Source organism: Schistocerca cancellata, chromosome 5 (genome assembly GCF_023864275.1).
Source record: "Schistocerca cancellata isolate TAMUIC-IGC-003103 chromosome 5, iqSchCanc2.1, whole genome shotgun sequence".
NCBI lineage: Eukaryota > Metazoa > Arthropoda > Insecta > Orthoptera > Acrididae > Schistocerca > Schistocerca cancellata.
In genome coordinates, this window is record NC_064630.1 from 609,459,855 (window position 1) to 609,604,033 (window position 144,179).

Here is a 144,179-nt window from a genome sequence, read left to right on the forward strand (position 1 = left end):
AATTGAAGTCTGTTGAATGTGGAGGCCTTACCGCATTTCCATTCTGTGGTCGCACATATGGCTCTATTAACTGAATACCAGAAACACAAGCCCATACTAATTTGAGAAACGGTGTTGATGCCTTGTTTTTTTTAATTTCATGGAGTTTTTCCTTAGATCATACGTGGCGACTATGAAGCAACCACCTCTAGTGAACCCGCTTCTTTTCTCTTCGTCAGAAAATTAAATCTTGGACTCAGTCAATCTGCACCCCACTTTTGCAAGCGCCATTGACATAATTGTAATTGCCTTAGAGTCTGGGCCCGCCGATGATGCTAAGGATACAGCAGTTTTCCATGAAGCACCGTCCAGACAAAATGTTGACCCATGCCTCCCGCTGCTGCTAATGGTTGAACTCTGTTTCCAGGATTTTCGTCCAATCTAGGACTCGCTCATTCATCTTAGGCGTGTGTTAACCTTTTGGAGTGCTTGACAACCTCTTCCCGTAAGACACTGGAATAGAAGTGGAACAGCTTATCAGATGGTACTTGCAACGCTGATATTTTGAGAGTAGCGTAGAGAGTAAAGAGTTGTGTTCCAATGATAGCTTTTCAAGAATCTTTCTCTGGTTTCGTGCTTTATATTTTTATAAGTTGGTAGCTATTTCTTTTTATAAAAAGTCTTTTGCTTTTGAAATCCCTGCTATTATATCAAACACTTATGATTAATGTTGATGAATAATTATTGTTGTATATGGTATTAAAGGTGCTCAGCGAAAATACTTTTCTTGAGAGTTAGCAGAAACTAGCAAATCAAAAACACAAATATTCAAGTTTTGAGATTTCAGTTTCCCTGTCGTACGCCCTGTGACGTAATTTTTAGGTTTTGTAACACGAAAAAACACATATGTCGCATGTAACAGGTAGTTGTTATCTACGTACACTTCTGGTCACATATCAAACGTTAAACATGCGCAAATAACAATGTAATCTTCAAAGGTGAAATAAAATTGATAAGTAACTGATTTAAATGTTTCTTAAACAAGCTTCTGTCAGTGAATAACCGGATCAAATTGTAGGAAAGCAATACCCAGAAACTTCCTGACAGATTAAAACCGCTCAACGGACCGTTTTAAAACTGTGTCTTTGTTACATATCCTTCCCTGAAGTAAGAACGGGGCGCTAATTTTTCTTGCAGGCCGACAATAATAAAAAACGCTCAACAGTTTGATCTGTGACAGATAGTGAATGTCCTGTATTGTTGAAAGACATGTAGCCTTGTTTGTTTGGTCATTGGCGTTTATCAAATTTCATTAGTGAATTAGAAGCAAGAAGTGTGTTGTGTGTCTCTGTGGCTGCTATTAAAAAAAACCGACAGCAACGAAGATTATTCATAAAGCTACAGTTTTCATGTGACAAACTTCCGCCAACGTAGCTGAGTGGACAGCGCACCGGCTTGTCATGCCGGCGGCCCGGGTTCGGTTCCCGGCTGGTCTGGATATTTTCTCCGCTCAAGAACTGGGTGTTTGTGTCGTCTTCATCATCATCATTTCATCCTCATCGACGCACAAGTCGGAGGAGTGGCGTCGCCTCCAAAGACTTGCACCAGGCGATCGGGTCTACCCGCCGAGAGGTCCTCGCCACACGACATTTCATTTTTTCATGTGACAAACAGATAAATACACACTTCGTATGCACTAGGCTTTCGGTGACTACGCCATCTCAACTGCCGGTTGCAAGAATGATAAGAGCATTTAAGGCGTCCTCCAAACAGGTGCTAAGGGCAGTTTCGCCCTGCAGTGGGTCAACCGTGTCCCAGAGGTAACAATAGTAAATGCTACCTGCTGAGCATGATACCTGCAGTTTAGGCGCAGGAGACCGTGTCTCCTGGAATCACGAAAATTGCTACGTACTGTTGGCCGTGAGAACGCCAGGAGCCATGCGTCATGTGACAGACTATGTATACCGCAGATGTGTGTTCGACAGCGACAGAGACTACATCGACTGACCGCAGCTATTTAAAAGGTCTTTGACAAATACCAGATATCTTACCGCTCCAACATTAACCGCTGTTGTAATCAGTGACCTGTCCGAAATTAGCTTTGGTGTCACTGTTTTTAGCAGGATGTGTTGCATATGGCTTGCAACTGCATCCTTCCGTCCCGAGGAACTCACCACCCAGCCAGTGATAGGAGAACATGGAATCAGAGCAATGGTACGATCTAGATTAATTAATTAATTTATTAAAACTTCCTGGCAGATTAAAACTATGCGCCGGACCGAGACTCAAAGGCAAAGGTCCCAAGTTCGAGTCTCGGTACGGCACACAGTTTTCATCTGCCAGGAAGTTTCATATCAGCGCGAACTCCGCTGCAGAGCAAAAATCTCATTCTGAGAAAAATCCCCCAGGTCGTGGCCAAGCCGTGTGTCTGCAATATCCTTTCTTCCAGGAGTGCTAGTTCTGCAAGGTTCGCAGATGGGCTTCTGTGAAGTTTGGAAGGTAGGAGACGAGGTACCGGCAGAACTGAAGGTATGAGGCCGGGTGGTGACCTGAGCTTGGGTAGCTCAGTCAGTAGAGCACTTGCCCGCGAAAAGCATACGTCCCGACTTCGAGTCTCTGTCTGACACACAGTTTCAATCTGCCACAATGTTTCGAATCAGCGCACACTCCGCTGCAGAGGGAAAATCTGGAATTAATTTATTCATTTTTTCATTGACAGCATTTTACCATACGTGAGATTGAAATTACATGTCACGAAATCCCCCGTGCAAACTGTATTTCGGTGTCAGATCGCTTGCTTCAGTAACTTCGAACAACACAATCTCCAAGCCATATACACTCCTGGAAATTGAAATAAGAACACCGTGAATTCATTGTCCCAGGAAGGGGAAACTTTATTGACACATTCCTGGGGTCAGATACATCACATGATCACACTGACAGAACCACAGGCACATAGACACAGGCTACAGAGCATGCACAATGTCGGCACTAGTACAGTGTATATCCACCTTTCGCAGCAATCCAGGCTGCTATTTTCCCACGGAGACGATCGTAGAGATGCTGGATGTAGTCCTGTGGAACGGCTTGCCATGCCATTTCCACCTGGCGCCTCAGTTGGACCAGCGTTCGTGCTGGACGTGCAGACCGCGTGAGACGACGCTTCATCCAGTCCCAAACATGCTCAATGGGGGACAGATCCGGAGATCTTGCTGGCCAGGGTAGTTGACTTACACCTTCTAGAGCACGTTGGGTGGCACGGGATACATGCGGACGTGCATTGTCCTGTTGGAACAGCAAGTTCCCTTGCCGGTCTAGGAATGGTAGAACGATGGGTTCGATGACGGTTTGGATGTACCGTGCACTATTCAGTGTCCCCTCGACGATCACCAGTGGTGTACGGCCAGTGTAGGAGATCGCTCCCCATACCATGATGCCGGGTGTTGGTCCTGTGTGCCTCGGTCGTATGCAGTCCTGATTGTGGCGCTCACCTGCACGGCGCCAAACACGCATACGACCATCATTGGCACCAAGGCAGAAGCGACTCTCATCGCTGAAGACGACACGTCTCCATTCGTCCCTCCATTCACGCTTGTCGCGACACCACTGGAGGCGGGCTGCACGATGTTGGGGCGTGAGCGGAAGACGGCCTAACGGTGTGCGGGACCGTAGCCCAGCTTCATGGAGACGGTTGCGAATGGTCCTCGCCGATACCCCAGGAGCAACAGTGTCCCTAATTTGCTGGGAAGTGGCGGTGCGGTCCCCTACGGCACTGCGTAAGATCCTACGGTCTTGGCGTGCATCCGTGCGTCGCTGCGGTCCGGTCCCAGGTCGACGGGCACGTGCACCTTCCGCCGACCACTGGCGACAACATCGATGTACTGTGGAGACCTCACGCCCCACGTGTTGAGCAATTCGGCGGTACGTCCACCCGGCCTCCCATATGCCCACTATACGCCCTCGCTCAAAGTCCGTCAACTGCACATCCGGTTCACGTCCACGCTGTCGCGGCATGCTACCAGTGTTAAAGACTGCGTTGGAGCTCCGTATGCCACGGCAAACTGGCTGACACTGACGGCGGCGGTGCACAAATGCTGCGCAGCTAGCGCCATTCGACGGCCAACACCGCGGTTCCTGGTGTGTCCGCTGTGCCGTGCGTGTGATTATTGCTTGTACAGCCCTCTCGCAGTGTCCGGAGCAAGTATGGTGGGTCTGACACACCGGTGTCAATGTGTTCTTTTTTCCATTTCCAGGAGTGTAGCAACGCCTTTGTCTTCTTGTAGATCCACTCGATATTTGCATGTAAAAGGGTTCTCTCAGGTATGAAATAGCACTTTATACTTAAAGTAGTTAGCTTGCTGGGCTAATTTCACATTTAATTAAGACTTAGCTAGAACATTAATGAATCAGTTGCTAAGCGACACAAAACTTATGAAAGGTTTTAGGGGTATAAGTACAGGTATTGTGATCATTGGCACCATATTATGCACTCACTTCAGTGTGTTAATTGTTTCTTTCCTCTGCATCTAGCAGTCTTCCCAGAAACACGTCACATAATTTACTACCTGATGTCTTCTGTAAGGTTGTAACTGTACCCCGCAGTGAACTACGCCTGTCAGTGTAGATTATCCATTTTGCGTCCAAGAGTCCACACTTCAATACCTGACTTGCTGCCCAGGGGAAAATAAACACTAATGGCTTCCTTGTACCATGCTTACTTGGAAGTACAAACCACTCTAGCAGCATAATACTCGTAATATCTACAGTAATTACTCCGCAAATTAAGTAAATACTAATGTAATGTTTGTTGTTCAATACTCTATCGCCACTCATAAAAAATATCTGCCCTTGCACCTAATATAACCCATAGATAAAAATCAATGTGTGAGATAAGAGTGTTCTCTTTCATCATTTATTTTGTGGTAATAATATTCTTGAAAATTGCAAATTAGAGAATTATACAAGAAATAAATTAGATAAACACACTAAACTAAACGTGTAATTTTTCAGGTGATGAAGTAAACAAACAAGACGTTTTAAATCACAAATACACAAATTCGGTCTTACAGTCTCACTTCAAAAAAATAAGGTTTTCGTTTTCCAAGGTAACTATCCGATACGGTCGAAGACAGCAATTAACAACAAAATAATTGAACAGGTCTCAAATTTTAAATAATTGAGGTGTGACACAACTGCTGATTATTATAACGATCTAGATGAAAAGTTGCACAACTTTCAAGCAAAATATTTAACCAATAAACAGAAAACTTTTCTAAAAAACCCAAAAAGATACAAAAATCCAATTTAGACCTATCGTAGGATAAACAGATATACGACAACAAAATGCAAGCAATAGAGATATTATTGAGGACCCGTTGAGGGCTGCACAATAATAAATTTAATTAAAAATTAAAAAGTTTCTACTGAGTTGTGTTTACATGCTATGAGGAAATAGCGGAACACAGAACTAGATGGAAACAAAATGTGAATAGAATGAGAAACCAGAAAGGAAAGAATTCACCGATCGACGAAGGAAGCGATGTATATATAATAAAGACAGAACAGACGTATTACTAAATCGTGTATCTAACACAGCTACGACAACTCTAATTTCTTCGCGGCATTCCATTTTATACTCATCTTCTCTGACATTTACTCTAGTATGAAGACATGTTTCTGTTATGTGGAGTTTTAGCGCACTGCCACTCCACGAGTTCTGTTTGCACGTATCACTGTGGTTTATGAGACATCATGCCCTGATTGATGCTCTACCGTCTTTCTCTAGCAGCTAAGAAAGTTCTTAAGCGCGAAGGGTGATAACTGGTAATTACTGCGATGTTAACTTCACGTCCACGTCCATTTCGCAGTTGCGAAGTTGTTAGCTGTCAAACAAATGCGCACACAGAAAGCGAACTGCCAACCAGAAATGACTCAGAAATTTATTAATCGGTATTCATTACATGCGACGACAGTTGATCTGACAAAATCGTTCATTTTGCAGGCAAATAGCGAGTAGTCTGTTGAAATATGGCATTTTCCACATCAAACGAAGTAATTAATTACGTCACAGACGTGATGAATTGTAGTCTGCAGTCTGAATATTGGCTGACATTTGTAATGCAGAACGGTTTAGTGACATAGCAAGTCGTAATTTCAAGAGGGAATTCGCATCGCAGGTATGTGATAGCATTTATGACACAGACGATAACTACTATCATCCTGAAAAATCAGTCTAGAAAGAGTAAAGCTCTTGAATGCCTTAAGTCTATATTCATGCAAATAAATTTAAAAATTTCGTCAGTGAGCAGGCCAGACCTCAAAATATTATCAAGAGGAAACGTTTTTGATAATCAGGCGGAAATCAGTTTTGCCGATATTACTATACGACAGGAAAACTAGTGTGCTTTAAGTATGCTCGTAACTGTCACAGTGCTAATTCCAGGAATATTTCAGATTAGTGGCAAATCTAAACTCTAGAAACTCTAAAACATCTATATAAATAAAAATGTAAGTATTCGTTTCTTGAAAATATTAAATCACCGAAAGCACTTCCTCCATTTCTTTGAAATTTTGACACAACGTCGCATTCGAATATGCGCGTGTTAGCATATACCTACGGCGGCGCCTTCTGTTGAACGTGATAGCAACACGCCATTTGGGAACGCATTAATATTGCTTGCAGACTTCAGGCAAACGTTACGCGTAATTCCTTAGGCGACACTAACGGACAAAATCAATGCCTGAAATACATCATTTTGTGGCGACACGTAAAGTCGTTGAAATTAACGAAATTTGTATGTCCAGCTGCATAACTATGGACAAGCTGAGATATTCTCACATCAATTGTTAGAAATTGGGAATGGAAAGATGCAGGTTGCTCTGACCTCAGCACGAATATCATTGTACCATTACTTCCGCAGCTTAGAGACGTTAAAAGAAGAATTAATTGAGAAAGTATTTCCCAATATTCAAACCTGTTATAAAATTTAGGCTGGTTGAGAGAACTAGGTGTTCTTGTTGCCAAGAACAAAGACATCTACGGACTTACCAACATTTTTCTAACATTCAAAGCGAGATTTTTACATACAAGTCCGTCGACACTGTTTGGGAAGCAGAGGAAGCAGTTAATTATTCAACAGCATTTTTTTTAATTCACTCGATTTTCTAGGGATGCCACCGCACGTGCTAACAACTGAAAATCGGCGTGCCAAGTATCGCGTTGCAAAATAACAACCAGCCAAAGCTTTGTAGTGACACGCGGCTAGCAGTAAAAAAGAAAAGTAATGAGCAACGTCGCAGAGGCAACGGTCTCCAATCTTGACAGGACCATTCAAAGGTGAAGATGTTCTCGTTCCTTGTATTCCTACGACCCCAACGGCTATACCATTTCAATTCAAGAAACTGCAGTTCCCAGTCAGAATGGCGTTTCCAGTCGCCACCAGCAAAGCTCAAAGCCAGTCTTTAGAACTCGGTTTAGATCTAGAGACGTAAACCGGGAAACCTCGCTATCTGCACAGACAATGGAACAACAACAAAAAATTTGTATTCTCACAAGCATTGTGAAATTAAACGTGTTAGAGACGTGCGTTTTCTCTTTTCTTTCTTTTCCATTCAACCAAAATGAGCCACAGCAACGCGTGAACAGGTACAACTAGTTAAATATAAATAAATATTGTACATCGGTAAATGTATAAGAGTTTATATATAAAGCGGAGGACCATTGAGAGCAAAGAGTGAAATTATAAATCAAATCAAATAGGTCAGCAAATAAGTGTCATTGTTGTAATAACGATTTATGTTTTGTTACCAAATTATGGATACGTTCATAACTCATATGAAGCGCGTAATATCTAGATTCAAAACTTAAGCTGTGAACTGGTGTAGTAAGAATATTTTAGGGTAGTCTACATCACAATATGAGTCTTCAGCTGTGTATGTCGTAAGCCACTTTATCTAATGGAGCGCTACCTGAGCTCAACACGCGCTTCGCCAACAACAGCGTGTGGTGTGTGTTCCACGTACGTCACTTATTAAAGGGAACCTGCAATTAACCACTCTACAGAGTAATTTAACAAGCCTGGTACCTTGAACGTCACAATGGGTGCCAAAATTCAAGAGCACATCCTTAGCGTGACATAGGAGACGTTACGAATCGAAAGCAGTTACACGGTTTGAAAAATGCTGCTCCACGTCTTAATAGCTCCTAGAAGTGGCCTGAAGGCATCCTCACCCACATGTCACAGGAACGCAGGGGCAGACGTAAAACAGGATGTCTCAGAATAATATGCGCCATATCTGAATTTTAAATTGTGTTGCGACATGAGAGATAGTTGCAAGGAACTCTTATTGCGTAAAGCTCTTGACAGACGTGTAAATTTCATAATGTAATTTCTAACAGAAAAAAGACCAACTATCTTTATATCAGTAAGTTATATCTCTTGCATTATCCCTCTTGAAATTCTATAGTAATATGAAGGATTTGAATCTAATGTTCGTCGAGGGAAACGGTTAGGTGGTTAAACACTGAACGTGTATTTGGTATGAGCTGGCCTCAAATTCCTGTTTGGCCACTCTGATTTAGATTTATCGTGGTTTCCCTTAATCATTTTAAGACTCCCTCGGCAGGACCAAGGCGATTGTTGTCCAAGCCGCAAATCCGTCTCCAATAATTTTTGTGTCGATAGTACGTTTAATTCTGAGTTTCCTGAGCACATTCCTTCCCGTAAATAGTCTTTTTTTTATCTTCAGCTCGGCTAGAATATTTTCTGCTCTTTCACTCCCAGGTACCTATCTAGATGAATGCTAGCGTTAATTCAGCTGCAGTCAGTAATTTATTTATTGGGTATTACTGAATAATAACAACATAATGTTTGACGGGCTGCCTCTCGAAACGTTTGTAGTTCTGCTCCTTATGGTGTTGCAGTAAACTGGGGAAGAGCAGATGGATTGATTGTGTACTCTACATTGTTATTCATATCTCTGTATATAAAAGCAATGTCCTGACTGACTAACTGACTCAACATCGCCCAGCCCAAATCGCTAAGGATAGAAACATGGAATATGGAAAAGGTGTGGATCTTATACTGCTTTTTTTTTTCATCTGACTAGTTTGAGGCGGTCGGCCACGAATTCCTCTCCTCTTCGTCTCAGAGTAGCACTTGCAACCTACGTCCTCAATTATTTGCTGGATGTATTCCAATCTCTGTCTTCCTCTACAGTTTTTGCCCTCCACAGCTCTCTCTAATACCATGGAAGCCATTCCCTCGTGTCTTAACAGATGTCCCATCATCCTGAACCTTCTCCTTATCAGTGTTTTCCACATATTCCTATCCTCTCCGATTCTGTACAGATCCTCCTCATTCCTTACCTTATCAGCCCACCTAATATTCAGCATTCGTCTGTAGCACCACATCTCAGATGCTTCGATTCTCTTCTGTTCGGGGTTTTCCCACAGTCTATGTTTCCGTACCATACAATGCTGTACTCCAGACGTACATTCTCAGAAAGTTCTTCCTCAAATTAAGGCCTATGTTTGATACTAGTAGGCTTCTCTTGGCCAGGAATGCCCTTTTTGTCATTGTTAGTTTGCTTTTGATGTCCCCCTTGCTCCGTCTGTCATTGGTTATTTTACTGCCTAGATAGCAGAATTCCTTAACTTTATCTACTTCGTGACCATCAATCCTGATGTTAAGTTCCTCGCTATTCTCATTTCTACTACTTCTCATTACCTTCGTCTTTATTCGATTTACTCTCAGTACATACTCTGTACTCACTAGACTGTTCATTCCGTTCAGCAGAGCATGTAATTCTTCTTCACTTTCACTCAGGATCGCAATGTCATCAGCGAATCGTATCATTGATATCCTTTCACCTTCAATTTTAATTCCACTCCTGAACCTTTCTTTTATTTCCATTATTGCTTCCTCGATGTACAGATTGAACAGTAGAGGCGAAAGGCTACATCCTTGTCTCACACCCTTTTTAATACGAGCACTTCGTTCTTGGTCGTCCACTCTTATTATTCCCTCTTGGCCGTTGTACATATTGTATATGACCCGTCTCTCTCTATATCTTAACCCTACTTTTTTCGGAATTTCGAACATCTTGCACCATTTTACATTATCGAACGCTTTTTCCAGGTCGACAAATCCTATGAACGTGTCTTGTTTTTTCTTTGGTCTTGCTTCCATTATTAACCGCAATGTCAGAATTGCCTCTCTCGTGCCTTTATCTTTCCTATAGCCATACTGATGGTCACCTAGCGCACCCTCAGTTTTCTTTTCCATTCTTCTGTATATTATTCTTGTAAGCAACTTAAATGCATGAGCTGTTTAGGTGATTGTGCGATAAATCTCGCACTTGTCAGCTCTTGCTGTCTTTGGAATTGTGTGGATGATGCTTTTCCGAAAGTGAGATGATATGTCGCCAGGTTCATACATTCTGCACACCAACGTGAATAGTTGTTCTGTTGCCGCTTCCCCCAATGATTTCAGAAATTCTGATGGAATGTTATCAACCCCTTCTGCCTTAATTGATCTGAAGTCCTCCAAACCTCTTTTAAATTCTGATTCTAATACTGAATCCCCTATCTCTTCCAAACCGACTCCCGTTTCTTTTTCTATCACATCCGTCAAACCTTCCCCTCGTAGAGGCTTTCAATGTATTCTTTCCACCTACCCGCTCTCTCCTTTGTATTTAACAGTGGAATTCCCGTTGCATTCTTAATGTTATCACTCTTGTCTTTAATGTCACCGAAGGTTGTTTTGACTCTGCTGAGTCTATCCTCCCGACAATCATTTCTTTTTCGATGTCTTCACATTATTCCTGCATCCATTTCGTCTTAGCTTCCCGGCACTTCCTATTTATTTCATTCCTGAGCGACTTGTATTTATGTATTCTTGAGTTTACCGGAACATTTTTGTACTTCCTCCTTTCATCGATCAATTGAAGTATTTCTTCTGTTACCCATGGTTTCTTCGCAATTACCTTCTTTGTACCTATGTTTTCCTTCCCAACTTCTGTGATGGTCTTTCTTATACTATAGGCATCGTTTAAGGGGGGATTTTTCGAAATTACATTCCTGAGGGGAAATAGGGGATGAAAAGCTTTTTGAAAGTACGTCGCTATTAGGTGAATTTTGAAACTAGAACTACGGAAACTGGTATTTGGTTTCTCAGTCAGAAAAATAAAACGTAAGTGACTCAGAATTTCGAGAAATTCAACCATTAAGAGGATAAAATAATGGGTGAGAGTTTTATTTAAAATAAATAATTACTAAAGAACAACTAAAGGATTTTAAGGCTACATCTGTGACAACTGATATTTGATTTCTCGGTTACAAACAAAAAAATACGTGTTTCAGTGTTTCTGGAAATAGAACCCGTAAGCGAGTGCAATAGAGAACGAAAATTTTTAAGAAAATATTTCATTACATTAAAAAAGTTTAAAGCTTAATTTATGAAAACTGGTATTTCACTTCTCGCTTAGATATAAAGAAATATTTGTTAGGGTAAGAAAGTTGTTATAGAAACTTGTCCGCAGGAACGCAAAAGGCAATATTACCAAAAAATTTGGACTCCAGCTATCATAATCTCTTTGTGGTGAGAAGTACATGCGGAAAAGACCAAGCTTATGCGGCCTTAACTAGCATCAGAAGCTTAAAAGGTATTGCAATTTGTGAACAAAATAAAAATTCGATTAAATAAAAACAAAAAAAAGTCTGCAGGCCATCCAGTCTACGTGAGCTAAGCAGCGGGCGCCAAGCAAGTAAACAATAAAAGGAAGTTTTCAATAAAATTTAATGTTGTTGTTGTTGTTGTTATGGTCTTCAGTCCTGAGACTGGTTTGATGCAGCTCTCCATGCTACTCTATCTTGTGCAAGCTTCTTCATCTCCCAGTACCTACTGCAACCTACATCCTTCTGAATCTGCTTAGTGTGGTGGTGGTTAGTGTTTAACGTCCCGTCGACAACGAGGTCATTAGAGACGGAGCGCAAGCACGGGTTAGGGAAGGATTGGGAAGGAAATCGGCCGTGCCCTTTCAAAGGATCCATCCCGGCATTTGCCTGAAACGATTTAGGGAAATCACGGAAAACCTAAATCAGGATGGCCGGAGACGGGATTGAACCGTCGTCCTCCCGAATGCGAGTCCAGTGTGCTAACCACTGCGCCATCTCGATCGGTGAATCTGCTTAGTGTATTCATCTCTTGGTCTCCCCCTACGATTTTTACCCTCCACGCTGCCCTCCAATACTAAATTGGTGATCCCTTGATGCCTCAGAACATGTCCTACCAACCGATCCCTTCTTCTGGTCAAGTTGTGCCACAAACTTCTCTTCTCCCCAATCCTATTCAATACATCCTCATTAGTTATGTGATCTACCCATCTAATCTTCAGCATTCTTCTGTAGCACCACATTTCGAAAGCTTCTATTCTCTTCTTATCCAAACTATTTACCGTCCATGTTTCACTTCCATACATGGCTACACTCCATACAAATACTTTCAGAAATGACTTCCTGACACTTAAATCTATACTCGATGTTAACAAATTTCTCTTCTTCAGAAACGCTTTCCTTGCCATTGCCAGTCTACATTTTATATCCTCTCTACTTCGACCATCATCAGTTATTTTGCTCCCCAAATAGCAAAACTCCTTTACTACTTTAAGTGTCTCATTTCCTAATCTAATACCCTCAACATCACCCGAGTTAATTCGACTACATTCCATTATCCTCGTTTTGTTTTTGTTGATGTTTATCTTATATCCTCCCTTCAAGACACCATCCATTCCGTTCAACTGCTCTTCCAAGTCCTTTGCTGTCTCTGACAGAATTACGACGTCATCGGCGAACCTCAACGTTTTTATTTCTTCTTCATGGATTTTAATACCTACTCCGAATTTTTCTTTTGTTTCCTTTACTGCTTGCTCAATATACAGATTGAATAACATCGGGGAGAGGCTACAACCCTGTCTTACTCCGTTCTTAACCACTGCTTCCCTTTCATGTCCCTTTCAAATTTAATAAAAAGGGCAAAATATACAGAAAATTTCCATAAAGATCCCGCTTCGCTATCTGTAGTAGAAAATGGAATCTTTTCTAGTACTACAAGACTTAAAAATTACGTCACTGACGTGTGGCAGGAACACTGAAATGTACACAAAATTAAATACTGTTCCAGAATTTGAACATTTGAGTTTTGTTTTGCTAATTTCTCTGGAAACTCAAGGAAAAAATGTCTGTTGCAATTAAGCACCTGCCATACAACATACAATTGTTATTCATCAACATTAATCAGTATAATGTCATAATTATTAGACAGTAAACTTACTACAAAAAGCAACTTATAACAAACAAAAAATACAAACCTCAAAACAAGAAAAAAATCATGAAAAGTTATGATTGGCACACAGCTCTGTATCGTTATGAAATATGGAAAATAGGTAAGTCAGAAATGAAATCTTTCGAAATGTGGTGTTACAAAAGTGTATTGAAGACCACATGGATTGATCGAGTACGGGAAGAAGACGCAATGATAAAAAAACTTTCTCTTAAACAACATATTAAAACGAAGAGACAGATTGCTTGGGGACATACACAGTCTGATCAAATGTACTCGAAGACACTTACGTAATGCGGAACATTTTTACTTTTTCCCCTGCGGAATATAAAAGGGATCCAAAAATAAGGAAGGAATTTTGCCACCCCCACTTTGGCCATAAATAAAAAAAACACCACTTCAGGCGTTGGCCACTATCTAATCCTACTCCCAGGACGACTAACCTAGAGCTATGAGGGGGCGACAAAGGATGAAGGAAAGGAAACCAAAGGGGAGCCACGAAAATTTAACATAATTAGTTTTTTGTTATATATATATATATGAGCGCGTTGAGTAGCGGATCCTGCGTCGGCGAGCATGTCCAAACGTGTCTTCTCGTTCAGTGGAAGTAGATTCCGCTATCGGTTCTGTTCGGTTCGGGTAGCTTCAGATCAGTTTTCAACTTATTGCTTGGACGTTTCATCTACGCCGATATCATACTCCGCAAGCTACCCTGTTCCACTCGCGAATAGTGCATGGGAAGAATGATTCTCGGTAAGCCTCCGTATTGGCCCTAATTTCTCTAACTTTCTCCTCGTAGTCAATACGCGAGATGTACGTAGGGGAAGCAATATGTTGTCCGACTCCTCCTGAAAAGTAGTCTTGAAATTTCAGTAGTAAATCCCTCCGTGATGAACAACGCGTCTCTTGTAACGTCTGCCAGTGGAGTTTGTTTAGCATCTCCGCAATGCTCTCTCGCCAACTAAACTATCCGGTGACGAAATGCGCCACTTTTCGTTGGATCTTACCTAATATGGATCCCAGATAGATGAACAATACTCAAGAATCGGATGAACAAGCGCCTTATGAGCCACTTATTTCGTGGATGAGTTACATTTCCAACGAAACTGAGTCTACATCTACATTTACATCTACATTTATACTCCGCAAGCCACCCAACGGTGTGTGGCGGAGGGCACATTACGTGCCACTGTCTTTACCTCCCTTTCCTGTTCCAGTCGCGTATGGTTCGCGGGAAGAACGACTGTCTGAAAGCCTCCGTGCGCGCTCTAATCTCTCTAATTTTACATTCGTGATCTCCTCGGGAGGTATAAGTAGGGGGAAGCAATGTATTCGATACCTCATCCAGAAACGCACCCTCTCGAAACCTGGCGAGCAAGCTACACCGCGATGCAGAGCGCCTCTCTTGCAGAGTCTGCCACTTGAGTTTGTTAAACATCTCCGTAACGCTATCACGGTTACCAAATGACCCAGTGACGAAACGCGCCGCTCTTCTTTGGATCTTCTCTATCTCCTCCGTCAACCCGATCTGGTACGGATCCCACACTGATGCGCAATACTCAAGTATAGTTCGAACGAGTGTTTTGTAAGCCACCTCCTTTGTTGATGGACTACATTTTCTAAGGACTCTCCCAATGAATCTCAACCTGGTACCCGCCTTACCAACAATTAATTTTATATGATCATTCCACTTCAAATCGTTCCGCACGCATACTCCCAGATATTTTACAGAAGTAACTGCTACCAGTGTTTGTTTTGCTATCATATAATCATACAACAAAGGATCCTTCTTTCTGTGTCTGGTGTCCCCTTTTCACACTATCTGTTTTATGTGGTCATTCCACTTAAGATCACTCTGGATAGTTACGCCTAGATATTTTACGGCAGACGCCGTCTCCAGCTGTCTGACTCCGGCTGCGAGGCGGATCATTAAAGGTGCTCCCTAAGAAATTAGAGAAGTATTGTTGATAGTGTGGGTTGCGTGTTAGGACGCAGTGTCGTTCGTTGAGATAATTCCAATATCCTAGCACTGACTTATCGCCAGAATCACAAAGATAACGGATCTTGTGGCCACAGATCAGGAATTGACTACAAGACGCCAGAATAAAAGGAGGCAGGGAGCCTTGTGTTGTTCAGAAGAGAGGCAGTAACAGCAGAAATGGTCGCTAGGGAGAGCTCAGTGACTTCGAAAGTTGAAAACTCATTGATTGTCACCTTAGTAACAAATCCATCAGGGACATTTCAATACTTCTCAAGTTACCCAAATCGGCTGTTGGCGACGAGACTGGAAGTGGAAACGCGAAGGAACAACCACGGCCAAACCAAGACCAGGTGGTCCTTATGTACTGACGGACACGGACCATCGAGTACTGTGAAGGGTGACAGTAAGAAATAACACGTAATCAGCGGAAAGAATTGTTCGAGAGTTCCAAAGTGCTATCACACTGACTGAGCGTAGCGAGTTAACGAAGAATGGGATACTCTGGTTGAGCACCTCACTATCAGTCTTCTGACTGGTTTGATATGGCCCGCCACGAATTCCTCTCCACCACAAACTTTTCATGTCAAAGTAGCAATAGCAACGTACGGCCTCTATCATTTACTGGATATATTCCAATCTCTGTCTTCCTCTACAGTTTTTACCCTCTACAGCTCCCTCTAGTACCATAGAAGTCATTCCCTAATATCATTAAAAGATGTCCTATCATCCTGCCCCTTCTTCTTGTCGGCGTTTTCCATTTAGTCCTTTCCTCGTCGATTCTGCGAAGGTGAACCTCCTTATTCTTATTCTTTGATCATTAGACCGTATCGGTAAGCGGGGAAGCCTGCAAAATCTCTACAGTTTGGTTCGTATATCTCGCGTTTGGAACATGGGAATGAAATAGGACAGGAAGAGGCCAATATTGGTACGAAGTATCGTCCGGGGAACACCGTGCAGCGGTCTGCGGAGTATACACTGTGTGGTCACCTATTAGTGGGCATAAGTCTGCGATGTGTCCACTCTTCGCCCTTATGACCGCTTGAACTCTGCTACGGACATTTTCAGTGAGATGTCTGAATGTATGTCAGATGATTCTTCCTCTGGAGCCGAAACATGAGAAGGCAGTGATGTTGGACAATGAGGTCTGGAGCGAAGTCGACGTTCTAACTTATCCCAAAGGCGTTCTGTTTGGTTCAGGTCGGAACTCGGGGCAAGCCAGTCCATTTCAGGAATGTTACTGTCACAAACCACTGCCTCACAGATGCTGCTCTATGACTGGATCCATTATCGTGCTGATGCAAAGGATCATCGTCTCCCAATTGTTCCTCTCCTGCACTTAGTAGACAACGCTGTAAAATGTGTTCATATCCTTCCACATTTAACGTTTTACGAGGGCGTGTTGAAAAATAATATCTCCGAATTTTTTATGTAAAAACTCTTAAAGCTGCTTAAAAAACTTTATTAACAATCAGCTCTTTATTCTTCATATCTACGTACCTGTTTCTCATCACAGCCTCGCTGACTTCGCTATCAAAGTGAAGTCCTCGCAGGTATTCTTTAAGTTTTGGAAACATATGAAAATCGGATGGAGCCAAGTCGAGATGGTATGCAGGATGATCGATGACAGTGAACCCAAGATATCGGATTGTTGGAGATGTCGCAGCGTTCTCATGCCGAAGGAGAAGGCCCTCCATGTGTGGAACCCAAGATATCGGATTGTTGGAGATGTCGCAGCGTTCTCATGCCGAAGGAGAAGGCCCTCCATGTGTGGACCAAGCTAGAAACTCGTGTACAGCACGCTGTTTCTCACGTACGGACACGATTATGCAACTCACCGCCGTGTTACATGCTACAATTCGGAGCCCTCTAATGACAGAGAGCTGCAGCTTGGATCAGCGAAGCGGGAAAGACGACCGAGTAATAAGTATGAAATGCAGTACCTAAACCGATATTGAGAACTGAATCAAAAATTCGGATGCATTACTTTTCAGCAGGCCCTCGCATTAAGTGCAATAAGGTGAGCACACCGTAACCACGAAAAACACCGCTGTTCCCCGTAATATCACGTTCTCAGTACTCCACTGCTGGCACTACACATGAGGGCAAGTAACATTCTCCAGACATTTTCCAGACCCAAACCCTTCCATCGGATCACCACAGGGCATAGCGTGATTCATCACTCCAAATCACTCGTTTCCAGTCATCCAATGTCCAGTGGCGTCGCTCTTTATTCCACCTCCAGCATCGCTTAGCGTTGACTACAGACATGTGTCGAGATACTCTCGCACCGTACCCCATTCTTTTTTAACTCCTTACGATACGTGATTGTGCCACCTGGGCTGCTGATAGCACTTTGGAACTCGCGAGTGATTCCTTCTGGTAATTTCACATACTTCTTACAACCAGCTTCCGCAGTACTCGACGGTCCGCAACCGTTCAAATGGTTCAAATGGCTCTAAGCACTATGGGACTTAACATCTGAGGTCATCAGTCCCTTAGACTTAACTAGACTAACTAACTTAAGGACATCAAACACATCCATGCCCGAATCAGGATTCGTACCTGCGACCGTAGCAGCGGCGTGGTTCCGGACTGAAGCGCCTAGAACCGCTCGACCACAGCGGCCGTATCTGTATCCGTCAGTACATAAGGTTTGCCTGATCGTGGTTTAGTTAAGGTTGTTCGTCCGCGTTTCCACTTCACAATCACATCACCAACAGTCGACTGGGACAGATTGAGAAGGGTTGAAAGCTGACATCCAATGACAAGTCCACGTTTGAAGTCACTAAGTTCTTGCGACTGACCCATTGTGGTGTTACTGCATCTCTGCTGACATCACTAGGCACCTCCTTGTATACAGGCGGGTCTGCCTCTCGTGCACTTTAGCGGCCAGCTCTAGATTACAAAGCAGCACCCGGATGCTTTTGACCAGATAGTCTACGAAGCTGTACAGGGTCTCCACGAAGTCTGGGTACATAGGGAATTCTAATAAATTGTAATAAATATTCTATATTCAATAACTATTAATAAACAAATAATAATAAAATAAATTCTAAAAATTCTAATAAATTTCGTTTTTTCCAGATTGCATTATGGTTCTATCTAAAGAAGAACGAGTGGAGTTGGCACTCTTAAGTGGACGAGAAGGGCGGTCGTGTGGCAAAACTGCGAAAGAATTTAACCTTAGACTCCCTCCTACCCACCCACCCCCCACCCCCCATCGTCACCCTATCTGTTTTACTGCCGTCGAGAAATTAACCACCAAGTTTAAAAAAACGGACAGTATGTTGGACAAACTCCGTCCCGGACGACCAAAGACTTCAGACGGAATGAAAGAGGCTGTCTTGGTCAAAGTTTATGCTAGCCCAAAGAAATCACTTCGTCGGACATCCAAGGAGTTGGGTGTTTGTTCTCAGGTCAATCGCCCACAAAATCGTGGCAGAGGAGAGGTTTCATCTGTACAAGTTATAGATATTGGATCACTTAAATGAAGATGACCGCGACAGGCACTTGCAGATTTGTGAATGGTTCGAAGATAAACTGGATGAAAATATCAGTTTTACTAAAGACTGTGTTTTGTTCAGTGATGAAGCCATGTTTTATGTCAATGGTGAAGTGAAAAGACAAAATCTTCGATACAGGTCTCAAGGCAATCCACAGTGGATGAGTCTATCCAAACAGCAGAACTGCACTGCCAAAAGGTGATAGTGTGGTGCGGTTTGCGGAAAGGTCATGTGCTAGGACATTGCCTCTTTGATGCACTTGTAACGGGTGAGACTTATCTGTACACGCTGATAGACAAATTGATGCCTCACACTGAGCATTTGGGTGAGGGACTTCAAGAGTACTTTCTGCAGGGTGGGGTCCTGCCCACTTTGCTGCAGCTGTTGGTTGAGTGACAATTTTCCTTACTGGAATGGGAGAAGAAATCATGTGGAATTAGCCGCGGACGCTACGCTCGAGTTTCACCATGACATATTAATTTATCACATTTGCTTCAGGGCTGCATCATGTTAAAAATTATTAGAAATGAAATGAAGTCCCATGCTTCTTGACAGAGCGTAGGGGAAAGATGCTAGAGACCTGCACCGCACTACTAGGCAAGGTCCGAATGGACGTGGTATGCCTTATTTTGGCATGTATTAGTTTATTTTATGCTTCTGAAGAAGGCTAGATTACTCTGGCTGAAACCTGGGTAAAGACCAGTAACATTTCGCAACTGAGGCGGATTTTTGACATATTCATTTCATTTCCATTCATCACTACGTCCTTGTGGTGATATTTACTTTGACTCTTTTCACATACTTCAAGGTTTCACTCATTGCAGGAGCTACTAAACGCAATGCGAGGGTGAATGAGACCAATTTCGTGTGTATGCGAGCAAATGTAATAATTCTACTGTTGTTAGCTCCCTTTAGCCACAGATATGGCGGTGACTCTGGGATGAAACATTTTAATGAGGTCGAAAGGATTGGTGAGATGGTGTCGACCGTGAAAAACTTTCTATTTGTACCTGTAGAACACGTGTGAAGTGACGGGAACTGTTTGTGAATCCATTTTAACGGAAATCGTACCTAATTCTTGCCTTTGAGCTGCTCAATGCTTTGGATGTATACCGCTGCTGTCGGCTATTTTTTTAATTTTTGCAACAGCACGTGGGCATTCTTCAAATCAGTGTCTAACCTTAATTGTGTTCTCGCTATTGTACAGAAGGTTTATCTGTCTATAAGTGCCTGAATGGCGCGATAGTGCAGTCACTTTGTCACTGAATTTGAACCGGTCGTAGCTCTTTTATCCCAGAAAATGTTCCTGCTAAGTGCAGTCAAATATCGCCGGGAAAATTGTTGCACGAACAGGGAAACGAGGTTTCTCCAAAGTTACTTCTCCTGCTGAATTTCGTGATAGACAGAAGAATCAAAATACAACTTTTATCCCATTCGTTACTGTTATTTGCGCGCAAACCATTTCAAATACAGACTCATTTCCTGCTTCAGTTGATTTTACATTCTTATTTACTGCTACAAATACACCACCGCTCATAATGTGAAGCCCGTCTTCTCTGTAAACAGGTCTGCCCCAGAAGACCTCGCTGCCTCCTGTTTCACGTTTCAGCCAAGCCTCATTGTCGATAATTACGTAGCCCCCACAGCTTTTCAGTACTATTTCAACATCTGACACTTTTTTTCAAACGCTTCTACGATTTACCACTAAAATCCTGATATTATCATCTATTTTGGAACATTTCTTGAGGTGTGACGTGAATAATCGAGCCAGCTAGAGATAATATCTACCCAAAGTGGCCATTTGACGTCCCAGCCGAAATGTCGTCTAGAATATTTCTTGGATTTTAGCTATTTGTACGCAAGGAGAATCCACCGACATTAACGCGGAATGACTCAGAGATTACAGGTGGCTCAGTCGATTGTCAACCACTTTGTAGAAACTGTACTAAAGTGTTCTTATTACGTGGCGGGAATTTACCTCTACCAGCCCCTCTGATCTGCTTCGCTTAAGATTGTGTACTAATGAATATTATTTTTGTAAAGGTGCAAGACCGCCGTTGGTAGCTGATGATATTGGCTTCCTTGAACATCATAAAAATCAAAAATATTCACTGTTTGCAACTGTAGTGACCCAAATGGCATACGACTGTCTTTGCCGCAGGTCTCTTTCTACGACCTAAATAATCTGAAGCTATATTTAAACCCAATACGTTTGATGTCTTCCTTCAAATTTAAGTTTTGGTTACAAAATATGTTTTTATCGTAATGGATAGCATAACCCGTGCTGCAGATTATCACAGCTTAAACCGAGTCTTTAAATCATTATTCTAACAGCAACCATTCGGGCTTTCAGCTCAGGAAAGCCACGGAATAAGTATATCTGGGAAGACCGACAGGGATTTCAATACTATGTCGGTCCATTGCTTTTTTTTGTCGGTCCACTGTTTCAATTGCTGCTCCGTCTTGTTCAGTAACTACACTTAGAGGCTAAAACCCTGTTAGATGAAAAAGTGTTAGCGACAGTGAGACAAGCGAATACATTTTTATATTGTTTTAGGATTCCAAAAAATTTACTAAATTCGCAAGTTCCCGTAATTACGTATGAATGTTAGGCGACGTCCTGATAGCGTTACAGAGAAAGTTGGATGATCGGTTGTACTATGTCGATATCTTGAAATACCATATCGAATTTTCGACATATCAAACGAGTGACTCTTATTGTTAAATTTGAAACAGGGAACTGTTTTCAGTTGCCAGTAAATGTGTGGCTGTAGGGTGCAGCAGTGCCGAAGGCTAAATAAAAAATTTAAAAAATAAGTGTATTGTATGAGTTGCACCATTGTTGATTTACATATAAGTTTTCTCAATAAAGATGTTTATTTTTTGTGAAAAAGCTTTTAACACTTTTAGCGTTTTCAGATGAAAGGGAATGTATAGAGCTGCAGTTAAACTTAATACAGATATAAGGATTATCAACATTAATGTGGTTTTTTAAATCTTATTTCTGTGCTGTCCCAAAGGAATGATATTCGAAAGTGATGCCAGTTTAAATGTGAAAACAAAAATATCTCAATTCAAGAGTAGATTAACTCATAAAACATTTGACTATATGACAGAAACCGTGTAACCTTTGCTTTTAAAACTATGAAAAATCTTTCCTTCCCCTGCGTTTCCACAGAGAGACATTTTCTTTATTTTAGAAGTGAGGGTTATACCATTTTTGCGTCTATTTCGTGATTTACAACTAACAAATTAAATATGTTTACTTCTAAGAATTTTTCTGTAATCGAGCATATGAGCTTTGATAAAGGCGGAAGATACTGTTCTGTTGACGACAGAACATCGGATCATAAAGTGAAAGGAGCGTCTTCAGATTTTATATTCATATGACAACACTTTAATAGGAAATACATTACAAAAAAAGATACCAAAACCCTCGCTGAAATGGTGTCTCTAAATACCAGTGAAGATTACATCATTGGCATACGAGGCAACGTCCCAACATATCACCTCTTCCAGCTGTTGTATCATTTTTTGTTATTTCATCCCCCTCACCCCAGACACACGCGGGGGGAGGTACTATCAGCGATTACATTTCGTCGCTCTTCAGCTAAAAGAGTTTAAATATGATAAAAAAATTTAATGTTGTTACAGATTCAATATTTTTACAACTAACAAACAGATGATGAGTTGTGTTGGTTAAAACACGAAAGGCAGATTTGGTTCTGTTTAAAATATCTCCACTGAGGACAACAAAGGGACGAGTTTATGTAGATTGCCAGGAGTAATGGTATCACGGGATTTATAGATATTTGGGAGGTGTATAGCATGGGTTTTACGTGAGTGGATGTTCGGTTGAGAGATTTGGGAGGACGATTAGGGATAAGATTCCGAACCAAATCTTGGGATGTGGAGGTGGGGTTGAGGACAAGATCCCAAACAAGGAGAGGAGGGGGAGACCTGTTGATCTGGCAGGACGAGTATATATTTGGGCGGATTCCATGGTCAGGTAAGGGGAGGCGATTAAAGTTTGGTTGGGAAAGAATGTGGAGTGAGTGTAAATGTAGTGTTATGGGACTAAGTTACCACAGGCACGACAGAGTATTAGAATCAAAGAGCGGGGAGGGGGGAGATCAGAGGGTGAATGATGGATGATATTCATAGCTGTGAACTGGAACAGAATGGTGAGGATTTTATACGGTGATAAAGATTACGTGCATGGGCGGGCAAGCTGAGCCGAAAGCGTACTGTGCAGAGTGCAAAGCGTTGTAGGATCCGTAAAGCTTTGCAGAATTTTGGAGGAGCATTCACATTTACATAGCAGAGGATGGATTGGATCAGGGATTTACAGGTTTGGAGGATTGTGTAAGTATACATTTCCCGTGTCCGAACGGTTAGTGGTTTTAGGCTGTTGTGACGTTTCTGTTGAATGGTTAATAGGTGGTGTTTCCATGTTAGTTGGCGATCAAGCGCTGGTCCAAGGTATTTTAGTACGTAGTTATATCGTATCGATTTATATTGCCATTAGTCAGGTACTGCTGATATTGTTCCCTTAAAAGTTTTATTGCAGATTCCCTGGTCCAACCTTAAACAACTGAGCCAGCTCCACACTCTTGTGACGACGCCGTCAGGAGTCGGCAGTGTAGTGACTGGCAGTGCCTCTCTCGCTTATGAGGACAGGCGCTGCAGTGACACCGGAGAGCGACCACACTCTTTCCTAAGGCACCGAGTCGCGTTTCATACGCAATTGACTTGCTCCTCTCGCTAATTCAGCTAGTTGTACAAAGGTCGGCTGGCCAGTCGTTACTGATCTGCGCAATTATTTGATGCAAAGTACGACAGATATACGGCGACCTTGTATCGTGTTTGGAAGCACCGAGTGAATCGTTCAGTGTCGAAGACTGTACTCTCGCTTTCAACACAAATGCGCTTCATTTCCTAGACCATCCATTCTGATTCTCATGTAGTGACTTCAGGTGAAAGCTACTCGTAGAATGGTTCCCATGAAAACATTACGACAGATTCTCTGCGTATCCTTTTACAGCTTTTATTGTTGTGTATATTCTGCATCCGAAACACAAAGAAGCAATTAAAAACTCCAAAAAATAAAGTTACGCAGTTAATTTTTGGTATGTGTGCAGATACATATCTGTAGTCCTAGTACATAATGGAATCCCCGTGCCATAGTACCGTTTCAGGCCAAAACAAAATGGCGCAACCTCTAGATAAAATGGAGTATTGTGCAATAATTCATTTTCGGCACAGTGGTAATCTTACAGTTGTTTCAGCCCACTCCGGATGACATCTTTAGTCGTCTACATTGGCCTAGCCGACTGGGGTGGCCAAGCGGTTAAAGGTGCTACAGTCTGGAACCGCTCGGCCGCTACGGTCGCAGGTTCGAATCCTGCCTCGGGCATGGATGTGTGTGATGTCCTTAGGTTAGTTAGGTTTACGTAGTTCTAAGTTCTATGGGACTGATGACCTTAGAAGTTAAGTCCCATAGTGCTCAGAGCCATTTGAACCGTTTTTTTACATTGGCCTAACACAGGTGCAACTATTTCGTTAAGTACTACACTTGGTCCAGCCATTCTACAGCTTTTTCATCTCATCGGAAAAATATGTTCTGTAAAACGCTCTAAAATACTCATTGACTCCAACTCTCACTTCCTCTTTGATGATAATTTCTTCCCAACAAGCCAAAGTTTCATGTTAGTAACACGAAAAAGTCACTTCGGGATAGATATGGTAAACAGGATAAATGAGGAACAAATTCAAAGCCCAGTTCATGCACTTTCGTCATCGTTCGCGATTATGTCTGCAGTGGTGCATTAGCCTGGTGAATGAGCACTTTTTAGAGTGCCAACTTTTGTCTTTCTTTTCTCATCCAACGCAAGTTTCAAGCGATCCAACAACGAAGCATAATAGGGTACAGTTCTGGTTCTACCTTTTTTCAGATAATCTATGAGAACTATTCCATGGGAATCCGAAAACACAGAGGCCATCACGTTACCAGCTGACAAAATGGTCTGTCTTCTTCGGTGCACTTTCACCAGTGTTTTGCCCATTGTTTTGACTGCCCTTTTGACAGTGCTTTGTAGTGATGCATCTAGGTTTCATCAATAGTCACATATCGGTTCAAAACGCTTTGTGGGCTGTGACTAACTGTCGCCAGAAATTGTGTTGAAATGTTGAGTTGGATGCGCTTTTGATCGACTGTGAGCAATCGCGGCACCCACTTCGCACATGGTTTCCTCATAACCAATTCTCCACGCAGGATACTATGCACTCGTTCAGTTGAGATGCGTACAGTCTCAGCTGTCTCACGAATTTTTATTCGTCGTCGTGCATTAGCATATCATGGGTTTTGCCCAAGCTGACCTCAACTGGATGGCTGGAGCGTGCTTCGGCTTCAGTGCTTGTCAAACCACGTTTCAGTTCGTTAGTCCAAAGGTAAACCGTCTTCAGTGACGGTGCAGAGTCTGAGTGAACTTCTTGCAGCTCTATTTTGATTTGTATGGCAGTCCAACCCTTCAAATTAAAAAGCTTAATTACAGCATGAAATTCGGTTTTCTCCATTTACTATCGCATTTGACACACTCACTGAATCGTACGCTGTACATCGTTGAAATTCTTTATACGGTCATTGGAATAATAAAGCTTATCAACAATGTTGGCGCAACAAAAATGTTCGATATTTCCATGGAAATTTACGAGAGTTATCAAACCACCCTTGTACTTCCTGCTACCGAAAACGAATTATCGCACGATACGCCACTTTATCAGTGGGCTGCACCAATTTGTCCTGGTTACTCTATTGGCAGCCAGGCTACTGTGGCGCAACTATTTCAATGTGTACCAGGACTGCAGACATGTTTTTTTTCCCCTTCTTCTTCGGTCTTCTGGCTGGTCTGATGCGGACCGCCACGAATTCTTCTCTTGCACCAAGCACTTCATTTCAGAGTAGCACTTGCACCCTATATCCTCAATTATTTGTTGGATGTACTCCAATCCCTGTCCTTCCCTACGGTTTCAAAGCTATACAGCTCCCTCTAGTACCGTGTATGTCATTCCCAGATGTCTTAACACATGTCATGTCATCCTGTCCCTTCTTCTCTTCGGTGTTTTCCACAGGTTCTTTTCTTCGTCAATTCTGCGGAGAATATCCTCATCCCCAATCTCATGCGCCCAACTGATCTTCAACATCTCGAACACTTCGATTTCCTACTTTTCCCATAGTCCATGATTCACTACCGATCCTTTGCTCAAAACGTACATTCTCAGAAATTTCTCCTTCCTGTTTAATACTAGTAGACATGTTTTGGCCGGGAATGCTCTCTTTACCTCGGCTAGTCCTCCTTCCTTCGTATGTCCTACGTTATTTTGTTCCCAGAATAGCCGACTTCCTTCACTTCGTCTACTTTTCGTCACCAGTTTCGATGGTAAGCCTGTTGCAAGTCTTATTTCTGCTATTCCTCGTCACTTAAATCGTTCTTATGTTTACTTTCAACCCACAATCTGTACTCTCTAGAATTTTCATTCCTTTCAGCAGGTTTCTTCTTCACTTCCCCTGAGGATGCCAATGTCATCAACCAATATTATCATTGATATCCTTTCACCCTGAAGATTAAATCAACTCTTGAATCTTTACTTCCGTCTTTTCCGATGTATAGACTGAACAGCAGGGGAGAAAGATTAGATCCCTGTGTAACACCGTTTTTAATCCAAGTATTCGTTCTTGGTCTTCCATTCCTATTGTTCCCTTTTGGCTCTTTTACATTTTGGACATTACTCGTATTTCCCCATAGCTTATGTTTTCCCTTTCGTTTATTGTACTTTTTGTATTGAATACGGGGTGAACATTAACGAAACCGACAAACTGCATGGCGGGTTCCTGACTCGAAGTGGAGGAAAAAAGGTCCTATGAACTTGCGTCCGGAAATGCATCGTTTCCACGGTAGATGACGCTGACGAATGATAGTCCCTTTGACCACGTGCCGTGAGTTCCTTGTGTGTTGCAGGTTGTGTGATTGACGAAGCGTGCTGTAAGGAGTAGAATGGCCCGGTATTCATGTCGGGAACAAGCCGAGATGGTATTTGTGTTCGGCCAAGCAGATAGAAACGGTCAAGAGGCAGGACGGCTATACCAATTCAAGTACCCTCACAGACACCAACCACATCAAACAACATTTCAAGCCCTTTTTGTCGTTTGTGAGACCGTGGGTCCTTTCAGACAGATGAACATGCGTACACCAGATTTTGAGGACCAGGCTACAGCCAAACCGTAGTACAAGATCCAGGCAAGTGACCCGCCAACATGGTGTAAGCCGAAGTACGATTATGTGTATCCTGCATGACAACCGCGACTATCCCTATCACCCTATCACAGGCCACTTTGAATATCTGTTGTGACGTGGATGCAGCGCAGCTCTGTACTGTGCTCAGCGACGATTTGTTATCATTGCACGCGCACCGCCCATTTCCAGATACACATTCATAGGACCCATTTTTCCTTCACCTCCGGTCAGAAATCCGTCCCGGCAGTTAGTCGGTTTTATTAATGTTCACCCTGTATCCGTCTTTCCCTATAGCTTAATGCTATTTTCCGAAGAATTTCGAAAATCTTGCACCACTTCACGCCAACATTTTTTCTAGGCCGTCAAATCCTACACAGACAAAAATTTAATCACGTAACATTATTTCTTGTAGGTGATAGTCAAAGGCCATCCTTCGTAGTAATCAAAGTTTAATGTTACTGGGACAAAAAGTCTATGTTTCCTGTAGGTTATGATCTTTTTATGGCCACTGTTCTTTCGCCATCTTACATGATCGCGAGTATTACACCATTCCTTGCAGACACGTTGGACAGTTCATGTTGATAAAGCTACAAAGCGGGCAGCTTCGTTGGCGTTATGGTTACGGGCGCTTCTAATCACGATGGCTCCTTCCGGCAGTTGTCTCACGTTTCCAAGTCTACCCATCTAACTGCACTGACTCCATAAATCAAACGATGTTCTGTGACGTAGCATGTAAATCATAGACTCTGACGGGTTACTCTTGTAGGCGACGTACGCAAATCTTGATGGAACCGAAGCTGGTCACTGTTCTACAAACATATGCAATCTAGACAGACAATAAAATATGTCGTACGACCACTGACTGCCGATTTTCTTCAGAAAGGGCAATATGTCGTTTTTCCCAACACTTTAATCTCCTCCTGTATAATCCCAAACTCAGTTGTATTCTCATCACATAAAACTTCCGGGCTAATAGGCCGTGGTCGATGTGTAAACTTTCTCCTAACGTTTCCTCTCCGACTGCTGGAGACATCTTCAGAGGTAGAGAGGCGAACTGCGACCAGAACTCGAGGGAGCGCCGAATATATGGGCAGTGTAGAGGGCACCACAGTTGATCACGTGATGTCGGGTACGAGATTGTCTCTGGTAGTCGAAGGAACGTTGCAACGTTATCTTTCAAGAGGAAGGTGTTAAATTAGATAAAACCTACTACCAGAGATAAACTCGTAGCCGACGTCACGTGATTAACTGTGGTGCCCTCTGCACTGCCTACGTATTCTGCGCTCCCTCGAGTTCTGGTTGCAGTTCGCCACTTTACCTCTGAAGATGTCTCCTGCAGCCGGAGAGGAAACGTTAGGAGAAAGTTCTATACATCGACCACAGCCTTTTAGCCCGGAAGTTTTAAGTGACGTCTCTACCAGCCGTGAAAGCTTACATTATATGATATGTTGTATTCCATTTTTTATTATTTTCCAGCTACAATTGTGGAATGTTAATAATGTTTTTTTCTATCTTTAAGTTGTCTGGATTCTATGAAATTAATGAAGTTAGTGTGCAGATTCTATTATGATATTTCTATGTATATGTTTTTTTTTCATTTTTTTGTACCAAGTCGCGCTGCTGCTACGGTCGCAGGTTTGAATCCTGCCTCGGGCATGGATGTGTGTGATGTCCTTAGGTTAGTTAGGTTTAAGCAGTTCCAAGTCTATGGGACTGATGACCTCAGATGTTAAGTCCCATAGTGCTTAGAGCCATTTTGCACCAAGTGAAGAAGAGGACACTGTTAGCTGTGACATTCACAGCTTGGCACTAGCTACACTTCTCTGTATCCAACACACCTTAAGAAACATAAAGGAAATGTCTTTTTTGCAGAGGGCGGCATGCAGCAACAGCAGCTCCACCTTTCACCATGCATGCGACTCTACATCTACGGACTTCATGGCTTTTTGACTGAAATAATCTTCACGGCAGCTTGGGAATACGTCACACGACTTAACTGGAAACTTCCAGGTAACTTGCTATATGTGGGAAAGACATTTATCTCATGGTTTCACCATAACTACGTCTACATTATGTATTATAGAAATCAATTCCATGTGGATGGAAGAGGGTTCTTGCCACTGTATCGCCTGTTACTGTGTCTTCTCGTTCCACTCGTGCATGGAACCTTGGGATAACGACTTATTAAACGCCTCTGTGCGCACTGTACTCAGTCTAATCTCGTTTTCGAGGTTTACGCGGAAGCGATATTTGGGGGTGTAGTATATGCCTAGGTTCTTTACCCAGTGTTGCACCTCGAAACTCTGTACGTAGGCTTTTCGTGGGATAGCTCAAGGCTACCTCCAAGCGTCTGGCAGTTCACGTTTTCCTGCTTTCCATGATGCTCTCCCTTGATTCAAACCTGTGACCACTCGTGCTGTCCTTCTGTTTATACGTTCAATATCCTATGATAGTCCTATCTGGGTTGAGGTCTCACACAAAAAATGGCTCTGAGCACTATGGGACTTAACATCTGAGGTCATCAGTCCCCTAGAACTTAGAACTACTTAAACCTAACTAACCTAAGGACATCACATACATCCATGCCCGAGGCAGGATTCGAACCTGCGACCGCAGCGGTCGCACGGTTCCGGACTGAAGCGCCTAGAACCGCTCGGCCACTCCGGCCGGCAGGTCTCACACACTGAGCAGTATTCTAAGATGGGACGCACGAGTTATTTGTGAACAGTCTCCTTTATAAACTGACTGCGTATTCCCAATATACCATTAATGAACCCCAGCCTGCCACCGCCTTTATCTGCAATTGTGCTTAGGTGCTCATCCCATTTCATATTCCCAGAGCTTGTTACACCCAGTTATTTGCATGAGTTGACTGACCCCAGTTGGCATTCATCGATATCTTAGTCATAGAACATTGTTTCTCTGTGTTTTGTGAAGTGCATATTTGACATTTCTGTACTTATAAATGAAGTTGTCAATCTTCGCAACACTATCTGTAATCTCATAGTTCCCCCCCCCCCCCCCTCCAATATTTTTTTACTAGACATGCTCTACACAAGTCACTTCCTGTGTATCCACAGCCAGAAGAGGTGCCACCTACAAGATTAGTGTCCATCTCTGCTAAACTTTACTCATAACAATTAATGTACTGAAATTAAAACTGTGGTGCAGTTGTCCACTACAGTGGACAGTTGTTAATGTCGCTTCTTTAGCGTTTTTAATCAGTCCTGAGGCTGCAAATGCACGCAGTCCGCTCCAGTGGCTATTCAATACTGATCCTGTTCCTTGCGTGTATTTGCAGCCTCGGGACTGATTAAAAACGGCAAAGAAGCAAGGGCACCCACGCCCAGGAGGAGAACCCCTCTCCCCGTAGCTCTCATAGAAAGGAAAAAATGTACACTCATGCTCATAAATTAAGGATAATTGCAGAATGTGGTGCCACACAACGAGGCACTACACAAAACTGGTGCTAATAGCATAGGCACATAGGGACCACACACGACACAGATCTGTAAGTCCACGGTATTGGAGATAAGTTGAGAAAACCGTCCCTAAATACATGAGCTACAAAACGCCACTCTTTCCTGCGCATGTTCCCCGACATCAATATGGGATATGATCACCATGCAAACGTACACAGGCCACACAACGGGTTGGCATACTCTGGATAAGGTGGTCGAGCAGCTGCTGGGGTATAGCCCCCCATTCTTGCATCAGTGCCTGTCGGAGCTCCTGAAGTGTCGTAGGGGTTTGAAGACGTGCAGCGATACGTCGACCGAGAGCATCCCAGACGTGCTCGATGGGGTTTAGATCTGGAGAACAGGCAGGCCACTCCATTCGTCTGATATCTTCTGTTTCAAGTAACTCCTCCACGATGGCAGCTCGGTGGGGCCGTGAGTTATCATCCATCAGGAGGAAAGTGGGACCCACTGCACTCCTGAAAAGGTGGACATATTGGTGCAAAATGACGTCCCGATACACCTGACCTGTTTCAGTTCCTCTGTCAAAGACATGCAGGGTGTACGTGTACCAATCATAATCCCACACCACACCATCAAACCACGGCCTTCATACAGGTCCCTTTCAAGGACATTAAGGGGTTGGTATCTGGTTCCTGGTTCAGGCCAGACGGAAACCCGGCGATAATCACTATTAAGACTACTCATGGACTCGTGCATAAACATAACCTGGGACCACTGTTGCAATGACCATGTACTGTGTTCTTGACAACAGGCTTTACGGGATCTCATGTGACCAGGGGTCAGTGGAATGCACCTTGCAGGTCTCCAGGCGAATAAACCATATCTGTTCTGTCGTCTGTAGACTGCGTGTCTAATCCCACACCACACCATCAAACCACGACCTTCATACAGGTCCCTTTCAAGGACATTATGGGGTTGGTATCTGGTTCCTGGTTCAGGCCAGACGAAAACCCGGCGATAATCACTGTTAAGACTACTCATGGACTCGTGCATAAACATAACCTGGGACCACTGTTGCAATGACCATGTACTGTGTTCTTGACAACAGGCTTTACGGGATCTCATGTGACCAGGGGTCAGCGGAATGCACCTTGCAGGTCTCCGGGCGAATAAACCATGTCTGTTCTGTCGTCTGTGGACTGTGTGTATGGAGACAACTGTTCCAGCGGCTGCGGTAAGGTCCCGAGCAAGGCTACCTACCGTACTCCGTGGCCGTCTGCGGGCACTGATGGTGAGATATCAGTCTTCTTATGGTGTTGTACACTGTGGACGTCCCGTACTGTAGCGCCTGGACACGTTTCCTGTCTGCTGGAATCGTTGCCATAATCTTGAGATCACACTTTGTGGCACACGGAGGGCCTGTGCTACGACCTGCTGTGTTTGACCAGCGTCCAGTCGCCCTAGTATTCTACCCCTCATAACGTCATCAATATGTGTTCTTTGAGCCATTTTTAACACACAGTCACCATTAGCACGTCTGAAAACGTCTGCACACTTACTCGCTGTACCGTATCCTGACATGCAACAACACACCTCTGCGTGTGTGGACTGCTGCCAGCGCTACCGTGCGACGACCGCAGGTCAAATGCACCGCATGGTCATACCCCGAGGTGATTTAAACCCGCAATCCGCCCACCAGAGCGTTGTTTCACCATGTATCAGCATTACCCTTAATTTATGAGCATGAGTGTAGTATGATTAGATGATACCAGGTGTTTTTCTTTTAAGAAACTGGTTTAAAAGTAGGTACTACGCAGGCTTTTCACAGGGTCAGAGAGAAAACTTCCTTATGGCTACGTACAAGTCGCCATTTGTCTTCCAAAATATTAAAAATACTCCAAACCCTCAGGGCTAGCCTCCCCCCCCCCTCCCCCCACCTACAGAGTATCTTATGGCTCCATTGCATACAAGCTACATTAACAGCTGTCCAATACAGTGGACAACTGCCCCATAGGTTTAAAGAAAGACACGATACTTTGTAGTCTTGCGCAGGAGCTTTGCGCAATTGAGAAAAAGAGGATAATGAGAAGATACTAATAATTTCCTGTTGGTCAGTGGCCGGATTCGGTAACTTGCGCGTCCCTAATCCACCCCAATTATCTAACCGCGAAAAGGGCATTTACAGTTTAACGTGGAATCCGAACCAAGTGTCGTTCGTGGCAGCTTCTCAAGTCGTTGACAGGTGAGGTCTGGATTAAAGGCTGGCAGCAAATTTCCGTAGATTTCATCTTGCGACCTGTTAGCTTTTAGGTATGCGCATTGCCACTAAACCACCAGGCCCGACAATGTGAGGTTAAAGGTTAACAGTCTCTATAACCAGCTCATAAAGACACTGGTACAGTGCTCTCCGAATAGAATAGAAAAGAATTGCTCACCATTGCGAATGAACAAGTGATTTAGTTACTCTAAGAGGCAGAGTGTGACACCCATAATGTCCCAGTCGTATATCCACTCCCTGAAGTTTACACCACAATACCATGATGGCTGTATGGGGCCCAGTTACAGTGTGTCATTTCAAGACTTCGGTGACTGTTCCTAGACATGGGAAATGTTCGACGTAGTCAAGTACAAGGTCGATCAATCTTCAGATACACGAGTTGGCTGTAGCTGTCTACAGAACCTACAGTTGCCAGCAGACTCTGTATTAAAAACAGAGAACAGATGCTCTGTATGCCAGTTGCCTGACTGTGTGCACCACTCACAGCTTTACCTATCGCAGAATCAGCATGGATTACAAACATATGTAAGAATTTTCTTAGACAGACATGCCATCTTAGGAGGGCTATCTTGTAAACTATTTATTTTTATTTATTTATATATAGAGTGATTTAGCTGACCCTCTTATGGGTTTCATTCCAATCGCAATGCCTTCAAAAGCTATTCGTGAGATTTTCACATTCTCTCGCTTGCTATGTGCAAACTATTAGTCCTCCTGAAGAAGATGAACAGGACCTTTATGCAAAAAAACCAAGGTTTTCGAATTATTTAAGGAAAACGCGATTGAAGGACACTTTTGTACTTTTTCTTGAATAATTCGAGAACTGCGGCCTCTGGCAAAAACGTATCCCAGTGCAAAATTTAACTACATTAAATTTCCTACAAAATGGTCCTGTTCATTTTTTTCTGTAGGACTAATATTTTGCACATAGAGAGCGAGAGAATATGAAAATCTCGCGCATGGTATTTGAAGGCGTTGCGGGTTGCGTCAAACCCATAGGTAGGGGCAGCTGAAGTACACTGTATATTTTTTTACAGGGTGTTTCAAAAATAGTCATCCGGATTCAAAAGACTTCTTCTTAGCGTGAAACCCATCTCGTCCAGCATCCGCTGTACTCAATATTTGGCAGTTTTATGGGTGAAACTGACTGCGGTCAGATACCCTTGCTGTCGCCACAGTAGTCAATTACTTAATGGAGGGAGTCGTGTGCGCCACCTGTCTATGTGTTAACTTTGTCCTCTTTGTGTATCATATTTTCTGAAGCGGAAATTGGGGAACCAGTCTGGCATTTGTCTAAACGAGCGGGAGAAACCGCTTAAAACCACACTCAGTTTCGTCAGAGCACAAGACACGGTCGTTTATCCGTCATGAGGATTCCACCCAGGTCTGACTTACCTTCCTGTATCGCAAGCTAGTGCACTGCACGTAATGCAATCCAAACCTATCAACCTATACAACAAGACTACATATTCTATATGAAGACCCTCTGAATTACCCATCGTCGATCCGATTCGTATTGAAAGCATGTATAAGGTACAACTAGGATTTCAACGTATGTAAACAGGAAGATGCAACTCTGAACTGTTTCAGAGATAATGGAGTTTGAATGTTTTAGGTGAACTTATATATTTTTTATGGTTGCTAGTGCTCGAGAAGCCCACAGCGGGTGAGTAAGTCCGTAGTTTCATAAGAGCGAGGACTTCGGATCGCGCTGCTGGTACTTTTTTTTCAGTCCCACGTAAATATAACAAAAGATTTTTATAATGTGAAAATTGTCAATACTTAGTGATTCATTTACTGTTTTCACAATCTTTATCCCGAGAAAAAGAGGAAAAATATCTTCGTGCGGAGACTCGCAATGAAAAAAGTAGTCACGCCAACGAGACTTATTTATTTATAGTATTGTACCTAAATTTGTGAGAGGTATAATTTATAACTTACGCAGCACTGCACGAATCGGATGATACTGATCGTAGAAACAAGGAAAACTATAATTTTTGCGACATGAAGCACATGTAATGAACGCTGAATTTTTGCATGTGCATCGTTTCTTTCAGTGAGTCTATTGCAAAACAAACTTGGTTTACATTGATACACGGTTCTCGATCATCATATAATTTCAAGGCGTACCACCCGTACGAAGCATACAACCGAATATTAGTGTATACAACTGATGATGTGCGACTGGTTGAATTTTTTTAGTCTCCTCTAGAAGCTATCTCTTTATTCTGTACAATGACGTACGCACAATTTTGTAGTCATTTTATGAGGTTATTCACCTGCCTGCAAAAATAAATGTCTCAAGGCTGCATCGGCAGTGTGCATTTGTCAGGGATTACTTTGATACTGCACGTTGGCAGACCCTAGCCGTCCTGAAAAGTTTCGTCATTCAAACCTGGATTCGTTTGCCCTCCCAATGAATCAAGGAGCAAAAGAATTTTTTTTTTTCTCTGACGTATGGCTTCAGTTTGTCCATTAGAAAGTTCTTTTACAAAGCTGTTGTGAGACTACCGCAGTTTGAAGATGTTAAGGTAACAATTTCGTATTTGCGCGCGTAATCAATAAATGATTTTTTCCCTCTTGCAATCCTTTTTTTCGTGATAAAGGGTATGAAAATAATAAATTAATCATGGATTATTGACAGTTTTTACAATCATAATAAATCTCTTCTTAGGAATACGTGGGAATGCAAAGAACAGTACCCGCAGCGAGATTGGAGCCGCAGACCTTGCACTTGTGAGAACTAAGCGCTTATTCACTCACCTGCTTACTTCTTGAATACTGAGCACCATACAAAGTGTATAAGAACGCCTAAAATTTTCAGACTCACTTATATCGGAAACGGTTGAGAGTTGCGCCTGTTTACATATGTTGTATTCATAGTCGTGCCTTACACTCCCTTTAAATATGAACGAAATCGATGAGGGTAAATTGTACTAATTCCCCTTGGTACCGTCAGTTCCAAGTTTGTTGCCGGCAGGGACCATCCTGGTGCAGCTAGCTCACTCGCTCGTTCTTTACCCAATGTGCGTCGAATGCAGGTGGGACAACACGGCAACAAAAGGCATTCTGCGTTCTCGTTTGACAGGTGCGATTCAGATACAACTGTATGCCGTGATTTTCGTCGAGACTACGGTACTGCAGCGTCGTACGTATCTCACATCCCATCGCTGGACTCCACAGTCTCCTTATCTCACAGAACAAGTTTTTGGCCAAATGTTTGAGCAAAGTAAAAACAAGACTCCCCAGAAACGCATTTTTTCCGGATTTTCAGAGACAAACGAAGAGTGAGAAACGGACAAACAGGGTATCAAACTGACCAGCGTGAGGTCTAGCTTTACAAAAAAAAAAATAACTAACTACACTACTGGCCATTAAAATTGCTACACCAAGAAGAAATGCAGATGATAAACGAGTATTCATTGCACAAATATATTATACTAAAACTGACATGTGATCACATTTTCACGCAATTTGGGTGCATAGTAGAGATGGGCAAAACTGTTCTTTTCAGAGATTGGATCAGAACTGTTCACTCCCTGAAATGAATTAGCTCTTTTTCATGACTCACAACTCATTTACAATAGAAAATAAATGGAAGGCACATTGCCCTTTAAACTTGGTTTATTCCAGTACTATACCTGTATTTTGATCTTATTTGATCCTATTTTGAAGTAACACAGATAACGAGTAAGAATTTTGTATTGTTTATTGAAATTTCCACGATATGACAAAGTTTTTGATTATTGATTTATTTTGCACTATCGTGGTTTTTTGGGTGATCGGAAAATGTTGTAACTTGAGATTTACATTAACAATATATTTGGCTATAATGTATTAAAATTTCATTAACCTCATACAAATACATCGCAAGCCATATATTTTTAAAGTGAACGTTTCCTTCCGAAGACGCCTAAAATCGCAAAATCCGTACCAGAATAAGAAAAAAATATATAAATTTGACTGTAAAACGAAAGTGCTGCATATAACCTTACGCAGAATAAAACAAGGAAAATATTGGTGTATCACATTTTGCGATACGTTTATCGGTTCGCTCGTAATTAAAGCGTAAATTCGAGTGTCCATAATAAAAATCCTATAGTAAGAGGAGTCATCAGGAACCTAATCTAATCAGTTTAAACAAATAAAAATAAAATAAAAACAATTGATGTATACATAACATAATAATGTAATATACATAGCGGTATTACTACGAAGAACAATATCCAGTGGGGACGAACTCCGATGCAGAGGTGCTGAGTCGAGCAGGTCAAGCCGCGAGCTGTATTACTGCATGAGCTGAAACCGCAGAGACCAGAGTGACACCTGAGTCGCTTTGCTCAACGCTCTGGCTAGAGTCGAGACGGTGGGGTGAGCGTTGAGCGGGCGAGTTCCGAGGGTGGGGGGAGCGGTGAACTCACCCGCTCCGAGACAAATCGTCCGTTCCCTTGCGAGCAGGTTTTTGCAAGTAGTTCCTATGTTATCCGCTAGGTGGCTCTCTGTCCTGTTGCTCGCATGAACTGCCCAGAGGGCAGGACGTGTGACTGAAACGATCGCCGACAGAGTGCGATGCGAAGTTAAGCTGCGCCAATTCCCTGCACGTGGCAGACGACGCACAGAGACGGCACGGCATATGTGAAACACAAAATCCAATGGGGCACTGCACAATGCAGGCAGCCAAGGTAGAAGCAGGGCAGAGGCCGGCGCTGGCTGTGTTGTGTGGCGTGCACTGTGATCTGACCAGCAGAGGCGCTGCTGATATGCTCCGTCTCTCTCTCTCTCTCTCTCTCTCTCTTTCTCTCTCTCTCTCTCTCTGCCGTGGGAAACGTTTGGAGCTACCGTTCTTTTTTTCTGAATCACTGATTGTTCACTCCTTTGAAAGATTCAACTCTATGAATTAGTTCAAGAGCGGATCCCCCATCTTTAGTGCAGAGATCATGAGAAATCAGTACCCAGAACGACCACCTCTGGCCGTAATAACGCCCTCGATACACCTGGGCATTGAGTCAAACAGAGCTTGGATGGCGTGTACAGGTACAGCTGCCCATGCAGCTTCAACATGATACCACAGTTCATCAAGAGTAGTCACTGGTGTATTGTGACGAGCCAGTTGCTCTGCCACCATTGACCAGACGTTTTCAATTGGTGAGAGAGTTGGAGAATGTGCTGGCCAGGCAGCAGTCTAACATTATGTGTATCCAGAAAGGCCCGTACAGGACCTGCAACATGCGGACGAGCATTTTCCTGCTGAAATGTAGGGTTTCGCAAAATGGTTCAAATGGCTCTGAGCACTATGGGACTTAACTACTGAGGTCATCAGTCCCCTAGAACTTAGAACTACTTAAACCTAACTAACCTAAGGACAGCACACACACCCATCCCCGAGGCAGGATTCGAACCTGCGACCGTAGCGGTCACGCGGTTCCAAACTGACGCGCTTAGAACCGCACGGCCACACCGGCCGGCTAGGGTTTCGCAGGGATCGAATGAAAGGTAGAGCCACGGATCGTAACACATCTGAAATGTAACGTCCACTGTTGAATGTGCCGTCAATGCGAACAAGAGGTGACCGAGACGTATTATCAATGGCACTCCATACCATCACGCCGGGTGATACGACAGTATGGCGATGAAGAATACACGCTTCCAATGTGCGTTCACCGCGATGACGCCAAACACGGATGCGACCATCAAGATGCTGTAAACAGAACCTGGATTCATCCGAAAAAATGATGTTTTGCCATTCGTGCACCCAGGTTCGTCGATGAGTACACCATCGCGGCGCTCCCGTCTGTGATACAGTGTCAAGGGTAACCGGAGCTATGGTCTCCGAACTGGTAGTCCATGCTGCTGCAAACGCCGTCGAACTGTTTGTGCAGATGGTTGTTGTCTTGAAAACGTCCCCATCTGTTGACTCAGGGATCGAGATGTGGCTGCACGATCCGTTACAGCCATGCGAATAAGATGCCTGTCATCTCGACTGCTAGTGATACGAGGCCGTTGGGATGCATCACAGCTATCCGTATTACCCTCCTGAAGCCACCGATTCCACATTGTGCTAACAGTCATTGGATCTCGACCAATGCGAGCAGCAGTGTCGCGATACGATAAACCGCAATCGCGATAGGCTACAATCCGACCTTTATCAAAGTCGGAAACGTGATGGTACGCATTTCTCTTCCTTACACGAGGCATCACAACAACGTTTGACCAGGCAACGCCGGTCAACTGCTGTTTGTGTATGAGAAATCGGTTGGAAACTTTCCTCATGTCAGCACGTTGTAGGTGTCGCCACCGGCGCCAATCTTGTGTGAATGCTCTGAAAAGCTAATCGTTTGCATATCACAGCATCTTCTTCCTGTCGGTAAAATTTTGCGTCTGTAGCGCGTCATCTTCGTGGTGTAGCAATTTTAATGGCGAGTATTGTAATTGCTTGGAAGTATTCGGGGTAATTGCGAAAAACTTAACCAGTGATTTGAGGGAAAACTGAAATATTTCACGAACACCTTGCTACATGTGTAAATGAAGTGTCAAAAAGTTCATCTCTTTAAGACATAGCTCTTCTGCGCATAAAATTTATATTTGTGTAGAACTTACGGGATTCTTCCTTTCAGGTTGAAAAAATAAAACAAAAATTAAATTCCAGCATCAACTGAAACTTCTCTGCTTTCCCTTGACCTGTATATCCATAATAGTAATACAATACCCGTGTAGATTAAAATATATTTCACGCTTTCTGAACGAAATTATAAGATGATATATAATTTCGAAGAAAAACGATCAAATGTTTGTGAAATGATTTGTCCAGAAGTAGGAAATCAAACAGGTTAGAGAAAAATTTAACGCACCTTTGAATGATGCTCGAAATCATGTACAGCAAAGGAAGCGTGTCAAATGTTTCTCTTCTGTTTCCTACTTTTACTCAAATCATTTCGTAAAATATTTGATTTTTTCTTCAAAATTATTTTCGGTTTTGTGGAGGTTCCTGAAAGACACTATCTACTCGTCTAACAACTTTGGGTGAACGGCAATGTGGTACAGCAACAGCAGGAATTGCAGTACCCCCAGACATGCTCGCAAGAGTGTGGGACGAGCCTCACTATCGGTGGATGTGTGTGGTGCATTCAGTCGAGGGTACACTGAACATGCATGAAAAGTAAACCGAAACTTTTATCCCAAACGTAATTATAAGAAGTACCCCAAGGTTGTATGTGTTCAAGTGTAAAAGAAAGACACTTGATAAATCGTATGGTTCGTTTGCAAACGAATTACCCAAGTTTCTACCTTCATTCATGCACAACATATAGTCGTGCGAAATCGGATGACTGTTTTAGAAACGCCCTGTATTTTGCCGCCTCAGCTAAATGAGATGATACTCTTAACCCGTTTCGACTTCCTAGCATGTCGTTGTCAGATGATCTGTACAAATACTAGGAACCTGTGGCCTTGGTGGTCGAGTACAGACCTGTTCACCGATCCGCTCGTGCGTGCTGGCTCGCGCTAACGTCGCAGCCGTGAGAAACTGGCCGGCTAACAGCGCGTAACGGTATAGGAAAGGGAGGGGAAGGGAGGGAACGTAGGTCCGCACGAGTAATGTCGTCAAAGAGTCTATTCTACGACTGCTTATTTAGTGCTACGGAGAGGTATCGCTTCAGGATGCCTAATTAATGCATTTTCGTAAATTCATTTTGTAAGATTGTTACACTGAGACGAGGTATGACAATGTAATGACTTTTACATTTCTTTTAACAGATGAAGCGAAGAACACGGGCAGCTAAGTATGAAAAACGATATTTGTTGTGGATTGGCAAGACAGCCAATCCACTATGAGGAAGCCGAAAGGCACGCGTTTAAGCTCACGCAGGCTGGCGTGAGGTCTGGAACAGTTAAAGGAATTGAGACTAGTAAAAAAAAGTACGTAGCTGCTGGAATACTTAACTTTAATCCATAATTGGTGAACATCGCTCTTGACGGTACGTGTTTTACTGCATCAATAGTAATTGGTAATGGCGCCTTGCTAGGTCGTAGCAAATGACGTAGCTGAAGGCTATCCTAACTATCGTCTCGGCAAATGAGAGCGTAATTTGTCAGTGAACCATCGCTAGCAAAGTCGGCTGTACAACTGGGGCGAGTGCTAGGAAGTCTCTCTAGACCTGCCGTGTGGCGGCGCTCGGTCTGCAATCACTGATAGTGGCGACACGCGGGTCCGACGTATACTAACGGACCGCGGCCGATTTAAAGGCTACCACCTAGCAAGTGTGGTGTCTGGCGGTGACACCACAATATTTCTTTACCACTGATGAAACCTTACGACGAAATGTCGCTTTCAGATGAAATTTACATTGACATGAACTTGTGACTATTTTATTCAGGCATTAAACATATCAATGAATACTACATTCTGGTAAAAACTAGTTGATAGTTGACACTTCATGCTTTGGAGCTGGTTTCCTCCTTAGCTGAGCGCTCGACGTCACTGCCGAATCGTACGCTGTTGCCAAATTGCCACAACAGTTTGGTCAGCTCACTTCCAGTTCCTTATCCGTCGTTCTTACTTATGTGTTTGGGTTTCGAATCATGGGTCTGGCACTTTTCGTATTTAATCGTACATGATAACCACACCACAAACAACTCACGCATACTATGATGCTACTGAAACATACACGTTTCATACACAACACTATCGAAACACTACTGGAAACGTCCGTCCAAGACGCGATTCAGCGTCACAGACGCGCTTATCATAATCACAGAGAGGCTTACATAGGATAAGTTTGGCACGACATTGCGCGAAACAGAGTTTGTGAAGGCTTCACTTCATCACTGCAACTGGGTAATCACAATAGAAAATGTAACTAGTTGATTCATTTTTATACACTACTGACCACTAAAATTGCTACACCAAGAAGAAATGCAGATGATAAACGGGTATTCATTGGACAAATATATTATACTATAACTGACATGTGATTGCATTTTCACGCAATTTGGGAGCATAGATCCTGAGAAATTACTATCCAGAACAACTACCTCTGGCCGTAATAACGGCATTGAATCAAACATAGCTTGGATGGCGTGTACAGGTAAAGCTGCCCATGCAGCTTCAACACGATACACACTTCATCAAGAGTGGTGACTGGCGTACTGTGACGAGCCAGTTGCTCGGCCACCATTGAGCAGACGTTTTCAATTGGTGAGAGATCTGGAGAACGTGCTCGCCAGGGCAGCAGTCGAACATTTTCTGTATCCAGAAAGGCCCGTACGGGACCTGCAACATGCGAACGTGCATTATCCTGCAGGGATCGAATGAAGGGTAGAGCCACGGGTCGTTACACATCTGAAGTGTAACGTCCACTGTTCAAAGTGCCGTCAATGCGAACAAGACGAGACGTGTAACCAATGGCATCCCTTACCATCACGCTGGGTGATATGCCAGTATGTCGATAACGAATACACGCTTGCAATGTGTGTTCGCCACGATGTCGCCAAACACGGATGCGACCATCATGATGCTGTAAACAGAACCTGGATTCATCCGAAAAAATGACATTTTGCCATTCGTGCACCCAGGTTCGTCGTTGAGTACACCATCGCAGGCGCTCCTGTCTGTGATGCAGCGTCAAGGGTAACCGCAGCCATGGTCTCCGAGCTGATAGTCCATGCTGCTGCAGACGTCGTCGAACTGTTCGTGCAGATAGTTGTTGTCTTGCAAACGTCCCCATCTGTTGATTCAGGGATCGAGACGTGGCTGCACGATCCGTTACAGCTATGCGGATAAGATGCCTGTCATCTCGACTGGTAGTGAAACGAGGCCGTTGGGATCCGGCCGGCGTTCCGTATTACCCTCATGAACCCACCGATTCCATATTTTGCTAACAGTCAATTGATCTCGACCAACGCGAGCAGCAATGTCGCGATACGATAAACCTAAATCGCGATAGGCTACAATCCGACCTTTATCAAAGTCGGAAACATGATGGTACGCATTTCTTCTCCTTACACGAGGCATCACAACAACGTTTCACCAGGCAACGCCGGTCAACTGCCGTTTGTGTATGAGAAATCGGTTGGAAACTTTCCTCATGTCAGTACGTTGTAGGTGTCGCCACCAGCGCCAACCTTGTGTGAATGCTCTGAAAAGCTAATCATTTGCATATCACAGCATCTTCTTCCTGTCGGTTAAATTTCGCGTCTGTAGCACGTCATCTTCGTGGTGTAGCAGTTTTAATGGCCAGTAGTGTTCTATTGTGCAATGGATAGCGTACTGAAACATGTTGTATTGAAGGTCATAGGTTCGAATCCCGTCAGAGGTCGCGAATTTTTTTTTTCTCAAAATCTAATCAAAAGAATTTGATTATCATTTTCATTCCATTAACTGTTTTAATATATTTTTTATTTCTAATTCTTTGTATGTCATTTTCATCATCGTATTAGCCTTTTTATTTGCTCTTATTTTTATGTCTGTCATTCTGTTTTCGTCTGGAATCTGCCTGTGTCGTCTATAGTCTCCAACCAAGTACCAGCGAGGACAGCTCATCGTTTGGTAACGCGTAGTTTGAGGCAACCAATGATGGCAAGCAGTTACAGTTTGCTTTTAGCGCTGAAACTGAACTTTTTCTGTCATGAGTTTGGTCGTAGAGGTTAGCTATAATCGTGAACAAAGCGATCCTGATTAAAGCGCTGCTGCAGATTGCTGACCCCCGCGTTCTTGGATTCATTACACAACACGAGGTTGTGGTTAGCTTACGACATGAGTTTAAATTAAGGGATACAAAACGCGTCTGCTGTCTCCTTTTTGTCATTGGTCACTTACAATCATTTGTCGGCAGAACATCTCGCATTTCCGACGTATTTTGCGGCGGTCACTTCCAGCATTGCTCCATGTCACACTTTTACAGTATTTGTGCAGTGACTTGCCGCGTTTCTGTGTTACGTATAACCTAGCGATAGCCGGCGACCTATGAGGCAACACCGTAGCGACAAGTGACAGGCGTCAACTATCAAGTACTTTTAAATAGACAATACTTATTTTGCATCAACGTGTTTACCATGTTCTAAGCATTGCTAATGCGAAGGTAAACTTTTAAGATCAAGTCTGTCAGTGAGCTTCTGTATGTAGATTTCGTTCTCTTCATTGCAGAAGAAAGTTACATAATCGTAGCTACAAACTTACAATGTCGTGCAAATTTATGTGGAGGAAAATTTTAATTCAAGTCCATGACGCTGGGCGTCTAACTGTAACTAGGCATCCTGCTTGTAAATTAATGTCGGTGTGTGTGACCTTCGGCCGTAATGCAGCTTCTAGTTGATTTAAAATAACATACTCTCCACTTCAGGCCTGCGCCGTAAGTACATACCCTTGTGTATAAGGCTACAGCGAACCTTACACGTGGTCATTTCCCTTCAGACAGTGCACAGTTTGCGCTTCCTCTGCCCTACATACACTGATGAGCCAAAATTATGACCACTGCTTACGGCGACGTTGGATGCCGCCTGGTGGCATTGCGGACGCGTGACATTACTGACCATTAAAATTGCTACACCACGAAGATTATGTGCTACAGACGCGAAATTTAACCGACAGGAAGAAGAAGCTGTGATATGCAAATGATTAGCTTTTCAGAGCATTCACACGAGGTTGGCGCCGGTGACGACACCTACAACGTGCTGACATGAGGAAAGTTTCCAACCGATTTCTCATACACACACAGTAGTTAACCGGCGTTGCCTAGTGAAACGTTGTTGTGATGCCTCGTGTAAGGAGGAGAAATGCGTACCATCACGTTTCCGACTTCGATAAAGGTCGGATTGTAGCCTATCGCGATTGCAGTTTATCATATCGCGACATTGTTGCTCGCGTTAGTCGAGATCCAATGACTGTTAGCAGAATATGGAATCGGTGGGTTCAGGAGGGTAATACGGTACGCCGTACTGGATCCCAACGGCCTCGTATCACTAGCAGTCGAGATGACAGGCATCTTATCCGCATGGCTGTAACGGATCGTGCAGCCACGTCTCGATCCCTGAGTCAACAGATGCGGACGTTCGCAAGACAACAACCATCTGCACGAACAGTTCGACGACGTTTGCAGCAGCATGGACTATCAGCTCGGAGACCATGGCTGCGGTTACCCTTGACACTGCATCACAGACAGGAGCGCCTGCGATGGTGTACTCAACAAGGAAACTGGGTGCACGAATGGCAAAACGTCATTTTTTCGGACGAATCCAGGTTCCGTTTACAGCATCATGATAGTGTTTGGCGACATCGCTGTGAACGCACATTGGAAGCGTGTATTCGTCATCGCCGTACTGGCGTACCACCCGGCGTGATGGTATGGGGTACCATTGGTTACATGTCATGGTCATCTCTTATTCCCACTGACGGCACTTTCAACAGTGGACGTTAGATTTCAGATGTGTTATAACCCGTGGCTCTACCATTCATTCGATCCCTCCGAAACCTTACATTTCAGCAGGATAATGCACGACCGCATGTTCCAGGTCCTGTACGGGCCTTTCTGGATAAAGAAAATGTTCGATTGTTGCCCTGGCCAGCACATTCTCCAGATCTCTCACCAACTGAAAACGTCTGGTCAATGGTGGGAGAGCAACTGACTCATCACAATACGCGAGTCACTACTCTTGATGAACTGTGGTGCCGTGTTGGAGCTGCATCGGCAGCTGTACTTGTACACGCCATCGAAGCTTTGTTTGACTCAATGCCCAGGCGTATCAAGGCCGTTATTACGGCCAGAGGTAGTCGTTCTGGGTACTGATTTCTGAGGATCTATGCACCCAAATTGCGTGAAAATGTAATCACAAGTCAGTTCTAGTATAATATATTTGTCCAATGAATACCCGTTTATCATCTGCATTTCTTCTTGGTGTAGCAATTTTAATGGCCAGTAGTGTATATAAGCGGAGCAGATATGGGCGAGGGATCACCCTAGCGAAGATATGGGCTGCAAATGGGGAAATCCATTGAGATAAGCGACTTTGACAAAGAGCAAGTTATTATTACGCAGAGCCTGTGAACGAGTATCTCGAAAACGGAGAAGCTGGTGGACTGTTCGCGTGCTACTCTCACGATCATCTACGGAAAGAGAAGGACAATGAAACTACCACTACGCGCTAAATGGTTGGATGTCCACGACTCTTCACAAAAAGAAGTGTTCTGACGCTTGTCTGCTCTGTGAAGTAGGATAGATGTTGACCTGTGTCATCTCTGCCGAAAGAGCACAATGCTTGCTGGTGCACGCACAAGCGTTTCGGAGGCCACCATTCATCGTACATTGTTGAACATGGAGCTCAGCAGCAGACAAACTTCACATGTTGACCTAACGACATCGTCGATTATGATTGTAGTGGAGACGAGGCCATCGGGGTTCGACCGTCGATCGATGGAAACGTGTCGGCTCTTCGGGCGAATCACAGTTTTGCTACGCTAGGTCTGTGGTCGTCTCCACAAGCGCCGTCATTCGAGATGAACGGTGGCTCGAAACGTGCAGTACACCGCGGACGCATGCTGGTGCGAGCAGGATTATGCTATGGAAGATATTCTCCTGCGCTTGCATGGGACCTGTAGTAGTAATCGAAGGCGCGCCGACAGCTGCGAACCACCTGCGTACCTACATGATTGAAGTCTTCCTAGGGTGACCAGATGCAATTCTTTAAAAAGGAGGACAAACAGCTTCAAAAAGGAGGACACAGGAAGAAAAAAAGAGGACACATCAAACGGGTCAACTGCAGATGAGGATACCACCCGTCAGCTTTGAACAAGTCACGTGACTGCCGGGAATTACCGGTAAAACTAGTAGTTAATTGTTACTGGTGGTCAAGTGGTGATTCCCAGAGCAATATTTTTTATTTTAAATTAAAAACATTGATTGTGGTGACAGTGTGGCATCAATTGTTTTTATATTTACGCGTAGTTTTAAGATTTAACAAAGACGGCTGCCTAAACGCCACTCCTGATTGGCTACTTTCATGTGACTTCTCCAAAGCTGACGGGTGGTATCCTCATCTGCAGTATTCCCCATCAAACATACGTTCAATTTTAATAAATGAGTTTAGTATTTATAGACATAACATACATACATTCCTTAACAATTATTGATACTTCTACAAATAAACTGAATGACTATGATACAATGAAATAAAACCATCACAGTTAATCTGTCGCCGGCCGGAGCTGCCGAGCGGTTAAAGGCGCTACAGTCTCGAACAGCACGACCGCTACGGTCGCAGGTTCGAATCCTGCCTCGGGCATGGATGTGTGTGATGTCCTTAGGTTAGTTAGTTTTAAGTAGTTCTAAGTTCTAGGGGACTTATGAACGTAGCAGTTGAGTCCCATAGTGCTCAGAGCCATTTGAACCATTTTTGAAGTTAATCTGTCGAGTTATTTCTTACCTTTATTGGCCACTGAGACGTACGTTCCAGCTCCACATATCTTACATTCCGCTTCAAATTCATTTCTACCTTTCTTGAAAGCCGGATATCTGCAGGAAAGGACATCAGAAAATGTACACTTTCGTTTAGGCATAGCCAAATATTTTACGTAACGGTTAAAAATTACACTCACAAATCACACGTGCAGTACAGAAATTCAAGCCAATACAAAGCGAAAATACGAAGCGAATATTTTAAGTAATCGATATTTGCATTCGCTTATAGGTCGATCAACGATAACATCGACGATCCTGCTGCCACCTAGTAACACCGACTTCTTGCCTGTTTATCACGAAGGCTGTGCCAATAGCTAAAGTATTTAAGAAAAGAGCAATAGAACGGGACGAAATGTTAATTTAATGGTATTACGCACAACTTTGCGAAAAAGCAGGACACTGTAAAAATCCGCCCGGACGCCGGACAAAGAGCTAAAAGGGAGGACGTGTCCGGATTAATCTGGACGTCTGGTCACCCTAAGTCTTCCACGACGGCGAACTCATCTTTCGGCAGTACGATTGTCCGTGTGTCGGAGCCAAAACCGTGTTACAGTGGTTCGAGGGGCGTTACAGTGAGCTCATATTGATGTCTCGGCGATCCAATTCGCGTGAATAAGGAACCCATCTGGATCGCCGTCGGGTGCGATCACCACTTATGCAAATCAGAGGCCCGTTATTTACGCGAATTGCATGACCTGGGCGTATACATCTGATGCTACTTACCTCCGCAAACCTACCAACAAACTGTCGGATCCCTCATGCAGAGAATCAGTGATGTACACTCCTGGAAATTGAAATAAGAACACCGTGAATTCATTGTCCCAGGAAGGGGAAACTTTATTGACACATTCCTGGGGTCAGATACATCACATGATCACACTGACAGAACCACAGGCACATAGACACAGGCAACAGAGCATGCACAATGTCGGCACTAGTACAGTGTATATCCACCTTTCGCAGCAATGCAGGCTGCTATTCTCCCATGGAGACGATCGTAGAGATGCTGGATGTAGTCCTGTGGAACGGCTTGCCATGCCATTTCCACCTGGTGCCTCAGTTGGACCAGCGTTCGTGCTGGACGTGCAGACCGCGTGAGACGACGCTTCATCCAGTCCCAAACATGCTCAATGGGGGACAGATCCGGAGATCTTGCTGGCCAGGGTAGTTGACTTACACCTTCTAGAGCACGGGATACATGCGGACGTGCATTGTCCTGTTGTAACAGCAAGTTCCCTTGCCGGTCTAGGAATGGTAGAACGATGGGTTCGATGACGGTGCCAAACACGCATACGACCATCATTGGCACCAAGGCAGAAGCGACTCTCATCGCTGAAGACGACACGTCTCCATTCGTCCCTCCATTCACGCCTGTCGCGACACCACTGCAGGCGGGCACACGATGTTGGGGCGTGAGCGGAAGACGGCCTAACGGTGTGCGGGACCGTAGCCCAGCTTCATGGAGACGGTTGCGAATGGTCCTCGCCGATACCCCAGGAGCAACAGTGTCCCTAATTTGCTGGGAAGTGGCGGTGCGGTCCCCTACGGCACTGCGTAGGATCCTACGGTCTTGGCGTGCATCCGTGCGTCGCTGCGGTCCGGTCCCAGGTCGACGGGCACGTGCACCTTCCGCCGACCACTGGTGACAACATCGATGTACTGTGGAGACCTCACGCCCCACGTGTTGAGCAATTCGGCGGTACGTCCACCCGGCCTCCCGCATGCCCACTATACGCCCTCGCTCAAAGTCCGTCAACTGCACATACGGTTCACGTCCACGCTGACGCGGCATGCTACCAGTGTTAAAAACTGCGATGGAGCTCCGTATGCCACGGCAAACTGGCTGACACTGACGGCGGCGGTGCACAAATGCTGCATAGCTAGCGCCATTCGACGGCCAACACCGCGGTTCCTGGTGTGTCCGCTGTGCCGTGCGTGTGATCATTGCTTGTACAGCCCTCTCGCAGTGTCCGGAGCAAGTATGGTGGGTCTGACACACCGGTGTCAGAGGAGTGTATTTCGTTCCAAAGACGGACAAACAAAGTATTAGGCTGGTGGTCATAATGTTTTGGCTTATCAGTACAATTATGTCGTTTTACCGCGAGCGCTCACTACCCAGGCAGCAAGCCAGTGCGAGTGGTCGTGCTCGTCTGTGCGCTTCCTGGACAGCCCTGGTCCACAGAGTAGAGCGCTCCAGCGCTGTTGGTCCTGGATCAGTCCCGAACAGGGACGAAGATTTTTCCTCGTTCCAGTCTCTCCAAGACGGCCCCGAGGGGACTGCATACAAAACACTCGTGAGACCCATCCTAGCATATTGTTGAAGTGTGTCGAAGCCATATCAAAGGACAGCACGAATGGTCACAGGTTTCTTTGACCCACGGGAGAGTGTTACGATTAAAATGAAGGAACTAAACTGGATGCCTGAAGATAAAACCAAATTATCCCGTGAAAACCTACTTATAAAGTTTTTAGAACCAACTCTAAGTGATGACCCTTGGAATATACTAAAGCCCCCTACATACAACTACCGCACGATTCGCCAAGACAAGATTAGACTAATTACAGCAGCGTGGTAGCATTTAAAAGACCATTCTTACCGCGATCCATATATGAACGGAATGGAAGAAAGCCCCAATAACTGGTGTAAGAGGACGTGCCATTTGCCATACATTTCACAGTGGTTTGCAGAGTATGGACGTAGCATACATGTATGTGTAGATGTCAAGTCACAGCGCGAGCCGGAGGCATTTTGGTAAGCAAACGTATTTGGATAAAGGAGCACGTAGTCAAGGAGTAGAAAGTTTTTGCAAAAAGTATTGGAGATTTGATTGCACGATAATTGTCTTAGTCTCACAGATTGCATAAAAGGAACTAGTATTATGGAGTTGAATTGGAGTCTGAAAAATAGAGTAAATACGGTTCAAAAAATTCCTGTCAGGTTGGTGTGTTTGTGGAAGTCAAGAATAAAGCAAGGTTTTGTGTCTTAGAATGAGATTAAGTTCTAGCTCAGTTAGAGATTAATGGATGAAGAAAACAGCCTTTATCTGTTTACCAATCTAGTCTGTAATTCACTCGCAGTGTTTCACGTAATCAGAAACTTGTTCTAGGATTATCAGACAGGTATTAAATGTTAGAAGAGATTCATAGGGCGGGATTTTGATGTGACAGGGCATGATGCGAAACCAGTTATCTGAAATGCAAACGAATGTTAGTGTCTTGCGGGCAGAATATGTCGGTGGCCTTGCTCGTTGCCATCGTATAAGTTGCTATTGAGCTGTCAGCTAGTGCTGACAGGAACCTTTGAGTTATACTTAATCCAAGAGTCTCGATGAAGACTAAGTCGTACGATTGTTCCTTCAGCCATAGGTATGGCTTTTCCTAACTTTTTCCTTCCAGCTTGTAATGACAAAAATCGTCTTTAAGAGATGTGAAATTCGCTATTTTGAGATGGATTGCGTGTAAAGGCTGTGGTGACGGTGTCATACGGCACAGACTGCCTGTAATGGCACAAATAGGGTTAAGTGATGAGAAATACGATACTTTGAGATGGGTTGTGATATCAGCTGTAGTGACTGTGTTTTAAGGCACAGACTGCAGTTCAACGAACTCTGTACTATGCGCAAGCTTGAGAATTAACGTATTTGCAGCAGCGAAAGAAAGTGACTGTGAGAATAACCATGGTGAAGACGATACTTCTCTTTACTGATTTAGCATCCTTGACACTGGATTAATAATGCTTTTTAGTATGGCCTCAGATACTGGAACAGAAATACTTGCTGTCGAAGAGGATCTAATTGTACTGTTGCAGGGTAGCCATTACGGAATTAGTTAGATAACTAAGTTTATTTAAACCCTGAGGCGTAAAATCTTGTGAATAGATATACGAAAGTGGAAGTTTTACTAAAACGAACTGCCGTATAAATAAATAATTACTAAAAGGTGAGCAATTTTATCGTTTTAACAACTTCCTGCTTCAAGTTTACACATACGCACGATTAGACATTCCTCTGCTATTCTATGAGTGTCCGGTTCCGTCGCAATAGGCCTTCTTTGTATTGCAACTGTAACTTACTAATATTTTACCCCCGAAAATTAAGAGGACTACATTCATACATCCCAGAGTGTGCTACGAGTGTAGGTGGCCACGCATGTCTAACGTGCAAAATAGACTTAAATAAGCTTTTCAGGAGAGCGGCGTGCAACAGCAGCGGTGCGGATGCTACAGCTGTGTATCGGTATCATTTGATCATTACGGCGACCGTACGAACCTACACGCTACAAGCAAACTTATTAAACATAGGCATAGCTGGACAGTCCTGAAAGCTCTTTTATAAAGGCTCTCTTAATAAGGCGCTCTTAATTAAGGGGAAAAACTTCTTTCTCAAGCACATTAACGTTTAACTTAACAGTCAAGTAACATTCATTTCAACTTTAATATTTCAAGTTTAATATTCATTGAAGTGAATCGCAATTTAAATTTTTCTCTCTTTATTTTTCTGTGGTCATAAAAAAAACCTGTCTTTTGCTTTTCCTTCGTTTTCCCTGATGTAGTGCGTTCTCGTCACTGGCGTTGTTCTGCCAGCATAGGAAGTCTGCGTAGCGTGTGCTGACGCTGCAGTGCACCTTGTTTCCTGTGAGCTCTGACTTCTTAAAACATATTTCTTGACGTGTTCTTGTAAGAAAAGGTCTTGCGTGAATCACAAAATTTTCCTGGCGTATTGACAACTCGATGCTGTTTCGAGTGTGCAGCCGGTCGTCGCTGTCTGCTACGCACGATACTTCAGACATCTTCAGGTGAGAGGTTCGTGCGCGGTAGAAAACGACGACCGGCTCGACTTCCGGAACATTGTCGAATAGTAACAGACTTTCCATACACAACATCCGTTCGGTGACCTCTCGGGAACTGAAGCAACAGCTTTAGCAGCCATCCGGAGTCACCTGATGTACTGCATTGTCACATAAAGTGACTGCATACTAGATGAGTTCGCGCATGCGCGAATGTAGATCGTCAACTCAGTGTGCAGTAACAACATTTTGCTACCCCTTTCAGCCAGGAGGGGTATCTGTTTATTCGGTTACGTTTCATTTTTTTATGTGCTGTCTAGGCTGCAAGGTGGGATTTCTTACAATACGAAACTTACACTGATGATCCAAAATATTAAGACTACTGCCAACAGCGTTATTGAATGGCGCCTGGTGGCTTGCAGCCACCTGACACGGTGCGAGGGCACGAGAGCGTCCTGAAAAGTAATGTCTCCGAATTTCTTGTTTGAAAACTCTTAAACCTTTCAAATACAACAATACACAGCACGACTTTATTCTTCATGTGTACATATTTGTAGCCCACTGCCGCTAGAGGGCATCAACTGTAGCATGTAAAATGACGGTATGAAAGGTCGGTGCGTGAGAAACAGCGTGATGAGTTTCAAGGAGGAGGATATTAGTGTTTAACGGTCCGTCGACAAGGAGACCATTAGAGACGGATGAGTTTCGAAGAGTGCGTCCAAACATGAAGCACCTTCTCCTTGGTTCAAATGGCTCTGAGCACTATGGGACTCAACTGCTGTGGTCATAAGTCCCCTAGAACTTAGAACTACTTAAACCTAACTAACCTAGGGACATCACACACATCCATGCCCGAGGCAGGATTCGAACCTGCGACCGTAGCGGTCGTGCGGTTCCAGACTGTAGCGCCTTTAACCGCTTGGCCACTCTGGCCGGCGCACCTTCTCCTTGAACATGACAATGCCAGACCACACACGTGCGCTGCGACATCTCCAACGATCCGACGCCTTGGGTTCACTGCCATTGATTATCCTCCGTACAGTGCACATTTGGCACCGTTCGATTTTCGTCTGTTTTCAAAACTTAAAGAACGCCTTCGAGATCTTCACTTTGATAGTGACGAAGCGATATAAGCAGAGGTGAGCTTATGGATCCATCAACAAAGTCATTCTACTCTGATGGTATCCACAAACTGATCCCTATAGGGAGAAAAGTGTTCGTCGCTAGAGTGACTATATTGACAATTACACTGAACCGCCAAACAAACTGGTATGGGCATGCGTACTCAAATACAGAGATATGTAAACAGGCATAATACAGCGTTGCAGTCGGCAACGCCTACATAAAATAACAAGTGTCTGGCGAAGTTGTTAAATGGTTCAAACGGTTCTAAGCAGTATGGGACCAAACGTCTGAAGTCATCAGTCCCCTAGACTTAGAGCTACTTAAACCTATCTAACCTTAGGACATCACACACATCCATGCCCGAGGCAGGATTCGAACCTGCGACCGGAGCAGCAGCGTGGTTCCGCCTAGAACGCTCGGCCACAGCGGCCGGCAATTGTTAAATCGGTTACTGCTGTTAAAATAGTAGGTTATCAAGATGTAAATAGTTTGAACGTGGTGTTATAGTCGGCGATCGAGCGATGGGACACAGCATCTCCGAGGTAGCCATGAAGCGGGGATTTTCCCGTACGACAATTTCACGAGGAATCAGGAATCCAGTAAAACATCTAATCTCCGACATCGCTGTGGCCGGAAAAAGATCCTGCTAGAACGGGAGCAACGACGACTGAAGAGAATCGTTCATCGTGACAGAAGTGCAGCCCTCGGCGCAAACTGCTGCAGATTTCATTGCTGGGCCGTCAACAAGTGTCAGCGTGCGGGCCATTCAAAGAAAGATAATCGATATGGGCTTTCGGAAACGAAGGCCCACTAGTGTGCCCTCGATGACTTCACCAACACAAAGATTTACGCCTCGCCTGGGCCTGTCAACACCGATATTGAACTGTTGATGAGTGGAAACATGTTGCCTGGTCGAACAAGTCTCGTTTAAAATTGTATCGAGCGGATGGACGTGTACGGGTGTGGAGACAACCTCATGAATCCATGGGTCCTGCACGTCAGCAGGGGACTGTTCAAGCTGGTGGAGGCTCTGTAATGGTGTGGGACGTGTGCAGTTGGAGTGACATGGGATCCCTGATACGTCTAGATACGACTCTGACAGGAGACACGTGCGTAAGCATGCTGTCTGATCACCTACATCCATTCATGTGCATTGTGCATTCTACGGACTTGGCCAATTCCAGCAGGGCAATGCGACACCCCACACGTCCCGAATTGCTACATAGTGGCTCCAGAAACACTCTTCTGAGTTTAAATACTTCCGCTAGCCACCAAACTCCCCAGTCATGAACATTATTGAACGTATCTGGGATGCCTTGCAGCGTGTGATGAGGAGAGATCTCCACCCATTCGTACTCTTACGAACTTATGGACTGCCCTGCAGGATTCATGGTCTCATTTCCCTCCAGCACTACTTCAGACATTAGTTGAGTCCGTGCCACGTTGTGTTGCAGCACTTCTGCATGCTTGCGGGGGCCTTACACGATATTAGGCACGTGTACCAGTTTCATTGGCTCTTCAGTGTAGATACGTAGACATGAAGAATAAAGATGTAGGGTGTCAATGACGATTGTTTCATTCAATAAGATTTGAGAGTTTTCACATAAAAAATTTGGAGGCGTTACTTTTCAGCACGCCAACGGATAAGCGGAGCAGTGACGATTGGACAATCATCCACCAACATAAGTGACTTTGACTGTTGTGGCTCGCCACCTGTGAACAAGTATCTCGGAAAGGGCGAAGATGGTCAGCGTTTTGCGTTCTCATGTCGTGAACATCTGTGGGAAGTGGTTGGAAGACGTTGAAACCACGAGAAGGTGTCGTGGTGTAGTCCGTCCACACCTCATCACAGAAGTGGAAGCCGGAGGCTTGCCCGCTCTGTAAAGCAGCTCACGAGAGAGTGAAATTTTGGTGCGGGTGCAAGTGTTTCACAGCACACCATTCAACGCACGTTGTTGAGCATGGGGCTCCGCAGCAGACGACCCCTACGTGTTCTCAAGCTGACCCAACGAATCGTCAATTACGATTGCAGCAGGTACGGCATTCTCGAGTGATGGGAGCGTAGCCGGCCGCGGTGGCCGAGCTGTCCTAGGCGCTTCAGTCCGGAACCACGCGGCTGCTACGATCGCAGGTTCCAATCCTGCCTCGGGCATGGATGTGTGTGATGTCCTTAGGGTAGTTAGGTTTAAGTAGTTCTAAGTCTAGGGGACTGATGACCTCAGATGTTGAGTCCCATAGTGCTTAGAGCCATTTGGACCATTTGATGGGAGCGTGAATCAGTGGAAAACTGTCGCATGGTAGGGTGAATCACTTTGCTAGACCAATCGATGGTCATCGTGCCACGAATGCTGGTCGTGGGGGCAACATTTTGCAATGGGAGACATTCACCTGGCTTCCATGTGATGTGTGGCCCCTAATCGAAAGCATCACACAGCTGAAGACTCCGTGAACATTACTGGGGCCCGTCTACAACCCTCAGTGCTTGACATTTTCCCCGACGGTACAGTAAGGTAATTGGCCATGTCGCAAGTCCAGAATCGTGCTACAGGGTTCGATAAGCATCGCTCTGAACTCACGTTGATGCCTTGGCCACCAAATTTGTCTGATCCGATCGTCATGGAACACTCCTGGGAAGCCATCAAGTGCCATCTCAATGCCCACGAAACACAGGCCGTAATTTGAGGGAGTTATGTGACTTATGAATGGACATCTGTTGATACATATCTTCGGACGCCAACCAAGGTCTTGTCAAATCCTTGCTATGCAGGATCGCTTGCTGTATTGCGTTCCAAAGGTAACCAACACTCTGATGAGTGTATGTCTATAATATTTTGGCTCGCAAGAATATTTATTTGGAGAAAATTTTGGGGATGGGTCGAATTTGCTTTTCAGTCAAGGGAAACCTCAACAATGCAATCGAAACGAAAATTCCATTGCACTGCTGTCGCGTCTGAAACTCCTGTTCTGGCATTCGTTGTGGCTCTCGTGCTACATGGTATGCCGCGCGGACTGGCCGTGCGGTTTGAGGCGCCATGTCATGGACTGCGCGGCCCCTCCCGCCGGAGGTTCGAGTCCTCCCACGGGCCTGTGTGTGTGTGTGTTGTTCTTATCATAAGTTAGTTTAAGTAGTGTGTAAGTCTAGGGACCTATGACCTCAGCAGTTTGATCCCTTAGGAATTCACACACACTTGAACATTTGAACTATTTGGTATGATGGTCGCAACCAAACCGCCGTGCTACAGTGAACAAAACACCAGATCCTAACGGCATTCCAGTTGGACTTGACACAATTTACGCCGCGGTGTTAGCGCCCTTCCTAGCTCATACTTTTCGAATATCTCTTGCGCTGTTAACAATACCGTGTAACTACAAAAGAACCCAGGTAACTGGTTCAAATGGCTCTGAGCAATATGGGACTTAACTTCTGTGGTCATCAGTCCCCTAGAACTTAGAACTACTTAAACCTAACTAACCTAAGGACATCACACACATCCATGCCCGAGGCAGGATTCGAACCTGCGACCGTAGCAGTCCCGCGGTTCCGGACTGCGCGCCTAGAACCACTAGACCATGCCTCTAAAAAAGGTAATAGGTCGGATGCACACATTTACAGACCAGTACCACTGACGTCCTATTGCTTGTTCCTTGAGTATATTCCAAACTCAAACTTACTGACGTTCTCAGAGGAAAGCAAGCTTGTCTCAAATAATTATCGCGGATTCAGAAAGAACCATTCGCGTCAATCATGGCTCGCATTATTCATATTAGTCGACCACAATATTATTGCACCTGAGAGTGAAGGCGCTTCGGTCAGCTTATCCTGAGTAATCGGGTTGCAGGAAGGAGGGTCGATACAGCTCACGTTATGAAATGGAAACTGAACTGACTTCGTTGATTAGAGTTAATAAGTCGATGGTCCATCACACAAGTGTCAAACGCCAATTTCTTCATCTGCTTTATGTGCTTCACTGGAATCCGTTCCATTTTCATCTGACGTGTCAGTTTCTAGACAGTGGTCAGAAACAGTATTGAAAAGCCTGGGCTAGCAGGCCAGCGCGATTAGGTTGTGGAAAGGGCCCAGAATAAGGTTGCTGTCAGTTGCACTCATTTGTCCGCACATATAATATTACAACAAGAATGCAAAACACTCAAAGTTTTAATCGACCTCCTTTGATTAACTTTAGATCGGCTGAAGGCCACACTCAAAATCTAAGACGCAAGGCCTAAGCAAAAAATTGGAATACGAGGTTCTTCTGGAGGTTTCACCCAAAATATTTTCTAAATCTTTAATCAAACAGGCTGAAGGCCTTAGCAATTTAAATTAAATGGAACTTGGCTGGAGGCCACATATTAAGCAATAAGAAAAGTTTCAATCCAAAGGTAGAAGGCCGTGTCTTAAAACATAGAATTCAAAATTAGGCTGAAGGCCCATAGCAAAGCATCACAATCTGATGCCTAAAGGGCAAGACAAGAACATTAATTTAAGAGATATTAAAACTAGGCTGAAGGCCACACACCAACAAATAATTTAACGGCTTAAGCCCTAAAAGATTTGATGTAAAACTCGGCTGAAAGCCCCATATAAGGAATAACAATCTTATGCCTAAAGGGCAAGACAGGAACATTAATTCAGAATATATAAAAACTCGGCTGAAGGCCACACATCAGCGAAATAACTAAAACTGAAACAGGGAAGTTACTATGTAACAGACACGGAACGGGGCTCAGAAGTTTTCAAGGGTCGGCCTGGAATTGTAACACTTACGCCAGTTTAGGCGAGACAAGCAGCCTGACCAACAATCTCTTAATCGCAAGGCAACCCAACCGACAGACAGCCGACGAACCAACCAACTACCTGATTTCGGTCACCAGACCAACGCCACTTCAACCAAAACGCCAGCGAGGCGAAGAGATCAGTAACACTCGTCTTCAAATATTGGTGTGTTAATAAGTCAAGGCACAATAACCACTGACATACATGAACATCGCAACGGCTGTGAAATTACACGCCGTGGCGGACAGCATGAACACGGTAAGGAAACACTCACTCGCTGCTCTGTCGCAACCGACCAACTGGCTACTTCAGTACGTAGGCACCGTTACAGCATTTAAAGCATGCTCAGTGGAATTGACACAGGGTGCACAGAGTTCCACGAAACACTGCCATAAGAAACTCGAACACTCGTAAAACGAATCACTGATGAACAACTAGAACAAATCACAGGCGGACACACACACACGAAACCAAAAGATGGACGGTGACAAAACACATGTCGTCTGACCGGACGACCGACCAACAACCAATCAAGGTAGTTTCCACTCAAACAAAGTGTGTCAACAACGGTCGGGCGAGTCTTGACTATCCGGGCACACTGGCTCGGATCCAAACATGCAGAGGTAACTCTTGCCTATTGGCCACGACGTCTCCGCACAAGAAGGAATCGAGCCACGTCCAGCAAGATGACCCAATGGCGAGGCCCATAAACGGTCAAAAGACCAAACACACGTCCCCCAAAGAGGCGACCAACTGAACAACCGATCCCGCTGCCATCTCCGTCCGTCGGACAGTTCATCCTGCGTTGCGAGCGGTCAGCGAGTACTGGCTGTCCGCGCCTCCCTAGCGGTCCGTCCCCGACTGCTGCTACGTCCCGACTGCACTTCCGCAGCGTTCCAACTCAACGACTGCCAGATGCGGTCTATCTCTACGACACACCACGACCCGAAATAATAGCAGTCCAGCAGAGATAATACGGCAGGGCAAATATCGATACGCGCTGCTGCTGCTGCCACTCACGGGCAGGCACGACAGTAATTCAGTGACACCAGTAATTGAAATTTAAAATGACGAGGTGGCCATACGGTAAAACAAGATGCTACATAATTGATGGCACGAACATGAGCTATGCACGGCTCAAGTGTGAAAAGCTTGTAAGGGTGTCGCAGGGTAAACTGTGCTGAGAAACATATGTTGCGCCGTTTCTGAGTTTATTAGCCAATCAGACCGTTGCGAGCACAAATTAAAGCGGCCTACCACAAACGGAGTCGCCAAATGTGTTGTTCGTTTGTTTCGTAAAACCGAACAAGAAAGTGACTAAAAAACTGGACATGAGACTCTACTAAAGATCGAACCGAAGCGAAAGGCTGAGCAGTCTCGTGCGATATCATCCACACTGTGAGCACAACTGACGCTACCACAACTGTGTAGGCGGGTCGCTTGAATTTGTGCGCGCAACGACATGAATGACTAACTTCAATGCCAGTTAACTCGGAAACGGCGCAACGTATCGAATTTTTTCTTAATAATTATTCCTCAGCACAACCTACCCTGTAGCACCCTTACAAGCTTTTCACACTGTTTCTCACAACCATGCATATGACTGTCGTCATCATGTGCTGCATATACTGATGAGCGAAAACGTGATGACCGCTGACCACAGCGAGGTTGAATGTCTCCTGGTATTGTTGTGGGCACGTGAGGCATTAAGGAATGAATGTATACGGAAGATAGACAACTGGGCAGTCATTATAGCGAAATACGGGCTGCAAATGCGGAATTCCACTGATATAAACAGCTTTGACAAAGGGAACAATGTTGTGGCGCTGCGGCTGGAAACGATAATCTCTGAAACAGCGAAGCTGGTCGCCTGTTGGCATACTACTGTCATGAGCACATATGGAAAGTGGTTGAAGCCTGGTGAAATAACGATTAGGCTGTATGGTTCTGGACGTCTGAGTCTCATCATAAAACGTAGAGGACGGAGAATCCCCCACCGTGTCATCCAAGATAGGCAGCAATCTGTGGCAGATCTGACTACACAGTACAATGCTGGTGCACGCAGAAGTGCTCTGGAGTACACCATTCAAAGGCCATTGTTGGACATGGAGCTGCACGTCACACAACCCGTACTTGCTCCTGCGTTGACGTAACGAGATCGTTAGTTACGATTGCAGTGGGCACAGCGTCATTGAGTTTTCACCGTGGATCAATAGAAATGTGTGGCCTATCGAATGAATCGCATTTCTTATTACACCACATCGATGGTTGGGTCCTTAAACGCCGTCGTCCAGGCGAATAAGCATCATGGGGTGCGGCGCGGTTTAAGTCGCCTTGTCACGGTCCGCGCGGCTCCCCTGTCGGAAGTTCGAGTCCTCCCTCGGGCATGGGTGTTGTCCTTAGCGTAACTTAGTTTACGTTAGATTAAGTAGTGCGTAAGCTTAAGGACCGATGATCTCAGCAGTTTGGTCCCATAAGGCCATACCACACATTTCCAATTTCCAGGCGAATAGCTGCTTGAAAAGTGCAAGGCGCTACAGATCCAGGCCGGTGAGAGCAGAATTACGGCACAGGGTACACTGAGTTCGGCTTCTATGGGTTCTGCCGGCCGGAGTGGCCGTGCGGTTCTGGGCGCTACAGTCTGGAACCGAGCGACCGCTACGGTCGCAGGTTCGAATCCTGCCTCGGGCATGGATGTGTGTGAAGTCCTCAGGTTAGTTATGTTTAATTAGTTCTAAGTTCTAGGCGACTGATGACCTCAGAAGTTAAGTCGCATAGTGCTCAGAACCATTTGAACCATTTCTATGGGTTCTATGATCGCACTCGAAGACACCATAACAGGAGTGAACTGTATGGACATTGTTGTAGACCTCCCTTTATGGCTGAAGTCTTCTCTGATGACGATGACATCTTCGAGTTGCATAACTTTCCGCAACACAAGGCCAGAATCGTACTGCAGTGGTTTGCGGAGGATGGTGGTGAACTGACATTGATGTCTTAGCCAGTAAATATTGGGCGCCAGCTGCGTGCCCACAAACCACCGTCCCGTAATTTGTGGAAATTTAGTGATCTGTGAGTAGACATTGCAATTCTGTCAGAGACAGCAAAGGACCTGGAAGAGCAGTTGAACGGAATGGACAGTGTCTTGAAAGGAGGATATAAGATGAACAACAACAAAGCAAAACGAGGATAATGTAGAGAGGATATAAAATGTAGACTTTCAATGGCAAGGAAAGCGTTTCTGAAGAAGAGAAATTTGTTAATATCGAGTATAGATTTAATTGTCAGGAAGTCGTTTCTGAAAGTATTTGTATGGAGTGTAGCCATATATGGAAGTGAAACATGGACGATAAATAGTTTAGACAAGAAGAGAATAGAAGCTTTCGAAATGTGGTGCTACAGAAGAATGCTGAAGATTAGATGGGTACATCACATAACTAATGAGGAGGTATTGAATAGAATTGGAGAGAAGAGGAGTTTGTGGCACAATTTGACAAGAAGAAGGGATCGGTTGGTAGGAAATGTTCTGAGGCATCAAGGGATCACCAATTTAGTACTGGAGGGCAGCGTGGAGGGTAAAAATCGTAGAGGGAGACCAAGAGATGAATACACTAAGCAGATTCAGAAGGACGTAGGCTGCAGTAGGTACTGGGAGATGAACAAGCTTGTACAGGATAGAGCAGCATGGAAAGTTGCATCAAACCAGTCTTGAGACCACAATAACAACAACAACGAAAAGACATCTGCTGCCACATACTTCTGGAAACCTATCATGGACTTGTAGAGTCCTTGCCAAGCAAAATCGCTGCTGTACTGTGTTTCAAAAGTGGACCAACACCTTATTAAACAGGTGGTCATAATATTTTGGATCATCGGTGCATTCATCTTCACTCTCCGGACCAACATTGATTATTATATTCCCTATTGCTTCTTCCGTTACAGCAACTCTGCATCAGTATTCATTTTCAATGCCTTTTACATGTTCGCGAGCTTTTAACCAATCATGTCGAGCGATCTTGAAGACTCTTTGGTTATTTGTTTTAGGGCCGTTAAATTAATGGAAGAAATTTTTTCTATGTTTATTCCAGATTAGCCTTGTAAGGTCAAATCACAATGGGAGCCACAGATCAGTATAACCCTTTACTTTTTAAAATTGCATCTGCTTTGAAAACAGGTTTTGGTTCAAAAATGGTTCAAATGGCTCTGAGCACTATGGGACTTAACAGCCATGGTCATCAGTCTCCTAGAACTTAGAACTACTTAAACCTAACTAACCTTAGGACATCACACAACACCTAGTCATCACGAGGCAGAGAAAATCCCTGACCCCGCCGGGAATCGAACCCGGGAACCCGGGCGCGGGAAGCGAGAACGCTACCGCACGACCACGAGCTGCGGACGAAACAGGTTTTGATTTACTAAAAAGTACGGTTTGTAAAAGCTCATTTCTTTTTAGGTCAATTTGAAACTGATTTTGTTCTGAATGAGCCATTTAGTTATGTATTTTTTGCGAGTCGTAGTAGGGGAGGGGGCTTTTATTGTCTGCGTGTTTGTCTTTATTTGTCTGCGCTATCAAGAACATGAGTAATACCAGCTGGGATGTTAGGAATTAGTTTATCGTCTAACCATTTATAACAGTTATCTCCATTCACATCATCGTGATAATCTTGGGATTTAGATTTCGAATTAAAAATTAACTCCATCTGTGAAACCCGTTGCTCCTCCAGCATGGACAAAACCGACTCTTTGGCCTCGAGTGCTATTAGTCATTACACACGGAGCATTTCCACGCTGCCAGAACATTTTCATGGTACAATGCGTATGCACCCACGTTTCGTCCGTGAATACCACTGGTTTATTTGACCACTTTACATTATTTCTGATAGCTCTCATGTATTCCGCACGCTTTGCAACAATGTATGAATGTTCTCTTAGGGTGGTTATCGTATTTTTACATTTTTTTGAAACGAAATCCCATATCTTTCAAAATTTTCCGAATGTTTCCTTTCCTCCTAAAAATTTACCTCGGTTTTGAAAAATATAAACAGCTTTCCCAACGCTGGGATTTCCTTCTTCTGCTCATAATACTGCAAAAATTTTCTTCCAATAAGTGCTTTATTGAAGTGATCTAGAGAAACTAGTTTTCTAGAACTCCTTTGTCTTGTAGGATTTTTAACTTTTTCCCCGGCTTTCTTAAGTACTTTCAAAATGTATTTCACTCTTCTTCCTGACCTCCCTACATTTCAGCCGCCCACAAGTTGGGTTTCTGTAGATATTATCATTACGTGATTCGGCTCTTGTTCTGCCTGTGCAAAATTGTACAACGTTGAATAGAAGTTTTTTCACCGTTAAGTGTCCGGTTGACCTATATCTTCCTCTGCTTTCCACTCTCAGAGGCATTCATGATTGTGGATAACATCTCACCGCACTATTGACGATATTTCACGAGAACACGCTGAACCACTTGATAGTACATGCACGACTGACCTGAAAGCGTTCAGTGTAATGCGTTTTCCTTACCAGTGTACTTGTTTACTGTAACGTCACCACTCGTTACCAAAAATAGCCACTGGAGGCCAAGTGCGATAATATCGTTGTTGGGAAGTACACGATTTCTTGAAATAAAAGATGCAAGTGTACATGTAGATTACGTCTGCCTACATATGCGAAAGACATTCGTCGTCGTGACAACTACCCATGACACGAGCGTGACGTGTGACTGGCTCTAGGTATATTTGACTAACTGAACTCACTACGCTTACTGGACGGCGAATATTCCGCAGAAACGGAAGTGACATCGGGTGTGCCCTAAGGAAACGTAATAGGACCGCCAATATTCTCATTATTATGTAAACTATTCATCAAATAGAGATTGTTCGAAAACGATGCTATTGTATTAAGGAAACGTACTTGAAAATGTGTAGCTCATCTTTTTAATGATACAAATAAGTTGTAAGAGCATAATATACTCTCACGGAAATAAAATCGTAACACCAGGAGGGAGTTGTGCGACATAAACGAAAGTTGCTAGGCGTGTTTCTACATCGGAAAGATGATGTCTATTCATATTTCGCGCCAACAGCGTAATAGCAGCACTAATAGCGTCACTGTGAGGATGCAAATCAGGTTTATTTAAATACACGCTCTAACGATTGTGAGCGTTACGTACCTTTGAGGCAGGATGTGGTGAGTTGATGTTACATGCCTTTAAGGCGACAGCGACGCCCTTATCACCTCACTGATTTTGAACGAGGTCGTGTAATAGGGCTACGAGAGGCCGGATGTTCCTTCTGCGATGTTGCAGAAAGACTTGGCAGGGATATAGGCACTGTACATCATTTCTGGCAGTTGCGGTCACGAGAATGCACAGACGCAAGAAAACCGGGCTCCGGACGACCACGTGGTACTACCGAGAGGGAAGACCATCGCATTCGCGGCATGGCTCTGGCGCATCGTACTGCATCTGCAGCAACATTTGAGCAGCATTTGGTACAACAGTGACACAACGAACTGTTACAGATTCGGTACTTCAAGAAGAGCCCCGAGCTAGACGCCCTGTATCGTGCACTCCACTGGGCCCAAACCACCGCCCTTTGCGACTTCGATGGTGTCAAGCGAGAGTTCATTGGACGGCAGAGTGGAGGTCTGTTGCGTTTTCTGGTGAAAGCTGGTTCCACCTCGGTGCCAGTGACGGCCATGTGTTGCTTTAAAGGAGGCCAGTTGAGTGCCTGCAACCATGTGCTAGACACATTGGACCTATACTTGGTGTTATGGTCTAGGGTACGATTCCGTATGATAGCAGGAGCACTCTCGTGGTTACCACATGCAAAAAATAAAAGGCTCTGAGTACTATGGGACTTAACATCTGAGATCATCAGTCCCCTTGAACTTAGAACTACTTAAACCTACCTAACCTAAGGACATCACAAACACCCATGCCCGAGGCAGGATTCGAACCTGCGACCGTAGCAGTCGCGCGGTTCCGGACTGAAGCGCCTAGAACCGCTCGGCCACCGCGGCCGGCTACCACATGCACCCTGCCTGTAAATCTGTACGTCGATCTGGTGATTTCCATTCATGAACAGCATTCCAGGGGGTGTTTTCCAACGGGATATCGCTTGCCCACATACAGCTTTTGTAACCCAAAATGGTCTACAGAGTGTCGACATCTTGCCTTGGCCATATTTGTCTCCAATTGAGCTCATATAGGACATCATCGGACGACAACTCCTCCAGCGCCATCCACAAATAGCGTTAACCGTCCATATATTGACCGACCAAGTGGAACAGGCATGGAACTCCATCCCACAAACTGACAACCGGCCACTGCACAACACAATGCATGCACATATGCATGCTTGCGTTCAACATTCTGGTGGTTACACCGGTTATTAATGTAACAGCATTTCACATTTTCAATGGCTTATCTCGCGCTTACATTAACCAATGTTAATCTTTTCAATGTGTTGCGTACACCAATTTATTCGCGAAATTTCATTACTCTACACAACCTTATTTGTATTACGAATGTTTCTCTCTAGCAGTGTATGTAAAACATTTCTTAATCAGATTTCTAACTATTCATTATATGCTATGCAGTTTTTTCTAAAAACTTAAAAGTATTTGTAAAACCAACATGTAAAAAGATTTTCTGTTCAGCACATTGCGTACTTCACAAGTCCTTGAAAAGATTTGTATCGACTAAATAAACAAGTAAATAAAATATCGTCGTTGGATGATCGTAAGGAATTGTTAAAAAACTTGGCCAAAGGCAAGAGAAAGAACTTGATATCATCTGTTTACGAGACTACTGATGTACATCTCAAACACAACCTATCGTTTAAGTATTTAGGGGAAATACAAAGACGTGATGGAAAGGGGCCGACTAAGTAAATGTAGACTTATATTTGTTGGAACCATACTGGGACAATGCAATTCGTCCATAAAGAAAATCGCATAGATGGCGCTAGTGTTTGGAGTCCCCATCAAGCAGGTATGACAACAGACATCGAACGAAAGCAGGGGCTCTGCCAGGATCGTAAGAGATCGGTATGGCCCATACAGAAATGTAATAGAAACGTTTGAGGAACTCAAATGGGTGTCGTAGGAAAAAAGATGACATAGTTCTCGCGAAACACTATTGGGTAAGATTAGAGAACCTGTATTCGAAAATGATCGTTTAACCACTATGCCGACACCATCGCATATGCCGCATAGGGATCGTGAGAATAAGAGAGGTGGGGACCGCATACAGAGACATATGGGCAGTCTTTTCTCCTTCTCTCAGTGCTCGAATGGAACAGCGAAAAAAATGATTATATCTAAAAACAAAGATGATTTGACTTACCAAACGAAAGCACTGGCACGTCGATAGACACACAAACAAACACAAACATACACACAAAATTCTAGCTTTCGCAACCAACGGTTGCCTCGTCAGGAAAGAGGGAAGGAGAGGGAAAGACGAAAGGATTTGGGTTTTATGGGAGAGGGTAAGGAGTCATTCCAATCCCGGGAGCGGAAAGACTTACCTTAGGGGGAAAAAGGACGGGTATACACTCGCACACACACACATATCCATCCACACATATACAGACACAAGCAGACATATACAGAGGCAAAGAGTTTGGGCAGAGATGTCAGTCGAGGCGGAAGTGCAGAGGCAAAGATGTTGTTGAATGACAGGTGAGGTATGAGTGGCGGCAACTTGAAATTAGCGGAGATTGAGGCCTGGTGGATAACAGGAAGAGAGGATATATTGACGAGCAAGTTCCCATCTCCGGAGTTCGGATAGGTTGGTGTTAGTGGGAAGTATCCAGATAACCCGGACGGTGTAACACTGTGCCAAGATGTGCTGGCCGTGCACCAAGGCATGTTTAGCCACTGTGTCTATCGACGTGCCAGCACTTTCGTTTGGTAAGTCAAATCATCTTTGTTTTTAGATATATTTTTTTTCCCACGTGGAATGTTTCCTTCTATTATATTCATATCGAAAAAAATGATTATATCGATATGATGTACCTTCCGCTACGCACTGTACAGTGACTTGGGAGTATACAGGGCGAGTCATCCCTTTTAATTAGTGAACGATTTTAGATATTATACGAGATTTTCGGCAACTGACAGTACACTAAGAGGCACTTACTTTGGGCACTTACTTTGGCATGTAATAAATAATCTTAACCCATGTATCGATGAAGATACTGAAGCAAATATGGTTTTTAAAAAAATAGAACGATTTTTTCAGCGGCATCAGAAAGCACTTGAAAAGACGAATACAGTGATATAATGCTTGTTTATTTTGAGGTTGAAACTCAGCTAGCACTGAAGGTGCCGTAATTCCATACGCAGAAATCAAAGCTGACCCACCTACGTCGTATAGGAAATGAGGTTTTACCGTAGTAGCTTAGGGCTGTGTTGTTGCATCAGCCTATTGCGAGCCTGACATGAGAGCTCTGCACGACGTTGTTTACACCGCGATAACGGACTGTGGTCGCGTTGTTTTCCAATTTTAGTGCATTTCTCGGATTGTTTTGCGGAAGGTTGGTACGTCGATACCAACAACCACGGCATCTTTGCATCTATTACGGTTGGGGAGATACAAGGGGTGTTATGACTTAACTGCCTCACCCTGTATAATACCTAGGGACTTAATCTTGGCTATTATACACGCAGATTTGTAGTTTCATATTGCTAGGAAAACAGTCATAAATATCACACATATTCCTCTCGTCTGCTGCAGACTTCAAAGTAGATCTAAATACAAACAGTACTGGCAGCAATGTTAAATTGGAGGTTACTGATTTGCCACTGGTAGGTATGTACAACACACAAGTGTTACAGAGATGTCAAACGGGAATCCCTTGAGGGAAGGCAACATTCTTTTCGAAGAACACTATTGAGAAAATTTAGAGAACTGGCATTTGAAGCCGACTGCAGGACAATTCTATTGCCTTCAACCATATTGTGCGTAGGGACTACAAACATAAGACACAAGAAATTAGGGCTCATTAATCGTCTGAATCGTCAAGGCAACAAGATCTCATTAATGCTAGCCATAAAATTCGTAGGTCTGCACAACCAAATGTACCAAGTGTAAACAGTACGACTGTAACTAGATATATGAACGAACTGAGCACTCAAAAAGGCACAAGTGAATCAAACGCAAGAAAAGAAAGTGTTAATAGTGCATCTATGGATAAAAATATGAACAAACTATCCACACAAAAATATACAAGTGGATTAAACGGAGAAAAACACAAGGTAAATATTCGTAAAGAAAAAAAGTAAACAACCACGTTATGCATAAGCAAGGACACAAGCAACAGACATATATTTTTGCAGATAGTCATGGGAGAGGAATTACGGAAATTATGAGAAGAAATCACCCAGACCTTAATCTAACAGGCATCATCAAACCAGGCGCGCCATTACGCGAAATTCTGAAAAACAGTGACAACATATTAACGACCGGTAACAGCTGCATCATAATAGGAGGCGCAAATGATGTTTACTGTAATGAAACTTTGCGTGCAACGAGAATCCTAAAGGAAACAGTCAAAAGGATGCCTCGAGTGCATTTCTACATTGTTAGTATCCCCAGGAGACACGATCTGATGGAAAACTCGTGCGTAAACATCGAGATTGTTACAGCAAACAGGCTATTTGAGAAAATATGTAGAGGTTTCCAGAATACGACTTTCGTAGAGATAAACAGTGTTCACAGAGAGCACTTCACAAGACATGGTCTCCACATGAACGTAAAAGGGAAAAAGATTATTAGTGCCGAAATACTTAAATTTGTTAATGAGTCATCTGTAATGGAAGTGTCTCCAATCCCAATTCCGCCAAAACAAGAGTTGTCTGTAACAGTGGAACCATCATTATCTGCAGTAGAGCTACAACAAACACCAGTAGCAGCAGCAAAGGCTCAGATATTCTCAGCAGCAATGTCAGATAAACCAATAGCAGCAGAATCACCACAATCATCAGCAGAGCTGTCGTCATCAGCAACAGCATCCAGAACAGCAGACCCCATAATACTACCTCAAGGCAATGAAAATGCATGTGAGGAAAACATACAAGGTTCATTAGACGCAGCAGCTAACAAAGAAGGGCAGTCACCAAGTCGGGGAGCGCAGGAGCCACCAGCAACAGCAAACACACAGAAGAGGTACCTGAGGCCTGGGAGATCAACAGCAGAAGCAGCTTCCAATCAAGACAGATGCCTGAGAACTAGGAGACCTGCTACACTAAGTGAGGATTTTTTATGGTACCGAGTAAGCAGAAAGAGAGCATGGAAAAAGATGTAAGTAAAACTGTCCATCTTAAATACCAGCGTGACAATAGTGAGAGGGACATAAACACCGGACAAAAATACGATCCAGGTTTAATGACACAAAATGAAAAAAAACATTGCATAGTACCAGAAGCAAAGGGAGCAAGTGAAGTGCTTAGTATATTACAGGAAGGGGAACTATTACATTTAAAGCCAACTGTTAGAATACTTCACCAAAATGTTCAATACATAAACAATAAAACAGAGGAACTAGAGGTAATATTACAGGAGTATAGGCCAAACATTCTAGTAGTTACAGAACATGGGCTAAAAGAAAATCACATAGGAACGTACAACTTGAAGAATTATCTGAAAGTAGCCAGTTTTTGCAGAACTTCCTATAAAGGTGGTGGGGTTGCCATTTTTTCTAACTATAAATCAACTAAAGCCATAAATATAACAAAATATGCTATAGAATTGAGCTTTGCTGGGAATTTATGTTGTGTATTAGGTTTGTATCGATCACCAAATGGTATAATCAAAACCTTCTTTGAACAGCTGGAAGATATAATCCAATACCTCTCAAAAACATATGCTTATTTGATAATTATAGGAGATCTGAACATAGACACAAGTAAAAATACAGACAATACTAAGACCCTATTGGACTTATTGTGCATATACAACCTAAAAATAAAAATAGATAAACCAACCAGAGTAACAAAGCATAGTGAAACTATAATTGATCACATAATAACAAATATTTCTACATGCTATTGTGACACACAGGTAATAAACTCCACATTAGCAGACCATTTTGCAGTCATGATAGACATAAATATAAAGACTAGTGATTCAGTGCAGAAGATATGGGAGATGAGAAGACAGAACTACCCACATAACATAAATCTGCTAAAAAAGATGTTAGAGGCAGAAAACTGGGAAACAATATATGCAGCTAAAGATGCAAACACCAAATGGAACCAGTTTTTTTCTTTATTCAGTTATTATTATGATGTTACATGTCCTGTTAGTAAAAGGCTTGTCAGACAGCAACAAAAAAAGAAAAGCTGGGTGACTGGAGAAGTAATCCATGCCAGAAATAATCTGAGAGTGTATTATGACCTCTCCAAACAAAAAAATACTGAGGCCTACAACACACTGTATAAAATAAAAAAGAAAGAGTACTGTAGTTTTATCAGAAAAACTAAAGCACCATTCATCAGGATGTCTATAGATAAGGGAAAGAACCACTCAATAGGTTTATGGTCGTTCATTAATGAAGAGAGAGGAAAAGTAACAAATCGGGCGGAGGACATCTGCCCACTGATGAGTGGGAAAAGCAACGCAAACCCTCTAGAAGTAGCCAATACTTTTAACAGATATTATATTACTGTAGCAGACGAATTAATAAGTCAAAATAAAACAAATGTAGCAAGTAAATCATACTATGGTTTTCATACCTACAACGGATGCAGAAGTGTCAATCCTAATAAAACAACTTAAAATTAAACATTCATCTGGCTTGGATGGTGTCACATCACATCTCATAAAGGAATGCAGAGAATTTATATTAAAACCATTGACACACATGCTGAATTCTGCGATAGAAGAAGGTATATTTCCAGATTCACTGAAAGTAAGTAAAGTGAAGCCAATATTTAAGAAAGGGAACAGGGATGAATTAGGAAATTACAGGCCAATATCATTGATCTCAACATTTGCTAAAATCTATGAAATGATAATAAAGAATAGAATTGTAAGTTTTATAACAAAGTACAGTATACTGCATTCATCACAACATGGGTTCAGAGAAGGGAAGTCAACAAAAACAGCATCAACAGATATAATTGAGCACATTCTTAATTTACTTGACAGGCAACAAAAGACTTGTGGGATTTTTATGGACCTATCTAAGGCATTTGATTGTGTGAATCACTCAAAATTAATGATGAAATTATATCAGTATGGAATTAGAGGAAAATGCTATGACATACTTAAATCATACATTACAAATAGGAAACAATGTACAGAAATCAGACATACTAGTGGGGGAAATATAACAAACTACAGATCAGAATTACAAACAGTTAAACACGGTGTGCCGCAAGGGTCTGTGCTTGGGCCAATACTATTTATACTCTACGTAAATGACTTCCCTAGCTATATAAATCAAAAACTTATAATGTATGCTGATGACACAACAATCATTTGCACAGCTGACACAAAGGAGGAGCTTGAGAAGGAAGCACTCGTGACTATCGAAAATGCAAATAAATATTTAACAGAAAACAACCTGTTTATGAATCAGTCTAAAACAATAAATGTAGTATTTCAGACCAAGCATAGTGAAAATTATAATATAAATGTTAATATAAATGGAAATACTATTAAAGAAGTAACCAGCACAAATTTTCTAGGAACTATAATAGACAAACATTTGGCATGGGGGGAGCACATCGATGCACTGTGTAAAAAGATAAACAAACAGATCTTCATCATGCATAAAACAGCTAAGACTGTGGATGATAAAGTCCTCAGATCAATGTATTATGGACTTGTCTTCCCACATTTGTCTTATTCAGTTCATATATGGGGAAGTGCACAAGCTGGCTACCTAAAAAGAATATTCACAATTCAGAAAAGGGCAGTGAGATGCATTGCAAAAATACCACCAAGACAGACCTGTAGGCAAGCTTTTGTATACTATAATATTATGACAGTATATTCACTGTACATATACCAAAGCATAATGGCGGTAACGTCAAGTGATAAACACCTCCTAAATAAAGATACTCTCAGCTGGATTTTCAGCTGGAGTCCATGGGCAAAGAATAAATAAATAAAAAAAAAATATGGAGGCATATAGACAGTCATTTTCCATCATTCTATTTTTGAGTGGAACAGGAAAAGAAATGAGTAGTAGTGTTTTGGAGTACACTCTGCCATGCACCGTAACTGGTTTGTGTAGTATTGATGTAGATGTAGCAGTGCCACCCATCTGAAAACTAAGGGATGCAAATAATTGTCCTAAATAAACTATCTAGTGGAAAATAGTATTTATTTTAATAACACACTTAGTCTTACTCATTAGTATGCCTCCAGAACTCATTTCTTTCTTAGATTTGTGCAGGAGGCTTTGTTTTTTTTCTTCTGTTGCACTTTTGTAACTTTGATCACTTTGCATCAAGTCATCAGATTCATCAGACTCTGTGTTGCACTCACCTGGATTAATTCTATTGACTAACTCATTGAGCTCTTCATCTCTTACTCCTGGGAATCAAGTGAAAAAAAATATACAACCACATTTCCACTGGCGTAAACAAAGTTGAGTTTCAGTCATAAGATATCATGTATGACACCCAAAAGTTTGCGTAAATCCATTATAATATTAATTTATCTTGTCTTAACTGAGGAATGTCTGTACAGTCTTAATAAGTTAGTAAAGCATGCAAAAAGAGTTGTAATTAGAAAAAAAGATATTTCTTTATCTTTATTTCACTGAGACATTCTGTGCAGCTGCAAAATCCAAAGTTTTCAATCAGTGCTGCCTCATTGTGGGACTTGGCAGAAGGGCTAACAAGAGAGCTATGGTAAGCACAAGGTGTCTTGTACATGATAAGACAGATCAGAAAAGTTTCAGCCGCATATAAGCTCAACAAAAATGAAAAATCTGGAGGTATCTTGCATGCCACCACATGACTAAAGAAGCTATAAAATGTTTTAATATGTTCATAATCATGCATTTTCATCACGGTGTAGTATTCTGTTTTATCCTTATATCTAAGGAATTGCAGTTCAGAGAAATATAGCAAATGAAAAGCATTCATCCAAAAATTTGCAAAGTGAATACCATACAATTAAAAATTTCAGGATCATAGTAGCAACAAACCCTCACCTCTTCAACAACTTCATAATTTGTACAATATAAAATCAAAGGGTGCACTCACCATTATCAGAATTTCCCTTAGCATTGCATTATCAACACAGATCTGCAGACTATGGAAGTAATCCAGATTGAATTTGTTTACGCATCCTGGTGGGCACTGTGGTTTATAAAACAAGTACACAACATAACTAGGGTCTACTTTTGGATCCTCCATGCATCAGTGCACACCATGTGTTTACCTTAGGAATGTTATGTTCATACTCAGAATAGTCATGCAGATTTTTATAAGCTCATATGCTGACATTTTAGGAATGAACATGACAACAGACATGGAATGTGACCTCATCTCTAAAAATGATCTTCATCAATTGTTCATGATGGTCAATCACATTAAGCATATCTAAAAAACTCAAATCTTTTGGGTCTACTAGTTGCTTTGACAGCATGCTACCACTGCAGTTTGTAACACAAAAAACAGAGATATTTCTTTAAAACCTTATGAACTGCAGTCTTTGTTAGGTGTAATTCTTGAGTACATGCACACAGATCTTTCTCAGATCTTTTGAAGCTCCTTAAGTACTATCCTGTACAGCTAATACAGACTCATCATTTATCGAAGCCCTACCACACCAGTAGGTGTTCGTCCAACAAACTGTTGGTATACTTTAATTACTTACCGGTATCCGACTGATTAATATTATTTCTATGTTGTGGCTCTCCACTATGTATGTGATGATATTCACATTGAAAATTGGTCATAGATTTGAATTTAGCAAACCACAAACACACTGAACTACACAATTCGTTTTGTTCATCACCTGCATGTGCACACCATTGAACATCATACTGCAGAAACTCTTTGCAATACTCCCCAGCATAGTGAAAGTTTCAGTTTTTTATCTCGTTTCTGTTAGCCACAATAAGTGGACATAACTACACCAAGACTTCAGAGACACACTGTACATAAGTACTGAAACTATGCAGTCAAGCTATGTTGGCATGACAGGATGTAAAAAAGAATCAGCAGCTTCTAAACCTTTTCACATTTTATTACCCCTTTTTGACGTTTCGCCTTTCCCAGTTTCCTCTGTAATTTTATGTATTACTTCCAGTTCCTATGGGCCTTTGACAGGGATTTAAATACTATTTCATCAAACCATACTAACAATATTTGAAACTGTTTCTGCCTGAATTTATCATGTACCAACTGCATTTTGTGCTATTTACAAATTGCATTTTCCTTACCTTCACAGTTACTTAATAATTCTTCTGTGTTTATTTTCAGGTTGTTCCAGTGTGTGGTCTCTCCCCATCTATGGTATTTCTGGACTTGTGATGGAAAGCATACTGACTGCTTGCATGTCTTTCAAAATACCTATTCATATACGTGGTTTGTGTTATCTTTTGTGGGTTTATCTCTGGGAATTCTCAACAGGATCCATCCTGAAAACATTTGGTGCATGTCCATGGGACTACTCAGAATTTACATACAATTTCAGAGGGCTAATAACGTTTGAATATGCTCCTTTATGGTATGTTGTTTCTCTGCTGATGGAGAAAATCATAATCAACAAGGTGCTGCAACTACGGTGGGTGGTCCCACATATTCACAATGGTTCAGCCACAAAGCTGTGTGACTGAAGTCAGTTGTACTGGCTGTTAAGAAAAATTCATCCTGTGAAATATCTGCCAAAAATGGGTTGAAGTCCTGTTAATACCAGAGATTGGCAGTCTCATGAAAAACAAACAAATGTAATCAAATACAGTACTTAAACATGACCTTTTTGAAAACTTTAAGTGTAACATCATAGAGCAACTTTAACACAAAATTGGCAGCTCTATGTTGTAAATATGATATTGTGACATATGTGTACTTTCTTTCCTGAGAAGAGAAGTGTTTTACTATGCAAGTGAAGTCAGTAATCTATACCTAGAGCAAATATGTTAGCTGACCGACAGTATCTAGTTTGCTTCAAAAAACAATTTTGTACAATTCACATTGGCTCTTGCTTGATAGATTACAGCCTTGATGCTTCCTCTCATTATTTCACTTTTTTTGTGTGTGTGTCTTTATTGGAGGTAAATGGTATTCATGTCCCACAGGTAGATAACATCATCACTCCACTTCAGAACTATACACTCTATCTATCAAATATTGATACAGTACAGATAAATATTAATAAATTTTCCTAAAATACATAAAATACATAATAATACATAATACATAATAATTCAAACACATTTTCACAATGATACAATGATAAGTAAGTAACAAAGGATCGATATGTAATGCAACTATACTACAAAAAAATATCAATACTTTAGCATTCAGTTTATAACTAATGTGCATGGGCCTTATCAGTAGCGTGTAACATAATTTGCAAGTACAAGTATTTTAATTCATGTTGCTACTGATAATCCCTCATAGAGAAAAAAAGTTAGCTTAAGGGCAGAAAACTGGAGAAAAATATTGTTATTTACAGTTTCAGCTGTATCATTAGACTCATAGTTTCATAAATTCTTCTTATTAAAAGAACTCTACACTCCTTTACTATTCAGTTCACAAATGGAGTGACAGTTACACTAGTGAAACAAAGCAATTTATTTGCTCTGTTGTGTTTCCAGCATTACACTCAACTCTAAAAAAATTAATAATGAAGTAATACATACAATGAGTAATAAAAACAGAAACAATGAATCAAGTGAAAAATAAAAAATCACATCCAACAGTAACTTGACAGCACTAGAACATTGATTAAGAAAGGAAACTTCAGACACATCTGTCAAAATCATCAGCTTACAAATAACTTTCTTCACAAGAAAGTGCAACATTGTTTCCAATTATACCAGTACCAGCTGCCAAAATGGAAAACTTACGGTGGTCTGTTTCATTTTTCCATCATTTGTTCCTTGTATATACCTTCCTGTCTTCCTCATTTTCCAGTTATGCACACATACAACAAAATACACACACACACACACAGAGAGAGAGAGAGAGAGAGAGAGAGAGAGAACATCCATATGTTACTGTTGATCATCTTCACAGTTAGATTTTAGATTTTTCAGTGCAAGAAAGAACATTTCCACAACATTCAGTATGGAAGTCAGCAGCTGATTTTACTTCTGTATTACAACAACCAGAAAGCCTCTAACAATTACATTTCTTATGTTATTTAGCGTACACAATATAAACAATATACATGTAATGTAATGTCCATTTTATCATTGCACTGGGCCTGAGACTTTCCATGATAATGAACATGTTTAAATGAGTATTTTTGCATAAAGAATGTGGAAAAAAATTCAGTTGTTTAGCCATTAGCAAGTTTGCCTCAAAAATACTAAAAGTTCGCCTCAAAAATACTAAAATCAGATAAATCAAAAATGAATATTTCTCCAGATACATGTTTGATTGAAGAAGACATAAAGTTAAAGTATGAATTAAATCTGAATACTGTACTGGGAATTTTAGGCATATTTCAAGTTTGTATAATTACTACAACTTTGAGACATTGTGTCCTGGTGAATTATTTAAATGAATATTTTGAATACTGTGCTTCATTGGGCAGCCACTGGAAAAGAAGGTAACACGTAAAGGTGCAGAAAATGGGCAGAGTAATGAATATCAGCTGTGTTTGGAGTAAATAGGTAAGAAAATATTAGTAACTTCTGAATGAGCCATCTTTCAAATGATGCCCAGATTACATATATGTTTATTTTCTACCTACTCCAGAAGGTGAACAGTTTAGGGTATAAGATTGTCTTTCTGTTTCTTCAGTTGGGTGGATTATAATTTCAATTTTTTTTACCAAATTTTAATCCACTTTTCTCAGTTTCAGTTCAGTGAGATCACAACACATCATATTTAATGCCTCTTGTATATTAAGAACATTTTTCTGATATAGTATTGAAAAAATGTTTATGGCAGAGATGTAATACTATTTTGTTGTATTATGAGACTGAAAATATTATAAATGGAGTTAGAAACCTAATAATCTGAACAAATCACTGTGATAATGTGATTGAGAAATATTAATCAAGAACTCTAGAAAAAATTGTACATCAGCAATAACTTGAAAACATCATAACATTCTTGATAAAAATTCTAATGACTACTACTACAATATTTTTGGGTCACCATCAGAATGAAATAGGTTAGCCTGAGAGTATCCAATGAACATTTCTACATTCTTTTTCAATAAATTTTGCAACATGTTTTAGTCAGTTGTAGCATGTTCTCTAAGTGAATCTGTTTGTAGAATTGTTTGAAAATTTAAATATTATGGGAACAAAAGAAAATTATAATGTGGTCTTTATATCCACTGCATAATTTGTATCATATCTTACATTTTGTAAATGTTGTTTACTGTACTTTAATAACAAAATGTCAAAAAACCATGTTTGTTTTTCATTTCTTTTCAACTAAATTTAAGGAGCACTAAAACAACAACCAATAGTTCAGAGACTTTTTATGACAATCTACTGCAAATGAAATTGTGTAAAACTGAAGACAGCACTATTAATTACTCTATTTCTAATATCTACCCTTACATCTCATAAATACAGATTTCTTACTCATCTCTGCTAGTTTCTTTATTGTGGACCACATCCATAGTGCAGCCAAACAGGAAGGTAGAACATTTGGTAAATGTTGAATCTTTTGCTCCCCAACAGAATTCAGGCTACAAAGTTACTTCCTGATAGACTGAGAATATGTGACAGACTGGCCAAAGAGGCATAGAAGAGATATACTGACAGACTGAAGCTTTAAGTTATATCATCGCATTGATGACTTAGATGAAAAGAGCACTACATGTAGAAGGCTAATATCTAGGTTCAAATTCAATTTCAGCTCTCAGCCTTACTGTTTCAAAACACAAACTGTCAACAGAGATTTAATGACAAATCATCCTGTGAAATTGCAAATATCTTACCAAACAGAGATAATCCATAAAAGTAAAAAACAAACGACCATTCCAATTACTTGGGTCAAATATTTGGAGTTCACCTCCCAAGAAAAATCTAGGAACATCAGCTCACAACAAGTAATACTTTCCTCTCCTCTACTGCTAAGCGTATAGATTCTACAAGCTATGGACCAAATTTTCTGCCCATTTCTTCACTATAGTACAAAGTTAAGAAAGAAGCACATACAGACATGACAGACTTACTAAGCACTAATACAGACATAATAGACTTACTGAGATCACTCCCATACCTGCTTTCCTGTGTTAAGTCACAAGGAATACTACCAAGAGTAATACAGTGTTTGACATATTGGGCTGATATTCTGAATAAATAACACTCAAATACACTTCCCACTATTCTGATCTAATTATTCATGGTTTCACAGATTACTTTGGCCTACTTCCACTTTGATTCGATGTGCAAGACAGAATTCCATTCATTTTCATTTACTAATGCAAATGATTGAAGATTCCACCTCTATTTCATTAGACATAAATGGGGTATAGATCTATAGCATTTCTTCGTATTTGATAATTAAGAAAACAAAAAATACTGAATCACTGACAAATTATAATGTCTGTAATTGTGATCCTTGCAAACTACCGACACTTTAGAAACTTTTCATAGGGTCTGTCTCTAATTCCTTCTATAATCAAAAGACTCTCTCTCTCTCTCTCTCTCTCTCTCTCTCTCTCTCTGTCTCTCTCTCTCTGTCACAATATTAGTTCCATTATTGATTTATAATTCATTCATTCACACATCATATTCCATAAATCCCATCATGTAGGAGAGCCTTCATTGATGTGGAATGAGCCAAACATTCTCAAGCAGAAGTAGCCATTGTTGATTATTGCTGTGAAATATACTAGCAAAAATTATGAATAGTCCTAATCTACCCAAATTGATACTTACACTAACTATTTCTGGATTACTTTATAAGTCTATGTTGTCCACCTCCATAGCAGTATGGTCAGCCTACCTGACTGTCATGTGGAGGACCCAAGTTCATTTTCCAGTACTGCCAGAATTTTTTTCTTGGTGGAAGTACTGGAACAGGGTTCATTCCACCTTGTGATGTCAGTTGAGGAGCTACTTGAATGTGCAGATCCCACTTTCCTCCAGACCACATCCACATGACACCACATGGCTGAAGATGAGACAGTGGTCTGTCAGTCCCAACTGACCCACCTGCGGTCAGAGTAGCAGAACTTTGCTTTTTTTGTATATGTACATCATGAGAAAAACAGCTGCTTTGAAAAAAGTCACTGCTCCTCCTTCTGTACTACTCAGCTGCTGTTATATCAAACAGTTCAAATAGAGTATTTATGTAACTATTCATGAAACACACTATATAGTGAACTAGCTAATAAAAATATTAGAGTTAAGTGGAATTTACATTTTTGAGTCAAAGTTTTCAGATAAATCATAGAAGGAGTGGTTAGTGAGGTAGTCTTTTAATTTGTTTTTAAATATTTGAGAATGTTCAATTCCTTGTGTATATCCACTGGCAAAATGTTAGCGACCCTTGCACCGGAATATAAAGCATACATAGAATGTGAAACCTAGAGAGTTTGTATGGAAATTGTTTCTGTTGCTGTTATTGTGACTGTAAACTGTTGAGTTCTTGCTAAAATCACTCTTGCTCTTATCCACAAATACCACTAGGCATTGATATATATTGGTAAGTGTATGAAAACCTATGTCACTGAAGAGGCTTCTGCAAGATGTCAGTTGTCACCTTTACACTATATTCTTATTGCACACTTCTGTAGAATAAACCATCTTTTGTCTTAGTTGTAATGCACCAGAACATTATACCAGAGAACAGAACTGAGTGGAAGTATGCAAATTATGCTAGCAGTCATGTCTGTAGGTCAACACAGTGAGAAGGGTTTCTCAGTGCAAAACAGGCAGAGCTGAGTTTTATTGGTTAATTTACACACATGTCATTGCTACCTCACTTTAGTACCCATCTGGATACTCATAAACTTCATACTTGGAACATCATCCAGTGTACACCCACTGATATTACTTTTAGTACCTATAAGTAATTTTTATTTGTCTGAAACTGAAAAATATGATTTTTGCAAGCTCAAGTGTTAAGCTGTTGGCTGTAAACCTGTTGTAAGCCTGTTCTGCTATTCTGCTGGCTCTGACTGGTATGGATATGAATGGGCCCTTTATCAGCATACTTGTGTTCTCAACAAATATTAAAGTTCGGTAAATCATTAATGTAGATCAAGAATAGGAGTGGGGCTCTCACTGAATCTTGTGGTACACCGAAGTTAATGTTTCACCACTCTGAATTTAGTCTTATTTCTGTTGTATCGTTTGATAATGTTGGCCTCTGTTTTCTGTTGTTAAGATATGAGTCCAACCATGAAAGGGAAAAGACCTTTAATCCCATGCCATTCCAACTTCCCTCACAACATTTTATTGACTATAAAGTCAAAGACCTTAGCAAGACCACAGAAAATGCCAACAGTTAGTGTTTTGTTCAGTTCTACTGTAATTGAGTTTGTGAGATCATATGAAGGTGAGGTTAAAAAATTATCAAATTAGGAATATAATATTCTTTATTTATACTTCTTCACAACTTTGACACTACCTCCTCCAAAATACTCCCATTCACTATCCACACACTGCAATATATGAATTTTCACTGCTGAAAGTAGTGTTTGAAGCTATCTTTTGAAAGCATGTTCATGGTCTTCATCACTTTTGCTTTCACAGCTTCAACTGTCTCAAGTCTTTTTCCTTTCAGCGCAGATGTCACTTTCAGGAACAGAAAAAAATCAGACAGAGGAAGATCTGGTGAGTAGGATGGATGTTTCAACACAGAGATCATGTGCATAGTCAAAAACGACTTGACAAGCATCAAGTTCTTGGCACCATTTTTGAAAAACCTTTTCTAATGCGAAAATGTTCAAGCAAAATGTGTCAAATTACTTTTTTGTTGATTCTTACAATATCAGCAACCACATGAAAACGCAACTGATGGTCTTTTTGGATTAATTCTCACTTTTTTCAATGTTTTAGTCCTTTGTTGGCCTGAAGGTAGACCCAAATAGTCTCTTATAGTCTCTCTTAGAACCACTTAAACCACACACAAATTTTGGTGCAGGAAAAACATTCATCCCCAGTCCTTATTTCAGTAAAGTATGAGCCCCTGTGATGCTCTTTCTAAGTTTCACTCAAAATTCCACATTAATCTGTTGTTCTTTCAAAATTTTTTGATGGATTGCAGGTACTCAATATGACACAAATGAAGGCCACAGGCCGACTGAGAAGTCAGCTGGTGAATGGGTGGCAGGAATGTAAAGAGGACCACAAACGCTGACTCCATGGGGCTTGAGGTGGTCTGAGCCTCCTTAAAAATTCGTTTGGAGGAGTGGAGCAACCCCAGTAATTTAAGAAAATTATTAGTTATATTATGCTTTGTAAAATCACAAAATTATGTTGGAATTTTTTATTTTCCTTTTAAAATACATTCATTCAGTAATGATTAAAAATGAATAATTATTATGGTAGTAAGCAGGTTAACTGAAAACAAGTGGTGTGAATCATGATAATGTTATGGTGCTGCGGGCACTTTTAGAATTTGTCCCGGTGTGCGAACCTTCGGGTAAAGTCTGGCGCCGAAGGGCCGGCGCTGCAGCCACAATGACATCAAAAGGACTGGAGGAGAAGCACCTGAAACCCTCCACTGTGTGTCGCCTTGATGCTTCATGACATTATGACACCACGGCTATATAAAGCCCACCCTGTTGTCGCAGTCATTCGGTGTGGATAGTTTCAGTCAGTGCATGCTGCAGACGTGTTTAGCGTTAAGACTTTAGTGGCTAGTGGACTATTTTTTATTTGTTTACTTTAGTCTCTTAGTGTATGTGAATTACGTTTGCAATGGATAAATTTGTTACCAAAAACGCACGCTTGGAAATTGATGATACTGCAAGTCATCCTCCAACAATTATTGTGTCATCAATTGCTTTGTCATCTTCAGGCGAGAACCTTTCACCACCAAAACTTTGACAATCCGGTAAGGGAAGATCATTTCAGAAGTCTTGGTTGGTCAAATATACATGGCTAGAATATGAACCATCTACCGAAAAAGTTTTTGCAAAACCTGCAAAGAGGCAGTTGCTAAAAATCTGTTACAATTTTCTTCAGAAAAAGAAGATGCATTTACTTCCATAGGGTTTTCTAACTGGAAAAATGCTTTATAAAAATTCTATCTTCATCAAAATACGTTTATGCATAAAGAAGGTGTTCTGAAACTACATTCTCTAACTAACCAAAGTGTGGCCTCCCAACTGAATGAACAGTTAGATAGTGATATGAAGAAAGGCCATTTAGCTCTTGAGACAATTTTTACTACTGTCCAATTTCTATGCCAACAAGGACTAAAATTAGAGGCCATGAAGATGTAAACTCAAATTTTTTTTCAATTGTTGGAACTCCGAAAGAATGACATACCTGAGTTTGAAGATTGTTTTAGGCATCTGGGGTACAAGTGGACATCCCATGATATTCAAAGCAAGATTATTGACCTACTAGAAAAGTCTGTGTTGAGAAAGCACATTATGTGCACTCTACTGCTCACAGTTTAGCCAAGGACTTAATAAACACTGTAAGGGAATCCAACAAAAGGATAGGACTTTTCAGAAGCATACGCTGTGAGAACGCCAATGGCCAAGATGGTCTACAACCCCTTTGCTCAACTCAATGGACTATGCGAGCTTCTAGTATCTTGAGAATATTGAAAAACTTTGAAGAACTTCCAGAGTTTTTTTAAACATTTTCTGCAGAGGACAAAACAGAGGCAAGTTACAAATGTGCAGGCTACCTTGAGTCAATGTTACAATTCAAGACTTATTTCTTTTTACATCTTTATCACAATGCAATGAACCCAGTAGAGGATGTCAATGAAAAAATTCAATGCTCTCATCTAAGTGTTGCCAATCTGGAAAAAATATGTGATGGCTTGATTTGTATATTGACTGGAAGGCGTGATAGTTTTGAATACTTTTGGGAATTGTGTTTAAAAGAAAAACCTTCACAAGTTGATGATCCTTTGCTTCCTCAGAATCGAAGTATACCAAAGAAGTATGAAAACAATGAAGCCAGCTCACCGCACACTTTCAAAACCCCAAAGGAACACTACAAAACTATTTACATTGAAGTTTGTGAAACGGTGCAATCTTGCATTACTGAGTGGTTTGCTTCAATTGGACTCACACAGGTCATTGGAGTTGAACAAGAGTGCTTGCTTTTAGTAAAAAGAGGTGAAACAAATTTGGAAGAATCAACTGAGTTTTTCAAAAATGACCTACACATTGAGAGACTGTGCTTACACTTGAATATGTTAGCCAATATCACTAATAAAAAACAACTGGTCTTAAAAAACATGTTTGATGTAAGAAAGTACATTACACAAGAGCCTGCAGTTGGAGGAATGTTATGTGAAGTAGTGAAGTGCATTAAGCTTCTCCAAGTAGTTCCAATCATGACAGCAACAGCAGAATGGTCATTTAGTTCCCTTAGACATCAGAAGTCATATCTCCAATCAACAATGGGACAGAAGTGATTGAATAACTTGGCTGTTCTTCATGCTCACCGAGATGTTTGGGATGAATTGGATATGCGACCAGTCAACAACAACTTCATATTCAGTAATCCAGTCAAACGGTCGACATTTGCACTTTTCTAAAGACACTCTAGCCCTAATAATGGCATTTAGAGCAATATTAAAAAATCTTTAAAAAATAGAGAATTAAATACAGACATCCTGTTAAATTTTCAATTTCGAAATATTAGTATTAGTTTAGTACTGTATTACTATATTATTATAGTACTGTATTAGTTATTTTCAGATACTTAAATGTTTTAGGGTGTAAGACACAATTAAAACCCACTATTTACATACTTTTTGACTGAAAGTATTAGGCATACTGTATTAACTTCATTAACTGTATTAAAGCATTAACTTTGAGATATTGTTTATATTTAATGAACCTGAGCCTTATTTAAAGTAAGCTTAAATTAGCTATTTCACTTATTAATCAAAGTACTATTACTTTGTGACAGCAATGTTTTATTCTTTAAATGACAGTTCAGGATTTATTTAAATATAATTTCAGTCTTTTCAGAGCTATATATTCACTGCTCTGTAATAGTCTATAAGCATGATTATTACTGTAAATTAAATTAGCTGTTTACGAAAATACTGTGTGTGTGTGTATGTTTTGTTTCTTTTCTCAAAGCCAAAAAATGTGTCAGTCCTGTCGAGTTTCCCACAGTGCTGAGTTATCGAGAGTCCAATTTTCGGGGTTCTAATGTTGATTCTGTACTCTAAAATGCTTAAAAAAACTTCAAAACACTCTATTTTTTGTCTAAAATTTAGAAAACTTCCCAGCGCAAGACCCCCCAATATGGACCTCACCCCCCACCCCCAATATTTTTTATAAGTCGGCACCCTTGAAGAGGACATGTCACATGACTCGGCACTGTAGTATTTGACCTTGATGTCAATGCTGGTTGTCTGTTAAAAAATTGGTCCACTTATTTTTTAGCTGGACATTATCAATAAAGACACATTTATGAAAACTAATAATTTATGCTTGGGTAGTTTTTAGCTCATTCATTAACCACAAAACTATATATGTAGTAACTATGGTATAACGTTAAGTTGAGGTAGACCTTATTTTATTATAAATTGTAGCTGTTTAGTTTTATTCTTCATACATATAGGGGATGAAATGTGTGATTTTTGTACCACACGACAGTCTTTTTATATAGATAAACAACCTGTTTATGCTTATTCACCAAAATATCCCTAGTATTATAATCTGCACTCATTTGGGCTCCAGATTATCCACATTCTTTTTTCAATTTTGGAAGCCTTGTGTGTGATGAAGTGCAGGCATATAACATAGATAGGAAGTTAGACAATTCACTATGCTATTTTGCTCTGACTTAGGTGACATAACTGCAAAAGAAAACTTAGACACATATAAGCAAAGGCAGCATAAGCAAAATAGGGACACTGTCACTTTGATGTAGTGATCACAACACTGTTAGTTATATAGATATTTTAAAAATATCTGTTTTGGTCACAAAGCACTTTTATTAACATTTGACCAGTTTAATGAATTATGAAAAGTAATGAGTACTGCAGGTTGAGTCTAATGTTTATGTTACTATAATTCACACTGATATCCTGTTCATAGCCAAGCATTTTCGTCTCTGATTATGGTGCACAAGGTACTGAAACCAGTCATATATTAACAAAAATGCTTTGCAATCAAGGCAGAGAAAAATGTATTACTAGAAACAAAATCAGTTAGCAAAGTAATAAACAAAAACACAGATACAATCAACATAACAGTAACATTATTTGCTGTAACTAAATATCATTGAATATCATTTAATGGTACCAAACATTGAAGCCATAGTAAGAAGAAAAACAGATGCTAAAACTAACAGAGATGTTAACAACAAATAAACAGAAACTTATTTTACAGCTAGTAACACTGTCAAAATACAAGAAATACTACACCTAAGCAAGAAAACAACAACAAAAATTGTTAGACTTGTGATATCCTACACAAAACGATTACATAAATTATGAAAGCCGAAGATTCTTTTCTTAAAGATATCATAAATATTTTTTTGATACAGAAATATTCCCAATTTATCTCAAACAATCAGTAGTGAAACTCTACCAATGGAAACTCAAGGTAGGAATATCAAGAATGTAGGAAAAGATAGATTACTACTTACCATAAAGAAGGTACATTCAGTTGCAGATAGATACAATTAAAAGACACTTACACAAAGTGTATATCTTTTCTCAAATATATTGTAAATACTTTTTGGTACAGAAATATTTCCAAATGTTATTGCTTGTCAGCGTTATTTATGAAAGATAAATTAAAAGACAGACTGTCTTATCGAGCACACTGGTGTGCTCATGAAGACACTAAACTAGCACTCAACAGAAGCAAGATTTAAATGTTCACCCATCCACCAAGCTTTATGTTTTGTTTCATTTTCCTAAACCGTTTATGGTGAATACTTGGCTGGTTTCTTTTCAAATAAGACAGTTGATTTTTTCCCATATTTGTCCTGTTTATTCCCAGAATCTACTTCTAATGATCTCACTGTTTAGTAGGATGTTAAACCCTAATCTTTCTTACTCCCTTACTGTCTATTTTCTAGTATAAATATAGAATACAGTTCAGAGTACAAACTGGATCCAGGAATTAATGCACTGAACAATTAAGATGTCATTTCTTAAAGTAATTTTTCATATTATAAATAATAGATAACAAATCTGTGAACTGGTTCTGATCGATAAAAGGTCCTTGACATTATCAAGTATATAATAACTGGCCTACTTACTGATATTGTGATACTTTGGCAAATTTATGTCTAAAATTTTACTATCCTTTTAACAGCAATTGTTGCACTTCCTCTTTTACAACATCAGTTTATTTATTAATGGGTGAAATGAAACAGATCTGCAGCAAAAGTCTAAGTAATAAGAGAAGAAGCAGGAAAAGGATTTTTACAAATGCTTGACAGTTAATGGTTAATTTTTAAAAAATAGAAAAAACATTAACTTAACTGTGTGTGAAGTGTTAGAAAGACCACAAACTTAACCAAATAACATAAGGTAAGTCTTCTCTCTGGTTCAGTTTATGATGAAACACATAATGATAAGAAATACAAGCAAACAAGGTGACACTTCAAAAACCAAAAATACAGCCACTGTTCATTACTTTCACAACTACCCACATGATGATCAGCTTGCAGTTCATACTTTTCACTGTTTCTTTTGCAAAATCAGGCCAGTAATTCACATGGTCTCCAAAGAAAATAACCTATTAATACAAGTGGTAATAAAAATGACTTTTGTGACTGTAAATATGTAACTGTTGGTGACAACTGGCATTAAGTAGCAGCATAACAATGATTGATTTTGATTCACTCTCATTGACTACCTGAGAATAAATTTTAGTGACTGATTCAGCTCAGCCATGGCATGATGATTTTTCTCCCCCTCCCCAAAAACAGATAGATTTTATGTATGCATAAGTGATTACATATACATGATACAAATACAAGTGCACTTAATAAAACAACAGAATTCGGTTTACATCATAATTTATTACAAATATCCAGATTTTACCTAACAAAATTTACAAAAATTTCAGTGCAATTTAATGTTAATATTCACTCAAGGAGTATGACCACTTATCAATCAGAAATGATTTCAGTTTCACTTTGAATAATTTTCCTTTGTAATACCTTATAGAGCTCAGCAATTTATTATACTACACTCCTGGAAATTGAAATAAGAACACCGTGAATTCATTGTCCCAGGAAGGGGAAACTTGATTGACACATTCCTGGGGTCAGATACATCACATGATCACACTGACAGAACCACAGGCACATAGACACAGGCAACAGAGCATGCACAATGTCGGCACTAGTACAGTGTATATCCACCTTTCGCAGCAATGCAGGCTGCTATTCTCCCATGGAGACGATCGTAGAGATGCTGGATGTAGTCCTGTGGAACGGCTTGCCATGCCATTTCCACCTGGTGCCTCAGTTGGACCAGCGTTCGTGCTGGACGTGCAGACCGCGTGAGACGATGCTTCATCCAGTCCCAAACATGCTCAATGGGGGACAGATCCGGAGATCTTGCTGGCCAGGGTAGTTGACTTACACCTTCTAGAGCACGTTGGGTGGCACGGAATACATGCGGACGTGCATTGTCCTGTTGGAACAGCAAGTTCCCTTGCCGGTCTAGGAATGGTAGAACGATGGGTTCGATGACGGTTTGGATGTACCGTGCACTATTCAGTGTCCCCTCGACGATCACCAGTGGTGTACGGCCAGTGTAGGAGATCGCTCCCCACACCATGATGCCAGGTGTTGGCCCTGTGTGCCTCGGTCGTATGCAGTCCTGATTGTGGCGCTCACCTGCACGGCACCAAACACGCATACGACCATCATTGGCACCAAGGCAGAAGCGACTCTCATCGCTGAAGACGACACGTCTCCATTCGTCCCTCCATTCACGCCTGTCGCGACACCACTGGAGGCGGGCTGCACGATGTTGGGGCGTGAGCGGAAGACGGCCTAACGGTGTGCGGGACCGTAGCCCAGCTTCATGGAGATGGTTGCGAATGGTCCTCGCTGATACCCCAGGAGCAACAGTGTCCCTAATTTGCAGGGGAAGTGGCGGTGCAGTCCCCTACGGCACTGCGTAGGATCCTACGGTCTTGGCGTGCATCCGTGCGTCGCTGCGGTCCGGTCCCAGGTCGACGGGCACGTGCACCTTCCGCCGACCACTGGCGACAACATCGATGTACTGTGGAGACCCCACGCCCCACGTGTTGAGCAATTCGGCGGTACGTCCACCCGGCCTCCCGCATTCCCACTATACGCCCTCGCTCAAAGTCCGTCAACTGCACATACGGTTCACGTCCACGCTGTCGCGGCATGCTACCAGTGTTAAAGACTGCGATGGAGCTCCGTATGCCACGGCAAACTGGCTGACACTGACGGCGGCGGTGCACAAATGCTGCGCAGCTAGCGCCATTCGACGGCCAACACCGCGGTTCCTGGTGTGTGGGCTGTGCCGTGCGTGCGATCATTGCTTGTACAGCCCTCTCGCAGTGTCTGGAGCAAGTATGGTGGGTCTGACACACCGGTGTCAATGTGTTCTTTTTTCCATTTCCAGGAGTGTATATGTGTCCATTAATGCCTGGACTATGGGCTTTTGTTTAGCTCAGTTCGTTGCCTATAGTACATTCTTCTATTGTAGACTTAGATATTAGAGCACATGATTGGTTTGTTTTGATGTGTCACAAAAAATGTAATTAAACTTTAAAGGTACAGTCAATAGATTGTGAGGCATTTATGATGTACAAAGATTTTTCTGTGGGAGTCTCTGTGCCCAATTCCATGAAAAATTGTGATTGCATTTTTCTCTAGCATTAATATTCTGTTAGTATGTATGCCAGTAGCAGAGCCCTATATCTGTATCCCATAATTAATCTGTGCAAAAATTGTCCCATAATAAATTGTTTTTAATTTCTAATCAGAAACTTCTTTTGATAGCTCACTAATTTGATGTACTAGTGAACTACTGACACTATCGAATATAAAATTGATAATTATAGTTTACCCATTATAGATTTTCACCTGGGGAACACCTAGAAATCTACAGTCTGCTGTGTCTACAGCTTCAGTCCATCTACATTACTGACAGAGGTTTGGTTGGAATTTGTGAGTTTAAATGGCAATACCTGTGATTTGCTGAGGTTGTTCTTTGATGTTGTGGTCTTCATTCTGAACACAGCTCTCCATAATACTCCGTCCTGTCCAATTCTCTTCATCTTCAAATAACTGTTGCAACTTACTGATACATCCTTCTGAATCTGCTTAATGTATTCATCTCTTGGTCACCCTTTACAATTGTTACCCCCCCCCCCCCCACACACACACACACACTTCCTTCCAAAACTAAATTGATGATCCCTTTGCATCCCAGAATGTGTCATGTCAATGGAGTCGTTCTTCTAGTCAGGCTGTGCAACAAGTTTCTCCCCATTTCTACTCAGTACCTCTTCATTAGTTACTTGATTTAGCCATCTAATTTCCAGCATTCTTCTGAAGCACCACATTTCAAAAGCTTCTATTATCTCCTTGTTTAAGCTCTTTTATCATAAAGAAAGACTTAAATCAATATTTGATGTTAACATGTTTGCTGATACTAACCTTCAAACCTTGATCCTGGAAACAAGTAGTCCCACACTTGCAACCAATATTAACTCACAATTTTGTCTGCCAAGAAATAACAGTGAGGTATCATTTGCACAGGTTCCCAATTAGGAATCAAAAGGTGTCTCTGTATCATTACTGTACACAAAAAGGAGGAATTGGCACAAAACTGAATCTGGGTACACCTCTTGTGACTGTTTCAAATCTGGATTTGAAACTTATGACCTGATCACTGATTTTTTTAAAGCAGCTTTGTACACTGTTTATTGTTAACTAGGTATGTAGTAGGAATTTGCTTGGATTTGGCAATTATATTGTAGTTCTCAGGCTTGCTTAAGACTAACTCGCACTTTACTGAATCAAAGACTATAGTGAATTCTAGAAATGTGCCTACTGTTTGCATTCCTTGATCAAGGACCCCACACGCTTTATTATGAAAATCTGTAATTGGTGTGATAGTGCTGCGATCCTTTTGGAAGCTATGCTGTCTGTTTGTTAGTAACTTATTTTTCAAGAAATAACCACTAAGTTGTGTCAGCAATACAATTTCAAATACTTTACTGAAGATGGGTATTATTGATACAAGCCTGAAGTATGAAACGTCTTATTGGATTCTTTTTTATGCACTGGTTTAACTGCACTCCATTTCAATATATATGGGAAGTCATGTTCTCTGACAGTACAGTCAATCAGATGAATAATTATTTTAACTGAATCTTTATTACATTTTTTAATCATAACAATACACAAACCATCCTCACCTGATGTACTTCCTATTCACTGACTTCTACGAATTCAAAAAGTGGTTCTTCAATGGGGCAGGGCTTTAGCTTACCACTCACATTTGTGGGATTAACTGGACTGACAGCTGCAGATATAAAATATTTGTGAAACTGCTGCAGACATCATTCAGATCTTTAATTATGTTTCCTTCATGTCTGGTGTTTGCAATTTCAGTTTCTGGCATTTGACATTGCAAAATTTATTTACTATTTTCCATGAAGTCTTGGGTATATTGGCTGATTGAACTATTTAACTGCTGTATATCTGTTTTCTTACATTTAAGATCTCTTTCTGAAATATTTTTTTTTCCTCATTGTACTTATCCCTGAAAATTTGCAACTTTGTTTACTTGTGTAGCACATGCGGCTCCTGGATATTTTGCCTGAATTTGATCATCTGTCACTATGATGTTTTTTGCACTATGGTTATAGGTTACTACTGCCTGTATTTCCTTAACAGAGCAGAATGAGTCAAAATGTCTTAGTATAATGTCATAATATTTGGGCTGTTTGCTTTCTGACCCTGTAGTCTGGTAAACCAAATCCCTATCCTCCATAGGTAATTTATTTTTGATGGTATAAGTATTGCACCTTTTAGAATTCATTTATTTTCCACAACTTTTGTCATTTTTGGGATACTTGGGTTTACATGCTCCAATAGCTGACATTTGTGGTCAAAATAGTTAAAATCCACATATCTGCACCTAACACCATCTTTAACATGTTTACTAATTTCAAAGCGATCTATTCCACTAGAAGTGCACTTTGCTGCTCTGATGTCAGTATTTACTACAGTTATACGATTATATGAGTTAAGAGTATCTTTTAAACTCATATTAGACACATTGCAATAATTTGCCTCAGTATTCAGACCGTGAAGTACAGTGAGAACACTGGGACCACATAATTCCAATTTTCTGCCAAATATGTCTATGAAACTCCCTACCTCAGCCTTTAGCAATGACAAATACCAATAATTTTATGTTTTCTCATAACCTTTCTCCACCATTTGGTGGGAAATTCAATGGCTGTCACTTTGATCAATATTTGTTTGCTGTAATTGTCTAAACAGTTTGTTTTCTTAGGCTTGAGATTCTCACCAATATAAATTGCCATTCTACCACCCTTATGTTGCTTTCTGCTATAACTGTTTGCTAAGAAGTAGCCCTCTAGTTTACAGTAAATAATTTCACCAGGTTTTAATCCATGTTCAGTAAACACTAATACATGAGGTGAGTTTTCATTTACAAAAGGTTGCAATTCATTAAACTTATTTCTAAGGTACTGTATATGTAGGTGCATGAGTCTTAGGGTATTTTTAACTGGTCACTCTGGTTAGCTGCCTTTGCAAAGCATTCAACTGTTTCACTTACATAAGTACAGGATCTGGGCATCAAGGGTGAGTTTGTTCCTGTTCACTGCCCATGATGCATTTCTGGAACTACTACCTAACATGTATGTCTGTCTAGATATCATAGAAGATGCTGAGGAACCTTCCTTCTCCATACAATCCTGGAAGTTGTGGAATTGTGTGGTGATGCAGCAACTGGAACTGTATACTCTACAACATTTGATTGATTAATTGATGCTGAAGAGTCTGCAGCTGTTGATACCAGAACTAGTGTTGTTCTTATAGATAGACTTGGCAAGCTGTCCACAGACAATAAAAGGAATTTGTAATTTTGTTTGACTCTGCAATAAAAAAAGACACTTTAGGCTCCTGGTTTTATTAGTCTTCAGCATCTTCTAGCGGCACTACTTGTGCCTTGCCTTTAGAGAATTACTTTTGCTGCAAACTTACCTTCTTACTTGACTGTTCATCACTGTCACTGCTGTAGTTCCATTTGGTCACTTGCATCTGGATCCTTCCCTGGTGACTTGATGAAGATTGAGTGAAGGCTTAATGGACACTGACTTGTGGCATTGTCTACATTTCCTGTTTAAAGACTTGCAAAGGATATTTCCTACAAGTTACTTACAGAGCTTTAAAACACAGTTTCATGTCAACATACTGTACTATTTAATGTTGTTTATTCTTGTCACGGCTAAATTTGATCAAGTAAATGGAAAGGATGCTGCTACTTTGAAAAAAGATGCTGCCTCCTCCATTATACTACACAGCTGCTGCTTATCTGCTAATGGTAGCTTAATACTTAATTGGTCACAACGGCATTTTTCAAAGGAAGTATTTATCTATGTCTGTAAATTTTGATTCTGTTTGTAGTACATTCCTACCTGTTGTAAGGCTTTGTCATAAACACTGCTATTTATCATGTAGCTAATGGAACTTTTCAGTCTCTGAATCTAGGCATTCAGGTGATTTGTGGAAAGATAGGCTAATAAGGTATGTTTTTAATTTTCATTTCAGATGATTAGAATGTCTGATTTCTTGCTTTATGCTGGACAGGAGTTTGTCGAATATCTTCCCACAAATGTAAATAACTACATTCTGAACTCTAGATAAGGAGGCAAAGGCATTTAAAAATTATTTTTGCATCTTGTATTGTGACTGTGAAAATCACAAATCAACTAAAAATTATTTTCTAGTATCAACCAGAAAAACTGTTAATGAGTGAACATATTGGAAAGTGGCTATAAGAATTCCAAGATTCTTTAAAATGCTTCTACAAGATTAATGGTTATCTACTTGTGTGACGCATCTTAGAATATTGCTCAAATGTATACAACACATCCCACACACAACCAACATGAGATATTAAATATATTCAGAGAAGAGCAGTACAAATGGTCAAGTCTGTCTGACTCTTTAGAGAGCATCAAAGAAATGCTGAGAAACCTTGATTGGCAGACACTTGAAGATAATGTAATTTACCCTGTGAGAGCCAACTTCAAGAACCAGTATTAAGCAAAGAATCTAGAAATATACTTCACACCCTAGGTATTGCTCCCACACAGACTGCAAAGAGAAGATTAGACTAATTACAGTGGACACAGAAACATTTAAGCAGTCATTTTTTTCACATTCCATACATGATTGGAATGAAAAACATCTATAATAAGGTGCAATGCTAAGTATCCTTGGACATACACTTCACAGTGGTTTGCAGAGTATGTAAGTATGTGTATATTTGCTTTACACGCCTTTCTTACTGATAACTTCTGCTGAATAAACACTTTACTTATTTTTGGTTATGACATAATATCTTCATCATAAAATGAAAATGGTGATCTAATCTTGCTGCTGTTAAAACTAGACTAAATATAAACAGTTCAGATGGATAGTGTAGCTCTGAAAATCAACTTTTTTTTCTTGTCCTGGACTTGTCACATAAATAGGATTTGCATGTATAATTCATTTAACGTGATAAGTGAACTCAGTTAAAGACACGACTTTACACTTTTCATATCATTTTATTACTCAAATTGATACAGGTGGTCTGTCACAAATATCAGATCAACAGTAGACTGGGAGGTCCATAACTCTCACACTTATATGCATATTCAAATAACTACTTGATTGTTAGTATTACAATTTTTAAAAATTATGACATAAGCTTACAGCAGTTTGATACACATACAAAAATTTTATAATTGTTCTTATTTGTTCCATGAACACAGTTCGCCCAGAAAACAATATTATCACCTGTATTTACATCATATCTGTAGAACCAGCAATAATTTCAATACATTCATTAATTACTTGATGATGAAATTAAGTACAGTGTTCCTACCACATTTCCAATACATATATGACCAGGGCTTTTTATCAGTATTAACAGTAAATCTGTCTTTTACAGAGAAAGAATCTTTTGGTGATTTGTAGAGCCTGGATTTATGTAATTACATATTCTGTTCCTTTACATCAAACTAAAATTTCAACGAATTACACTGAAAGGACTCCTTTTTTCAAAATTTTAAATCACATATTTTTACATATTTTAAGGTGCAACACATATTTCACACTATACTAAATAATTTTACACATTTAAATATTATTGTGGAATTATTATACATTTTGTTGGTCCAATACATTGTCATTACATAACAAAAAATAAAAAAGAATTTTAAGTTTTATTATTGTGTTTCTCATACTGATGTCAATCCATTACACTCAAAACTAAACCGCACAAGTTAGATGCAGACAACAATAACCATTTTAAATGTTTTTCAGTGTGTAACTATCAATTGCATCTAAGTTAACAAAGACACTAGCAGTGTTCTTCATTGTGATCAAAGCTGAAAATATGAATTTCTATTGACCACTGACTGTAAATTAGTCCTCCGCCTCACTTGTGATAAAGGTATATAATGTACAATGAAATCTCAAGCTGAACAACATTTATGAAGCATTCTATGTATTAGGAATAAACAATGGATTTCTTCATAGAAACAGGTTCCACTTACATAGTTGCAGGGACAGCCTCCATTACCTAACAATGAGTTTTACGAAGAAATGAGCTTTGCATTGGTTGCAGGTAACGTGTCCTGGAATGAAATTCAGGTACCCAAATTTAAACATTTCCTACAGAAATATTATAGCCGCAACATTTCCAATGAGTCCACTCTCAGCGAGAATTACCTGGATTCTTGCTATGTTTACATCTTAGAAAAAATCATTGCTGAAATTGGCAAATCATGTATACAGATTTTTTCTGATGAGACTACAGATTATAGTCCGTTTCATCACTAATCCAATTCTGTAAAATTAAGGTGGAGGGGAGAAAGGAAAGAAAAAAAAGGAAATATTGATGTCAGCTGCATCAGGGTTTCACACAGAATCAGTGGCAATGAGTGAAAATATGTGCTGGACCGGAATTTGAACCCAGGATCTCCTGCTTACTAAGTAGTTGTGTTAATCAGTGCAGCATTCAGAGACAGTGTTTACTACAATTGCGCAGACTATCTCGGCACGCTCTCTGTTGTTGTGACCCTTATTCCCACCTACCTCCATGCCCTCCATGCTCACTACTTCAAGATTCCCACATCAGGTCAAATGGAATTGTGGATACACTCTGATAGTGGTAGATTCATTGCCCATTGGAGGAAATCAATTATATGAACGCCTAGCATTCAGGTAATCTAATTGTGGGCAAGTTGAACTCTGAGGCTGCATCTGAACCCTACTACATTTATTGTAAAACTTCAGAGGTGAAAAATGGTTCAACAATTGCTATATTCATTAATGGTGGATTTTATGTACTATGGCCAGATGGCATAAAAGAAGAGAGGATCCTATTGGTGTATGCAGATGCAGTTTCATATATGTTGAAATCAGGAAAATCGCTTAATATACACTCCTGGAAATGGAAAAAAGAACACATTGACACCGGTGTGTCAGACCCACCATACTTGCTCCAGACACTGCGAGAGGGCTGTACAAGCAATGATCACATGCACGGCACAGCGGACACACCAGGAACCGCGGTGTTGACCGTCGAATGGCGCTAGCTGCGCAGCATTTGCGCACCGCCGCCGTCAGTGTCAGCCCGTTTGCCGTGGCATACGGAGCTCCATCGCAGTCTTTAACACTGGTAGCATGCCGCGACAGCGTGGACGTGAACCGTATGTGCAGTTGACGGACTTTGAGCGAGGGCGTATAGTGGGCATGCGGGAGGCCGGGTGGACGTACCGCCGAATTGCTCAACACGTGGGGCGTGAGGTCTCCACAGTACATCGATGTTGGCACCAGTGGTCGGCAGAAGGTGCACGTGCCTGTCGACCAGGGACCGGACCGCAGCGATGCACGGATGCACGCCAAGACTGTAGGATCCTACGGAGTGCCGTAGGGGACCGCACCGCCACTTCCCAGCAAATTAGGGACACTGTTGCTCCTGGGATATCGGCGAGGACCATTCGCAACCATCTCCATGAAGCTGGGCTATGGTCCCGCACACCGTTAGGCCATCTTCCGCTCATGCCCCAACATTGTGCAGCCCGCCTCCAGTGGTGTCGCGACAGGCGTGAATGGAGGGGCGAATGGAGACGTGTCGTCTTCAGCGATGAGAGTCGCTTCTGCCTTGGTGCCAATGATGGTCGTATGCGTGTTTGGTGCCGTGCAGGTGAGCGCCACAATCAGGACTGCATACGACCGAGGCACACAGGGCCAACACCCGGCATCATGGTGTGGGGAGCGATCTCCTACACTGGCCGTACACCACTGGTGATCGTCGAGGGGACACTGAATAGTGCACGGTACATCCAAACCGTCATCGAACCCATCGTTCTACCATTCCTAGACCGGCAAGGGAACTTGCTGTTCCAACAGGACAATGCACGTCCGCATGTATCCCGTGCCACCCAACGTGCTCTAGAAGGTGTAAGTCAACTACCCTGGCCAGCAAGATCTCCGGATCTGTCCCCCATTGAGCATGTTTGGGACTGGATGAAGCATCGTCTCACGCGGTCTGCACGTCCAGCACGAACGCTGGTCCAACTGAGGCGCCAGGTGGAAATGGCATGGCAAGCCGTTCCACAGGACTACATCCAGCATCTCTACAATCGTCTCCATGGGAGAATAACAGCCTGCATTGCTGCGAAAGGTGGATATACACTGTACTAGTGCCGACATTGTGCATGCTCTGTTGCCTGTGTCTATGTGCCTGTGGTTCTGTCAGTGTGATCATGTGATGTATCTGACCCCAGGAATGTGTCAATAAAGTTTCCCCTTCCTGGGACAATGAATTCACGGTGTTATTATTTCAATTTCCAGGAGTGTATTTTATGTAAACTTTGTGTATGTTACACATATGGTTCACGCATTGTAAGCAGTGGCAGAGATAGTTAGACATCAATTCCCCTAAGAAAATACACTGATATCACCAATGAAGAAGGTTTTTAGAAATGTTCTTATCCAGTACAACGCTACAAGCACCAGCTGCCTGATGTACCTGTATCTCCAGAGCCAGTGATAACAAGATGGGCAACATGGACTGAAGCTGTGATTTTCTACAGTAAGCACTTTGAAGCTATGAAATCAGTGCTGGAGAACTTTCCTTCTGATCCTGCTGTGTCAGTGGGTGAATCATTGTTGGCATTCAACAGATCTAAAGTGCTCAGTCCAGTTTTGTACATCACAAGTCACTTCAGCTGGCTTCCCAACAGTATCCAGCAACTGAAGACTTCAAGTATGCCTCTGCAGGAGGTTTTGGGAATAATAGAAGAAGCAGTTCAGAAAGTCAGTGTTGTACCAGGTGAGTGGTGTAGTTTCCAGCAAACTGCAATTTGTGCTGAAAAAGAACCTTGGATACTCAAATCTTGTTAATTTGTCTCACTTTTTAATGGTGAAATTGTGCAACCCCCCTGAGAATATTATTCTTAACACAATCTCCTATATAAATATGTGTCATTTACTTCTTGTGAAGCTGGACCATCTTTCCCTATATGTAAAAACATATTGTCAGACACAAGACTATACATGGCAACAGAACATTTGGGAAAGTATATTATACTTAATTGTACATCCCATTCCAATGTGACTTAAATGCTTGAATAGGAGATGCTTGTACTCCAATACTTTGCAGCAGAAGAGATCTGCTTAAGAATAAACAAAGATGTCTGACTAGCATATCTGTAAACTTATATTTTCTAGAATAAAATAAAATTTTGGATTTTAGATATAATTACTTCATTACATAACTATTTACATATTTCACCAATTTCTGTTGCATATTTATGTACACAATTCTTAATATATGAGGGGGGACCCAAAAGCAACCGGACTCCGAAGGCACTGCCACTCGTAGACATAGTGCAGGGTTCTCACACTAGATGGTGTTAGTAGAGACCTTCATGAAACAGCTGTGGAGATGGTGTCAGTGTAGAGCTGAACATGCAAGTGTGGTATTTTGTGTCTCTGACTGTTGGCGGGTTACCTCTGCGAAGTCGTTATGGCAGCTTTAAAAGAACAAAGAGTGTGTGTGAAATTGTGTTTCCTGCTTAAAAAAACTGCAACAGAGACACACCAAATGCTTCAGGAACCTTTCCAGGAGGACGCTATGAGCTGCACACAGGTTTTCGAGTGGTTTGGGTGCTTTAAACATGGTGAGATGTGTGTTGAGGCCAAGCTCATTCTGGACGCCCTTCAACATCATGAAATAAGGAGAAAATTGAAAAGATCCACCAAAGGATGAACGAGGATCATCGCCAAATGATCGACCAAATTTCAGCAGAGACAGAAATCAGTTGGAGCTCGTGCCAGCGGATTTTGAGTGAGGATTTGCACATGAGACGTGTTACTGCTAAATTTGTTCTGCGTCTTCTCACACAGGATCAAAAAACCATCCACATGAATGTGTATCAGGACATGAAAACAGAGATTGCACGTGATCCAAACTTCTTGAACAAAGTCATCACAGGGGATGAGAGTTGGTGTTACGGGTATGACCCAGAAACCAAGCAAGTGTCAAGCCAGTGGAGGACTCCCAACTCTCCCAGACCAAAAAAAGCAAGGCAAGTGAGGTCAAATGTGAAGACGATGATCATTGTCTTTTTTGATGTTCGTGGAATTGTGCATCGGGAATTCGTACCCCTGGCCAGACTGTTAACCAGCACTTTTACTTGGATGTTTTAAGGTGTCTGCGAGAGGATGTGAGGAGGAAACCCCCGGAACTTTGGCGATCAGGTGACTGGTTTCTGCATCATGACAACGCTCCAGCACACACGGCCTTACGAGTGACCCACTATTTGGCATCTCAGAGGTGGGCTGTCATTCCCCATGCTTCGTATTCGCCAGACCTAGCCCCGTGTGACTTTTTCCTATTTCCAAATGAAAAAAATGCTAAAAGGGGAGCATTATGACGATGTGGAGGCAGTAAAAACAGCTTTGCAAAGGGCACTGGAAAATATCAAACTTGAAGAGTTCCAAACATGCTTCCAACAGTGGGGAAAGAGACTTTACAAGTGCATCACGTAATGGAGAGTATTTTGAAGGTGACTGAAGTAATTTTGTGAAAAGGTTCGTCCATAAATTTTTTATGACAACAATCCAGTTTCTTTTGGGTCCCCCCTCATATTACATACAAACTGGGCTCTAGTGATTTGTTTGCATATGTTTGGTTTCCTTGTTTTAGAAACTCTCATCATTATTTAAAAAATAGTGAATTTAGTTATGTGCATAAGTTATACTGATTGATAATAGAAGTACATGTGTCAATCCAGACTTTGTTTCATGCATTTTGACTGATAAATGGAAGTGAGTCGTATCATGTAACATTATTTCATTCTTTGCTAATTGGAACACAATGTGATAATTTAAGATGTTCCTACCAATTGACCGAGTTCTGTAGATTTGATATATTGGTATTTCGCTGAAGAGCCAAAGAAACTGTTACATCTACCTAATATCATGTAGGGCCCAGGGAGCATGCAGAAGTGCCTTAACATGACATGGAATGGACTCCACTGATGTCTGAAGTAGTGCTGGAGGAAACTGACACCATGAATCCTGCAGCACTGTCCATAACTTCATAAGAGTATGAGGGTGTGGAGATCTCTTCTGAACAGCATGTTGCAAGGCATCCCAGATATGCTCAATAGTGTTCAAGTCTGGGGAGTTTAGTGGCCAGCAGAAGTGTTTGAACTCAGAAGAGTGTTCCTGGTGCCACTCTGTAACAATTCTGGATGTGAGGGGTGTCACATTGTCCTGCTAAAATTGCCCAAGTCCATTGGAATGCACAGTGGACATGAATGGATGCAAGTGATCAGACAATATGCTTACATACGTGTCACCTGTCAGAGCCATATCTAGAAGTATCAGGAGTCCCAATCACTCCAAATGCACACTCCCCACACCATTACAGAGCCTCCACCAGCTTTAAAGGTCCCCTGCTGACATGCAGGGTCCATGGTTTCATGAGGCTGTCTCCATATCTGTACATGTCCATTCTCTTAATACAATTTGAATCAAGACTCGTCTGACCAGACAACATGTTTCCAGTCATCAACAGTCCAATGTCAGTGTTGACGGGCCCAGGCAAGATGGAAAGCTTTGCATCATGTAGTCACCAAGGGTATACAAGTGGGCCTTCAGCTCTGAAAGCCCATATTGATGATGTTTCACTGAATCGTTCACATGCTGACAATTGCTGATGGCCCAGCATTGAAATCTGCAGCAATTTGTGGAAGGGTTGCACTTCTGTCACGTTACAATTCTCTTGAGTAACCATTGATCCCTTTCTTGCAAGGTCTTTTTCCACCCGGAGCAATGTCAGGGATTTGATGTCAATCAGATTCCTGATATTCATGGTACACTTGTGAAATGGTCATATGGGAAAATCTCCACTTCATTGCTACCTCGGAGATGCTGTGTCCTATCGCTCATGTGCCATCTATAACACCACATTCAAACTCACTTCAATCTTGATAACCTGCCATTGTAGCAGCTGTAACCAACCTAGCAACTGCACCAGACACTTGTTGTCTTATATAGGCAATGCCAACCACAGTGCCATATTCTGCCTGGTTACATATCTCTGTATTTAAATAAGCATGCCTATGCCAGTTTCTTTGGCACTTCAGTGTATTAATCACAAGGTTGAGCTTACTGGTTCTCACATTAAAATTATCTTGTTTATTGGAATCTGGATGATCACTTGCCCTAAAAGAAGTGGAAGTTGTGGTACTGGACTGGCCCAGAATGTATGTCCATAAGTCAAAACAGAGTGAAAATATACAAAATAATCCAACACTGTTGTCTTTAGGTCAACACAATGAAAGATGCTACTAAGGGCATAATATACTGAACTGAGATTTCTTATTAGTTTTTCTATGTGTTGATTCAGTTTTAACTTATTAAACAACTGGATCTTAAGGAATTTTTCACAATGTTTTCCAATTAGTGTACAACCATTAACGTCTAGTTCTGGTGCTAATGGATCATCACTGCTTGTCTGAAATTGTCTTTGTAAGATTAGGGCTTATACACTGAAGTGATAAAGTAAGGGGATAGTAATAAGCATATATACACATGATGGTAATATGGCTTACACAAGGTATAAAAGGGCAGCGTATTGGCGGAGCTGTCATTTGTACTCAGGTGATTCATGTAAAAAGGCTTCCAGTGAGATCATGGCTGCACAATGGGAATTAACAGAGTTTGACAGAAATGCTTTTAATCCTATGAGACTTTAGATCATCCAGTACAATTCCATAATCCACACACCAAAGGCCAAAGATACAGAATGTACCAACAAAATAATTTTTCTTGTTTAGCTCTGTTTCATATCTGAGTTATTGTATTACTTTCTCTGTGGAGACCTCTTTATAAAAGCCTGATTGGGAGGCAGTTAAAAAGTTCTGCTCAGTTAAATAGGTCAGTATTCTACCACAGGCTACTTTCTAAAACACTTCTCAAAAGTCTAGAAGGAGTGCAACAGGTAATCAGAGTTGGTTTGCTTATTTCCAGTCTTTCTGAAACACTGATCTGTAATTAGAGTTGATTTGCTTATCTCCATCTTTATATATGCATGTCACTACAGCACATTTAGTTCTGTAATGAAATATGAGGGAGTACCAAAGAAACCAAATTAATTGTTTGGTGGGCAGAGCTTTTGTCATACCATGTATTACTGCTAAGGGGGCATAGGGAAAACATACCAGAGACAGTACACAGAGTTCCGTCGCTGAAGAAGGTCAGGAATAGTTTTGGCAGAATTTATAGTGACAACTTGTAAGCTTGGTTGCAGAGTATCTTTGAGAGCAGCTGTATTGCAGAGCTGAGCATGGACATGGAGCTGCTATGTTGTGTTGTGGGTAACTCTGCATGGAAAAGACATTATCATGGAAGTTTAAGTCTGGCTGCAAGTACTATTATTCGGAAGTAATGAGATATGGAAGTGGATTCAGTGAAAGGTGCATACAGAAGTAATCAAGTATTAGCCGTGCTGCCAATAAAGTATTTGAGTATCCGCCTGTTACATGTCGTACCGTGCAATGTCAATCATCCGCATTGTGTTCAGCCTCCCAGATTGAAACTAATTTGAATCAGTAAAATAGTTTACCACAAAGGACAGCAAGCAAGTGTCCATGTCTTGTAGTGAGCATGAGAACATGTGTTCAGTCATTGCATTTCTGCATCATCAACAATCAGCCCCATCGATAGGCTCATCCAGGTGATAATTGTGGACAGATAATCATCATCATTTCCTGTGTTCGGCTAATTATGACCTCTCATCAATTAGCAAGGATGTTAATTGGCATCAACATATATGACTTTGTGTGTAAAGAGTGCAACCTGCAAGTTTCTTATCATCTCAAAAAATAATTGTTTATACCAGACGTAATAAAATGTTGTGTTTAATGTTGAGAGGCTCCCCTGAACCAACTTGCATATTTATATACATAATTTCAGGCAAGCCAGCAACAGTCCAGAGCAGAAATAATATGACCGCCTTGGGAGTACCAGGTACATGGCATAGACAGGGTGCACGGTCAAGCGAGAACAGTTTCAGGGTCCCCCACCAGTTATACCAAAGGGCATGTTACATGGTGACATGTTTACAGGAGCTGCAAATTTTGGATAAGAAGTGCCATATAATTAATTAGTAGAGTGAGCGATTTGTGTATAAACAGTGACTGTTAATTTGGATTGTTGAGTGACATCAAGCAAGCTGTAGGATGTCTATGCCAAAGAACTTGTGACACTGTGAATAGCCTCATCCGATTGGAGACAGTGCAAAGAACTGTTGTGAAATAATCATACTCCATTGTGTTATGCTCATGATGACACTAGTGGCACCTAGGTATAAAAGTGAATAACTATTTGGCAGCCATTACTGTATGCAATGTGAGCGGCACCTAGGAATGATGCTTCAAACGCTGCCATGCTTTGCAGAGATGGTGCAGAGCTGATAGCAGCACTGCATCATCTGAGTCAGCACTAGGGAACAGCCATGATGGCAGGGCCAGAAGACAATGCAAAGTAAATCGCGAATCACAATGTTACCTCACACAACTGAAGCAATGTGAGTAATTAACTGGTAGTGCAGACTGCATTCTATAATTACATACTTACCAACAGTGATAGTTAAAATTCTTTTGTATCACTAAATTATGAGACATTACTTACTCTACCAATCATACAGTAAAGTAAATGTCACTGCCAGACCCTGCTTACTAAGTAGTCTAACTTTTTAACAACAATTAATACAACTGCAGAACTGTATTTACCTTATCTTATATTTCATTATTTTTCCTCTATTATTTGATCTTGTATGATATGTGTGCTTCTAAGCATGAATTACAGCATTGAATGCACATGCCGTTGTAGTTTGGTTATTGTTATTGCCATCCATTCTATGCTATGAATGTTACTGTGATTTGTTTATTTCTTGCTTAGGTGACTTATTTGTGGTTCAATATGGCAAATAATGAGGTTGGTTGCAACTGCAGTAGACAGGGAAGTGAAAGTAAATTCTTTAGTTGAAAGTAATCAGGTGGAGACAAAAACAGAAGCAAGTAGTAGTGAAATGTCAAAGGATTCCAGTATGGGGGCAGTAGTTTATCAACAGAGATGTGAAGTCCAAATGTGGTGTCGTCACCAATCATGGAGATGCCCAGACAGGATGAGTGTAAACTTAGGTCTAACCTGTCCATCATTGACATTACTGCATGATAACAAACAATGAAAGGAAGATATTATGTGCCAGAAAGAAGATATTAGGCAATCAGTAGACAATCATAAAATATTATTACAAGATAACAAACAATTAAAGGAAGATATTAAGCAATTGGTAGAACAGATAAATGAAAAACTCAGTAAAAAGATCAATGAGACCAGTGAGGCTCTAAAGAAGCTGGCTGAGTAAAGTCATCAAAGGCCAGATGAACTTACCATTCTGTTTGAGGGGAATGTTGAAGGCAACGTTAAATGTTTTGTAAAGGTAGAATTGGATGTCAAAGAAGTGAAGGAAGAACTTATTAAAAAGGTTTAAATTCATGAAGAGCATTTCGAACAACTGGATCATGAAGTGAAAAATTATACACAGGATATCAGCTGTTGCACTACACCAGCATGCTTACGTATAGTGAGTAGAAGAGGTGTACAGTGAGGTAGGCAAGACTCAAGACCAGGTAAATCAGCAGGAGAAGAGCAAAGCGAAATCACTATTATGTAATGGAAGTATTTCAGGAGGCAGCTTAATTAGTATACAAAATTATGAGGTTTTTCTTGGTACAGGGAATTTTAAGAATTTCGAACCAAATAGAAGATGGCATCCCAGAGATTTCCTGCATCAATTTAAGGGTGTGTTACCTGAATTATGGGATAAGCAGAGAAAGGTACGCTTTGTTGCAGCAAGATTGAAAGGTGAAGCTGGTACATGGGCTATGAGAATAGGACATAAGAGTAAAGCCTATGCTGCATTTGAAGAGGAATTTTTACAGCAATATTGGTCACAATGGAAGCAAAATGAAATATGTAACACTCTATACCAAGGTAGAAGGTTTGAGAGAGGTTGTGACCAGAACTCAAAACAAATTTTTTCAAGATTATTATGAGAGGAATTTGTATTTAGATGAACCAATAACAACAGAAGCAATAGTGTCTCTGATCATAAGTAAACTACCAACTGGCATTCAGTTACTAGCAATCCGCAGAGACGACACAGAGGCAATAAAGTCAGCCTTAGGACAATTAGACACATTGTATGAGGGGACAATTAGACACATTGTATGAGTCATGAGGAACAGGAGGAGGAGAAGATGATAGAAGAGTATCAGGGAACAATGAATCCAATACAGATCCTCGTTCAAACCATAACAATAGACATTGTGGATGATAGTGGAATAACAATAATGGCATGAGGCATGGCAGCAGTTTCTGTGGCCACGGTGCTCACAGCGGACACCGCGGCAACTACGGATGTCAGAACTCAAGGCATGACGCATCAGATGCCCAGGTGCAAAACTCAAACCATTGCCCAGACAGGCAGCAAAGGGAAGGAACACCAGAAAACTAGACTAGGTTCCTGATGCGGCCTGGTCAGGAATGGAGGATGGAGAGCCCATAATTATGTCTATATGCAAGACGGATAATGTCGCAGAGATTGTGGAAGACCTATTGCAAGAAGTTGGTAAAGTTTGTGAGGAAGCTATACAGCCTATCATTGAAGCAGAAGTCTTTGATACCAATATCGAGTTTCATTGGATTCTCATAGCCAGGTCAATGCAGTATGCAATAAGCTCCATACGAAGTGGTTAGAACAAGGAAAGAGGATACCTAGTTTCCCTGTACCTGTAGTATGTATCACAGGTACCATGGTTACAAAGATCAAAGTTATTAAGGAACAGATCTTAGTCACACTGAAGCTTGGAGATGAAGATTATGACATGTGGATGTTAGTCATGCCCAGGTTGGCGTTGCCCATAATTTTAGGGGTTGACTGGTTAAGTGAGCACAAGGCTTGATTAACCCTGGAAAAGGATGTGTGGAGGTGCAGAAAGGAGGAATGGAAGTTGTTATTGCCTTTAAAGAGAGGATCAATGTCAAAGAAGTAGTTGGTACGACTAAGATATGCTGTCATATTGATCTGCAAGTAACACCACACGGCACTGTGAAAGGAGATTCGGGAGCTCAGAGCAAGAAGCAGTGGAGATGGGAGAGCAAGGCACAGAGGATATTGAACCTGCTGCTGAGTGGAAACTCCAGTCACTAGAACATCAAGACCATGAGATGATGGAAGAATTGATGAGGGTCCTACGAAGGTACAGGCATGTTTTTCCTAGTGAGCCTGGTATAATCAAGACAGCTGAGTGCAAATTACAAGTGAAGGAACATGAAGCATTTTATGTACAGCCTTATGTGATACCTGAGTTGAAACATGAAGCAGTAGAAGAAGAGCTTCAGAGAATGTTATGGATGGGAATAATAGAACAGTGAACTAGCCAATATAACAACCTGTTGTTCATTATGGAAAAAAGGAATGACAATGTCAGAGGTGTATCAGATGCATGTCCAGTGAATAAAATTACACAGCCCAATGATGGAAAAACTTCTTTGCTGAAAATACCTTATCTTATGTTTTTTATGGTGGGAAATCCAAGTGAGATACTTAAAAAACTGTATTACTCACCATTTCGTCACATTTTACAGTTAAATTTATTAAATTAAGTGATTTTTTAAAGAATCTAACAGCTTTTATATAGTTAAAATAATTTAAAAAGGTGGTGTAATGAATGAAGATGATGTTGGTAGCACTGCTGAAAAACATTTGCTGGCAAAAAAAGGTCGATTCTATTTTTATGTTAACAGATGGTGTTTTGTTTATTGTCAACCTAATGTCACTTTGCTCAGTACAATTTCTAATCGCGGTTGAAAAAACTCTGCTGACAGTTTTTTGTTATATTTGTGGTGAATTTATGATTAAAAAATACCAAAGAAACATTACAGACTTTGTGAAAAGGTTTATCTATCATACTTAGGGTCTAAACTTGGTCATCAAGATAAATCTTGGGTGCTGCATAAGGTATGTTATGTGTGTTTTGAAGATCTGAGAAAAAGATCCAAAAAGGAGAAAAAAAAGCCTTTAGATTTACTGTCCCTATGACATGGAGGGAGCCAAGAAATCATTCCGATGATTGCTACTTTTGCAATGTTGATATTATGGTCATAATTCGAAAAACAAGAAGGTAATAAGTACCCTAACCTTCTGTCCTGTCCGCCCCCAGTAGCTGAGTGGTTAATGTGACATAATGTCAATCCTAAGGGCCCGGGTTCGATTCGGCTGGGTCAGAGATTTTCTCCATTCAGGGACTGGTTGTTGTGTGGTTCTAATAATTTTCATTTCATCCCCATCGTTGTGCACATCGCCGAAGTGGCATCAAATCAAAAGACTTGCACCTGGCAAATGGTCTATCCGACAGGAGGCCCTAGGACATGACATTTATTTACCTTCCGTCTGCCGTCTGACCAGTAGGGCATGGTGTAGATTTGCCAGTTCCTGAACCACCATATGATTTAAATTCTATTCCAACAGAAGTATTTTCTGGTCTACAATCTGATTTAGATGAACCAGATGATGATGAATTCCATTGTAATACAGAAAGTCTAGAGCCCAAATTGTTTACTCAGTCAAAGCTTAACGATTTGGTTAGGGATCTGGGCTTAACGAAAGATAAAGCTGAATTTCTTGGCTCTAGATTAAAAGAAAAGAACTTATTGGCAGTTGGAACCAGCATATACATGTATAGAAAGAGAGAGCAACAATTTTCCAAGTTTTTTCAACAAGAAGGTGATTTAGTGTACTGCTCAGACAATCCCGGTCTGATGAATGAGTTTGGTATTAAATACAAAAAGGAAGACTGGAGGCTGTTATTGATTCATTCAAAACTAGGTTAAAGGCTGTTTTATTACACAATGGTAACATGTATATTTCTATACCTGTTGAACATTCTGTACATATGAAAGAAAGCTCTGAAAACCTAGAAATAGTGCTAAACAAAATAGGCTAATCTGCTCATAGTTGAATGATATGTGGTGATCTAAAAGTAACATGCATGCTCCTTGTTCAGCAAGGTGGCTTTACCAAATTTCCATGTTTCTTGTGTGAATGAGTCAGTAGGGCTAGGGATCAACACTGGTGCAAAAAGAACTGGCCTGTGAGGGAGTCTTTAAAACCTGGTGAGAAGAAACTTTCTCCACAAAAACCTTGTAGACCCAAAAAAACGTACTCCTACCACCACTACATATAAAGTTAAGCCTAATGAAACAGTTTGTAAAGGCTTTGCCTAAAAATGGACCATGTTTTAAGTATCTCTGCCAAAAGTTTCCACACCTTTCAGAAGCTGCACTAAAAGAAGTCATCTTTGTCAGACCTGACATTAGAAAATTGATGTTTGATGTTAACTTTGAATCCATAATGACCCTAAATGAGAAAGAAGCATGGGTGTCATTCAAGCAAGTTGTTACAAAGTTCTTAGGACATGAAAAAGACCCAGAATATGTTTCTGTTATAGCTACAATGTTAAAGAAATTTAAAACTTTAGGATGTTTAATGAGACTGAAAGTTCACTTTTTGAACAGTCATCTTGATTATTTCCCAGACAATATGGGAGATGTTAGTGAGGAGGAAAGAGAGCATTTTCACCAGAACATGGAAGTGATGGAAAAACACTACCAAGGCTGCTGGAACACCAACATGATGGGGGACTACTGCTGGTCACTTCACTGAGAAGTTCAGCAAGTGACTCATCATATAAAAAACTACACAAGAAGCTTCAATGAAAAAAGAGAAAGAAAATATAAACCAATTCCAACTTACAAGTGAAACCTCTATTGACACATATCATTGTTTTAAGTGGCTTACTGTAAATACAAACAATGCTTATGTTATAACAAAGTGTTTCATTAATTTCCCCTTTTACTGCATAGCATAGGACTTTCATACAATATAATATATATACAATATATAGCATATAAGCAGACATTTGAAATGTCTGCATTTTGTGTGTATGTTTGTGTTTGTTTGTGTATCTATCGACCTGCCAGCGCTTTTGTTTGGTAAGTCTCATCATATTTATATATATATATATATAATAGAGGGAAACATTCCACGTGGAAAAAAATATATCTAAAAAGAAAGATGATGAGACTTACCAAACAAAAGCGCTGGCAGGTCGATAGACACACAAACAAATACACACATACACACAAAATTCTAGCTTTCGCAACCAATGGTTGCCTTGTCAGGAAAGAGGGAAGGAGATGGAAAGACGAAAGGATTTGGGTTTTAAGGGAGAGGGTAAGGAGTCATTCCAATCCCGGGAGCAGAAAGACTTACCTTAGGGGGAAAAAAGGACAGGTATACACTCGCGCACACACACACATATCCATCCGCACATACACAGACACAAGCAGACATTTGTAAAGGCAAAGAGTTTGGGCAGATATGTCAGTCGAGGCGGAAGTACAGAGGCAAAGATGTTGTTGAAAGACAGGTGAGGTATGAACGGCAGCAAATTGAAATTAGCGGAGATTGAGGCCTGGTGGATAACGAGAAGAGAGGATATACTGAAGGGTAAGTTCCCATCTCCGGAGTTCTGACAGGTTGGTGTTAGTGGGAAGTATCCAGATAACCCGGATGGTGTAACACTGTGCCAAGATGTGCTGGCCATGCACCAAGGCATGTTTAGCCACAGAGTGATCCTCATTACCAACAAACACTGCCTGCCTGTGTCCATTCATGCGAATGGACAGTTTGTTGCTGGTCATTCCACATAGAAAGCTTCACAGTGTAGGCAGGTCAATTGGTAAATCACGTTGGTGCTTTCACACGCGGCTCTGCCTTTGATCGTGTACACCTTCCGGGTTACAGGACTGGAGTAGGTGGTGGTGGGAGGGTGCATGGGATAGGTTTTACACCGGGGGTAGTTACAAGGGTAGGAGTCAGAGGGTAGGGAAGGTGGTTTGGGGATTTTATAGGGATGAACTAAGAGGTTACGGAGGTTAGGTGGACGGCGGAAAGACACTCTTGGTGGAGTGGAGAGGATTTCATGAAGGATGGATCTCATTTCAGGGCAGGATTTGAGGAAGTCGTATCCCTGCTGGAGAGCCACATTCAGAGTCTGATCCAGTCCCGGACCTGTCACAAGTGGGGCACTTTTGGGGTTCTTCTGTGGGAGGTTCTGGGTTTGAGGAGATGAGGAAGTGGCTCTGGTTATTTGCTTCTGTACCAGGTTGGGAGGGTAGTTGTGGGATGCGAAAGCTGTTTTCAGCTTGTTGGTGTAATGGTTCAGGGATTCCGGACTGGAGCAGATTCATTTGCCACGAAGACCTAGGCTGTAGGGAAGGGACAGTTTGATGTGGAATAGGTGGCAGCTGTCATAATGGAGGTACTGTTGCTTGTTGGTGAGTTTGATGTGGAAGGACATGTGAAGCTGGCTGTTGAACAGGTGGAGGTCAACGTCAAGGAAAGTGGCATGGGATTTGGAATAGGACCAGGTGAATCTGATGGAACCAAAGGAGTTGAGGTTTGAGAGAAAATTCTGGAGTTCTTCTTCACTGTGAGTCCAGATCATGAAGATGTCATCAATAAATCTGTACCAAACTTTGGGTTGGCAGGCCTGGGTAACCAAGAAGGCTTCCTCTAAGCGACCCATGAATAGGTTGGCGTACGAGGGGGCCATCCTGGTACCCATGGCTGTTCCCTTTAATTGTTGGTATGTCTGGCCTTCAAAAGTGAAGAAGTTGTGGGTCAGGATGAAGCTGGCTAAGGAAATGAGTCACATCATCTTTGTTTTTAGATATATTTTTCCCACGTGGAATGTTTCCCTCTATTATGTTCATATATACACTCCTGGAAATTGAAATAAGAACACCATGAATTCATTGTCCCAGGAAGGGGAAACTTTATTGACACATTCCTGGGGTCAGATACATCACATGATCACACTGACAGAACCACAGGCACATAGACACAGGCAACAGAGCATGCACAATGTTGGCACTAGTACAGTATATATCCACCATTCGCAGCAATGCAGGCTGCTATTCTCCCATGGAGATGATCGTAGAGATGCTGGATGTAGTCCTGTGGAACGGCTTGCCATGCCATTTCCACCTGGCGCCTCAGTTGGACCAGCGTTCGTGCTGGACGTGCAGACCGCGTGAGACGACGCTTCATCCAGTCCCAAACATGCTCAATGGGGGACAGATCCAGAGATCTTGCTGGCCAGGGTAGTTGACTTACACCTTCTAGAGCACGTTGGGTGGCACAGGATACATGCGGACGTGCATTGTCCTGTTGGAACAGCAAGTTCCCTTGCCGGTCTAGGAATGGTAGAACGATGTGTTCGATGACGGTTTGGATGTACCGTGCACTATTCAGTGTCCCCTCGACGATCACCAGTGGTGTACGGCCAGTGTAGGAGATCGCTCCCCACACCATGATTCCGGGTGTTGGCCCTGTGTGCCTCGGTTGTAAGCAGTCCTGATTGTGGCGCTCACCTGCACAGCGCCAAACACGCATACGACCATCATTGGCACCAAGGCAGAAGCGACTCTCATCGCTGAAGATGACACGTCTCCATTCGTCCCTCCATTCACGCCTGTCGCGACACCACTGGAGGCGGGCTGCACGATGTTGGGGCGTGAGCGGAAGACGGCCTATAGGTGTGCGGGACCGTAGCCCAGCTTCATGGAGACGGTTGTGAATGGTCCTCGCCGATACCCCAGGAACAACAGTGTCCCTAATTTGCTGGGAAGTGGTGGTGCGGTCCCCTACGGCACTGCGTAGGATCCTACAGGCTTGGCGTGCATCCATGCGTTGCTGCTGTCCGGTCCCAGGTCGACGGGCACATGCACCTTCCGCCGACCACTGGCGACAACATCGATGTACTGTGGAGACCTCACGCCCCATGTGTTGAGCAATTCGGCGATACGTCCACCCGGCCTCCCGCATGCCCACTATACGCCCTCGCTCAAAGTCCGTCAACTGCACATACGGTTCACGTCCACGCTGTCGCGGCATGCTACCAGTGTTAAAGACTGCGATGGAGCTCCGTATGCCACGGCAAACTGGCTGACACTGACGGCGGCGGTGCACAAATGCTGCACAGCTAGCGCCATTCGACAGCCAACACCGCGGTTCCTGGTGTGTCCGCTGTGCTGTGCGTGTGATCATTGCTTGTACAGCCCTCTCGCAGTGTCCGGAGCAAGTATGGTGGGTCTGACACACCGGTGTCAATGTGTTCTTTTTTCCATTTCCAGGAGTGTATATATATATATTGCCAATTTCTACAAATGCTTCGTCGGACAACCTACTACCGCCAGGACAATGATTTGCCATGCCGCAATCCGTGCAGTACCATGTGGATACCTGCCATGTCTCCAGAACTGCTTCGTTCACAGGTCTACCTCCCCAGCATCTGACCACGCCCACACCAGCCTCGGTTCAGTATCAGCACATGCCTTCCTACTTCAGTACCTCAGCCTGCAACAGGAACAATAACTTGTTATCTGTGCCTGACCTCCACCTCTGTCCCACTGCCACACCTCAGTGTTTTGTGCCACGACATTCACCTTATCCGCACACCATTTTGAGTGGAGTGACTATGAACAGTGAACATTCACCCATTCCATCCCACATTCAACATCATTTCCCACACTGTGCTTCTGGACAGCCCGCACCTCCGCAGCCTCCCTGGAACACAGGTTTCCCTGGCTCTGATCACACATCGAGCCTTCCGCGGACTAACACATGTTCTCAGACTTTGAACTTTTTCTCACCTGTCACCCCTGCGCCGGCTCTAGTCGAGCTTCTGCTACCGTTCTCAGCACATCTCAGGGCCTCATCTGCATTGTTCTTCCTATACGTGTCAATATGAACACACCCACAACGTGCTGAGCTTCCGCAACTGCAATCGACACATTACGGTGTCTCACCCACGTCGGCCTTCTGTGTATCGATAGATCGCGCTTAACCACAATGTGTCACCTTCACGCTGCCACCCAAACAGCCGTCATTGCCACATCCCCTGAAGGCACACTCTCCTGGAATACTACAGCAACAACAGCTCAGTTCAGGCAGTGCCCCGACGAACTCAACTCAACCTGTTCTTCCGAACATTCTACAACACTTACCGACGCTGCCGCCGTTTAATCCCGACAGAGCAACAACCTGGTTCAAAATTGTGGACGAAGAGTTCGACCATTACAAACTCGAAGAGTCAACCAGGTTTCTGTGCCTCATCACCCACCTGCACGACCAGGAGGACTTGATTGCTGACCTGGTTGATGCCCCGGACTCATCTACCTGGTACACTCTAGCCAAAAAGACAGTTCTACTTCGGCTTGCACGCTCAACTGAGGCAGTAATACAGCAAGTGCTCCACGTTGAGCAATTAGGCAATGACAAGCCTTCCCAGCTCTGGAGACGGCTACGTGCCCTGGTCAGCGCCAATCTACTCTCTGACACAGCTCTCCTCACCATCTGGTCAGATAAACTATCTCCTCACATCCACTTTGCTCTGGCTCAAAGGTTTCCTGAACCTGTTGAGCAAAACATGACAACTGCTGACAAGCTACACGATGCATCACTGCTCTATTTCGCCAGCCACTGCCTACCTGACAAGTCTCAGGTTCAGGCACATCGCCCTGCATCCGGCCGCAGCCGGGGCCGTACTGCGTACTGTGCCGATCGTTCCGCTTACTCTGGGAAGCAGTAAACAAGGAACTGGGACATCACCAGCTCCACCCATGGTCACGCCTCCTCCTGCAACTGAACCTGCTGTGGCCATCGAACCTCGCCCACCACCACTGGCAACGAACTTTCCGCAGGAAATGCAACCACACTACCCGTACTGTTACTTCCACACACGGTTTGGTGAGGCGGCACGGAACTGCAGACTACCCTGCTACTTCCTAAACACCAATCACAGGTAGGTCCAGGTGCTGCCTCCTCTGCACAACATGATAACAACCCCCAGTGCTCCATTCTGTCCAGGAACGACCGGATAATTGAGGACCACTTTACATTAAACACATTTCGTCGGGATACCTTTTCCTAATGAACACAGGCGCCAATGTTTCGCTACTGCCTACATCCTTAGCGTCGTCGAACATCCTCTCTCATCATACTTCACTGCAAGCCGTGAATTCAACTAAACTACAATTCTCGGGTTCAACTTCCCACGTCGTCTCACTCTCCGCAAACTACAAACTCAAGTGGACTTTTTTAGTGTGCGAAATTGACGAACCTATACTAGGCATTGACTTCTTGCTACACCACAAACTTTCACCAGACCTAGTGCGAAACACTGTGTTTCATCATCCTTCCAAGACTCACTTCCCCTGTGATCCATCGAGCAACCCTCCCTCCTGTGACACATCGGTCCGGGCTCATCTCATCTGTACATGCTCGTCTCTGTCTATGACGTTACAAGAAACCATGCACAAGTGTCTTGTCGAGCTCGAACACGTCGCTTGCCTATGCAAGGAAAACTTCGAGCTCTCCCTACGGTTCCACGAAAGACAGCTCCAGCTCTCCAACGCAGCAAAGGAATTACAGACACTACAGCAAGGACAAAGCAAGGTTAGTAAGTGTGCCGAATCTGCTTGCAATCCCAGCAATTGAGCCTCCGTGTGTTTACCTCCCACTACCCCTCGCAACTGTGCTATCAAGACTGCCATAACGTGTACTGACAGTTCCGCAGGGCCACACCCTCCTAACACGACAGCATCTGACACTCGGCCGGACGCAAGTGCACATGTGCGACGAGCGTCACGTGTTCCCGAACTGACAGCTCCTACCCCGCCCCTCGCAGACAACACCTCAAACTATGCAACTTCGGCTCCTGCACACTATCGTGCAACCGCCACTGCCAACACAAACAGTGCACTCGCGCCAAGCGTTTCACCCACGGCCGTGCTGCCACAGGCCGCGCCCTCGGACAATGGACTCACTAATGGCTCACAAGCTCTACCAAGCTCACCCAACCATGGTGCCACTGCTTCGGGCCAGCGGCCATCTTGTCGTGTTGACTACTGGGACACTTTGCCGCCTTGGCTCCCATCGGATCCACCAAGTGGCTCCGAACACCACGACCACACCTCGCGTGGCCCGCTGCCACACATTGTAAACAAACCACCTCCCATGCTGCCGGCAACATTTCCGTCGTCACCAACGGCACGGTTCACAAGCTTCGCCTCACGCCAGGTCCCCCCATCTCCAGTAAACCACATCAACTTTGTCCCGAGCGCCTCTCCGACCTTAAAAATCGGATTTCTGAACTACTAAGCTCCGGCGTCTTTGAACCCTCTGCCAGTAGCTGGTCTACGCCCATACATATGACGCCCAAGAAAGACGGGTCCTGGTGCGTGTGCAGAGACAACCATTGACTAAACGCATGAACAATTATGGGCACCTACCCCATACCCAACATTGCCGACTTCACCAGTTCCCTCGCAGGTGCGATCATGTTCTCTGTCATTGATTGCAAACGGGCCTACCACCAGATCCCCATGGCACCTGAAGACATCGAGAAGACAGCAATAACCACCCCGATTGGGATATTTCAGTTTCGATTCATGCCCTTCGTTTTGAAAAACGCAACCCAGACCTGGCAATGCTTCATCAACGAAATGCTATTCGACCTAAAATTATGCTTTGCATATCTTGATGACATTCTTGTGTTCAACTCCTCAGTCGAGGACAACATTCAACATGTGCAAACTGTTATGAACACTCTCGGGGCAGCAGGCATCGAGATCAACCAGGACAAATTGCAGTTACATCAACCCACTGTCATGTTTCTTGGTTTTCGGGTCTCTGCCGACGGAATTTCACCACCCCCTGAGAAAGTACAAACAATACAAACCTACCCAGACCTTCGTCATTCAAAGAGCTCTGGCGCTCTCTGGGGATGGTTAATTATTATCACCAACATCTACCTCGGGCTGCGGAGATTCAGGCTCCACTGATGGACGCCTTGGCAGGCACCATTCCATGGACGCCTGCTGTGACTGACTCTTTCACTGCCCACAAAAATCTTCTTGCCGAGGCCTGCACCATCGCACATCCTCATCCCAGTTCATCACCACAGACGTGAGCGATACTGCCATCGGTGCTGTCCTTAGCCAGACAATCGACGGCCAAACTTTGCCTCTGCAGCTCACCAATGCACAACGGAAATATTACGCGTTTGACAGGGAGTTGCTCACAGTCTACAAAGCGATTTAACATTTTAAGACTGATGTTGAGGGATGCCCTTTCTATGTTTTAACGGACCACAAACCCTGGCTGCGGCCATTACAAAGCCATCCCGCCAGCTGACCCGCCTCCTCGCCGATTCAGATACATGGACTTCATATCTCAGTTCACCACAGATGTCAGACACATGAAGAGTGCTGACAATATAGTAGCTGATTTCCTTTCACGAGTCGACGCCATCCATTCACTGTTGGACCTGTCTGAACTGCCTAACCTCCAACCCACCGACAAGGAAACACAAAACTTGGTTTCAGACTCTACTTCCTCACTACACTTCATCTGCACCACCTTCCCTGGCGTTTCTGGTGAGATCTGGTGCGACGACAGTATGGGCATGTTATGCCCCCTCATCCCAACCACACTCCGTTGAGCTGTCTTCAACGCATTGCATAATTGAGCCTACCCCGGTGTTCATGCGTCCGCCCGCATCCTAGTGGAGCGCTTTGTGTGGAGAAATGTCAACAAGGACTGCCAGCAATGGGCATGCTCCTGCATTGCGTGTGAACGCTGCAAACTACACAAGCACACTTCACCCTCCCCCCCCCCCCCCTCGGCGCCTTTTCGGCGCCTGGGCGTTTCCAGCTTATTCATATTGACATCGTCGGCCCTCTCTCCCCCTCTAATGGCTTTCGTTATGTTCTCTCATCTATCGACCGAACAACTCGCTGGGTCGAGGCTGTCCCCCTCCCCTATATTATGGCAAAAACTGTTGCTCGAACTTTCGCCGAGTCACGGGTATTGCGTTTCGGATGTCCAGTTATCATCACGACTGACCAGAGCAGACAATTTGAGTCAGCTCTGTTCAACGGCATTTGTAACATTTGTGGCATCCAGCACATCCATACCACAGCATATCACCCGCAAAGTAACAGGCTAGTCGAGCGCTGGCACTGCACTTTCAAGGCGGTTCTTCAATGCCACGACTCTCTATGGATGGAGGCCCTTCCCCTTGTGCTACTCGGCATTTGTGCGATCTATAAGGAAAACCTCAAAAGCACAATAACCAAGTTCATATATGGCCAGAACATTGTTCTCCCTGGCGAACTTATGAGCCCTTCCGCTTCTCTCCCTCAGTCTGACTTATCTTCCTTCGTGGACCGCGTCAGACGCCACTTCATCAACCTCCATATACCTCCGCCCACCAGCCATTCCTGCCCTAAGGTTCATGTCCCGAAATCTCTGGACAATTGCGAGTATGCCATGCTCCGAGATGACACTGTCCATGCTCCCCTCCAACCGGCCCATACTGAGTTCTCCGGCGCTCAACCAACACCTATGATATCCAGATGAAAGATTCAGCTGTTACAGTCTCTCTCAACAGACTTAAGCCTGCTCATGTCGAGCCTTCTTCTACCCCCCTTCAGGCCACGACCATGCCACTCAATGTCATGGCTCACGACGCTCTGACCACTCTCTCCATGTCGAACTTACACACTCGATTGACTGACTTCCAGCTCCAATCGTCGAGTTCTCCTCCGACCTCGCCCTCTACTCCGGTCTCACGCACTCCGTCGAGTGACCACATGCTCTCCACGTCGAGCTTACCTATGATCATGCCCTCGCCGCCGGGCCCTTCGCCGGTCCCTTCGACCTCTCCACCATCGCCTGCCTCGCCCTGTCGAGGTTTCTCACGCCCCCCCATCTTGAATGTGCCCTTGCTCGAGGTGTTTGTGCCTGTCCCCCTGGACATAATCCACAACATCTCAATAATGCTGTGCGATTATACACTGTTCGTCATGTGTTTCTCTTCATCCAGTGCTCATGACACAACCTCCACCATTCCCTGCCACCTGGTTAAATGTGTTCCCCTCCCGCCCGACGTCGACCTGGACATGCTTCGTGTGTTCACCACGCCCACCGGAGACATCATCGTCATCGCTCCCTTCCATCAGCAAACCGCCGGCCTACCTGTTGCTGCACGACCAGCAAGCCCAGTATGACACACGGCTTGCTTCATCGTCTTCCAGATGCGGTGGCTGAACCTTCCTTCATGACATCTACCCACACAGCTCCCCGACTACGCTGTCGAGCTGACCGTGGTCCGGCTCCTGCGGAGCACCCCTGCTGACGCCATAGTAGTCACTCCCCCCTCCCGGCCTCTCAAGAGTACTCCGTACTACGGGAGGGGGGGGGGGGGGCTATGTGGCGCCGATGAAATCTACACCAACATCAATATGCATTCATCTTTGGACTCTAAGCATTATCTTTGGCTGTTCTGCCATGTTCAATTCAGTTCTTTGTGATCCTTATATGTGTTAAGGTTAATAAATGAACAATTGCTAAATGGTGTGATTATTGGTGCAACCAACCTGGTAATACTCCTCAAAGTGAAGAAAAAAATGAGAGAGGCACTGTCAAGCATCACAAAAGATGAATTTAAACTATGTTTTCAAAAACAGAATAAAGGATTAGACAAGTTTATCAGTTCAAGTGTAGAGTACTTTGAAGGGAATTGAAGGTACTTCCTTAAAATGTGAATAAGTATGCTCCAAAAAAAAAAAAGTTAGGTTTATTTTGGGCACCCACTCATATGCCCATAGTCATGGATTGATTACAAAAGTACTGTTCTCTTAAGGTTACCTATCAAGCCAGTACAAGATTTTAATATTATGTTAAAAACCTCATTATAGCCAGTGGAATATCTGCATTTTAGAAACCTTTCAAATTTTGTAATCTCCTTAGGGGTTGTGCTTTTGAAACTAACATCTGTTGGTGGCACATACAGTGTCTGCACAAACAAATCTAATGCATCTGCATTTCATTGTGTTTTATTGGGTGCAATTTTTGCTGTCAATGTGAGCAACTAATCATTGAATCTGAAAGTGTCACCATTTCTGTCTGAGCTCTTTTCTTGGGGCTCAATTATATTTGGGTTGCTACTTTTTTGTTTATTGTTTAATAGTGCTCCAAATAGTTTTTACATTTTTCTTAGAGTTTTTATTTTTTGAGCTAAGTACGTGAATTTTGTCTTTTTAGAAACAGTATGGAAGATATTACAATACTGGTGCTAATGGAGTTTCAAGTCTTGATCACAGTTTGTCCCCTAAATTAGGTAGAGCTCTCTTTTCCTAACACAAGATAACTTTTGTCCCATCCTTGCTTCTGTTCAATTTTTCCCTTATTTATTTTAAGTGAAACAAGACTCAGACTGCTCTAGAAATATGACAGATATTCAGAAAATAAGGTTACAACATTTTTTTTATGCAAACACAAATGCATCTACTTCAATGAAATATATAGGAACAGTAGCATAGATATTACATCATTTTTCCACATAATCACTATTTACTTCAATGCATTTTGACGACTCTGGGATGAGTCTTTTTTTATACCTGCATCATATATGTCTCCCGCCAACTCCTTGAACCATTTCTCCACTTTGATTTTCACCTCCTCATCAATGGAAAAGTGTTTTCTGCCCACACATTCGTTCAATTTAGGAAATAAAGGACAGTCACTAGGTATGAGATCAGGACTGTGAGAGGGGGATTTAAAAGACTCCATTCATTTAAATGAGGTCAACAACTCTTGTGTACCACAGCCTAGTACTGTCATGAAGCAGTTATACTTCCTTCATCAGCATTCTAAGGCATTAGTTGTGTATAGCTCTGTGGAGCTTATTGATGGTCTCATAGTATCACACAGAGTAGATTGCTCCACCTCTTCACAAGAATTTGACAAGCAGAGCCCATTTTCTGCCTCAGAAGGTGGTTGTGATGACTTTTCAATCTGATTACTGTTCTGAATTTTTTTATTAAAGGGAAATGAGTGTGGTTCCACTGCATTGATTGTTGCTTGTTCTCCAGAGTATCATGGTAAACCCATGTTTCATCCCCCATCACTACGCAGTTGAGAAAAGCCTCTCCATTACTCACAAAATTATCAAGAAACTTTTGCACAACCTTGACTGTGTTGACTTTGTGTCCCAGTAAGCATTTCTGGAACCCATTGCACATAAAGCTTTTGATATCCTATTTAGTCACTCACAGTTCCATGAACAATGGTTCGAGAAACTTCAGGACACAGTTCTTGCAGGTCATCAATGGTTACATGGCAATCAGAAGGAATACACTCTTAAAGTCTTTGTACCAGTTTGTCAGTTACCAAGGACAGGTGTCCATTTCTCTCTTCATCATGAATTTTCATTTCTCCAAAAGTGAAATTCTGTACTCGTTTTGTCACATGTTGCAGTGACATTACCTCCTCCCAATACATTGACAAAATTTTGTGATGAATGACAGTGGCGTTCATGCTGTTGGCATTCAGGTAGCATATCACAGTGCGCAATTCACACTTGATGGGAGACAGAATGAGACTGCTCATCTTTAACTATCATTGCAACAAGAGTCAGGGTATTCATTCATTTCAGAGAGCACTACCATACACAATACTGGTGCAAACTGTGAAAAACTCAATTCCTTGGTAGAGTTACAGGCCTTGTCACCTTACTTTCTTGACATCCCTCGTATGTTTAGGAAATAGTTAAATTTTCCATCAACACTGTCTGCTTTATAAATTTCTTCCCAGTGTTCTTCATTTAATTTCTTTCTAAGCAGTTTAGTTAAGTCATTGTTTATGATTTTTTATAAAGTACTTCTCTTCTACAATTTCTACATAACTAGTCAGTATATTTAATTGTTAATATTTAACCACCATGGCTGGATGTACCAGTGGCTATTGGTTTCACAGCTAAATTGCTGTTGTTGGATGCAAAAACAAATTGGTAACAGCTGTTGCACTATATCCTTCAGTCCTTGGAGGAAATTTTATTGTGTAAAATTATCCATGGCTGGACATCAACAATCATAGATGTCCATAGTCAGTATAGTCTGACAAAATCAAAATTAAAGTTTCCTCAAACAATAATTGTTCACTTAAGTCTACATTACTTTATTAAAACTGTTTCTAGCTGTTTTATGAAGCTTAAGATGCTTCCTGCGGGTGGTCTGCAAACTGTCAGTACTGCAAGCCCTTCCAATATTTGTGATCCTAATAGTCTGGGATTTAACTCCAATGTTGACCACAAATAACCACATCTCCTTTCTTCTTATTATTTCTATGGCGCTAAGATATTAGCTTGCACTCATCAAGATGAAACTGTTTAACGTCAGTGATTTCCAAGTGATGTTCTGATAAGAACAAAAAGTCTGCTGAAATTTCATCAATCCTTTCAGTGTCCTATAGGGTATGAGAAATTCAGTCATTTTTAGTTATGAGGCTTCTAATGCTTTGATTTGGTTTAATTTAATATTCTTGGCTTTGTCTAAGCAGCAGTTTTCTGTTTTGCTAGAAGCTGTTTCAGCTGTAACTATATTTATTCTGCAGCTCTGTTTTCATAAAAATTTACCCTACCACTTACATTTTTAATACTAATATAAACGAAAGGAACTATAGAAATACTTATTTGCATATACTAATACAATTATTTTGTTTAACTATTGACTGTATATTCTTCTCATGGTTTTCAAACTTTTATGAATGGATTTTTAGGTGCACATTTTTTTACATCTTTTTCCATAATAAAGTCTACTCAGGTTATTTCAAAAACTAAATCTTATATTTGAAATATTTCACTCACATATATGTTTTCCAGTAAAAGTGTACATTTTTGGAAACAAAAAATATTAACACAAGACTTTTGAAGTATTTATATCCCTATTTGTACAGCATTATGTTTCTTATGACAACAACTTGTCTGAGTTCTAAAATTTCCAAAACTACAAAATTTTGAAAGAAGGGAAAGTGTTCTTTATATAGAAGAAAAAGAGGAAAAACAATGTTTTTGAATTTGGTCTATAACTCATGAAGAACACCCTTGTTACCAAACTTTTGAGTGCACATAGTTTTACAGGATCATAAATTTTTAATATCTCCTCAAGTAAAATGTTCTATTCAGAAAATTTATTTCTAGATAATCATTCAAATGTAAGTTATATTTTAACTCAGAAACATGTTGCATTACCATACATCAATGGTGCGCATGACTCTACTGAATATTTTCCTATGTATTCAGATTTCAAGCTACAGTGATGAGGAGCATTCCCTTCAATTGGAAACACAAAATTATTGTCTTTGATTGACAAGTGTTGCAAGAAACATGAGTAAGTGCCTCAAATTAATTTATTATTGAGCATATAAAAGGTTTTTTTTTATTTTTTTATTAATTTTTTTTTATTTTTTTTTAAATATATTACATAATGGTGTTAGAGATACACTGCTGATGATGCTATAACAATATTTAGTATTCTGAGTAAATAATGATCAGCATATCACAGTTTGAACATTGCAGTTTGCACTACCTATAGACCTTCTTATTTTTTGAGTTCCTTTTATATTGTAGGCCAGGATTTTTGCTTGCTGGAGCCATAAACATATTACTGGATGAAGATATGACTGGAGATACTTTCATGGAGCCCCCAGATGTCAATCTAGAAACAGATGAGGATTCAATAGATGAGAATGAGGTTGAGTAAATATGTTATTTCCCATATAATTCACAATTTTGCGATTAGCATTTTACATATCACTTATCAGTGTTGAATATATCATTACAGGCTTCTTGATAATTTATCATCTCAGCAATTAAGGGCTATTGCGGAAGTCAGACTTCCCAATAACGAAAGAATGGGCATCAATTATGACACAGCCAATTCATTAGCAGGACCTAAATCTTTGCTTGATTCAGCTTCACACTCTGTTCTGCCTTCAACCAATGATGATACTGTACTAAGCCCTTCATTGTCAAAGGTAGCGAAATGGAGCAATGAAAGAGAAGCAGGTTCACCACAGTGAATAAACGGAGCAGATTTTGACATTGAATCCTATACTTCATTTCAAAAGCTGATTGTTCTACATATAAAAGTATGTCTGCTTGTAGATTTTTGAAAGGATTATAGACAAGATAACTGAGCATTTAGTTTATGAAACAAGACATTATGCATTATTTATTTATTGTACAGGTCCAAATATAACAGCTAACCAGATTAAATGCTCCATTGGTAAGTTAGTGGGTACAATACAGACATTACTGAATTTGTAATGATGACATGAAAAATCAAGCTGTGTATAATTCCATGAGGTAGGATAGATTTCTACAAATCTGTCAATTTTTGCACTTTGCCAATAATATCAAAATTGATCCTAATCATGAAGCTTGGAAAAGCCATCCACTTATGGAAATGCTAAAGAAGCAGTGTATAGATAATTTTGTACCTGGAAACCATCTGGCATACGACAAATGCATGATTAAATATTTTATATGCCATGGTTGCAAGCAATTTACTGGGGTAAAAAATACGATTTAGGTACAAAATGTGGAGCCTCAAAAATAAGAATGGGTATTTAGTCAATTTTGAACATTACCAGAGAAAGGTTCAAAAGCAAACACCAAGTATGGGAAAGTATTTGGCGAGGCAATGAATCCCTTACTGGCCGTACTTGCTGATATTCCAGCTGGGAGGGGGCATTTACAGTATATGTTTTTCGTGGATAATCTGTTTTCCAGTTCTGCACTTTCCTCGTTTTTAAAATTCTCCAGGTATTCAGCCATTGAAACTATACAAGAAAACAGAATTCCCAAAAACAGCTCATTTCAAAGTAAAGGTTATTTTTTGAAGAAAGATTGTGGGTCCCATGAAACAGTAATTGACTGGTGTATTTCATTTGGATGGGCAATGTGGTAGTCACAATGCTTTCCTTCTCAAAGGCAGCCAGACTTTTGGTATGGTTAAGAGCTCTTCTTCTTCTTCTTCTTTTTCTTTTCAGATAACAAACAGGAATGTGGCAATCCCGAGGCCTCAAGTAATCGCAAAGTACAATATGTACATGGGAGGAACAGACCAAATGGACCAAAAACTGGAATACTACTGAATTAGAATTCATAGCAAGAAATGGTATTGACCCCTGTTGACATGGCTGCTTAATGTAGCTATAAAGAATAGTTGGATTCTGTATAATAAATCAGGTAGACCAAAAATTTCTCAACTACAGTTCAGGCAGGAAGCAGTAGATGTGCTGTTATGTAAGTCTCAGGTCCTTCCAAAGGAACCAGAAGACTGTCTTCATCAAAGGCTTTAACTGATAATTGTTTATCCAAATCCATAAGGCGGAAGTAAAGCTGTCAGGACAGGTCATCAGTCGTGCTTCGGTAGCTCGGTCGGTAGAGCACTTGCCCTCATAAGGCAACGGTCCCAAGATTGAGTCTCAGTCCAACACCCAATTTCAATCTTCCAGGAAGTTTCATAGCAGTGCACACTCCACTGCAAAGTGAAACTTTCATTCTGGAAACATTCTCCAGGCTGTGGCTAAGACATGTCTCTGCAATGTAATTCCTTCATTCTGGAAACATCCCCCAGGCTGTGGCTAAGCCATTTCTCTGCAATATCCTTCCTTCCAGGAGAGCTTCTGTGAAGTTTCGAAGGTAGAAGAGGAGGTACTGGCAGAAGTAAAGCTGTGAGGACAGTTTGGGAGTCATGGTTGGGTAGCTCAGTTGGTAGACCACTGGCCTGTAAAAGGCAAAGGTCCCAAGTTTGAGTCTCGGTCTGGCAAACAGTATTGATCTGCCAGAAAGTTTTGTATCACCACACACTCTGCTAGAGAGTGAAAATTTCACTCTATCTGAATATGGTCATACCCCACCTACACTGAGGGCTTATATAAGTGCAGAATACTAACTACTGCAAGTGCCAAGTGTTGCCATATGGCAATGGCATTTACATGTATTTAGAAAATTAAAGAAGTGATAATTATTCTTGCACATCATTTAATTTATTTCATTAACCTTGAGATACAATAAATCAAAAATACATAAAAAATTGAAAAAAGTAATAATTCCATCGCTAATGGGTTAATCAGTAAGAATTTAACAATCTTTCCTGAAGGAACTTTGATACTTGATGCAAAAACAGTATGTGGCTCAGATAATAAAAACAAAGAAAAAATAATCTTTATGTTAGAGCCACTACCAGAATCATGAAGCTATTCCGCCTTGCCTTATTTCAACATTAAACCTAATTTCCAAACATGTTTCATCACAATTGTGCCATCATCAGTGGATTATTATTTTATTAAAATCTTAATTATTACTTGATTGTGTTTGGAAGACCCTCCGTAACAGGTTGGATAGCTTGCTATTGTTTGCTTCGGTGTCATTGTCATCACGCACATATTCTTCTCGTGAATATGGGGCTCACAATACTGTTAGTAACATCACTCACACATTTATAGCACAGTCTACAATTCACAGTGTTTATATTTGAATAGTGTGTGGCTACAGCAAATGTTCAGCAGCAAGCATTTAAAGTTTTGAATAGTTCTTTAAAGTCTTTGGAAGAGCATATAATTTATAATAATTATTTTCAAATCAGGAGTGAATACCATTCAAAATCATGTATTCCATGTTTCTCCACTCTAAGTTTACTTTTATCCACAACATACAGTTTGTTTACATGACTCATTGCTGTTTGTTATGAGAGCAAAACTCCATCACTGCAGAAAGGATACAATAGGAGCTAATACACATACAAGAAGAATATTAGAGGATCTAACATGAAACCTGAGCCACATTATTTGAAAATGATTACATATCAGACTGAGAAGGGTAGTTAAATGCACAGTTACTAATCACATATTATTCACTCCAAAGTGTTACTTTTCAGAGGAAGAATATATTTATTGTAATATTTGTAAAGAGCTAGTCTCCTGTGCATACAATGGTCAGCTAGAACATTATGATCTCATACATAACAGCTGTTATGTTCACCTTCGGCATGGATAACAGCAGCAATGCTTCATGGCATGAAAGCAATGAAGCCTTGATGGTCACTGGAGGGAGTTGGTACCACTGCACACACAAGTCACCTAATTCCTGTAAATTCTGAGGAGAGGGGGTGATGATCTCTGATGCCATGTTCAATTGCATCCCAGACGTGTTTGATTGGGTTCAGGTCTGGTGAGTTGGGGAGCCAGCACATCAATTGGAACTCACCACTGTGTTCCTGCAACCACTCCACCATACTCCTGGCCTGGTGAAAGGGTGCATTACCTTGTTGGAAAATGTTAATGCCATTGGGAAATATGATCATTGTGAAGAAGTGTACATCATGAAGAGGTGTACATGGTCTGCAACCAGTGCACGAGATTCCTTGAGCACCACGGTTCCTTGCATGAGCTCCACTGAACTCAGTGACACCCATGTGAATGTTTCCCAGCACATAATGAAGCTGCCATCAGCTTGTCTCTCTCCTGCAGTAAAGGTGTCAAGGAGCTTTTCTCCTGGAAGATGACAGATTCATGCCCTCCCATCAGCATGATGAGAAAGGAATCATCAGACCATGCAACAATCTGCCACTGTGCCAACAATCAGTGCTGATTGTCATATGCCCATTTCAGTCATAGCTGCCAATTCCATGATTAACACTGGCACATGCATAGGTCATCAGCTGCAGAGGCCCATCATTAGGAATGACTGGTGCCCTGTTTATTCAGACACAATTGTACTCTGCCAAGCATTAAAATTTGATGTTAGTTCCTTCACAGTTTGCTGCCTGTCCCGTTTTACTAGTCGGCCCAGCCTACAATGTCTGATATCTGTAATTAGGGGCAGCCGCTGAACCACATGGTTGGAGACACTCACCACAACACTCCTCAAACACCCTACAAGTCATGCTGAGCCTCTGGGCCATCACAATCTGCCTTCAGTCAAACTCAGATACATCGTGTGCCTTCCCCATTCCACACACAGACAGCATGCTCAGTGATACCACATGCACTTAGCCTGTCTCTGACATTCCTTGCCAGGTTATGCTGTTATTGTCTGGGTGGGTTCACATCAGTAATAGGCTGGTGGTCATAACATTCTGGCTAATCAATGTATTTTTTTTTCTTTAACAATTTCTGTATAAGGAAGAAGAAAAAACTCCCACACAATGTCTTGTTGTTTAAAAAAAAAGTAATAATAATAACTACTGAATTCAGTGATCTACCATCTTACAATTATGCATTGTCCTCCTGTGAAATTGTAGGGTAAAGTAAGAGAACGGTAAAAAGAGAAATGCAACACAACAACTGCTCTAAAATATTTTTTTTTTTCTGAAAGAGTTTTCTTATTTATGCCATCATATGACTAATGCAGGCACAGGCAATAAAATTTCCAACACCCCGGACTATAAGCAGTGCCTTTCAGAACTACAACCTAATAGTCTAAATTTTTGAGTCAACTGATGATGTCCATTTCTTTGCAGCACCTTTGTAATTATGTCCACAAACATTCCATTTGTTGAAAATTGCTGTGCTTTATTTCCCCTGGATCAATTTTTTTCTCTGATGAAATTATGCCTGGTGACAATGTGTTTCATGTAACCTTGCGTCCACTTGTCTTTGACAGGTCTACTGCATATTTATTTATGCACGACAATTTTATGAGGTCTTCTTATGAGGAAATAAATGTTTCTCCTTGCAACCCTGTGCCACTAAAGTGCTTCCTGACAAGCAGACTCTAATGCCTTGTATTCTGAGTCTTTCATTAAAATACCTACTGTTGGTTGTTCTCTTACAGTTTCATGAAATTGCTACAGATTGTGACATAAACAAAAACTTGTGGTCAATTTCCTATCTTCATTGTCCCCAGCCCATTCAGCATCAGTATATACTGTGATTTCATGGTCCTTGTCTTCAGAAAATTGTAGTTTGAAATCTTTAGTTCCCTTTAGGAACAATAGGATTATTTTTACAGCTTGCCAGTGACACTCTATAGGGTTATTACTGAATTGACTCGGCACTCCAATTTCATATGCTAGATCTGATCTAGTATGTCATTTTGCATACACTAGCCTACCTATAGCTCCCATATATGGGACTTTCTTCGTGGTACCTCTTTCCCTCTCTGTCTTTGGACTAATATCGTAAGTTAATACTTAGCTGTGATCTAGCAGTGTGGATGCTGGATGGTAGCCCTCTATATTATATTTTTGTAAAATCTGATTTATATAATGGGTCTGTCCACTCATAAAAGTCCATACCTGTAAACTCTTGTTACTTGGTTAGTGTAAACTGTTCTTTTAGGTTCTCTTTAAACACAATTTTTTGTTGCAGATGGTTACAAAGAAAAGCATGTCAGCAATGTGAACAGCTACAATAAATACATCACTTCCTTGATTTATTGTGGTAAACACAGGATTCAATTGTGGATCTTCTGAAGTTTAAAGTTAGGAGAGCCTTATCCAGCTTTCTGTTCCAACAGCAACCTCCCCCAAGTCCACAGAGGTGTTTTCTCAAGTTTTTTAATGCTTTTGTCTTTTAATGTTTTCATCATATAGTCAACTACGAGAATTTTAACATGAATTTCTTCTTTTAAGTCACTTGGCAAGAAAGCTGTCATATGTCACAATGATCAATGTTCAAGTCATATTTAGCAGGTAGACTATATGAATATCTGAGTGAACTGTATCATGTCACCAGTGTGTACGTTTCTTCGTAGTCTCAGAGTGAACATTCTTGACATGATGGGTACACTTGTAGTTTTATTTGCTTCAAATAAACTGCTATAATAATAATAATAATAATAATAATAATAATGTAGTATGGCCCACTGGCCTGATTTATGTGAACTGGGCACATAACCTGTTTTAATTTTATCTTTAAATAAAACGTGGTTACAATTTGCAACTAAATAAAGCACTTAATTTTTATGCAAAATGAATGTAACAGTCAACAGTAACTATTACAAATTGAAAAGGTAAAGAACATGCATAAAAAAGCTTCCATAGTGACAAGAGTAAAGATGGCTTTCTAGTACAGAAATTGATTCTACCTCATAACTTCCAACATTGGGCAAATACTGCAAGTTACATCCATTTGATCCTGCCTGGGCCTATTATATTCCAGTCTTTGTCTCCCTCTACAGTTACCCCACCTCCATACCTCTCTATCCCATTTCCCCCAATTACCAAATTAGCTCTGTGATCTATACATGCAGACTAAAGCAATGAATGAAAATTTATACCACAGCCCAGATTCAAACCTGGTCTCCCACTCACTAGGCAGATCTGCTAACCACTACACCACCCTGGCACAAAGGCTTTGCACAACTGCAGAGGATACCCTAGCAAGCCTCCCTCCTCAATCAAAATTACCATTGACACCTCAACCCATTTGGTGTTCTCCCTAAACTCAAACAGCATTGCAGAGGCTCTCCAACTGTATTGGAAAAGCACCTGCATGTATACATCATAGATTTTTGAGACTTGAAAAGGTCTCTGGAACCACATAGTATCGTTTGACTAAAGAACTTCATGCATGATCTCCCATTTCATTCAGTGCTGAGGCACTATTCCAATACAGTAGGAGAGCATCTGTAATGTTGTTCGAGTTTAGGGGGATACCAAGTGGGCTGAGGTGTGAATAGGATTTTATATTAAGGAGGTAGGCTTGCTAGGGCAGTCTATGCAGCTGTGCAAAGCCACTGTGTTAGGGTGGCTTAGTGGTTAGAGTATCTGCCTAGTAAGCAGGAGAGACAGTTTCGAATCCCAGCCTTGGTAGATATTTTCATTTGTTGCTTCAGTCTGCAGGTATACATCATAGATGTCTGATACTTGAAAAGGTCTACATACTTTCATTTTATCAAATTAACTCTTCCTTGGTCTCTCAGGATGTGCCTTATCAACAAATACCTTCTTTTAGTTGAGTTGTATCATAAAGCTCTTTTCTCTTTGCTTTGATTCTGTGCCTGTTCATTAGCTACTTAGTCTACCCATCTCATTTTTGGCATTCTTCTGTAACACCTTGTTTCTTAAACTTCAGTTCTCTTCCTGCCGGCAACATTTATCATTCATGTTTCAGTTCCATAAAAGGCTACACTCCAGAGAAATATTTTTATAAAAACTTCCTAACATTTAAATTTATGTTCAGTATTAACATTTTTTTTCATAAAAGCTTCTCTTGCAACTGCTAGTCCGCTTCTTCCATCCTTCTTATTTCCACCATCATCCATTATTTTGCGGCCCAAATAGCAAAACTATTACTGTGGAATGTCATTCTCTAATCTAATTCTCACAGAATCATCTGATTTATTTTGAGTACATTTCGTTACTTTACTAACCCACTACTCCACCCAGGCACAGTGGCTTTGCATAATTGTACAGACTACCCTAGCAGGACTCCCTCCTCAATCCAAGTCCCCATTCCTCAACCTACTTATTGTAGAGGCTATAACGTCTTTTTAAACTACACGTCCTGTTCAACTGATCTTCCAAATCCTTTGGTTTTGCAGTATTTATAACTGCAATGTGGTTTCTCTACTAGTTGTAGAGAATCTTTCATTTTCTGTATTTTATTTTAATAAAACATCTTCCAGTTCATAACACATTTGGTACAGCAACCAGTACATAGGTTTGTTTCTTTATAGTTTTGGCATAATCAGTATCACTTCAGGCAGGGGGTTACCTTCATAGTCTCGGATGTTATTGAATTTAGAGTATGTTAAAATTCAGGAGCAAATAAGAAACACATATTTTTTTGTTTTCTTCAAAAAAATTCCTGCCCCTAGATACAGACCTCCAAAGATGACACTGCGAACACCATTTTGAAGATGCAAACTTCAGAAAATTATTTTAAATGCTGTATCTTTGTAACAGTTCTAGATACTTTGTTAGAGATTTTTTTATTTTAAAGATAATTTCTTTATGATTACAATGGTATCCTTCATTTGGACATACCCGTCGAAGTTCTTTTACTGTCGCCTTTTGAATTTTTTAAAATTTACGGAAAACATTTTGTTATTTTTCAAAAATGTCAATCCAGAAAAGGTTAGATTTTTTTTCTATTGATTAATACCATGTAGTACTATATTCTCTGTAAAGGAGAGCTTCCACTTTTAAGTTGGACAGGTTTTATTTTAAAAAATCATTTTTTTTAACTTTAAAGGGTAATGTATGTCTTCACTGAAGTTGTTTCTTACTAATTTCTTTGTTACAACGTTTATTTCTATTGTCTTTGTTGCAGTTATTTCTTATCACTTTCTTTTTTGCAGTTATTTATTTTCACTTGCATCGTTGCACATATTTCTTACACTTTGTTGTAGTTTCTTGTCAGTTTCTTTGTCATGGTGGTTCATTGCAGGCTTCTATATTGTAGTTGTTCACTGCTAATTTGTTTACTGAAGAGGCTTCTAAGAAATCTGAGACCATCCAGTGATCGTGAGGAATTTGCCAGTTGACAGAGTTGCAGTGTGTTTTGTGTAATATATAAGACAAACAAAAAAACAGACTTTGTTCAGGTTGGGAATAAGTGTTCTCATTTGAAGACTCTGTTTCAAAGTGAAGATGTTTCCAGAGATGACTTTTTGTGTTCTAAATGTTTTGGCAGAATAACAACAATGATAGTATCTGAACAAGGTGAAGCCTCCCATGGTGCAGATGATGCAGATTTTGCATCAGTAGAGGAAGAATTATATACCCTGAATCAGTCCACTACAGAGGTAGATGTTAGTCCTGTTAAGAAATCGTGGTCAGTTGAGTCAAGTCATAAGCTCTATGCATCATGAAAGCACAGATAAATTACTAAAGCTATGGATGGATACACTACAGCAAAACTGACCTCACTCTTCAAAGTAAAAATTCCATCTTCAGAAGAAAATGAACCAAAGCACTCTTGCACCTCTTGCCAGGAATTTTTCACAAATAACAATTCAGCTGTTGAATATTGTGCATTCCAGAGAAATTTTCATAGAAAACAATTTTGAACCATGTTCCATCAGTATCAAAGTACATGGTAGACAAATCAATAAATGTGAGGCTTTTAAAAGGAGCCTGTGGAAGACCAGGTCCCTATCACAGTCATACTGTAGATGCAGCTCAAGTTCAAATAGTGTAGTGATTTTATCTGGAAAATAAATGGGACTGTTCTCACCACAATGACAACAAAAAAGACACTATAACTGTAACAGTTGAAGGTCAAAAAGTTGTGAAAGTGAAGAGGTACATGACTCGCAGTATTAAAGAAACTTTTGCAATTTATAAGAGCAACTATACAACTTCACATACTGTAAGATCAAAATTTATATGCACTACGACCTAAGTGGGTAGTTCCCACTTAGGTCATAGTGCATATAAATTAGATGTCTGTATATTGTGTAGTGCATGAATTTTGAACTTTGTGTGCTAACTTTGAAGAACTTAATGGAGCACGTGACATATGACACCTCAGTTGGGTGTGTGAAGTCATTAGTAATCTGTGGCGTAAAGTGATAGACTTGTTTGTTTCAAGAATGTGGTGACACTTGACACTTGGCCTGGAAGACATAGCAGATAACTGCAGAAATTAAAATATACAACATGGAAGGAAAATAAACTAATTAAGAAAACTATTGCCTTTGACAGTTTCATTGATGAACATGGTAAATGGTCAATGAAAGCAGTAACACACCAGCGTCTGAAGAAATTGCAACAACACATTGCAGGAGTGAAAGGGTGTGTACAGGCTGAAGAACTATGTTTAGTGCTTCACTGTGATTTTGTTGAGAACAGGTCTGTAATTCTCCCACAAGAAGTACAAGGGTATCACTGGAGGAATGTGTAGCTTTCAATTTTTACAGGAGTGACACATTTTCAAAACAAGACCACAAGTATTGCAGTTATAAGTGATGACACAGGACATGACTCAGCACAGGCTTTGCTAGTAATGTGCAAAATTCTTCAACTGCAAACAGGGACAGAGAAGATCATCATTATTTCTGATGGTGCTCCTAGTAATTTTAAAAATCATTACCAGCTGTTTGAATTGAGTAAGTTGTTGGTGCTGCTGGTCATGGGAAGGGGCCTTGCAATCATGTAGGAGGCCTGCTAAAGCACCATTTTACAAAACATTATCTTTCCCGACCAAATACAGCTGTGAGTCAGAAAGCTGAGGATTTTACAGGAGTCATGAAATCTCAGACATTGACAGCCCTCTTTCTTTTTTCCAAAGAGGAAATCGAAGAATTCTGTGAACAGAAAAGAAGAAGAATAGTCCAAACAAACTACTCCTGTGAAAGGAATTAAGGAATTCAGAAGATACATTTTTCGACTCAAAGTGATTGGTTGGTTTGGGGGAAGAGACCAAACAGCGAGGTCATCGGTCTCATCGGATTAGGGAAGGACAGAGAAGGAAGTCGGCCATGCCCTTTCAAAGGAACCATCCCGGCATTTGCCTGGAGTGATTTAGGGAAATCACGGAAAACCTAAATCAGGATGGCCGGACGCACGATTGAACCGTCGTCCTCCCGAATGCGAGTCCAGTGTGCTAGCCACTGCGCCACCTCGCTCGGTCTCAAAGTGATGGTCGAACTCATACTGCACGCACTTTAAAGGGCAAAAAAGAAGAAATTTTGTTTGTTCAGCCAACACCGCAGAAACAGCGTGATAATACTCAGATTCACAACCTGAGAAGGGGGATGTTTGTGGCGTGTGTGTATGACTGTGACTGGTGGATTGCAGAGATTATAGACACCAGTTACGAGTTAAACAAAATTGTACTGAACTTTATGCTACCACATGGACCAGCTGCTGTATATAAGTTTCCAGTTGAAGGACAGCAACCATGTCATCAGTGCTCACTTCCTGTTCACAATGTTTTGAAGATTGTAAGTGCTCCAGTTTCTATTGGTTCGACAGGAAGGCACCACCCTATATCAAAGCAAGATACTGAAGCAGTGGAACACATTTTTAGTTCATTGACTGGCTAATTTCAGTACAAAACAGAAGCAGCCTAGTGTCCAGAAAAACAGTAAATTTGACACTAATATTGTTTGTTTTTTTATTACTTTTGTATATAATCTCTTTTAAATGTATGGCCCACCATTAAGGGTTCCAGGATAGTCATAAGAAAAAGAGTACTTTTTTCCAAACAGTAAGTCATACACATGAAATGTTTCATTGAAACTATTGCAGATACGATACTTACATTCATCATTTTGCTGCCCCCAACCATACAGATAGTGTTGCCAGGAGTGTCTTAACCAACAGAGTTGTTTTCTTCCAGATAGTGAGGCATTTTTGTACAAAAAAAGGTTGAAATTTTATCAAATGTTTCAGAGTTATGGTTACAAGTCACCCCTTTCCCTTCCCTATCCCTATTTAGGGAGAATGCTAAGAGTGTCTTAGTCTTCTACTATTTTATCCTAATAATAAGTCACATGTGTAAAAAGTCTGCTTATGCTCCTTTCATCTTATGATATGCTCATGCTGTCAAATGACAGCTGCATGGATCAGCTTACTCTCACCTGTTGACACACTTCATTCTTAAACAGAACTGTACGAAGGAATCCTGTGCCCCTGGCTGACTTCCAAAAGTGCCTCCTCCTCCTCATCCCCCCCCCCCCCCCCAGTTTATCCTGTAATTCTTCCACAACAGATTTTCAAATTTTATAACTTTTTAAGTAAGTTTGATAAAAATGATGCATCATTGCCCCCATAACATTAGTTTCAGAAAGAGGATCAGAGATAAATTTAGTAAGAAGTTCAGTAAACACCAACAAAATTTTATCATCATTTTCCAAAGAACATCAAATATCCATTTTTAAGTGTAGTTGCATGAGTAGGACTGAAAAATACATTTATTGTTGCTAAAACCAATCACTTATACATAAATTGGCTCATCCCACATTATTTTGATAGAAGAAATCATTCAAATAGTCTATGGGAACATGTAACTAACATTAAAATTGAAGGGGAAGGGGTGATGGTGAAATAAATGAAGGAATTCTAACTGCTCTAGGAAAAAAAAAAGACGTCACACTTGCCCAAATGAAGTTCAGTACTATTAAATATTGGCGTTCATTTGAGGAAGATATGGCTGAGAATGGACTATGTTTGGAGCATAGCAAGTGAATCATGGCTTGTGAAAATCTAGAAGAGGGCAGAGATGAAGTGTTTGAGATATAGTGCTGTAGAAGTGTATTAAATTAAATGACCAATAAGATAAGAAATAAGGAGGTTCTCCATTGAAACGGTGAGGAGAACAACATGTGGAAAATATTGACAATAAAAACAGAATGGATGATAGGACAAGTGTTAAGATATTAAAGAATTACTTCCATGGTACTTAAAGGAGCTAGAAAGGTTAAAAATTATAGAGGTAGGCAAGAATGATATGTATCTAACAAAAAACTGAGAACATTGGGTGCAAATACTAGTCTGAGATGACAAGGTTGGCACAGGTGAGAAACTCATGGGGTGGACCACATCAAACCAGACAAGAGACCGATAACACAAAATATCATTAATCAGATACAAAAAAACTTACATTTCCATCCAACGTTTTTAATTGCCTCATCCACCACATCACACTCTAAACCTCAGTTGGCAGAAATCGGTAAAAGTCAGAAGCCTTCAATCAAATAGCATATTTGCTTCACCACCTGCTCATAAACTTTTGAAATCCTGCAGTAATGTAACGAAGTAACAACAAGAAATCCACTGTTAAACATGACCAAGTTGTGCTCGTGGTAGTTGTGTGAACCAAGTACACAGCTGCCACATAAACTGTGTTAGTAATTGCTGTCTGTTCAGTAGAAGTCACTTTCTTACATACATACTTTGACAAAGTACCACTTGACAACAGTATGTCATACAACTGCAGGCCAAAGGAAAGGCTTCTTCTCTTAGACAGAAGGCTGGAATGAGAGGGATAAGAGAAATCATGTACACCTCCTGCTTAATTCTTATACTATCTCTCTCTTCTTCCTTTTCCTTGGGGGGGGGGGGGGGGGGGCGCCTCAATTTTGGATCCCACATCCCATGTGCCTGTGATCTTGGCAGGGGCCTATCTTACCAACTCCTCGGTATTGTCCTTGCCCTTCAGTATTAATCCATTGGAAATATTTTTTATAATGATGAGCGTATAATGATTGTGGCCACATTCACATCTATTCCTTTCTTCAAAAATGTACTGATCACTTTGTTTTCAAAATATGATGGAACTTTATCACTATCTAAAATTTAATTCATGATCTTGATAAACTCTTTAGCCTGATACCTGCATGAGTTCCACTTTTTGTGGATAGCTTTCTGGAATTCAGGAATGAATCTCCCGTTCAAGTTCTTGTACTTTGTCCTCACTTTCAGCTAATGGTTTCTTTTGAACACCTATTTAGTTTCTCCCAACGTGGTTCTCCTTTTATGACCTTGTCTTATGCTTCCAATACCCAGTTACATGTAATGTCTTTAAACATTGTGCTCTCGTAAGTGAATGTTTATTATGTCATGTTCCAGCCATTGGTACTGTCTGAGAATGAACAACTTGAATCTTGGGAGTCAGCCAGTTGACCCAAGTGAAAAGTGGGCTTGACTTGGCTTCATGCAGATCCCTCATTTATATGAGGAAGACTGGAGGACGACGAGAGAACAATTAACTCAAAAGATACATTTGGTTCCTAAGCATGTATTATAGCTTCCAATACAGTAACAGTGCTACCACTTTTGTGATGTCTCCACAAGACTGGGCAAGCTGTTGCACACAGATGGTGACTGACTGTTACCATTCTGTTTGAAACTCCAAGACTAGCAGGAACCCAGCAGCTGATTTGACTGTTTCATTACCAGCTTAGCAGAGTATTAATGTCAAATCCTCACTCCAACTCTTAGGTAGATTGAACTGACTGACTGTCTAACAGTCAGTAATCTCTTCAACTGCAAACAGAGTGCTGTCGGTTCATGCTGCCATACAGTTAAGTGATTCAATGGATTTTAAATGTTAGTTTAGTCTATACTATATAACAAATAAACATAAATAGGAGATCAATAGGTGTATTGGACAATTAGAGGAGAGCAACAGGCTCTATGGACACAGTTTGAATTTTTACTGTTGAGTTCATTACATGCAGGGGCAAATATATGACATAGTCATGTCACTCAACCCTTACTAAACTACTCCCTCCCCCCCTCTTTCCTAAGCCACGCCCTTCTGCCCTTTACCTTTGCCCACCACTCCACCCCTCCCCATTTCTATTTAATTTCTTCAAAATAGGTTAATTATAAAGCTTCTTAGCCAGTTGTGTTATACATATTTAGCTCAGTCGCAGCTCAGTATTTAACGGACTTATCAGTTCATTCAATCACATTTCTCAACTCTCTGTGATGCCTTTTCCTTTCACACTTTTTTTTTACTTTATTTCTTGGAAACAGGCTAATGAGAGAGGTTCCTACATCAAAGATGGCCAAGGTATGGCATCACTTTCATCCAATGGTGATTGCTAATGCATAATGTGTGCACATGATGGTCTGCCATACATATATTGTGCTGTGATTTAGTAATTTGGAGCACACCTTGTTTCTTGCCCTACCCAGCCAGCTGAGATAGCACTGCCCTAGCACTAACATCTCCAGAGGAGTCACTGTTGCCAATGCTTATGATGCTGCTGGCAGCCTCCCGAGCCTGAGTGTACAGTTCAAGTTAGGAGAAAGCAGTCACTTGCTTCACTTCGAAGGTGAGGTATCTCCTAGAAGACAGCGCTATGTACATGGCTGGAAACTGCCCAAGTCATCAGCAGTCAGCACAGGACACAAAGGTCTGGAGCACTAGCCAAGATTGGTGGCACAGGCTGTGCTTGGAGATGGATGGCAAAGTGGAAATCTGGGGCTGGACATCATATGAAATGGAAGAGATGGCACTGTGAGCAGTTGCTGGAATGAGACAAATGAGCAAATTCTGGAAAATCCATGAATCAAGGCCTCAAGAAGCTGGTGTGCTGTGGTTCGGTGAGCCATATATCACTAACACACATGCAGGATGTGACACTGTGTATGCAACAGCCTGGTGGAGCGGTCGGTGTCTCTTCACAGCCATATGGACAGTGATCCTCATTCAGATGGAGAATGGGGTTTCTGTATATCAAGAGAAGCAGTACCTGAGCACTTTTGTAGCTGTCAGTTGCAAGCTGGTTGTTTTATGGTTATACAGTGCACTGTGTGGTAAATGAGCAGCACAATTGCAGTGTTTGCTAGCCACAAAAACTGCATGGAAGTCTGTGCTTGTTGTGTAACAAGTTCTGATATCTTATTTATGGTTTTTTATTGATGACACAAAGGAGAGTGGGAGTGTATGCTGCGAGTGAGGGCAGTTCCATTTGTTAGCTACACATGGTGAGTGTGATCAATTGCATTAATTGTGAAGAGTTTTGTTTAAACCACACCATGAGGGCTACTCAGTTGTTGACACAATTCTGCTGAGAGTTCATCTCGTTACTTGCTCCACACAAATAATCAGTTGTTTGTGTTATTGTATAAGAAATTATTACGATACACACATAGGTAGTTAGGAGGAGAGTTGCATGTAGCTCGTTGTGGCAGGTATCTGGTGATGGTGGTGGTGGTGGTGGTGGTGGTGGTGGTAGTTTTTGCTATCTTAATTTTTATTGTTGAAGTTGTTTCAGATATTAGGACTGGCTCTCGCTGAGGACCAATCCCTCTGAATTGTTGATGTTGTTGTCTGGTTACTTAGATTAGGACTAGGGCTGGACTGTCATTCTTTTATTTAATAGAATACATTCTTTTACTGATTATGTGGAGGCCTGCTTAGGGATCTTTATGGGCTATGGGAATATTGTGCTTTGCTGAAAGTATATCTCTATTATATTAGCAGAAGTATGTTGATTTGCAATAAATAATTGGTAAATTGAGACTCTCATCTGCACAAACCCCAGCCTGAAACCAACTGCATCCAAATCCTCCACTGGACATTTTGCTTGGCTACACGCAGTCATTTTGTTACACATGCACTCTCTGGAAGCTATCATGTGATAAAACCTAGGCAACTGTACACAAACATGGAGATAGAATATTCTGTCTGCCATGAAGGTACAGACAAGCATGATAGATTCAGATCATAAGAAAAACACTGAAATATGTAGTTCACTAAAATATGGAAGTTTTTGTTACATTGTTCTAATATATCTACAACTAGTGTGTCTACAACTGAAATATGGAAATTTTTGTTACATTGTTCTAATATATCTACAACCAGTGCTTACAGTTTCAGTTTCACAAAACATCTACAAGATGCACAATTGCACATGCTCCATTGGAGTGTGTATGTGAAGATCTAGTCAGCTCAGCAGTAGATATCATTCACATATGTAATGGCCACACTGGCCCACTGTTAGACAGGATTCCCAAGTGCAGCTGGAGTGCTTCATACCAGCTGTCAATTTCATGACATAAGCATCTCAGAGAACTTCCACACATTCATACTCACACACTACAAAATTTGTCAAACATAGTGCACACCAACATATCTATAAAGCCAGTAGTTGTTGCTCTAAAATCTGTTGGTGTTTCTATAAATCTGCTGTTATTATCACAGCCATTTTGAAAAGAATCCAGAAATATTAAAGACATTGAAAAATATGGAAAAGTTACACAAATGTTGAAAAATATCAGTACTACTGAAAGAATATGACAACCATCAAACAACTGAAGAGCATAAAAAAAAAAAAAAAATCATAACTATACAAAAGTATTGAAAGAATACTGTAAGTGACAGAAAGAATTGGAAAGTATCAAAAGAATCAAAATTTTGTTGCAAATTTCTGAAACATACTTGTAACATGAAGTTACACAGCTCTCAGTTGATGAGGCAAACAATTCTGGCACAATTCCTTGAATGCACTTGTGCAGGTATAAAAAAATTTTTACTTGTATCAGATTTTCTGACTAAGCACGAAGACATATCAGAAGCATGGCACCCAACAGTAGCAATTATCCAGTGGCAGCTCATTAGTGTTCACAAATTTTTAAATTCATATAAATTTGTGAGTGTGAAATTAATAGCATCTGCCGTATAACATTCCATTTTTTCGGACAACTGTACAACATTCCTAACAGATTTATTAGCTCAAGAATTTAATTCCGAGCTGAAAATCAGGTATTCTTATGCTGCACCCACACAACAACTTGTGCTAACTGTACACTTCCTTGTTAAACGTTCGTTGTAGTTACGCTTATTTGATTTCGTCTCTCAATCAAAACATCTGTTCTCAGGGGCCCTAGATCCTTTGCAGCTAACTTTTCCAGGTAATTTTCTTTTCTGCTCCCAGAATGATATTTTCACTCTGCAGCAGACTGTGTGCTGATAGGTAACTTCATGGCAGCTTAAAGCTGTGTGCCAGATCGAGATTGGAACACGGTACCTTTGCCTTTCGTGGGCAAGTGCTCTACTGACTGTGCTACCCAAACACGACTCGTGACCCATCCTCACAGATTTACTTTTCTCTTAGCCTTTAAAATGGATTCAACACAGTTCATGTTTACACTGCAAACAAAAGCTAATTCCCACATAATAAACAGCCAATTCCAAACACAAACTGCCATTTGTGGATATGATTAAACTCAAGTAGTACTGTCTGCCCACACGGTCACTTGACTAGAATACAAGTGAGGCACTGAGATCCATAAGAGCCTAAAGCACACCATCTTCGATCCCACATTAAACTGATTATCAGAGAAACACGTGATACACCTTTTCATGACTTTTCACATACACAATGCGGACCTACAGCACAAATAAACCTGACTCACCATAAGATCACCAGATTTCAGAAGCATGAACAAATGCTACAATCGACGGTGATGTACTTTAGGCTCTTACAATTCTCAGTGCCTCAAATGGATTACTGTATAATAAAATTCATAATTTAATATACTGTAACTCATTCACAAACCCACAAAATAGGTTGTCAGTATAACTCATGACTGATCTAATTTTACTATAAAGTGAGTGTAGCATATCTGAGGAGTGTGCTATCATCGAGCAGGATTTACTGCTGAGAAAATGGAGAAAAAAGTCTGCCGCAGTGTGCTACCACCTGGTGGTACTGACGTAAACTTCTAGTTGATTGGCAATGGCTAGCTGTGCACATCATGAACCGTGTACTTTGTTTATCAAATCCGTATGTATTTAGCCTGTAAGTCAATTACGTCACACAAATTGCACATGCTAAAAAGTTCTTTAAAATGTGCACATTGAAAGTGCGCTTGCGACCCTGATGCCAAGTTTCACTGAGTCTAGGGGAGCAGTAGTGCGGTAGATTTAATTGTCGTATCATTCACATTACAGCATCTATGTTACGTTTAACAGCACTAAAAAAACAGTAAATCCACAATGTGTTGAAAGTTAGGATGTCCATATGCTGTTGTGCTCTCACACAGCTGCCGCCACTGTAATTATTGATGCTGTTGTTGGCAATGTCCTGTGTACATGTGTCATTGAGAGATCCCTCTTTTGCTTCAAAACATAAGTGTAAAATATGTCACTACTAATCCTGTCTCAATACCTATATTTTTTGTGCTAGAGTGCTCAGAGACTATTCTTCTTGCAGCTACAAAACGTAACCATGAAATTTCAGAATATTGTGAGGTTTCCATTTGCAAGCTGTTGATGAAGAAGAGGGGCTTCTTTGCACAGTTCAGTAGTTTAATTTACGTAATAATACACTATAATTATAAATAATGGGTGAACGACCTACAAACCAGGTTAAAATCTGTGATGATTCTCTTGAATGGATTTCTGTGGAGTCTGCAATTAAAATTTAATTTGCCTTGTAACTTACCATGATGGACTTAAAGATCCCAAACACTTTCCTGATACTTCTCTTCCAGTTTTCACCAACAGAGAATTATAGTTCAATTGGCCTCTAAAGATATAAGATTTGACCGTGTATTCCTACATCCCAAGTCAGGTGAGGTTAGGGAAATGTATATGAACAGTGACTAATGACACCAATGAATGGTATTTAACAAATATGATTGAATTACTTCTAAAAAAAACTGGAAATTTTTGAGGTTTGCAGATCTAGTTGTATGTTAAAAGAAATTTTGAAACTTTGCATTAAAATGAATATAAATAAAGGATTTTCTTCAGGAATCCACAGATAATTTCCAAAAGCAATTGCAAATGAACATCTCATGAAAAATGTTGATTCAAAGAATGATAATTATTGCTTCAAGTTATCAATTACAGCTGATCTGTATCCAACAGATAATCCTGTGAGCTACGTCTGTAATTACTTTCCTTATTTAAATGAATTAAACTTTGCAAACATTTCATTTCCTAGCAATCTGGAACATGTGGAAGTGTTTGATAAAAACAATTAAGATGTATTTATTTGAAACAGAGCAAGCCAGAATCTTTCCTTTTGCTTTTATTGCACTCCTACTAATAATTTTTTTCCTATTCAGTCTATTCTTGTCCAAGTATCTAAGAAGCAATTGTGTAGTATGTACCTGAATCTATCTAAACTTTAATCAGACTTTGTCTCACTCAGATTTATTATTCAAGCTTTTCTTTCCAATATGACCATTCCATAAGTGAAATTAGTTTCACTGGAAACAACATTAATTACAAGTTATTAGCATCTGAAAACTTTGTTAAGATATGACATTTACTGAGCTAATCAGTCGAGTTTAATATGTTAAAGACTAGCATTCCTACTTTATAGTAACTTACTTTGATTTCACTTGCAATGACATTCGCCTTCTTTGTTTCTTCATTTATCGGCGTACTGGCTGAAAAAACGAGGTCAGTACTGTCTACTGTAAATGATGTAGCCGACAGGTGCACATTTGCGTTTCACAGTCGTTTACTTTCACTTTTCACAACCCCCCTCCCCCATATACACATTTAATATGGCCATTGCACTGTTGCACAAAATTAGATCTAGTGCTATATTCTTTAAAACTGAGGGCCAACCTTTCTCTTGCATAAAAATGCAGATTACATTCATGTTCGTATATGGTAATTAGTTAAAAGTGAAAAAATGAATTCTAAGGAGGCAGATGGGAAAACAAGAGGGGAAGTAAAAATATCCCAGCTTGCTTCATCACACACTGAAACTTAACTTACCAGATAATTAATGTTAAAATTTGGAAGCACCTACATTTTACTTCCTGGATCCCAGCTTTTATCACAATACCTTTGTCAGCCTAGTTTTCATGAACAAAATAACATCTTTCTCTAATTAATTAAACCATTAATCAAGAATTTGCATACATTTGCATTGATGATCATAACTCTAAAGATGATACCTTGTAACTGGGCTATTCCCAATGTGGATGTATAGAATGGTTCCATGAATTTTGTGAAAAGAAAAGTTGCTACTCGCCATATAGTGGAAATGCTGAGTCACATACAAGCACAACACAAAGACTATCACAAACAGCTTTCGGCCAGTAAGGTCTTCATCAAAATTGTATGACAAACACATACATACACTCTCACACAAATGCAACTCACACACACCTGACCGCAATCTCTGGCAACTGAGGCCACACTGATTGTGACTAAGCATCTCCACTGTAGGGTGAGTAGCAATTTTCCTTTTCACAATATTTTTTTCATTCCATCCTGGATTTTCCATTTTTTTTTCCCCTAAACTTATAAACTGAGTTACTGTCATAACGATAGCTCATTCAAATTAGCAAAATCTCACCTAGCCATTTTACAAACTAAAATGTAGTTGTACATCTTCATATTTTCGAAGCACAAAGACTGTTCCATAAAATTTCATGCGTGCAGCCGCATAAATTCAGCTTCTTCTAATATTTTGGCTGAATACCATCCGCCCACCTTCAGAGTGAGTCAAGGTGACCACACGGGTGAAAGCTATATGGAAGAAGTGGCAACAAGTCACGTACTTCCTTCCACACAACTAGAAGCGCTACGGGTAAAACGAAGCTGGAACTGACCAATGAGAGCAGTCCAGTGGCGGTTGTTGATATTCTATCGTCTTGCTCTGTACTGAAGTCTATGGTTACAGTCATCTTTGGGTTTGTTTCATATGTACATACTACTGATCATCATTATAAACAGGTTTTTTACTTTAAATTTCATAAAGTTCACCATGGAA

The 144,179-nt window shown here is 41.5% G+C and overlaps 1 protein-coding gene across 1 annotated transcript; it reads left to right on the forward strand.

Annotated features, from left to right (window-relative positions):
• The first annotated feature begins 2,015 nt into the window (after positions 1 to 2,015).
• On the forward strand, positions 2,016 to 75,098 carry LOC126188016 (transmembrane protein 229B-like). The gene is made up of 3 exons (XM_049929433.1): positions 2,016 to 2,193; positions 28,970 to 29,107; positions 74,381 to 75,098. The coding sequence occupies exons 1-3, from the start codon at positions 2,115 to 2,117 to the stop codon at positions 74,734 to 74,736; spliced, it is 573 nt and encodes a 190-aa protein (XP_049785390.1). The 5' UTR covers positions 2,016 to 2,114; the 3' UTR covers positions 74,737 to 75,098.
• Positions 75,099 to 144,179: the final 69,081 nt, after the last annotated feature.

What these genes read in the sequence shown, in the direction of transcription:
- LOC126188016 (XM_049929433.1), top strand. Translation starts at nt 2,115, where the DNA reads ATGGCTTGCAACTGCATCCTTCCGTCCCGAGGAACTCACCACCCAGCC. An exon ending in AACATGGAATCAGAGCAATG is followed by an intron (nt 2,194 to 28,969) that starts GTACGATCTAGA and finishes TCTTTTTTGCAG; the next exon opens with AGGGCGGCATGCAGCAACAG. An exon ending in ACTTAACTGGAAACTTCCAG is followed by an intron (nt 29,108 to 74,380) that starts GTAACTTGCTAT and finishes GTTTATTTTCAG; the next exon opens with GTTGTTCCAGTGTGTGGTCT.